This window comes from Pelodiscus sinensis, chromosome 12, assembly GCF_049634645.1.
Source record: "Pelodiscus sinensis isolate JC-2024 chromosome 12, ASM4963464v1, whole genome shotgun sequence".
Taxonomy (NCBI): Eukaryota; Metazoa; Chordata; order Testudines; family Trionychidae; genus Pelodiscus; species Pelodiscus sinensis.
The window spans coordinates 46,173,221-46,295,116 of record NC_134722.1 but is presented as its reverse complement, the minus strand read 5'-3'; the positions used below and the strand labels follow the sequence as shown (position 1 = coordinate 46,295,116).

At 49.2% G+C, this 121,896-nt stretch overlaps 4 protein-coding genes across 18 annotated transcripts; 2 read left to right on the top strand and 2 right to left on the bottom strand.

The window, feature by feature from the left end:
- Nucleotides 1-8,973: 8,973 nt before the first annotated feature.
- On the bottom strand, nucleotides 8,974-24,377 carry GINS3 (GINS complex subunit 3). 3 transcript variants are annotated; one of them, XR_012906776.1, is made up of 4 exons: nucleotides 23,996-24,377; nucleotides 21,452-21,685; nucleotides 17,161-18,747; nucleotides 8,974-9,365 (listed from the first exon to the last, which is right to left on the bottom strand). XR_012906776.1 is itself a non-coding variant. In XM_075940486.1 (3 exons), exons 1-3 carry the CDS (start codon nucleotides 24,173-24,175, stop codon nucleotides 18,517-18,519), a joined length of 645 nt encoding a protein of 214 aa, XP_075796601.1. In that variant the 5' UTR covers nucleotides 24,176-24,210; the 3' UTR covers nucleotides 9,428-18,516. The 3 variants fall into 3 exon arrangements, 1 of the variants encoding a protein (XP_075796601.1); XR_012906775.1 differs by lacking the exon at nucleotides 8,974-9,365 and adding an exon at nucleotides 9,428-10,925; XM_075940486.1 differs by lacking the exon at nucleotides 8,974-9,365 and having other exon boundaries at nucleotides 9,428-18,747; nucleotides 23,996-24,210.
- Nucleotides 24,378-24,425: 48 nt separating this feature from the next.
- LOC102448420 (diacylglycerol O-acyltransferase 1) lies at nucleotides 24,426-90,460 on the top strand. Of its 10 annotated transcripts, none has more exons than XM_075940470.1 (18): nucleotides 24,426-24,582; nucleotides 31,217-31,337; nucleotides 34,908-34,995; nucleotides 39,366-39,406; nucleotides 41,988-42,073; nucleotides 44,360-44,412; nucleotides 44,903-45,008; nucleotides 47,766-47,891; nucleotides 49,698-49,781; nucleotides 52,471-52,574; nucleotides 54,069-54,107; nucleotides 55,689-55,730; nucleotides 55,827-55,871; nucleotides 68,990-69,102; nucleotides 73,855-73,920; nucleotides 79,477-79,564; nucleotides 81,439-81,501; nucleotides 83,497-84,037. In XM_075940470.1, the coding sequence occupies exons 1-18, from the start codon at nucleotides 24,504-24,506 to the stop codon at nucleotides 83,662-83,664; spliced, it is 1,512 nt and encodes a 503-aa protein (XP_075796585.1). In that variant the 5' UTR covers nucleotides 24,426-24,503; the 3' UTR covers nucleotides 83,665-84,037. The 10 variants fall into 10 exon arrangements, 9 of the variants coding, with proteins under 9 accessions (XP_075796585.1, XP_075796584.1, XP_075796589.1 ...); XM_075940469.1 differs by having other exon boundaries at nucleotides 49,695-49,781; XM_025187237.2 differs by lacking the exon at nucleotides 24,426-24,582 and adding an exon at nucleotides 24,641-24,961 and having other exon boundaries at nucleotides 49,695-49,781.
- Nucleotides 90,461-90,518: 58 nt separating this feature from the next.
- On the top strand, nucleotides 90,519-95,933 carry PRSS54 (serine protease 54). Of its 3 annotated transcripts, none has more exons than XM_025187243.2 (6): nucleotides 90,534-90,650; nucleotides 91,149-91,209; nucleotides 92,459-92,630; nucleotides 93,543-93,799; nucleotides 94,688-94,815; nucleotides 95,224-95,933. In XM_025187243.2, the coding sequence occupies exons 1-6, from the start codon at nucleotides 90,540-90,542 to the stop codon at nucleotides 95,710-95,712; spliced, it is 1,218 nt and encodes a 405-aa protein (XP_025043028.2). In that variant the 5' UTR covers nucleotides 90,534-90,539; the 3' UTR covers nucleotides 95,713-95,933. The 3 variants fall into 3 exon arrangements, with proteins under 3 accessions (XP_075796592.1, XP_025043028.2, XP_075796591.1); XM_075940476.1 differs by having other exon boundaries at nucleotides 90,561-90,650; nucleotides 91,154-91,209; XM_075940477.1 differs by lacking the exon at nucleotides 95,224-95,933 and having other exon boundaries at nucleotides 90,519-90,650; nucleotides 94,684-95,154.
- Nucleotides 95,934-96,318: 385 nt separating this feature from the next.
- CFAP263 (cilia and flagella associated protein 263) lies at nucleotides 96,319-112,783 on the bottom strand. Of its 2 annotated transcripts, none has more exons than XM_075940484.1 (9): nucleotides 112,625-112,783; nucleotides 110,684-110,810; nucleotides 104,651-104,812; nucleotides 102,881-103,036; nucleotides 102,321-102,401; nucleotides 101,572-101,727; nucleotides 100,078-100,185; nucleotides 98,789-98,944; nucleotides 96,319-96,546 (listed from the first exon to the last, which is right to left on the bottom strand). In XM_075940484.1, the coding sequence occupies exons 1-9, from the start codon at nucleotides 112,720-112,722 to the stop codon at nucleotides 96,454-96,456; spliced, it is 1,137 nt and encodes a 378-aa protein (XP_075796599.1). In that variant the 5' UTR covers nucleotides 112,723-112,783; the 3' UTR covers nucleotides 96,319-96,453. The 2 variants fall into 2 exon arrangements, with proteins under 2 accessions (XP_075796599.1, XP_075796600.1); XM_075940485.1 differs by lacking the exon at nucleotides 96,319-96,546 and adding an exon at nucleotides 96,565-98,414.
- Between the last annotated feature and the right edge of the window lie 9,113 nt (nucleotides 112,784-121,896).

Genomic DNA, 121,896 nt, shown 5'->3' with positions numbered 1-121,896 from the left:
CCTTTCCCCCCTCCTGAAAGGTGTTACACACCGGGTGCTGCACCCCAGAGCTGGCTGCATTTCCAGGGGCCGGCAAACGATCCCTAAAGATCCCGCACGTAAAGCAACTGGGAGGGATCCTTCCTCGTGAAGGGCCGGCCCGACACTCCTGCCCACACAGGAGGTTGCTTTGATTCCCCTATCGAAGCCCCAGCCTCCTGCTTTTAGGGTTGTTTCCCGAGACGGCTCCATCGCTGGGTGCTGAGCCGGTTCATCCTCAGGCAGAGCTCCGGGCAGAGGGCCGGCTGCTGGGCAGCGACTCCCACGGGGAGGGCGAAGGGGCAGACTGGGCGGACTCTGAAGAAGGAGGGGGCGATGGGCCAGGCAGCTGGCAGCCCAGAGCTGCACGTACAGAGGGGCCCGTCTGGCCGCTGGGATGTTAAGCTGCGGCTTCCAATCTGCGCAGCTTTCCTCCTGGCCCAGCACGCGGCCTGGTCCCAAGCCCAGCCCCCTCCATCCGGCCTGGGTTAGAGGCTGCCAGGGCTGCGCCCGGCCCTGCTGGAACGGGAGGTGTCTGGGCTGGCTCCGACCTTCACTGTGCACCTCGTCACACGCGCCGCATCAATAACCAGGCGGGCGATAACCGAATGAGCTGTCGCCGCCAATTAACACGCTGGGCTTAACCCGCTTGGCAGGGGGAGGGGCCAGCTCTCCGGCAAGGGGCGGGTCACAGGTCAAGCCTCCCTCTCCCGCCCATCCCCCATGCTTTCCTAGGAGAGCAGGGGTCGATGTCAAACAATGCGAGTGAGGCTGGGGACTCTGGGCCAGCAAGCCCCTGCCCCTCCTCGGAGAGCTGTGCTGCAGAGCGGAGCCGGTCAGACGTGCGGGAGCCGGCCGGCTGCGGAGTGCTTTGCTCAGCTAGGGGAGCAGGGTGGCTGGTTCTCGTTACCTGTGTATCAGCGAGCTGCTGTGCCAGGCACTCCTCTATCACCCCCATCGCCTAGGGTGGCAAAGCCCCCTTCTAGACTACAACTCCCAACAGCCACTGCTTCCGCTTCCTCCCAGAGCCGTAGCACTGGGAGCAGGAGTCTGCAGTGGCCGTGGGCTTGGTCTGTCTGCACCTTGGTCTAGACGGTGCCTCGTCCTGCCGGGAGGGCAGGGGCCTGGACTCAAGGACCTCTCGAGGTCCCTTCCGGTTCTAGGGTTCTGTGATCTTCTGTGCCGGGTGAACCCCAAAGGATCTTTGACATAAGCACCCCATTGTTGGGCGTCAAAATGATTCGCAGCCTCGGACTCCTACTGGATCCCTTCCCAAGCCACCGCTGCAGCGCCAGGGTTCCCCCGCCAGGGATATCCCCGTGCTCTCTGCTCTCTAGTGCAAGCCTCCAAGTGATCCATAAGAACGGCCAGAGTGGGTCAGACCAAAGGTCCATCCAGCCCAGTGTCCTGTCTGCCCACAGTGGCCAAGGCCAGATGCCCCAGAGGGAGTGAGCAGAACAAGGAATCCTCACATGATCCCTCCCGTCATCCATTTCCAGCCTCTGACAAACAGGCCAGGGACACTGTCCCTACCCATCCTGGCTAACAGCCATCGATGGCCCTAGCTTCCATGAAATTATCAAGCTCTTTTTTGTGCCCTGTTAAAGTCCTGGTGTTCACAGAATCCTCAGGCAAGGAGTTCCACAGGTTGACTGTGCGCTGTTTGAATAAATACTTGTGTTTGTTTTAAACCTGCTGCCTATTAATTTCATTTGGTGACCCCCTAGTTCTTGCATCATGGGAACAAGTAAATAACTTTTCTCCTCACCTGCCCTGATTTTACAGACCTCTATCATATCCCCCTTTAGTTTCTTCTTTTTGAAGCTGAAAACTCATAGCCTTATTAAATCATTCCTCATATGGCAGGTCTAAGCCTCTAATTATTTGTGTTGGCCTTTTCTGAACTTTTTCCGATACCAAGATATCTTTTTAGCGATGAGGTGACGACATTGGCAGGCTGAATTCCAGATGTGGGCGTCCCATGGATTTATACAGAGGCAATAAGATATTTTCCGTCTTATTCTCGGACCCTTTTTTAATGTTTGCTTGTTGGCTCCTGCCGCTGCACACTGAGTGGGTGTTTCCAGAGAACTCTCCACACTGACGCCAAGATCTCGCTGAGTGGTAATCGCTAATTTAGTCCCCGTCATTTGATACGTACCGCTGGCATTCAATGGGCTTTGCATTTATCAACATTACATTTCATCAGCCATTTTGTTGCCCAATCACCTTGTTTGGTGAGATCCTTTGGACACTCTTCACTGTCTGCTTTGCACTTCACTGTCTCGAGCAGTTTGGTATCACTCCCTTCTTCAGCTTCTTGCGTGAGTAATATGCAAATGAGGCTAAGCGTGGAATATCGCTGAGCCTCATTTGCATACCTAATGAGCCACCATTTTTTTCAGAAGAGGCTCTTGCGCAAGAAGGAGCGTCTACACAGCCCCTTCTTGTGCAAGAAAAGCCCTCTTGCGCAACGCCGTTACACCTATGACTTTTCAGGAAGAACGGCGTTGCGCAAGAGGGTTTTTCTTGCGCAAGAAGGGGCTGTGTAGACGCTCCTTCTTGCGCAAGAGCCTCTTCTGAAAAAAATGGTGGCTCATTAGGTATGCAAATGAGGCTCAGTGATATTCCACGCTTAGCCTCATTTGCATATTACTTGCGCAAGAAGCCACGAGTGTAGACATAGCCCCAGTGTCACCTACCAGGGCGGTTTATTCTGCTGCTCTCCCTGTCCAGTCTGAGCGCCCGGATTCCTTCCCCCACCCCGCAGAGGGAGTGTCTGCCCCCCGAGACCCTGTCTGCAGGCTTGCTCATCTGTTTACTAGGCTGCAAACCCCTTTCGTTGTCCCAAAGCGGCTGATCTGAGCTGGCTCCCCAACGAGATGATGGCTGTTTACTGAGCGCAGGGCATCCGCTGGGCTTGCAGAGGGCATGGGGCCGTGCTGTGAAAACCCGCCCCTCCGGAGCCATCTCCCACATTGCAGATGCCAAGGCAGAGGGGGCCAGCCCCAGGCCAGCGAGCCATTGGCGAAGGCAGCGGTCGGCTAGCCCGGTTCAAATCCAGACGGGTTCAACAGCTTTGCTCAAAGCCAGGAGAGGACGGAGCTCCGGATGGCTGCCCGGGGATCAGCTCCCTGCTTGTTGTGTGCGAGGGAGGCGGCTGTGAAGACGGTTGTCTTTCTTTGCCCACGTACGGGGATGCAGCTCCCCGTGAGCGATTCCAAGCCGTTGCCTCTTCAACGTCCCCCAGGGGCTGCGTCGCTCCTCTGCGCGGCTGACTCAGGCAAGCTCCTGGGACTACACAGGTTCCTTTGCGGGAGCCCTGTAACCCCAGATCTATGGGTAGCCCGAGCCACAGGGAGGCAGCTGCTTCCGAGAAACGCTGTCTGGTCGAGGGATGGGAACTATTGGTTAACTGAATAGTCGAGTAACCTCATGAATTCTTATTGGTTACTCGACTAGTCTATAGTCCCCGGGGGCGGGGCTGGCAGGCTGTGCACTCCAGCCCCACTCCTGAGGAGCCCCTGCCCCTCCCTGCTGCTGCCTCTGACACAGAGGCAGCAGCGCAGGGTGCCAGACAGGAGCTGGTCAGCGAGGGGAGCCAGTTTGAAAACCAGCTCCCCGCATGGACCGGCTGCCTGTCGCCCCACGCTGCTGCCTCTGATACAGAGGCAGAAGTGCAGGGTGGTAGCAGCCCCTGTCCAGGGGTGGGTGGGTGAGAGTCTGAGCTCCCAGACCCAGCATGAGCCAGAACTGAGCCGGGCTGCCTGCCCACATAGCTCCTAATATACTTTAAATGCAGAGCCGCAGCGGGGGTAGGTCCTGGACCTGATGCAAGCCAGGACTGAGCCGAGCTGCTGGCCAGCCTGCTAAAAAATGTCCTGGCAAGGGTGGGGAATAGATGTAATCTATAGCATTAACGGATAATCTTTTGCTTATTGGTTAATTAACTACACCGTGCTGTTTTAGGAGTCCTGCCATGCTCAGAATTCTGCCCGGCCAGGGTAACAAACTCATACTCTGCTTCTGCCTACTTGCAGGGCTGTTTACGAAACGCGACTCCGGGTTTTTTCAAGGCGCGGGGAAGCAGCAGGGAAGAGCGAAAGCCCCAGGAATGCACAGAGGCTGATGCCAGGCCAAAGATCACAGCGTGTCCTGCCAATCCAGATAGGAAGATGACTGAGGCCCTGCTTGGCTGGGCACTGGTAGGAAGAGCTCTTCAAAAATAGAAGCTTGCTAATCTCAGGAACCCGCTGGAACGGTCCATGACATCAATGAACCGTTCTGAGAGTGGAGCAAGCGCCTTAGCTTCTGGGGTTGCGCCGTTCCTTGTGATGTTCCACGACAATCTAAGGGAGGCCTGGGCCCAGCTCTCTGGAATGGAGTTCTGCTCTACAAGGATGTGGGAAGCGTGGTGCGCGGCGCTGGAAGTGGTGGGGAGGAGGGAAAGGCAGCGTGTGACATCGAGGTGGGTGTGGCCGTATAGTCCAGCAGCTAGGGAAACCTGGCTTCTTAAGAGACCTGGCCTGCTGGATGACCTTGGGCAACTCACCTCCCTCTCCGTGCCTCAGTTTCCCCACCGGTACAGTGGGGTTAAAACACTTTGCATGAGAACTAAATATTATTGGTGTCAAGACATTCCTTTCACCTTCTTAGCATCTGAGGACATAAAGCCAGGCAGGAGGCACAGAACTACTGGGTGGAGGGGGCGGGATGTATTCAGAGCCAAAATCCTGCTGGGAATTGCTGTTGTCTTGCTCTCAGGCAGATATTTATGCAGCAGTTGAAGAGAGAAAGCAATTAGAAAATGGGACAGAGAGTCAGGATGGCTGGGTTCCATTTTGGGAGTCATCGCAGCATCTACCGGACCTGTGGGTAACTCACAGATACTCAGGCGTTGATGGGGCTAGTTTAATGCCAACGTGGCTGTACGATTTGTTAATGCGACACAGAGTCGGAACTGTTTGACTTTGAGAGACCCAGACTCTCTTTTGCTGGTAGCTCAGAGTCACGGCTTCGTTCATGCCAGTCGGGTCCTTTTCTATTTGGCAAAGGACGACATGCGTTTTTGTCCCAAATGGAGCTTGAAACTAACATTTTGGGTTTTAAAGTTTCAGAGGGGGAGCCGAGTTAGTCTGTAACAGGAAAGACTTAAAACAACAACAAATAGTGTAGTGGCACTTTAAAGACTAACAAAACATGTAGATGGCATCCTGAGCTTTTGTGGGCACAGCCCACTTCTTCAGATGACTGGATTGTTGGAAGGGTGGGCCCCATTAGATATTTGTTCCATCCTGTTACAATAGCTACAGCAGGGCAATTCAACACACGGCCCGTGGGCTGCACGTGGCCCGTGGCTCGTTTGTTTGTGGCCAGCAGATGGGAGCAAACCCCAACAAGTAGTCAATATAATGGTCTTCTGTTGATATGCATTTTAATAGTTAAATTCCTGGATTGTCATTGCTCATTAAAAGTGCTGTCATATGGGTAGAAATGGGGTAACTATTGCATTTTATTAATATCAGCAGAACTGACTTAAATGGAGCCTGCGTGTTGTGTAGTCTTGCCTTAATCTTTGTATTCATGCCCGTCAGTGTGAAAGAAACTATTTGCATATATTTGCATGTATATTTGCATGTATATACAACCACACTTAAGTTGCGGCCCTCGGCATGTGCTGGAAGTATCAATGTGGCTCCCAGGGCTTCCAAAGTTGAGAAGTCCTGATCTACAGGATCAAAAGAGAGTCTTATGTCATTAGATTGCTGGAGAATGGCATCTAGATTCAGATTTTGTACTAGTCTAGCTTAAAAAAAAGTTAAGCTAGGACTTAAAAAACCCAGCACTTTCTGCTCAAAGCTCCCTCTGCTGAATCCGATGATGCGGTTCACAAACAGCATCAAGAAGGTCACTGCAAACTCCTTTCGGAACTGGTAGGGAAAATGCAGTAATTAACCGATTGAGAAATGTGTCTGAACCAGCAGGGAAGAGGTTCATTCAAACACTGCCGTAAGAAGCAGAAAGGCCGCGTGCCCCTTCTGTTACGCATACCGTCGGCAGCAGACAACGCGGCACGTCTTCCTGACGCAACCGGCCTGAGTGACCGTCTGGTAACAAAACCGGCTTGGTCATAGAACTGAGACATCACCACCACGCCTTCCTCGAGCTCCCAATGAAACAGAATCCGGGGATCCTCTCCAAAGAATCTGAGTATTTCCAGGGCCAGACTTAACTGTGCGGGCAGGTGTTGGGCCAATCAAGTATAGGTCAAAATCCAGCCCCAAAAGGCCTGTCTTCTCTCCAGGTGCGTGAGAAGTGGTTAAAAGGCCTACGGCAGTGGTCACCAACCAGTGGATCAGGATCTACTGGTAGATCTTGGAGCCTCTGACAGGTGAGCCTGACTGGTTTGGCCAAGAGGCTATCGAGCACAGCACTTCAGCTGTCCCTTCGCATCTCCTGCCCTTGGCATTGGAGCTGGGAGCCTCCTGTTTGCTGTGCAGAGCAGGGAAGGGAGAGGAGGGGGCTCTGATGTCAGGGTGCTCCACTCCCACCCTGTATTCTATTTCCACAGAACGGGGAGGGGGGCACAGGGCTTGGGATGGAGGGAGTTTGCTGGCTGCTTTTGAGAGTGGCTCAGGGCGAGCCCCCGGGACCCAAACTCCCTTACAGAGCCTATACCCTGAACCCCCTCCTCCATCCCAACTCCCTGCCCCAGGCTCAGCTCAGTGCTCCTCTCACAATCCAAATCCCTTTGCCCAAGACCAGAGCCTGCGCCCCGACCCTCTGCCCCTGCCTGGTGAAATTGAGGGGAAAGAGGGAGGACAGAGTGAGCAGGGGCAGGGCCTCAGAGAAGGGGCACGAAGGAGGCAGGGCAGGGTATTCGGGTCTGAGGTAGATCCTGGATGTCTACCCTTCAGCGGCGAGCTAACCTCCCAGCCTACTAGACAGGCTCCTGCTAGCTTGGCGTGAGCAAGCAGACTGAAAACAGCATGGACATGGCTGCGCAGGGCATAGCTCGGGCTCTCAAACACACCCAGGCCCCTGCGTTGGAGAGGCCACACTGCTATTTGTAGCCAGCTAAGGTCCTCTAGAGCGAGTCTGTCCAACGGCACTTGCTCCACCCTTCAGTCTCGACATATCCCCATGGTCCTGCTGGTGCTCAGAAACAAAGCCCACAACCTTGGAGCAAAGGTCTCCAGCTTGTGTAACAGGTTCAGTCCTGTCAGCGAGCGCCCCTTAGTGGCTACAAGGGGGCTCACAACAATGACCTCGCCCACTCGGGATGAGATACAGTCCAATTGGTGGTTGAGATCCAGGGTTCCCCCATGCCCCCACAGGCTAGCCTCCTGTTGCAGGATCTAGCCTTGGTTCATTGAAAAGGTCCAGCTCCCACTTGGAGCTGGCCCAGGTGCTGATGCTCCCAGCCAGACCAGAGTTCTGGCCAGGTTGAGCTCCAGGAAGGAACTAACTGACCTTTACTCAGCAGCTCCTTATATACCAGGCTGCTGAACGCTGATTGGCTGCAGGGCCGGCTGCCCTTCTGCCCTGCTTGGAGGCCCTCTCCACTGTCCCCGCTGATGGCCACGGTGCTGAATGGCCTCCAGTGGAAGATGGGGCTCTGTCCACCCCATCACAGCTTGGGAGGAAGAATCCCAGTTCGTTCTGCAGGGATTTCCACCTAGCTCCCTTCCCCGACCGAACGCTCTGAGGTGAGGTCCGTCTTCGAAGACTCTTCTCCCCGGAGCTATGGCCATGGGACGCCTGCGTTAGATTGTGAACAATAACGACCTGCCCTAGGGAAAAGCCCGCACTGTTGCCCAGGATGGATTTGCAGAGTGTAAGCCAGAGGAAGGTGGCTGAGAATTTACAAACTGGATAGGTAACAAAATGGAAATCCCAAGGTTGAGTCAACTTGGGGAAAAAAGAGCTCTCGGTCATGCTTGTAGCTGTTCCCATCTCTTCACCCGGAATCAACAGTCATTCTAGGCATCAGACTGGACAATCCTGGAACATTATTATATAGGCTACTGTAGCACATAGGAGCCCGAATCCCAGACCCATACCCCCCCTTTTTGTTATCTTTGTGCCTTTAGAAATGAACCACCCTCTACAGATTTAAATCCTGCGGCCTGTTCGCGCAAAGCCACACTGAGCCCATCACAAGCTAGAGGTCCCTTTCTGTGGTTATTCTTGTATTCAACCATCAGTCATGCAGGGCACTAGTGTAGGTCATCCCCTATCACTCACCGCTCATTCCATCCTTGCAGAGGGTGCTGGAATTATTGCAATCTGTGATGTTATTCACAGTTTCATGCAAACTCTCACCGAAACGGAGTCTCGATATTAAGCGCTTAGAACCTCGCTCGCTCCAGCGGACGTATGGCCACTGAGGGAAAACCACACGCAAAGAGAAGAAACCGCAAGCTCAGCCCTGCTTCTCTGGCCACTTTGCAGCAGTGAGGATGCATCGTAAGGCAGGAGAGAAGGCTGGAGGGTGTGAGAAAGCCTGCCCGCAAGGTGACCACGTTACGGTTATTGGGCTGATTCAAGAAACCAGAACGATTTCTAAATAGGGAAAATTTTAGATACTCCATCGAGCCCTTCCTAAGTAAGGAACTGGGGTTCCACAGATGAAAAAACAAAGGGACCTGTCCCTATTGCAAACACTGAGGTGCAGACCTATTGAAACACTTAAAAACTTAGCTCTTATTTTTATAAAATACTGGCAGGCATTCACCCATAAGTGAAACCGCACAACATCCCAGTGCCTTTGGGTTGCTGGTATCCTCATTTTACTGAGGGACAAACTGAAGCACAAAAAGGCCCAGATAGTTAAAGGTATTTAGGCACATAGGAGACAAAATCCCACTGACAGTCAAAGTGCCTAATCACTTTTGAAACTAACACTTGAGTTCCTAAATCAGTTAAAACAAAAAACAGGACTATGTAGCACTTTAAAGACTAACAAGATGGTTTATTAGGTGATGAGCTTTCGTGGGACAGACCCACTTCCTCAGATCAAATAGTGGAAGAAAATTGGGATGACCATATATACCAAAGGATACAATAAAAAAAATCAGGTAGGCATTGCATGCAGAGAAAGAGAGACTGAAATGGAGCTAAGGACAGAACCCAGATCTCTAGACTTCCACTGCTGTGCTTTAACCACCACACAACGTAGCTGCGGCTGGAAGCACTTTGTATTTAGAAGGGGTTTACCCTGTGCTATGGTTGGGCTGGCTCAGAGCTAGACTGTGCAGCAGGAACACTCCCAACTCTGAGAGACTCTCAGGAGCTTCCAGCCGCCCATCTACTGGACATCGACAGTCTTCACAGATTTGCTGCTTCTAAGGAGAGAGAACACACTAGCTTACCAGTTCCACTTTGACACACGGCACTTTAGACACAGTGAAAACAACTACAAGTTTATTGCACAAAGTGTAGACATTAAAGTGATAGCAAGAAGTACTAACAACAAATGGTTACATACAAAATAAAATCATAACCCATGTTCTAGACTCTGGATGCTTGTAGGTTATTTTATCACTTATCTGTAGGTCTTATAGAGCAATACTCTCCCAAAGTCGTGGGAGCGTTTTCCACACAGGTTTGGTTATCATCATCCATTCACGAGACAGGTCAGGCAAACAGTTTGCCTCCTCAGTGAAAGATCCAGGATACCTGTTTTGTGCCCACAGACATTTAATAACTCCTGACTGTCCTAATTCAGAAGTCAGATAAACCATAATTCATAAAGGCCCCCTGCTAGTTGTTTTGGTTTGCAATATCTACAAGACAGGAATATACAAACTCAATCAGCATCTGCCAATCTCCAAATTGGCATCCATAGTACACAATGATCAGACAAGCAAGTGGAGACATGTCCCGACATCCCCTCCACTTAAAAAGAACCTGCCATTTCCTGATTACTGGCCTTAATTTTTAAGTACACACTTTCCTGTATGGCTAAGTAACTCCTTAAATATTCTCCATACAAACATTTTGGAATGATTACAACACCAGTGGGCTACTGCCTCTCATACAGACCTTACATGCCAGCCTATAACTGAACCAGATCCCTTACAACTCTTTGCACCTCTCTGCTAGTTGGCACCAAGAAGTCTCTGGGACATACCCCACTCCTCAAATTGATGCAGTCAGTTCAGGCACTGCCTAATTTGTAGGGGTGCGTCTACACAGCACCCTAAGCTCAAAAGAGCTCATTTTGTAATAACTTGCTATTCCGAAATTCCCCCTAACCTTACCGGGACGTCGGAAAAAGCTGCCTGTAGGGTTGCCAGATGGTTTCAACAAAAATACTGGACACACTTGATAAAAATTTGTTGACAAAAAAAAAAAAGAAAACCAACATGATATGGGAAAGTTTATTGACAATCAATATTACGCTGTATATTTTACATTAGATTGTGTGGCTTTTATCAATTTTTTATTTTTCAAAACTCATCTTTTGCTTCCAAACAAGTGAAAGGTATATTTTATATATAGATAGATATACAGGGCTCGACAATTAAGGTCCGGCACAGTGCCACAGCGCGATCAGCGCGTGCGCAGCACGCTGAACTGCACGGCTGGCAAACAGGGCTCGCCAAGCTCTGTGTGTGTGTGTGTGATATATATAATTTTCCTATTGATAGGTTTTATCTTCATCATCACTCATTATGGATATCAAGATCCTAAATTAAATACAAAAAATTTTGATTTAAGGCAGCCAGCCTTTTTTGATAAAGCTGCCAAATATTCCTTACCTCAAAAGAGCATTGCGAGATACGAGACAGATGAGGGCAGCATGAACATGTCTACCAGCCAGGCAGTACGCAACTACGTACTGACACTCGTATCCAAGTGGCAAATCGGCATAGTAGTGCATAGCAGCGCATAGCGCAGGCCTAGAGAGTGAGCGAGAATACTTGAGCACAAGTCATGTCATAACATGATAATAATAAAACTTACTTAATTAGAAAATACAGGACATGTATATGTCAGGGACACCTGACGACCCTAGCCGCCAGTTATTTCGAAATCTATTTCTACAAGCTGCTTCAATAGATGCAGAATAGCTATTCTGGGATACTTCCGGCATCCCGAAATAGCTCCACAGTGCAGACGTACTGCGGGGGAGCCTGCACTACCCTGTCTTAGCAATAAATGGTGATGCCTTCCTAAAAGCAAATCCAGGCCTGTTTCAAGTCTGGTTTGCCAAAGCCGCAGGTAAGGCTTGGGTTAAGGCAGTGGTCCCCAACCTTTGGGGCTGCCGGGCGCCCGGGGGTGGGGCCATGCATGCGCTGCGCACCCGGGAGATGGCACCACATATGCGCCGCGCACCCGGGGTAGGGGCTGCGCATGCGCTGTGTGCCTGGAGCGCAAGAATGGCTCGAGCCAGCCCTGGTCACTAGGCGGGCGCACAGAAATGCCCTGGCAGGCGTCATGGTGCCCATGGGCACCGTGTTGGGGACTTCTGGGTTAAAGGAATCTGAGAGTCAGGAATTGTTTTGCATAACAATGCAGATTAAGCCTGGTACGCGAGACCATGTCAAGATCCCAGGACAAGCAACTTTGCACTGGTACTTCTGTTTCTGATAAGCAAAAAGTACAGATGCAGCCATGAAACTGTCAACTACTCACATAGCAGCAACAGCTTGGGTGGCAGGATGTACCCCAAATAGGGCATTGGGCAGTTTACGTATCCTACACAACACGGAATCAATTGGCAGATACAATTAGAATGACCAGGTCTCGCTTTGCTATCAATTGGGCTTAGTAAGAACAATCGATGGGAGGGAATGGGTAGGATTGCCCCACACTCCTGCTCGATGTAACTAGAAGCAAATAGGCCCTTCACACCGGCGATCCAGTGCATGGCGTTCCTATGCGCTGGAAGAAAAGGAACCACAACCTCCTGCCTGGCACTATAGGTAGCATACAGATGAAGTGTAAGTTAATTAGGCTTTATTATTGTATATAGTAGATTGTCTATTAATTGCTTTTGCATTGCTTTGTGCTGTATTCATTGCTTTAGAATTTATTGTATAGTAATTGTTTTTAAGGCTTGTAAAACTTAAACAACTGTATTAACTGCTTAGAGCTTGCAATAAATAAGCAAGAGGTTAAGTAGCCCTTGTGTGCCTGGTTTCCCTTGGATCTAAAATACATCGAACCACACCAAAACGTATCCTAAGTGTCAGCTCAGAACCACCCTTGCCAGAACAGTGGCGGGATTTTAAAATGAATTACAAGCACAAGCCACACTGAGTTGTAGTAATATTTGTGCTCCAAACTCATTTCAGTACTTTCAAAAATCTCACCCTGAAATGTCTGCTCTGAAGGACTCTACTGAACAGGAAAAGAAGGCGCTAAAAGGTCTTGTGCCACTTTTTGCTTTATCCTTTCTTGGTGGCTATTTTTTTGATCTCGCCTGACCTCTGCAATGGAGACGGATGTCCAATACAGAACTCAGAATGACTACACCTACTGCTGACAGTCTGCTGGGGCAATCAATCCCTTCGCTCTGCCAACCTGAAGTAACCCAAGCCCAGAGGATGGACTGAAACATTGATGAGAGCACAAAGCAACTGGTAAAGAAGCTTCAACACAAGTGAAAAGGAGGACAGAACCGGGACAGGGTGGTTTTGCATGTTGGTCGAAAAGCTATTTATATTTAATTGGGCCTCATGCTGTAAACTGGCTGCCTCTGCTGTAAAGTACCCGAGAAGCAATAAAAAAAAAGTTTAAAGAGAATCTAAGCTCAAACATAGACTAGAAAGGGGTTTCCAATTCATAATTCGGCCAGGGCTTTGCTGCCAGTATTTCAGGGAGCTTCCACTATGCTGGTTTGTTAAATACGTGTTCTTTAACTTGGTTGTCAAATGCCAGGGATTGTTTCTGTTGTACAAGTATGCAAATCCAAACTCTTCTCACTTTCGTTCGCTGCTGTATGATTATGAAATACAGTTTGTGTTCATCAAATTACACAGTAAGCTTAGCCAGATACCTTAAAAGACTTTGCTTTGGCATCCGGTCTCTAGAACAGCCATAAAGCATTTCTGAATAGAATAAGGCCATTGGCTCCCAACCTTTCTTAAACCACGGACAGGCAAATCCATTCACAAACTTTTGGTGGACTGGTAAGTTTATTTGCATATTCATTATGCAAATAACAGTGCAAATATGCAAATAAAATGTTATTGGTCCACCAAAATACATACTCCCCCCTCCCCCAGAGCCGCCACAAACAGCCAGCTTCAGCTGTGGCAGCCATCCGTCACATGGTGATTGCCCGAGTTGAAGCCGGCTGCGGTGAGGTGGCTCAGGGGGCCGAGGCGGGGGTACAAGATTCCCTTGATTATATGTATGTATTCGTATATGCCTCCTGGTATTCAAATAGAGATTATACCTTGGACTCAAACAGGTTTCTCATCAAGCAAAAAATGACAAATCTAACGGTGGGGGGAAAAGACAAGACTAAAGCATTTTGAAGAAAAGAGCCATTTTCAAGGGCAGTGCCGTGGGAATAGCTTGTGGACTGTTATCTGTATTGCAGAGCAAAATGTGACTTTCTATCTTAAAATTGTATTAAACAAATTAAGAACTTTATAGAAAAATGTAGATAAACCCAGGCTCATCGGTATTTACAATTGTTACATTTATAAAACCAACCCCGCTCCCAGTCCTGTTCAGTTCACCCAGAGAGGAGAGAGAAAGGTCTCTCTTTTTGCTACACCTTGCAGAACTTCGTTCATAGCGGCTTTCGCAGGGTGACTTTGTAAAGCTAGGCACAGTCGCTGCCCTTTGTGGGTCATGCCACCCTGAAGAAGGGAACCGCTAGTAAGACCAGGGGCTTGCAAAGGCGGTGACTGGGGCTAGGTGCAGGCCTATGGGTGCTGTAACTCGGTAACTAGGTTAAGTCGACCGATTGCCTTCCTCCTCCCCCTTAACCCCCTGCCATGTTGTGGGGACATTGGGAAGGCTTGTGGGACCCTTTGCTTCCACACTGGCATGAGCTCAGACCCATCCGAGCAAGGCCCTTCCGGGGGGACTGAGAGGAGCCTGTTCCCAACAGCCCCAGGAGGGGGGCCCTCCATAATCCCGCAAGGCCCCTGCTGGGAGAGATGCCAGTTCTTCAAAGCGCCCCACTCCATAATGCGGCCACTGAGCCCTCTCCTCTCTCTAGCAGGGAGAAAACAGGATGGGACCGGCCGTGTACATCTGCTGGGGACGGCTCCCACTTCGCCCTCATGGCCCAGAACAGCCTCCTCCACTGCCCCTCACCTGCCGAGCCTGGTTGGGCGCTTCTGGCCGCAGGGTGAAAGGGGTGGGGGTGGGCAAGCTGGGTAGATGGTTGGCCCCGGGTTCTAGAATCACTCTGGCCCCGCCATTCTCTTCCACTTACTCGAATTTTAGCACGTGCAAGTGCTGACAGGAGTGCTATGGCCAATTGACATCGCTCGTGGGGGCCCATTTTGCAGACGCAGGGCACCCAGGGGGACGCAGTGCAATAGAAGCCTGTGGCGGAAGGTGTCTTAAAACGGGGAACATTGACTCTGGTGGCTGCGATGGACAAACCTGGTCAAGAGGCCCTCCCGTCCTTGCAACCTGATAGGTGGAGAGGGAAGCTGGGGGCCTCCTGCATTGAATAGTGACACAAGGTGCGCCCAGCCCATGCTCCTTGCAGGGGGCGGGGCAGTAGACCTGCTCACACCTAAAGGCTGTGTCTACACTGGCATGAATTTCCGGAAATGCTTAAAATGGAATACTATTCCATTTTCAGTTTTTCTGGAAAAGGAGCGTCTACATTGGCAGGCTGCTTTTCCAGAAAAGCCCTTTTTCCGGAAAAGCGTCTGTAGCCAACGTAGACGCGCTTTTCCAGAAAAGAGCCCCGATTGCCATTTTCGTGATCGGGGCTTTTTTTCCGGAAAAGACTACTGGGCTGTCTACACTGGCCCTTTTCCGGAACAGTGTTCCGGAATAAGGCCATATGCCCGAGCGGGAGCAGAATAGTTTTTCCGGAATAGCGGCTGATTTTGTACAGTAGAGCATCATTGCTTTTCCGGAAATTCAAGGGCCAGTGTAGACAGCTCGCAGCTTATTCCGGAAAAGCGGCTGATTTTCCAGAATAAGTGGCCCAGTGTAGACACAGCCATAGGGTATGAGCGGCTGCTTGTGGGGGAGCACATGCAGCTCGGGAGGCCCTGCTCATGGGCCTTCTGGAAGATGTATCAGTGCCAGAAGTATACCCGTCCCATGGACATGGCTTGGCAGTGTGCCATGGCCCAGCAGCCAGTGGTTCACGGCCTGGCACTAGTCCGCGGACCGGCAGTTGGAAACCGCTGGAATATAAGACAAAGAAAATCAAGAGCATCTCAGATCTGCTAATTGCTGGTTGCAATCTCAGAGGACGGTGTCAGGTTTTATTTTTAAAAAATCCTATCATGAGTTTATGAATCACGCCTGGGAGTATTAAAGCAATATTTACCTACCAAAAAAAGAAAAACAAGTACCACATTTATGTGAAAATGTATCTACTTTTGTTAATGAAACAGGCGAGAGGAAAAAAAACCTGTTTAAATTTGTTCCCTGTGTGCAGGACAGCATTTTGGGGAGACTTGTTTCCATGTCTTTGAAACACCCCCTTTTTTTTTTTTAAGTGATTGTGTAGCTACAAAAATTGGTAAGGGTATTTAGAGAGCTCATGTTGTTTGGGAAACAGACTAGATTTCGAGTCAATGCTGCCTCCTTTAAAACTGAGTTTTTAAAACCTAACATTACTTTTAACCAAGATGCTGATTAGTTTCTGTTTTCATTTCATGCAGCTTAAACAAAGGAAACAGATTGTATCTATTTTGCTCTTATTTTGGAACATCTGCGTGCTAATGATTAGAGCATGGAGAAAGAGTCAGAATCTGGTTCTGCCAACATATTGCTATGTGACCTTTGGTGCATCACTTAAGTCTCCATTTTCTCCTCTGGGAATTGGGGATAATATTTCCCTTCCTCACAGTGGGATTATGAGAATCTGTTAGTTAATATATGGTAAGTGCTTTGAACACAAACACTACATAAAGGCTGTATTATAATCATCAGTCACTTTCACTTTCTGACTCGAGTACTATCAAAATGCTTCAATGTTTGGGATGCACCTGCTACAAGAAAATGTTTACATCCAAAACATCAGATCTGTTTCCCTGGAATTAAAAAAAAAAAAAAAAAAAAAAATCTAAACAGAAATACTGTAAAATTTCTGTCACTGGGTTGCATAAGCTTTTTTTTTTTTTTTTTAAAACAAAATCAAAAGTTGAAGCCTACTGTCAACCTAGCAGTGCCTCTAACATGACTTGTGGCAAATGCCAGGGTTGTCTAGATCCGGGAGGACAAGATCCGGCCTGCAGGCCGGATCTAGCCCATGGTTCACCCTGCCTCTCCCCTACCCCCAGGCTAATAGAGACCTGGGGGCAGGGGAGTGCGTGAAGTTATTCTCTGTTCTAAGCGGCTGGCATCTCCCTCCCCTGCCAGGGATGTATGTCTGCTAGAAGGAACTGCCCCTTCTACCTGATGCCCCGCCCCTTCCAGAGGGGCGGAACTGACCAACAACCATAACCAAAGTTAGTGTCTCCCCTGCAAAAATTACTGCCCACCCCGATCTAGGTGGAGCTGCAAGTCAGACAGATGCCACTGTGCCCACAGAAGTGTATCAGCGTGACACTCCTGCGTTTGGGATCTGCGTGAAGAACACAGTGGGTTCTACCAATCGAGACTTCACTGATTCTGTGGCTAAGGTTTTTGAGTGGCTGTTTTTCTCCTGGCCCTGAATGGACTCTCAGCAGCAGGGCAATTATGGAGATTTGCATGGAGAGTTCTTCACCAGCGTGTAACGCTCATTTATTTCGCACAGAAATCCCAAAATAGAAAATACACGAACTCCAGGCTAAAAATTAGCTTCTTATAAAAATGCATCATTTCCCTAGCATGCTGTCATTTAGCACAATGGCATTTAATAGCGTGCATGCTCGAACTCCCTTTTCATGGTCCACTAGCAGCTACTGAAGTCTCCTGCAACAGGACAGGTTGTTCTGTGCACTTCAGAGACCGTGGCAAATTGAAGATGCTGTCATATCCCAGACTACGTACCTTTTCTGACCAACTGCAGAGGCACAGGTTTCGCTTCTGAGACCCAAAGACTGGCCACTCGCCCATCCTGTGGGATCCCTTAGCCAACAACTACATTAAGCATCCAAGAATTTGCGGCCAAAAACAAGCTGCCCATATAAAACCGAGCACTTCTTGGGCCTGATCCCCCAGAGATGCCCAAGTATGATGAACATCCACAGCTCTTCATGAGGTCAGCAGGCACTGTGGATTCTCAACACCTCTCAGGATAAAACTCCTCTTGTTAGTTACTTTTTAAAGGGTTTCCTTTCAAGGAAGGCTAAGCAACACCCAGATAATTTCTAATTACTTGTCCCAAGAATACTATGCCAATGGCCCCATAAGCAGCTTTCTGGAGAGGAACCATGTATTTCTGGATGTTCTCGGGTCCTACAACGGGACTCACAGGCGAAGCTACGTTTTAAGGACATCTCCATAAGTAACTCTTGTGCTGTTTAACGAGTTCTAAATCTATTCACTCCCAAAGGTAAAAATGACATTTCCAGAAAGGAAATAATAAATCAGAAGGAAGGAAACAATTCATTCACTCTGTCCCTTCACCATTAGTTGAAACTAGCAATCGGGTTAATTTATTCCAGATGGCTCAGGAACTGGTGGTAGGGGAGAAGTTCAAGTCAAGACCATTGGTTCAAGTCCAGCAGGAGGTAAAGTCAGGGCACAGGAAATTACAGCACCACTTTAACTGCTGTGTGGACACACAGAAGGCAGCTCTATGGAGGTACCAAAGACAAGCCTGAAAATCACATGCAAGAATGAAGCAGCAAAAGAATCGGTTCATAGTAGATGCTTACGCCTAAAAAAAGGCACTTGTACTGGTGCATTAAGGCATAGCAAGAGCGAAGGGGATATCACAGAGCAGTCTTTACCACTCTTATGTTACTGGGATGTCCTCCAGACTCATGCAGTTGGAACCAGATGTTCCCATGTAAGCACACTGGAATATGTGCAGGGAAGTGTGATCTGAGGAGGGGGAGAAAGAGTTGGAACTACAGTTTTAGAATCCCTGTTTGCAATTCCAGATCTACTTAGATGATAGAAATAATAAATATTAAATGATCCTCTTCCAGCATAGCCTTTTATATCCATTCAGCCATGAAGCCCACAACTGTTGCCATCAATCCATGGGAGCAGTAAGTGCATGCTGTAATATAACGTTGTGATATATTCTTGTTCTGCCTCTCTAAAACATGCTTTAGTCCAATCTGAAAATGCAAGCAGAAGGACTTTAGTTAAACTGTGAGGAAAGTCTGTCCCTTCTCAAGATTGGCTGGCCTCTATTTCAGTGTCCCCCGTTGCTGTTGTGTGTCCTTCATGCTTTCAGCCATCCATGTCCATGAATTTTCTCTTCCTATAATTCTGGACCAGGCTGGAAGCTGTAATCTGAGACGCTTGCCCTTTCTCCCAGCACTGGAAGTCATTCAGCCCCTTCTGGCCAGCTCGAAACAAGGCTCGCTCCAACTCATCCAGCCGTGCCACCAGTGCAGAGGTGTCCTCGTTGTAGGCATTCTGGGAGGAGTCCATGATGCGACGGAAACGGCCAATAAACGTCTAAGGGAGAAAAGCAGAATTACCCAGGGCTAATGGGAGATGCTTCTTGAACTCCAATGCTAGAGACCTGTGTTTATGGAGCTAAAAGATTCACGCTTCTAGCCCCTACGCTGTCTGCATGTAGGCAGCCACGGATTTGTAGGGGGCTAGCTCCTGATTGCTGGTACTCAACTAACTAGCATGGACAGGTGAGTGTACAAAATATTAGCTGCAAAGTACGTGTACCACTGCGTGGAATTAGATTTGGTCAAGTGTGATTGTTGCCTTTTAGTTGAGTGGCTGGCCAACAGAGGCTACTGAAACGGAATACAATTCTAATTCCATCTCTGTTCAAGTGGAAGATGTCATTGGTTTGGAGCAGGGTCCTTGCTCAGCTGGAGGCTTTGAATGTGTGGTTATGCATGTCACAATGCGGCTTAATACCTTTCGTCTCGAAATTGAACCAGATGGGTCTCCCCTTTCTGACGGCAATAGTACTACTCCTGACTGAACGTGTGTGCGTGCATGGTTTGGTAAATGCGCATTCAGTATCATTCAAAAACAAACAATACATGCAACATGCTAAAGAAAGAGGGGGTAATTTTGAAGATTTTTTTCTATCACTATGGGTAAAAACATGTAGATAGTAAGGTACCAAGAAAGGAAAAGGGTTAAACTCTTGATAATCTTTGGAAACTGGATTTAAGATTTCTTAGGAAACCATGCTTCCGGAAGCACCCATCTCGTAAAAATATGAGTTTTATTTATGTCTAGGATAGAGATTTGACATCTAAAACTTTATGTGGTGCGCTACAAGCACCAAATAAGAGACTTTGAAGCTCTCAGTGACGTCTCTTTAGTCACAAATGTCATCTCTACTTCTTTGAACGTCATTTATGTCATGATAAACAAACCACACAACTCTGCTCATTAACAGGGAGCAGGGATGCTGCGGTGAGGCAGATCATCACTGCAGGAAGGGGTTGAAGAGCTCTCCTGGACACCATCAGCCCCAGCACACCTGCCAGGTCCAGAGATGGATAGCTCCTTATAAGGACATATCCCTGCCCAGGACAATGTGGCATTCAGAGAAAAACAGAGTTCCCTAGAATCACAGAGCAGGATTACATATGAGTCCCGGCTGCCTGGACTGCTTGGAAAAGTGAAGGGACCATCTTTACTTTGTTTTCTTTCAGTATAGTCCTGGGCACTCAACCTGGGCCTCTCAGACACACAGAGGAATCGAGACCTCCCACCCTCTTCTCAGAAACGGTTTAACTTTTGCCTTGCAGAGAACAAGGGGGTGAGCCTGTCTTACAGGATTATTTTGTTTGCCTCTTTTGTAAATGAATGGGTACATGGGGGAGTAGCGTCCCTGGGAAAGACAACCAGACTTAACCATGCACTTCGAACCAGCAATGCGTATAGCCACAGAAAGATGCCTGGAACTAAAGAGGCACCCACTCTGCCCCCAGAGGCACAATCTATGACAGACACTTCAGATTTCCTGTTAATTAAGAAGTGATATATCAACGTGGTTCCTCTGCCAGTTAACCTGTTCCTTGTACAAAACTCACAGGACCAGATCTGGCTCCTGGATTGATACAACTGAAGCCCACTGACTTCATTGGGGTCTTTTATATGCACCAGACTGTGAGGGACTCCAAGAACATCTCACCAAACTGAGTGACTGGGCAACAAAATGGCAAATGAAATTTAATGTGGATAAGTGTAAAGTAATGCACATCGGGAAAAATAACCCCAACTATACGTACAGTATGATGGGGGCTAATTTGGCTACGACAAATCAGGAAAGAGATCTTGGAGTTATCGTGGACAGTTCTCTGAAAACTTCCACACAGTGTGCAGCGGCAGTCAAAAAGGCAAATAGGATGCTAGGAATTAGGAAAGGGATAGAAAATAAGACCCAGAATATCTTACTGCCCCTGTATAAAACTATGATATGCCCACATCTTGAATACTGTGTACAGATGTGGTCTCCTCACCTCAAAAAAGATATTTTGGCCTTGGAAAGGGTTCAGAAAAGGGCAACTAAAATGATTAGGGGTTTGGAACGGGTCCCATATGAGGAGAGGTTAAAGCAACTAGGACTTTTCAGTTTAGAAAAGAGGAGACTGAGGGGGGATATGATAGAGGTCTATAAAATCATGAGTGTTGTGGAGAGGGCCGATAAAGAAAAGCTATTTATTAGTTCCCATAATAGAAGAACTAGAGGACACCAAATTAAATTAATGGGTAGCAGTTTTAAAACTAATAAAAGAAAGTTCTTCTTCACAAAGCGTGTAGTCAACCTGTGGAACTCCTTGCCACAGGAGGCTGTGAAGGCTAGGACTATAACAGAGTTTAAAGAGAAGCTGGATAAATTCATGGAGGTTAGGTCCATAAAAGGCTATTAGCCAGGGGATAAAATGGTGTCCTTGGCCTCTGTTTGTCAGAGGCTGGAGAGGGATGGCAGGAGACAATCGCTTGATCATTGTCTTCGGTCCACCCTCTCTGGGGTACCTGGTGCTGGCCACTGTTGGTAGACAGGATACTGGGCTAGATGGACCTTTGGTCTGACCCAGTACGGCTGTTCTTATGTTCTCTGACCTGGAAGTCCTTATTTAAGCTAAAACCATGGTTACAACAGAAGAAGGTTTGCCTGAGCGCAGCAAAGAAAAAGGAATCCAAAGCTACCAAAGGAAATATGGTTTCAGATACTTGCCTGCAGTATAGTCTGAGCTATTTCTGGATTCTCTGGATTGTCAAAATTCAAGAGCTGGGAGCCAAAACCATAATAGTATGGCCCCATTTTATGAAGGTCAACCACATTGGCATCAGCACTGAACACCGTCCGCCAGCTTTCCTTGTAAATCTTAGGCAGTTCCACTGAAAGGATCCTCCGTTTGATGTCATACAATCCTTTTGCTAGCCATAGGGGTATTTCCACCTTTGAGCCCTGCATGCACACAACAGAAACCCCACCCCCCAGAAACAGAGGTAAATAAACTCTGACCAGGATAACAAAAAACATGAGATTTAGATGAACACTGAAGATTCACCAGAGAGTGATTTGATGTCAATGTGTAGTAGTGGAAACGAATGTAAATCAGATTTTTATTTGAGAAAGATAACGCCTATAGACACCAGAGAGAGAGCGTGTGAGTGCGCGCGGCGCGTAAACAAACCCTGAAAGGATAAAAACAATACTACAGTGTAAGGAAATTTACAAGTAGAGCCCCAGGATCCTGCAGACACTTTCAAATATCTGCAACTTTGCTCATATGATTCCGCCAACAGGACCACTCCAGGAAGTAAATTTAAGGAAGGAGTGGGGAACCTTCAGGCCTGGCCCGCAGCTTGCCTGGATCCAGGCCCCAAGGCTCAGGGCTCCCTCCCCCCTCCCAAGCACTGGGGATCCCGCACTGGTGCTCCAGCCCCCCATCACTCCATTGCTGGAGTCCCCCCCCCCCCCCCCCGACTCTGGCCTCCGCTGGGGACTCTCGTACATTTCAAAGACGCACCCAGGTGGAGTCCGGAGTCAGCCTCCTGGGGCTCTTGTACATTTCAAAGGAGGAATGTGGAAGTGCCTATCGACTAGTCGATGGAAATTCCATTGACTAGTCAATTAACCACATTTTAACATCCTTAGAATCAATCATTCACTGCAACCAGGCAGCAGAGGCCAAAATAAATAAATAAATAAATAATCAAGTGTTAAAAGTAAGCTATTAAAAATAAACTTCTAAAAAGATTTAAAATGAAAACATTTAAAAAGATTTGTCAAAGGAAACGGTTTCTGTGCTTGTGTAATTTAAATTAAAATGGGTAAAAGTAGCATTTTTCTTCTGCATAATAAGGTTTCAAGTTCAAGGTTTACAACGTTCAGTTGTAAACTGTTGAAAAAGACAACCATAACACTTCAGAGTTACAACTGTCAGGATTCATTCATCTGAAGAAGTGGGTTGTGCCCACGAAAGCTCATGATCCCATCTACATGTTTTGTTAGTCTTTAAGGTGCTGCAAGACTATTCGTTTTTTAAGTTTTTCCAGTTATAGCGGGGTGAGTAATAATTTTTGAAGAGGGGGCCACTTCACAAATTTCAGACCTGGAAGGGGTGGGGCCTCAGGCGGAGAAGGGGAGGGATTGAGAGCTACCCAACTGGCAGCTGTACTTGACCTGGGGTCCCCCCCAGACTTCTGGTGGAAGAGACCTGGAGCAGAGGGAAAGGTACCAGGGGCTAGCCTTCTCCCAGAGTTGTCTGGGTGGAGGTTTAGAATTCACATAACACAGCTTTCCCCCCTCCCCACTAACCTGTTGCCTGGCACCCGCAAGCCCTTTGAAAGATGCAGTTGAAAGGACTCTGTCTCACAGGCAGCTCACAGGCAAGGAGCTGGTGGGATCAAGAGCTATGAGCCCTTTCTACTGCTTTGGTTTCAAGGCCTTGTGCCCGCTGGTTGGAGCTGTCAGGTAACAGCTTTAGATAGAAGCAGGTGAAAGGGCTGAGCTCCCTGGCAACGCGCTAGAGGGGCCGGGAGCTGCCAGCCCTTTTAACTGTTTCTCTTTAAAGGGCTCTTGTGTTGCCCTGTGGCCTGTGGCTGCCAGGCAACCCGCTGCCCGACAGACATGGGGAAGGCAGGAGCCCTTTAAGAAGCAGTTGAAAGAAGCTCCCACGTCTCCAGCTCCCAGGCAACATGCGAGGGGCTGGATCCAGCCCCTGCGAGGCTTTTGCCCACCCCAGTTGCCGACTAACTTGGCTGCCCCTCGGGGGGATTCAGACCTCCACCCTGCAGGTGCCAGCGATGCTGGGGTGCTGCTGGCGGTGCAATGAACGGCAGGGCAGGGTCCCTGGACGACGCCCACAACTCGCAGCAAAGACCTGCGGGACGCCTCGCTGCAGTGCTTCGCGGGCAGCACGCGGGCAGGCCCTAGCCCGGGGGCGGTTAGCAAGCGAAGTCCCCGGCTGCCTAGGGAGACCTGGTTCCGAAGAGACCCCCCCGCGGCCGTACACGTGCTGGAGCCCAGCGGGCCCACCCCGCAGCCTCGCGCAAGCCCAGGCCGAGCGCGCGCTCCCGGGGAGAACCCCATTGGGCCCTGGTCACACCGCGCTGGCGCCTGCATTTCCCAGCATGCCCCGCTCCAGCCGGGAGCCCGTCACTCACACAACGGAGCGCTCCTCAGGCCAGCGGGAAGGGACAAGCCCCGCCCCCACCAGCGCGCGGTGGCTGCCGGGGGTTGTAGTCCCGGCGCCCTCCGGCCGCGCGTTACCTCCGGGATGCAGTCGCCTTGGCCGGCCCCCGAGCCCTTTCCCAGCACGGCGGCCAGGCGGGGCAGAGCCGCCTCCACGCGGCCCGGCAGCTTCTCCTGGGACATCAGGATGTCTCCCAGCGACAGGAAGTTCTCCTCGGGCCCCAGCCCGGGCTCCACGGGGAAATAGGCCTCGGACATGGCGGGGCGGCAACCTCCCAACCCCCTTTCCCGCGCTCCGCCGCGGTCAGGCAGAAGCAGCGGCCAAGGCTGGGGAGCGACAGCGCGCATGCGCCGCTTTCTGCCCGCTCCGCAAGCCGGCGCCAGGCGAGAGCAATCGAGGGCAGCGCGCGCGCCCTCGTCAGTCAGTCACGCTGCAAATAGCCGCGAGGGGTGCCCGGTCCCGCGGGGTGTGGGGGAGGGGCCGCTTTGTGCCTGACGCGGGGGCTGTCTCCCCCCCCCCCGATGGATTGTTGCGGGCGGGCGGCGCGAGCGCGGGGGGGGGGGGGGGGGCGCGTGCTGCTGCCTCATGACTCCAGCGGGGGCGGCCGGTAACCGACAGCGCGTCGTCGGAGCGCAGGCCCGGGGGCCGGCGGGAGGCGGAGCATGTGAGGGGGGAGGGGCGGTAGAGTGGGAGGGGCGTAGCCGCGGGTGAGATGGGGGCGGGGGGGGATCCCCATTTTCAGCGACGAACGACGTGCCCGCAGACCCCCCCTCCTCCCCCCCCCCCGCGGGTAACAAGCCCCAGTGCCGAGCGCCCTTCGCCCGCACCCCCGGACACGCCCGGGCCCCTTTCCTCCCCGGGCAGGTGGAGTCGCAGTGACACCCTGGGGAGACACCGCCCTGCCCTCGCAGTGGTGCGGCTTGGCTCCACCAGCCCTGCCCGGGCGCGCCGTGCACTGCGGGGCTTAACTCGGAACTAACCCGCCAGTGGAGCTACTGCCCTTGAGTAGCTTCATTCAAGTGTTGGTGCTGTCTGCACAGCAGGTATTTCAAACCAGAGCCCTCTGCCTCCCGCTTCCCTTGCTCCTTCTACAATGAGGGTCACGGGTTGCAGCAAGTGGCCCTCCAGCTCGACATGATTTGGACTGTATGTCGAAATAACTGCCAGCTGCATCGCTGCAGACTGTGGGTACGTCTAGACTACCGCGTTTTGTCGACGGAAGTTTTGTCGACACATACTGTCGACAAAACTTCCGTCGACAAAGAGCGTCCAGACATATTGAGTTCTGTCGACAAAGCAAGCTGCTTTGTCGACAGAACTCCGTAGTCTGGACGCAACGTTACAGGCAATAACACCTTCTGTCGACAGAAGGTGTTATGCCTCGTAAAATGAGGTATACCAGCGTCGACAAAATTGCTGAGTTCTGTCGACGTTATGTCGACAGAATTCAGCGGTAGTGTAGACGCTGGTATAGTTTTGTCAACAAAAGTCCACTTTTGTCGACAAAACTAGGTAGTCTAGACATAATGTTGCTGTGTTAGACATAGCCTGGGAACGCCTACCTTCTGGGCAACCCCTCTCCCTCTGCCCCAAAAGTTGTGGCGAAAGGACCTTAAAATGACATGTTGCACCGGATTCAGTAGGAAGACGGTCTCTGCTTCCAAAGAAGTTACAGTTTGGCTGTGTCTAGGCTGGCAAGTTTTTCCGCAAACTACTTTTGCGGAAAAACTTGCTAGCTGTCTACACTGGCTGCTTGAATTTCCGCAAGAACACTGATGATCTCATGTAAGAAATCAGTGCTTCTTGTGGAAATACTATGCTGCTCCCGTTCGGGCAAAAGTCCTTTTGCGCAAAAGGGCCAGTGTAGACAGCTCAGATTTGTTTTGCGCAAAAAAGCCCCGATTGCAAAAATTGCCAACGGGGCTTTTTTTGCGCAAAAGCGCGTCTAGATTGGCACGGATACTTTTAAGCGTTCGTGATAATCTAGACGCTCTTTTCCGCAAATACTTTTAACTGAAAGCTTTTCCGTTAAAAGCATTTGCGGAAAATCATGCCAGTCTAGACGTAGCCTTTTAGATTTAAAAAATGTAAGGAGGAATCCTGACAGAAGTCTCCTTGACTGTAATGAGGCCAGCATTTCCTTCCAAGAATTTAAATTAACACTAAAACCAAATCATTCAGAAGCTTTAAGCTACCCTGTCTAAATCGGGGGCAGATTGCAGGTATGTTCTTGTGGCATTCTATAAACTAGTGGCTTCCCATCAATACCTTGGTGCAAGACAAAGTGTTGTTTTTTTAATTTGATGTAAAGTTGTCTGGCCTGGAATATGAAAGGTATTGAGATACACCCTTCACTTGCATGGACTTGAGGTGCCTCTTTGAATATCTGGGCCTACGTGATTTGGTATTTGTTTGTTTTAGAGTGTGGCCATCTCCTCTGTGATGGCTGAAATCAACCGATCTCGGTGAAAGCAGGTCTTGGTTGGAAGGCCCATGTCTGGAATTTTCTCCTGACAGGTGTCAGATCTCAAATTTGTCAGCATATTGTCTTAGGCTCATCTTTTCAGCTAAACCTTTGTGACTGGATGTTACAGGCACTGGAATAAGTTCACAATGATGCAACTCTGGTAGTGTATTGCTGACAGCAGGAAGTCAGCCTGGATTTCTGGGGCATAGGGGTACAAACCATCCTTGCCTCTCTTGGGCTACGTCTAGACTACATGCCTCTGGCGACAGAGGCATGTAGATGAGGCTACCAGGCATAGGAAAATGAAGCAGCGATTTAAATAATCGCCGCTTCATTTAAATTTACATGGCTGCCGCGCTGAGCCGACAAACAGCTGATCAGCTGTTTGTCGGCTCGGCGCTGTAGTCTGTACGCACGGGTGTCGACATCAAAGGCATTTGTCTACCACCCAGGTATGCCTCCTGGGATGAGGTTTACCTGGGTGGTCGACAAATGCCTTTGATGTCGACACCCGCGCGTCCAGACTACAGCGCCGAGCCGACAAACAGCTGATCAGCTGTTTGTCGGCTCAGCGCGGCAGCCATGTACATTTAAATGAAGCGGCGATTATTTAAATCGCCGCTTCATTTTTCTATGCCTGGTGGCCTCATCTACATGCTTCTGTCGTCAGAGGCATGTAGTCTAGACTAGCCTTGGACATTCTATGTCGACTGAGTTTTAAAGCTATCCTTCCCTATCAGAACCCTAGTGGAGAGCACCTGTGATATCACAATTGCCTGTGTTTGAAGTTTGAATCTTTAGTGCAGCCATTCTAACAGGCACAGCAGGGAAGCTGCAAATTGCACTCCATTGTGCCCAAGGGGTGAATCTGGCCTTATCCACAAATTGTATAAAGACCACAGTGAGTATGAATTTGAATCTATGTGGTTAGGGTTGTTTTTTGTAGTGGAAACATGGGTCATTCTGCTTAATAAGGGACACAGTGAAAATCCAGACAAATTAATGCTAAGTAGGTTTAAGTATATCTTAATGATCTCTTAATGCCAAAGTTTTAATTGTTAAATTGTTTTCATGCTGAGGCAGATTATTGGAATGTAATTCAAATGCCACATTCACTTTAGTGTTACAACTCAATAGACCAGAGATAATGCTCTAGCACAAAGTCAAACTCTTTGGGCCAGATTTTGATCTTGGGTACACAAGTATAACTCCAGAGTAACCTCACAGATTTCACTGGAGTTACTCAAGACTTACATTGGTATAACTGAGAGCATACTTTGACTTCTTTTGTCCTTGTCTTGTTTAGAACTTTTAAAATGTTTTACATTTTTGGGGGAATTCATTTTTTCTTTGCTTAATTAAACCTTGTTTGCCCTGCCTTTAATTGTGCATGTTGAGAAATAAAATAACAATAAAACACCTGCACTGTTACTAAGAATGGTAATCTGTACAATAACAGAACTTTTCTATCATTGTTAAAGATTTTATTTTCCTTTTATCAAGAATTATAGCTTTGTTTATCAGTCTCTCATACCAAGCTTTGAGTAGGTTTGAAAGAAATATGAGCATCAGTGCACTCGTGGGAAGTAGCAATTTGAGTTGTTCTCACAGTTTTTGATGTCTTAAGCAGAATTATATTTTTGAAACCCACTTTGTTTCCCTTTCAATCAAAGACATACTGGCAAATGGACTGGGAATGGATCAAAGATAAGGGTGGGATTTTGAAAAACACTAAGCAGATTTCAGAAGGCGTCAGGAGCTTAATTCTCATCAACATTCTTGAAAATTCCAGCCTGTTTTTAGTGTGGTCAGCAGTAAATTCGAAGGGTGGTAACTAATGTAGCCAAAAACAGTAGCCTGAAAAAAAGCCTGAATAGAAGAATTCCATAGAGAATATAGTGATCATGAGACTTTGAAAAAAGTATGGCCCCAAATATATTCATATATTTGTGAACATAAGAAAGGCCATGCTGGGTCAGACCAACGGTCTATCCAGCACAGTATCCTGTTTGCCAACAGTGGCCAATACCAGATGCCCCAGAGGGAGGGAACACAACAGGTAATCCTCACGTGGTGCCTCCCCTGTCACCCACCTCCAGAGAAACAGAGACTAGGGACACCGTTCCTACCCATCCTGGCTAATAGCCAGGGCTTAAAAAACCGTGGTGAGAGCTACTCGCCAGCCCCGCACTGCATGTGCGCCAGACCAGCACTGCGCATGTGCACAGCGCCGGTGAATGGGGTGCACGGAGCAACCGGCTGAAATCTACTCGCCATGGGTGAGTAGAATCAGCGGTTTGTCGAGCCCTGCTAATAGCCATTGATGGACCTAACCTCCATGAATTTATGTAGCTCTTTTTTGAACCCTGTTCAAGTCCCGGTCTTCACCGCATCCTCTCGCAAGGTATTCTAGAGGTTGACTGTGCGCTGAATGAGGAAAAACTTCCTTTTATTTGTTTTAAATCTGCTACCTATTAATTTCATTTGGTGACCCCTAGTTCTTATATTGTGGGAATAAGTAAATAACTTTTCCTTATTTACTTTTTCCACACTGGTCATGCTTTTATAGACCTCTGTCATATCCCCCTTAGTCTCCTCTTTTCTAAGTTGAAAAGTCCAAGTCTTTTTAATCTCTCTTCATATGGGACCCGTACCAAACCCCTCATCATTTTTGTTGCCCTTTTCTGTACCTTTTCCAATGCCAATATATCTTTTTTGAGATGAGGTGACCACATCTGTACGCAGTATTCAAGATGTAGGCATACCATGTTTTTATACAGAGGCATATTCTCTAAACCCTTTTTTAATGATTCCTAACATGTTATTTCCTTTTTTGACTGCTGCTGCACACTGAGTAGATGTTTTCAGAGAACTATGCACAGTGACTCCAAGATCTCTCTCTTGAGTAGATGTAGCTAAATTAGACCCCATCATTTTGTACGTATAGTTAGGATTATTTTTGCCAATGTGCGTTACTTTACATTTATCAGCATTAAATTTCATTTGCCATTTTGTTGCCCAATCACTTAGTTTGATGAGATCTTTTTGAAGCTCTTCACAGTCTGCTTTGGTCTTAACTATCTAAAGCAGTTTGGTATCATCTGCAAATTTTGCCACCTCGCTGTTTACCCCTTTCTCTGATCATTTATAAATAAGTCGACTAGGATTGGCCCCAGCACAGACCCTTGGGGGACCCCAGTAGTTACCTCTTTCTACTCTGAAAGCTTACCATTTATTCCTACCCTTTGTTTCATGTCTTTTAACCAGTTATCAATCCATGAAAGGACCTTACCTCTTATCCTATGATAACTTACTTTACTTAAGAGTGTTTGGTGAGAGACCTTGTCAAAGGCTTTCTGAAAATCTAAGAATACTATATCCACTGGATCCCCCTTGTCCACGTTTATTGACCCCTCAAAGAACTCTAGTAGTGGGATCAGATTTGAAACATTTGGTGAGGTTTTGAAACATGGGCCCTAGACTGTCATACCTCCCCCACCTCCACCTTTATTTCTGGTTTAAGCTGGCATGACTTCTTACAAGAGTGAGAAAGTTGAGTCTGCTCCCTGGAATGGATTATTCAGTTGACCCTTTTTGGTGCAGAGGATTGGGCTTCTGCATGCCTCTCTCTGTTTTCCTGGGAAAAACAATAGTGGCAATGTATAGACTGAACTGGCATTATAAAAAGAATATGTGGTAATTAACCATGAAAAGCTGTTTTTATCATTTTGAGGGGCAAAAACAGTCATACTTGCCACTAAAAATCTACATTTGACTATAGATTGGAAATCTTGAATCCCTTTAAACATTCATCTGTATTAAAAAGAGAATAAAAGAAAAGATTTTGCAGTTCATGACTAACTCACCAGCCAGTGTTACATTTTCATTACTTTAAAATTCTTATGATCACAGTGTTCTCCATGGAACCTTCTGCTCAAGCTGGTTTCAGGCTGGTCTGGTATTGTTTTGGTTGTTAATTTCCACACTTGTACTTTGCTCGAAATCAAGCCAGCTAAAACAGCCACATTTGCAACAGTTTGCTAAATCTTCTGTTACCTATTTTGTTCAAGGAAAATGTCATCAAATTTTTTTCTAAAAAGTACAAAATGTTGGGCTAAGAATATATACTTGAATTACTTACTCATTGCTTAGATGCCATGGAAATAAGAGCTATACAAAAAACATAAGCAAATAAAAAGTAACAACAGCTTTTTGCGAACTCCCGTATGCTGAAGTTGTGAAAATTCAAATTAACTTGATTTGTTAGTTATCTGAGTAAAACACATGGAGACCAAGAAGTGGAAGGAATAATTGCACTGTGTATTCAAATATAACACCCATACTTCATCAGTTTTAGAAAATCTCTTTTCCCCATTAATAAGAATATTAAATCTTTGAATTAGTGGAATGTAAAAACCAACAGCAGAAAAAAGAGTCACATAAAAATGAAACAAAATCAACATTCTGAAACAGTCAACAGTCTGTCCTTTTTCCCTAGTAAGATTTCAAGTTTTCATCCATTGTACAAAAAACAGTATATTCAGATAGAAGTCTTTAACATTGTACTTGTTTCCTAATGAGAGAGAAACTTTGTACAGTAATAATTTTATTTCCATTTTGGCACATTATCTGGTGGAGTGGTATAACAGTTTTCAAGAGGCCTTTTTAAAGGACAGTTCTGGGTGAAGAGCCTAATTTGCAAGACTGGACTAAAAAAGCTATCCCTGTTTAACCAGGTCATAGAAAGAACAAAATCTTTGTGCTCAAAATGGATGTTTACAGAGATTGTGAGAAGAGAGGATTGTACAAATGGCATCATATCTTTTTATAGGGTTTGGGATCAAAATGACTGGAAAGAGAAAAAAGAAAATTAATATTTCCATCAATCCTGAGATGCCTCAGCCTGAAGTGAATGACACTGACGTGAGACAAGACAATCCAGAAAAACTGAGGTACAGGGCAAACACAAAGATGAATCATATAATTTCAAAGAACACTCATACTTATTACAGAACAACTCCAAAGCCATATCTGCTTTGCAAGTGCTACAAGCAGCACAGCTGCAGTGCAGCATATTGTAGACCCTGCAGCCACAGAAGGGTTTTTTTATTTTTTATTGCTTTGGGTAATCTGTCTCAGTGGCAGTAGCTAGGTCAATGGAAGCATTCTTCCATCATCCAAGCCACGTCCACACTGGGGGTTAGGATGACATGGCAATGGTGCTCAGTAATGTCAATTTTTCATGCCTCTAAGCACCGCAGGTATGTAAACCTAACTGTTAAGTCTAGACCAGGCCTGAGAATTGTGTCTCTGAATACGTAGTAAGAAATGTTGGAATTCAGCTGCTAGTTCATGATCCTTTTATATAATTTGCCCTTCTATGATAAGAGAGATACCATACTGGGATTTGCCACGGAGCTACTAAGAGTGAATCTTGACTATTCAGCATTCAAAAATGTGTATAATCAGCTTTGAACTGTAAACCAGATTTTTATTTGCCTTGTTAAAAGAAAGGGAATGGTCTGTTTCATAAGCGATCTTGTTTGTGTGTAATACACAGAGGTGAAAGTAAAGGGGTGTGCAGCTCTGACAAGAAATGGCTGAGCTGCAGCAATAGCCAGCAGGGAGCTATTTAAAGAGTTGGCAGAGACCTGGGTTGCGATAGGACAGTACCTGTAAGAAATTTAAGTTCCTTTCACCCCTGGCATCAGTATAAATTGGGAGTGATCCTATTAACGTCACATGGAATTACAATGGTATACAGTGGTTTGAGGGGAGGATCAGACCCATTAAAGAAACATTTGAAGTTAAAAATACAAGAACATAAGCTAGGTGGAAGAGGACAAAGAGTGGACAAGAGCAGGGAAGAAGGGGCAAAGGAAAGAAGATGGTGGAAAGTTATGAAACAAAAATAAGGCCAGAGGAGGTGGTATACAAAAGCAAGAGGAGTAGGGAATCAGGAGTGTAGGACACAGAAAACAGAAGGTGAATGTCCAACTACAAGAAGTAATAGATGAGAACTGATTCCCCCATTGCAGAAGAGAGTAAAGAATCACATGGGCTTTATGGTAGTGACACTGGGATAAAGCAGGTGGTATGTCATGTTCCCAAATCTGGAATCCCAAATCTCCAGGCTAGGATTTCAGCCTGTATCGTAACACAAAGAATGGGGGTAATTGTGTACACAGGTAATGCTCATGTCTGTTAGGGGTATGCACAGTTCTGAAGATCAGGGCTTTGGTATTTGTCAGTGGTGCTCTGGAGTTGTAAGTTACTGTCAGTATTCTTCAACCTGAAACTGATCCAAACATTGGTTAAGCCAATTTCTTTCATTACTGGAACATTTGTTGATAGGAACAGTTTGTGTTTCTTATTCAGCCTATTGGGCTGATGAATGAGGGTTGTACACTTGTAGCGACCGGACATATTGTATCCTCAGTGCTAGATTTTGCAATCCATATGTTGAGTAGGATTGACAGTATTCATGGAAAAGCTTCAGGGGGTAGCCCAGTTAGTCTGTAACTGGAAAAACTTAAACAACGACAAATCGTCTAGCAGCACCTTAAAGACTAACTATCTACGTGTTTTGTTAGACTTGACGGTGCTTCTACACTATTTGTTTTGTAGGTTTTTCCAGTACTTGTGGAAGTAGTTCCATGGCTTCAGTGGGATTACCTGTGGGAGTGAATCCTGCTCTGCACAAACGAACATTGCCAAATCTGTCTCTCCTTGAGCAATTTAGCAGCTAATTTGTTGCTTGGAGAAAAAGATGGAAGCAAGGTTAGGAGTTTCCAATCACTGATCGAGCCAGGGTGAGAATTACAGTCTTTCTGCTTCTTTCTAGACTCCTGGAAGATCTGTTAATCATGATTAGGTCTTGTCATCCCTTTTAATCCCCAAGCACCCTGACAAAGGAGGAACACATTTTACAGCTAGAGAAACTGAGGCACAGGGACGTAAGCTAACTTGTCCCAAGTCACTCAGCGGTATAGCAGAAAATAGAAACCAGGTCTTCTGAAGCCTAGTATAGTGTAGGGTTCTCTAGACTAGGGCTACTCAACACGTGGCCCGCAGGTCACATGCAGCCATGGCCCATTTGTTTGCTGCCCGTGGTGCAGTTTGGGTTTTTGCAGGGCTCAACACATGGTTTCCACTGGGACACGCTCCACAACAGCGAGATGTCTTCTAGGTGGGGTGAGCATTGAAAGACGCAAGTGGACGGGCTGGCTGAAACAGTCGGATACAGGGTGTTGACTACTCTAACCTCCAGGGAGGAGGTGCTGGGAGTGCTGGGGCATTGTGGGAGGTGCTGGCTACTTAGCCTTGTAGGCAGACCCTGAGATGTGCTGACTGGCTCACACTGGCCACATCTGGGTCCAGCACTGCGGTTTACAGCTTAATCTTTGTATTCGTGCCTGTCAGTGTGAAAGAAGCTATTTGCATATATTTGCATATATATTTGCAAGTATATGCAACCACACTTAAGTTGCAGCCCTCGGCATGTGCTGTTATTATCATTGGGGTCCCCGGGACTTCCAAAGTTGAGTAACCCTGCTCTAGGCCACACTGGAACTCTGTGAGGTTACAATCTTCTACAGTTGGTCTATAAGCTGTGCCGGAATTAGGGTGGGGCTAGCCGGGCAGCTGCCCAGGGTGCCATCCTATGGGGGGCGCCTGATGGCAGCTGTAAAGGGCGCTGTGCACCCGGGATTGGGGGCCACGCGGCACCCCTTGGAGCTGCCATTGCATGCCGCATGCCCGATGGCAGCTGGAAGGTGCGCAGTGCGCTGGGGGGCGGGACCATGCATGCGCCATGCGCCTGGGGGCGGAGCCACGCATGCGTTATGCACCCACTGCCCAGGGCGCAGAAATGGCTTGAGCTGGCCCTGTCTATAAGGGTATGTCTACACTTGCACCCTAGTTCGGACTAGGGATGCAAATGCAGGTATTCAAAATTGCTAATGAAGTGGGGATTTAAATATCCCATGCTTCATTAGCAAGATCTCGCTGGCGCGCTAGTTCGAATCACAGCTGATTCGAACCAGGAAGTGCGTGCTGGGATGCGTTAGTTCGAACCAAACCCCTTGGTTTGAACTAACATTACTCCACCATAGTCCAAACTAGGGTGCAAGTGTAGACATACCCTAAGATTAGGACTTGCCTACATTGGGAGTTCATGTCAAATGGTGGTCTAAATCTAGCCTGCACTGGCTTGCTGTGTTCTCAGTGTCCATGTGGACTTATTATTATACACAAAAATTTCCCCTGTGCATTTTAATCTACTTGTTCCAACATAACATAACTGCACAACGGAATTATTAGAAGACATCAGCAGATCCACAGAATGCTTAGCATGTTTGAGACTAAAACAGGGTAGATTTATTCCCTGGAATCCGTGAACTAGCACCTGAAGAGGAAAGTGGGAATATATTTGTTTTTCAAATATTACAGTTTCTATTGAAAACTAAATTTTCAGTAAAAATGAAAATGAAAGCATTACAACAATTCGATTTTTTTCTTAGCTGTCATACATCGTGCGAATCCCTATTATCATATGGAAGTGGATTCAACAATTTTCAAGGCATTTTTAACTGGTCTGTAGTCCTGTTGGTAAGTGCGAAAATCACCAAATAATTTAGACCAATAATTGATGATTGATTAGTGTTTCTAACTTTAAACCTTGCAGAGAAGTGCTGAATGGGTTAAACCTTTTATGATTTACTTGGTAATATTTACAGAAATGTTTAGTATTTCTTGTCTCAGCTGCTAAGTTTAGAGCCAGCAGTTGTTACTTCTTTGTTGTACAAATCAGTAACTTTCAATTTTCTTTGTGTTCCTTTATGTATATCACTAACTCTTTGCAAATACCTGCAACTTAGAATTGTGTGAAAATAGCCAATTTGTTTTTCCTCTAGGGGGAGGTTAAGTAAATCATTGATACAACATGAAGCCCCATCTAATGTGGGTCGGTATATTTCTCTAGTAAATCCCAGTGAATCAGTGTGATTCCTCACAGTTTCAAGCCATTGAAGTCACAGAATCATAGAATAGAAGATTAGGGTTGGAAGAGACCTTAGAAGTCATCTAATCCAACCCCCTGCTCAAAGCAGGAACAAACCCAAACTAAATTCATGCTCAATCTAGCAAGAGACACAAAGGGTAACAAGTATCAGAGGGGTAGCCGTGTTAGTCTGAATCTGCACAAGCGGTGAGGAGTCCTGTGGCACCTTATAGACTAACTGAAGTGTAGGAGCATAAGCTTTCGTGGGCAAAGACCCACTTTGTCAGATGCATGTGTAACAAGAAAACATTCTACAAATACATTAGAAGCAAGAGGAAGACCCTGGATAGGATAAGTCCACTGCCCACTCCCTCAGTGAAGAGGGAGAAGCAATAACAGGAAACTTAGAATTGGCAGAATTGCTTAAGGACTTCTTTATTTTGGTTTTTGCCAAGAAGATTGATGGTGACGGGATGCCTAACACAGTGAATGCTAGTGGAAATGGGGTAAGTTTAGAAAAGAACTAGCTAAAAATTACTTAGAAAACTTAGATGTCTTCAAGTCACCAGGGCCTGATGAAATGCATCCTAGTATACAGTAATTCCACATTTAACACGTGCCTGCTTAACATGTTTTCGCAATTGCATGATTTTTTTTAGAGAATGATTTTTGACTTATACGACCGTCCCCCGCCTCCATGCAAAGCGACGGAGGGTTTGCTGCTCGCCGCGCCATTCCCCGGCGACCCCCCCTCGCTGGATGCAGTGCGGGTCCCAGCAGACCCATCACAGAGGCAGACTCCCAACCCAATCCCCCTCCCCTCTCCTCCTCTTCTCTTCCCCAGAGCCAATCACCTCCTCCCTTCTGTAACCCTAGTCCTCTTTCTCTCCCAACCTTATGTCCCGGTTCCAACAGACACCACCGCTTGAAACGCAATTCCCACCTTTTCCATTATTTTCAATGGGAAAATTTACCCCGCATAACACTTTTTCACTTTACACAATCATTTTCTGAAACATATCTATAGTGTTAAATGAGGAATTACTGTACTTAAGGAGCTGATAGAGGAGGTATCTGAGTCTTTAGCTATCATCTTTGAAAAGTCATGGAAGTTGGGAGAGATACCAGAAAACTGGAAAAGGGCAAATAGAGTGCCCATCTATAAAAAGAAAAATAGGAATGACCCAGGAAACTACAGACCAGTTAGCTTAACTTCTGTGCCAGGAAAGATAATGGAGCAAATAATTAAGGGATTCATCTGCAAACATTGGGACGAGAATAAGATGATAGGTAACAGCCAGCATTGATTTGTAAAGAACAAATCATGTCACACCAATCTGATAGCTTTCTTTGATAGGATAACGAGTCTTGTGGATAAGGGAGAAGTGGTGGATGTGGTATACCTAGACTTTAGTAAAGCATTTGATATGGTCTTGCATGACCCTTCTTATCAATAAACTAGGGAAATACAACCTAGATGGGGCTACTATAAGGTGGGTGCATAACTAGCTGGATAACCATTCTCAGAGAGTAGTTATTAACGGTTCACAATCATGCTGGAAGGACGTAACAAGAGGGGATCCACAGGGATCTGTTTTGGGTCTGGTTCTGTTCAATATCTTCATCAGCGATTTAGATGATTGTATAAAGAGTAGGATTATTAAGTTTGCAGGTGATACCAAGCTGGGAGGGGTTGCAAGTGCTTTGGAGAATAGAGTCATAATTCAAAATGATCTGGACAAATTAGAGAAATGGTCTGAGGTAAACAGGATGAAGTTTAATAAGGACAAATGCAAAGTGTTCCACTTGGGAAGGAACAATCAGTTTCACATAATAGAAGGGGAAGTGAATGTCTAGGAAGGTGTGCTGCAGAAAGGGATCTATGGGTCAGAGTGGACCACAAGCTAAATATGAGTAGGGTTGCCTGATAGTTTCACAAAAAATACCAAACATGGCGGGAAAAAATTGGTTGAGCCAAAAAGAAAAAGAACTAAAAGTTGTTGAGCAAAAAGAAATGGGGACCAAAGTTGTTGAGAACCCCTCCCACCACTACCAAAAAAAGAAGTCACAGCCCCTTTAAATCCACAGACACTCCCACATTTCCCCCTGCCCTTGCCAGACATATCTAAGGGTATGTCTACACTACCCCGCTAGTGCGAACTAGCGGGGTAATGTATGCATACCGAACGTGCAAATGAAGCCCGGGATTTGAATTTCCCGGGCTTTATTTGCATAAGCCGGCCGGCGCCATTTTTAAATGCCGGCTTGTTCGAACCCCGTGCCGCGCGGCTACACGCGGCACGGGCTAGATAGTTCGGACTAGCAAGCCATTCCGAACTATCTGTACGGAACTATCTGTACGGAATGGCTTGCTAGTCCGAACTATCTAGCCCGTGCCGCGTGTAGCCGCGCGGCACGGGGTTCGAACAAGCCGGCATTTAAAAATGGCGCCGGCCGGCTTATGCAAATAAAGCCCGGGAAATTCAAATCCCGGGCTTCATTTGCACGTTCGGTATGCATACATTACCCTGCTAGTTCGCACTAGCGGGGTAGTGTAGACATACCCTAAGAGTGTTAGGAGGGAGATAGGCCTCTGATGATAGGACAAGAAGCAACGGGCTTAAATTGCTGCAAGGTAAGTTTAGGTTGGACATTAGCAAAAATTTCCTAACTGTCAGGGTGGTTAAGCACTGGAATAAATTGCTTAGGGAGGCTGTGGAATCTCCATCACTGGAGACATTTAGGAGCAGTTTTGGTAGACAGCTATTTGGTATAATCTAGATGGTGGCAGGTCCTGCTGTGAGAGCAGGGGACTAGACTTGATGATCTCTCGAGGTCCCTTCCAGTTCTGGTATTCTATGATTCTAAATCATCCCAGCCAAGGCTTTGTGAAGCTTGGCTTTAAAAACCCCAAAGGTGCAGATTTCATCACATAGAATCATAGAGCTGAAAGAGACCTTAGGAGGTCATCAAGTCCAGTCCCCTGCCCAAGGCAGGACCAATCCCAACTAAATCAACCCAGCCAGGGCCCTGTCAAGCTGAGATTTAAAAACCTCCAGGGATGGCGATTTCACCACCTCCCTAAATAATCCATTCCAGTGCTTCACCACCTTTCTAGAGAAATAGATTTTTCCTAATATCCAACCTAAACCTCCCCCACTGCAACTTGAGACCATTCCTCCTTGTTCTGTCATCTGCCACCACTGAGGACAGCCTGGCACCATCCTTTTTGGAACCCACCCCTCAAGTAGCTGAAGGCTGTTATAAAATCCCCCCTCACTTTTCTCTTCTTCAGACCCTTTCCCTCAGCCTCTCCTCAATGGAATTTTGTGGGTATCCATCTGGTGTAATGCTATGGAGAACCAGACTCAATATAATGAGAGGGGACCTCACCTCGCTTCTTCCTACAGGGGGGAAGCAAACCTTGCTCAGCCAAATAAGCAAAGCAATCAGTCCTTTCCTCCATCTTTTGTCATTACCGTTTAACAACCTTGCTCCCTAAAATGTATCATCTTCCCCAGCAGGCTTTGGGTACTATTACTGGAACTTATTTTCATCTCATATCAGAGATGCAGAGATGTAACTCCATTATGAGGAGTCACTCCTGATGTACACCTTAGGAGAAAGGAATGACATCTGTTGTCGTTCATGGGATCTATTGAATAGACAGACTGTTGGTTTTTTTTGAATCGGGATAAAACAAATGTTATCAATAAATTTGAGAAACGGGTCACTGATCAGTTTGGGGGGAAATAGGCTATTCTCTGACATAAATTTGACTATTTTGAATGGACCCATCAGCTTGTGAGCTACTCAGACCAATTCTAATCAAGCCAAATGAATGCATTTGTCATCAACGTTTTGGTTCATGTAAATTAAATTAGTTCTTAGAGACTGTTTCTACCCAATCTCAACACTGATATTTTAAATGCGATTTTGCATAGAACTCTGATGAACAGTGTATGTTTTTTTACTTTAGGTCCTCACTCATGTTCACATGAGCCTGGAGAATTTCATCAGGTAATATGTCACTAAAGAAAGGCAGTGTATCATTGAATTCTTAGTTGCAGGGGAAGTGGGCATATGTTGATTGAAAAGTCGTTCTGTGGTTAACCAGTTAACAACAAGAAAAGATATAACATCACATTTTCACCTATACATTACGACAGTGTCCCAGAATCATTCACTGTACAGGATGGCATCGTGATCTAAGCTTCAAATTTCAAAATATGTAGACTCTCTTTAAACATGGTTTCAAATCCCAGCATGATTAACTTAGCCTTTCATCCTTCAGTGGTGGATAAGTTCCATGTCATTTACGAAATAACTTAGTCCTTAAAAACATGTTTGCTCTTCCTGGACATAAACAATTCCATTGTAGATTTCAGCTGAGTACAGGTTTGCCCTGCTGTCTTAAACCAAAATTCCTGTGCATCTCCCAATCATGCTGTGTTCACAGTGTCCATGTGGACCTACTACTGTACGCAAAAAATTTCTGTGCATCCCACAGTCATGCTATGCAACATTTGTCAACCTACCTGGCTGCTGCCTTCCACTGCCAAAGTAGCTGCATTTCTGGGCTACTGTGTTGTTATAGGACCAGATTGTGTTCCCCCCTTCTTCTCGTGTCCAAGAATGGGGAAGGATGTAGGGGCCGTCCAGTATCTTATTCTAGAGCACACAGCATCCTCTCGAAGGATCACAGAGAGAGAATTCCTCGTAGTGTTCATTGGCTACATAGCCCCAGTGAACTCCAAGCTGGAGCATGCCCACATCAGAATCGAAAGGCTCCTTTAGAATGAAAGATGCTGTAGACGTATGAGACCAGATCTTCAGCTGGGGTAAATTCGTGCCAATCAGTTGAAATCAATGGATCTATGCCAATGAATGCCTTCTGAGAACTTGTCCCATATAATATGACTAGAAGATTTACCCGGCGTTGCTTGGGTCCTGCAGGGCAAAGGGCTGGAGATGTGGGGGATAAAAGGGGCTCAGGACAGGAGGCTGGAGGTGTGTGGGGGTGCAGGAGTCAGGGTTGGGGGATGAGGGGCCTTCCAGCCTGTCTGCCGGCTGCTCCCCAAGGATGGCAGGGGCCATGCAGCCTGCCCTCTGGCTGCTCCCCAGGCTGTCTTGGGACACCGGCTGCTCCCAGGGCCAGGCTGGGGTGGCAGAGACTGCAGCAGCTGTTTCCCAGGGCTGCGGCACTTGCTGCCTCCTTGTGGTCATTTGAGAATATAACTGTCCCTGCTATCACAGCCTTCCCTTTCTGTTTGATGAGAAACAGTCACATTCCATGTACATCCTATTGTCCTGGCACAACCAAACCCTTACTTTGCTTTGTTAGGAAAAGAGGCAGCTGCCTACCAAATTTGGTGGTCCTAGCTCTTACGATTTAGGAGGCATTCTTGAACAAATAGACTCGCAGACGGACAGACAGATGCACAAACTCTCTCAAATATATCGTAGATTACTATATAGTATAGTATAATAGATTACTATCAGAACCAGCTCAGCAAGGTTATTTTGCATTACTGTAGGACGCTTATTTTATGAACTAATTGGCAAAAGAAAAGTTAATAAAATTGAAATCTCAAAATTACGGTAGTTATGTTGCATACATGAATGTATTAATTGTTCAATGAGCGTCCTTAATGAATGGTAACAAATGTATGCAGTGTACCTGATTTTTCATTGAGAGAATTGCCTTTCTTTGCTTTCAGATCTGTCTTTTCAAATCTGTATAGTCAATTGAATATTGGCTGAGGGGTTGAAGGCACATTTGGTGGCAGAAATATGGTTCCTATAACAGGTTATTCAGAAAGAGGAGTGAAGCAGCACAGGTTATCCACAATCTCCACTAATTTGGGAAGCTGAGAACTTGTCAGTGCATCCTAAAAAGTGGGCAGGGCCCGAGTGCCAGGGTCATGTGCTGATTCTGGGCACCTGTCACTTACAAGGCTCCTGCAGAACCCTAGCCAAAAATTTACAACTGCTACCTCTGGTGGAACCCCTGTGTGGATGGTTAATTATAGTGTCTCTGCCAGAGCATAGAGAGGGGTTGGATTTCAGTCACTTGAACCCAAATATTGGGGCAATCATGGTCTCTAATTTGAACAACTACTGCAGTTGGGAGAGGTTTAGGGACTCGAGGACTGGGGAGTCAATAAGGAACATGAGACAGGTATCTTAGGTGCGTCTACACAGCACCCTAAACTAGAAATAAGATACACAATTTGAGCTACTCAAATTGCATATCTTATTTCGATTCTATTTCAAAATAGCTTATTTTGAAACTTGGCATGTCTGCACAGTGCTAAATTTTGAAGTAATGCTCTGTTTTGAGACATTCCTTAACCCTTGTGGAACGAGGGTTACAGGGATGCCGAAATAGGGCGCCCGTTAGTTTGAAAAATATTTCGAAATAACAGGCAGCTTGTTAAGACTTGGGGCAGCTATTTCAGGATATTTCTGGTATCGCAAAATAGCTGTGCAGTGTAGCTGTACCCTTGGTCTCACCATTATGGTAGAAATATAGTATCCATGGTTCTAATAATATCAAACCATAGAATTTCTGCACCGCCTCACTGTTTTTCTCTTCAAGGTATGGACTGTTATTCGACCCTGTCAAGATAATTTCAGTTTTCCTGAAAGACCCCTATAAGTGGCCAGCAGTATATCTCATTGCTGGTAAGCCAACAGTGTGCAAATATCATTTGCAGAATATGAAGGGTGTCGCTTTTGAATTTGACAGCATCTCATGAAATATTTCTCGAATGAATGTATTTTCTCTGCACTTTTCTGGATCATATGCATCCAGTTTTATCATATAAACCCAGATGTGGATTTTTAGCATGGTTTCAGTCTCGTAGGAGAGGTTGGATAGCTTCTGATTTTCTTTCTATTGCATAATTCCTGCTTGTGAGCAGTGTTAATGAAATAAAACAGAAGCACATTCAGTAAGAATGCCAAACCAAGGATGAACCAAGCTCAGTTGTTATAACTGATGCCTTGAGATTAGATTTTCCTAAAACAAGATGTTAAAAATCCATCTCCTTGCAATGAAATCTCAGGACCAAATACACCAATGGCATAAGAAGCTGTAACTCCATTGAAGAAAGCAGAGTTGGATCAATTTATATCTATGATGAATTTAAACTTCTAAGAGAGAGATTTCAAAGGAAGAATTTCTAGCCCACTGATTATCCTACTGCCCTCAAAGCATCGTGTCTGAGGCCAGGTCAGCACTAGAGTGCTTTGTTGGTATATCTGTGCAGCTGCATTATACAGACAAAGTGTTCCTACAATGGTCAAAACTTATACTAGCATACCTGCACTTTTGACTGTGTTTTTTCCAGGTCCCTGAGCAAACTATGTGTGAGGGTGAGAGCATGAGTCCCTCAAAAGTGCACTTGGCTAAGTGCTTTCCGGTGGTGCATTAAACAACGTGACTAACATTTATCATATGTGACTTGTTCTCTCTCTCGTCCATGGGAGTTTGTGTGTGCAATGAGAGCACTTTATTTTTTTATCACTTTGTTTGTTTTTAAATGTCTATGCTGTTCTGTGTTTGTGTTAGAGAAGGCAGGTCAGAGGAATGCACCTGGTACATGGAGCAGAAGGTGGGGAGGTTTGTAATAGTCTTTTCCTCCGGGTATTTGTTCCCCGTTTGGGACCAGCCCCCAGGAAAGCTCTGTCTCCTGCACACATAAGCTTAGTCTTTATGGTAACAAGTTTCATTATTCCATCAGAATAAAGCTCTGATTTCCCCTAATGTGAGTGAGGTCAGTAGTTAATAAAGTTAATCTTATTCTGAAGCTATTGTACATGCACAATTCCTTTTGAGTTGAGAATGGCCGTAGAATTGAGCCCAATGTCTTAAACCTCCCTGCTTTACAGAGGAGTTTGTTGCCTCTTTTGCAACAAGTGCAGATGCACAGACACAGTGAGTGGTTTTAAAATGCTAATCATTTACAAAATCAAAATCAACTTTGAAAATAAAGATGTGATACAATTATCCCACAGTCCAGCAAGATGCTGATAACAGCATTGAATTCAAGTAGATTTTGGCTTTAAATGTTGGCGGCAGTTTTCACTGTCGAGAACAGGAAAAGAGATTCACAACTCCTTGGTATTAATGAGAACAGCACATCTCATTCCCCACATATGGCATTAAAATGTGACCGTACAGTGTGTGTTGTTTTACATTTTCCCTTCAGCTTCATTATATATACTCAGGGGTGAGGAAGTGACCATATTCTGCTCAGTATCTGTCCTCAAAACAAGAATAGGTGTATGTTTCTTAGCTGTAAAATAGTTGACAGTATTGAATGTAAACTGCCCTTGTCAGGTATCAAAGTTAACATCTTGTTGAGATGAATGAGTATAGCTTACACCCCTCCTGGCACTAAATGCTGAAACACGTCATGCAAAGCCCAGTTTTGGACTAAAAGATCTAGGAAGAGTTGTTGCAAATACATTTTCCCTTCCCTAACGCAGCTGGTTGATGCAGAGCTGCTGCATAGCCACTCAGTAACCCATGAGCTTGAATAACAACTGGAGTCCATATGCACCCCTAATGTGAGTAGTTTATAACAGTAGCTGCTCTCCACACCGCTCTTCTACGGGACCTCTGCCACACCACCTTATCACTGCCTGCTGTCTGTACCTTTGCAGGGAACCACTGTTTTACAGCTGTGTTTAGTGTCTTCCACTCCTGGGGAGCAGAGGTTTTGCATTTACCCTGGGAACTTGGGTTTCATTCTGTCTGAAGTGTCATCTCAATCTTGGGTCACATTCAGAACAGCATATTCATAAAAATGAAAATTTCCATTCTGCTGAAACATAGCTCTCCAGAGAAGTGCTAGTAGAATAGATCTCTGCTGACTAGTTGAGACCAATCCGGGCGTGTACTTACCATAGATGTGTTTGATGCTGATTTATTTCCTGATGTTTTATTATTTTCCTTTCTTTCAGCCTCTGTTTTGTTTGCACTTCCTGCAGTTTTTATAGAAAGGTATTTAAGAAAGGTAGGTGAACTGGTGGTTTCCTATGCATTGTGCTTGCTCTCTGTAATGGGTGATATTTCTGATTGAACACTTCTTGTTACGGGCCAAGCAGGAGAAGTGAAATACCTGTAAGCCATTATTGATTGTAAAGGACGTGAGGATTGGAGCAAAGCAGCACTCATTTTTTAACTTCAGAGATTGAGTCAAATTTAAAGATTTGGTCTCCAGTAAAATGAATTATGTGGCCTCATCTATCTAATTTTTATGAGCCCCCAAATACTGCACAGTTGGCAGAACTAGCAGTGTGTGAGTCCGAGGCTGGAGTTGAAATACATGTTAAGAGGCTAGGTTTATTGACCTTTGTTAGAGATAAATGGAGGAAGCTTGCGATGTGCCTAGTTTTCTTTTCTGTCAAGCAATAAATTCACCAGAATCACCCTGATTTAGAAAGCACATTAGCAAAAAGGCCAGAGAATCACTGAATTTTATATAACATTATTATCCTTTGTAGGTTCGTGGCTCTGAAAGCATCGGTTTGGTGTTGCAATCACTTAACCTGTTTTTATTGGTAACATTCCCAGCTGTCATGGTTTATAGAATGCAAGCCATAACTCCAGGTGAGAGGCTTTTGTTTTGGGCTAGAGATGTAGTACCCATTTATGGCCAGTACTATCGTGTAATATGAAGTTTGTCACAGACCACATGTGTTTGTCTTCAGATGGGAGGAGAAAGAAAGGGCTGCTGGCCATAATATATTGATTTTAAAATTCAAATGAAAAAGTACTTACATTTTTATTGGTCAGTCTTATTATTTCAGTATTGTGGTCTCTGAACAGCTCCACAGAACAAGCATTAAAATTCTGGCTGACATCTCAAAGTTCTATTAGTGATGTACATGCATGCTCATCTGACTTGCATGGCATGCAGAATATGAAGAGACAATTCTGTCCTTCTGGTTCAACTGTTCTGTTCCTTGGCCTCCTTTGTATATGTGTGTGGCTTCCATCAGAGACAGTTGTAATAAGTCTGCATACCAAGAGAAGGGATGTTAAATATCGGTTAATTGAACAGTCGAATAACCTCATGAATTCTTATTGATTACTCAACTATTCTGTAGTACCTAGGGGCAGGGCCAGCAGCCAGTGCACTCCAGCTTCACTCCCTAGAAGACCTCTGCCACTCCGCGCTGCTGCCTCTGTATCAGACAGCAGCGTGGGGTGCCAGGTTGCAGCTGGTCCGTGAGGGGAGCCAGTTTAAAAACCAACTCCCCTTGTGGACCAGCTGCCTGTCGTCCTGTGCTGCTGCCTCTGATAAAGAAGCAGCTGTGTGGGGTGGCAGCAGCCCCTGTCTAGGTGGTGGTCTGAGCTCCCAGACCCAGTGCGAGCTGGAATTGAGTTGTGCTGCCTGCCCACCTGGCTCCTAATACACTTTAAATACAGAGCTGCAGCGGGGGTAGTTCCAGTTCTCCTCTCTGAAAGTTTATGGTGTTAACAGAAACTTTTGTTGGTTTATAGCCTCCTATAATAAATCGATGCTTGTACAATAGATTATTAGGCCTTGTGTCCCAAATTCTAATGTAAAGCACTGCACCCACAAGTAAACATTTACAAATATATTGTAGGAAACTTATATTTTGTGTTTGTATACGTGTTTATATTCCTTTTCCTAGTATAGCTGCATGTCTGGCAAATGTATCTTTCAGTGTCTCAGTCTGGCACCTGGTCACTTACATTCTAGTGACCTATGATGTTTTAAAACACTGGATTGTGACTTCAGTGAAGGAATCTGGTTGAAGAAGATGGCTGATTATCAAGTGAAAAGATGCTGATTACGTGCACATAGGAAAGAATTACATAAAGGCCAATGTCTGGGCTCCAGCGGTCTCCAAATGCAAATACAAAAATGTGAACCTAATCTGTGGTACAAATGACCAGTTAAATGTACAGCTAGTCATTTGAGTTTGCAGTCACCAAGTTTGCATGCGTATATACGTGATAATTACACATGCTACATGTGTGCCCACTGGTGAACCTAGTGTTCTGAAACTCGCACTGAATGTACATAGTAGGTTAATCAATTTACTAAACCATCATATTGTTCATCACTTACCTGGGTTTAGTGGGAGGAGCTTTCGATAAATAACTAAGCAGAAAAAGGGCTTTTTTCTTTGAACATATTGGGCACGTTTAGTACTGCAATAGCAATAGCTCCATCTACTGAAACAAATAGTAAATCATTGGAAACTCCAGGTGTCACAGCAAAAGTGTATGGCTACTTGTCACTCCCAACATTATTAGTATTCTAAGACACTTTCAAGTCTTGCATGCTCTGTTTAATAATGCACCCAATAAAAAATATTTGTATTCACATTTTTGAGGGTAAATGCGTGAGGTGGGGGACAGTGTTAATTCAGTCGCATGAAAATGATGAATGACAGTACCTAAAGCTCTTTCAAAATGGTACTTCCTTCATTTGGAGTATCACTTAGTTTTGCGGTGTGCAGTTGAACAGTGAAACACCGTCATCTAATTAACTATACTATATGGCTGCATTACCAGGACAGAAGGAAGCCATATTTAAAGAGACTGTCTCTGCTATGCTTTATGATTTTAACTACTTACATCGTTTGCCATTACAAAGTCACAGGCTCCACGGTTATTTCCTATACTAAATCTAGAGAGAGCCTATGGTATCTCTTGTATCCAGGTGTGGAACATGCTGACAGATGCTTTCTCTTCAGTGCTCACTTCTATTACCAACCTCCTGATTCTCAGTTTTGCCTGAATCACCCTCCTGGGGCAGTGAAGTTCACACAGTGCTCCTCTGTAGGAGCAAGGCCCGTTTTGCTGTAGGGGGAGATTCACTGTGGGGGAGAGCTAGCCAGGTGTCCACTGCTGCATCCAGCAGTTTTACTCTATAGGAGTCTAACGTAGACTCTCTGACCGAGGCTTCAGTAGAGACATGCAGAGTCAGTACATCTCTTGGGTGACTTGCTGTGCCCTTACCCTGGCCAAGGGCTGTCCACCTCTGGGACTGCATTGGTTCTTGTCGGCTCTGTGACAGCCTCTCTGGGCAGTATCTCTGCTGCAAGGGCCCTCTTCCGAAGTTGGTGCCTGCAGGAAATTGGTCCCAAGGTGTATATCATGTTAAAGACCATTTGAGCAGCCAAATGTCACTGGGCACCTCATTGTAATGACAAGGGATTAGTTTGCGCATCTGTTTTATAGATGTGGTAGGCAGGCTGCACAGACAGACTGATTTCCTTTGTTAATTAGCAAAGATAGCATCATGATACCAAGCTTGTGTGTTTGGGAAGAAAAAATAAACTGAACCTGGAACTACCACAACAGGTTATTTTCTCTCTTGTTTCTTAGCTGGAGGGTTGCTGACCATGTTTGTGTATATCATCATTGCCCTGAAACTGTTCTCCTACTATCAGGTGAATCGCTGGTACAGGGAGGGAACCCCCAGACCAGTCAGAGGAACTTCTAGAATGCAAGGTCAGCAAATTCTGAACTCTCCTATCGCTATCAGTAGGCATGGAAAAGAATGTGCTATTTATGTGTGGCTCAGTGGACTGAGCCCAGGAACACCAGGGTCTGGGTTTCTAACTCCAGTTCTGTCTTGGATTTTCTGTGTGGCTTTGAGCAAATCAGTCGCCTGGTCTCAGCTTGCCACTCTGTTGATGGAAAATCTCTCTGTCTAGAGCATTTGTAAATGTGCTTACACTGTGGAATATAGCCATCTGTTATCTCACGGGGATACTGTAAAAATTCGTTCATTATCAGTTGACAGGAGCTATAAAGTGCTCTATTAGGGCTAAATCTGGCACCACTGAATTCAGCATGGATGAGTGGCCTCAGTGCTCATGAACAGGCTCACCCTGGTCTCAGAACACCAGGCACACAGTACCTTAATGTCTGAATTCGGCCCTCTCCCTTGGGTTTGCTTTTATTGTTAACTGAAGTAATGACCATATTTACTTCTCAGCCTATTCTTTCTCTGGACCCTTGCTTGTTCCTAGAGTTCTTCCCTGCAACATCTCTACGCCTAGTTCTCCTCTGCCTCCAAAAGGCATTCTGACTCTTCATGCTCTGGGTTGGGAGCAAATAGGATTCTGGTGAACCAGGAGTCATAACTGTTGATCTCTGTCCTGTGCACTGAATGAGGCAGGGGTCTTGTGGAAAAGATAGAATGTGATCATGTTACTAATGTTCTATGTTAATCCACACACACAAGGATGCTGACCTAGCGCTGCACAGGCAACCTGAATCCTGACATTTCCTAACTTTTGATGACTTGGTTTTGCAACCTTAATGACCATTTAGCATAGTTTTTTGGGTGTAATTTTCTAAGTTTTGAAGAACTTAATAGAAAAAGCAGAAATTTTGTCTCATGGAACCATATTGACTCCCCCATGAGTCACTAGCAGGGTTGGGGTCTTCATGTTGAGCTAGCTGTCTTGGTGTAAAAACACAGCTTTTTGGCATGAAGACATAGCTATGATTGGGAGCCGCTTGACAAAAATGATTTAAATTCTTCTCTGCCATTGACTTCAGTGGGTTCAGATATAGGGCAAGGCTGTGCTCATTTGAAAATCCCACCCTAAGCCCTCTCCACTTCGAGGTCTTTCTTACTCTAGCCTCTTGCTTGCCTTTCCTATACTTGTCTTTTTCCAGAATATTAGCCTCCTGTCATCCTGCATCAAAACCCTGTGCATTGATTTGCCCCAAACAATGGCAGGTGATGCACACAATCACAAAGGGGAAGGGGAGTGGTTCGTATGATCTCAAAAGGATGGGGACCGTAACTACTGCAGGCATGCATTCATGAGATTTCTTTTTCATGAAGATGTTTCTGTTGTGAAAAAGAAGAAGAGATAATCAATGGTTAGGGTATTAGTCTGACACTCAGCAGACCAAGTTCAATTCTCTGCTTTGCCATAGGCTTCCTGAGTGACACTGGTGAAATCCTCTGTGCCTTAGTGCCTTATCTGTACAATGGGGTTAAGCACTGCCCTGCTTTGTAGAGGTGTGTTGAGAAACACAATCATTGTGAGATACTCATTATGGCAATGTGGGCTACCAAAATGCCTAATGAGAGAGAGGAAAAATTGCCCCTGGACCCAAAGTGTTGGGAACTAAGCACCCAGTGATTAGCAGGAAGTCAAAGCTGGACAGAAAGTTCTTCCTGAACTTTGTAGAAGTGAAGCTCTCTAGCATCAGTCCCGGCTTATTATATAAAGTCATCCATGACCTTTGATTCACTTGAAACCATATGATAGATGTTACTCCTTTTGTTAGCAGCAGATTCCTCAACCCATCAGTCCAGAAGGAACGAAAGAGGACAGTCAAAGCAGATCATGTACCCAATGAACCTGAAAGTAAAAGGTAACATTTCCTTATACTGCTGCAGTTACCTCTTCCCTGTCAGCAGAACAGGATTTCTATAATATATGCTGCGTCTTCACTATATGCGGAGCAGCTGAAACAGTGTAGTTGGTGGAAACCTGATAATCAGATGAACAAAAATTACCTTTACAATAGTTCTTAAAAGGACATTGTCTCTTCAAAATTGCACTTCTAACTGAAAATCCTTCACCTGCCACTGTTACAAGTCACTTAAGGCTACTGTAAGTGGAGGAGGGCAGAGAAATCAGTATCTATTGTTAGGGGGGTTAGTTTATTTTGTATATTTGGTGACACATTAAGAATAGTCAATTTCACTGTTCCCCTTGTACAGTATGTTGTTTGTCTTTCGAAGAACATTGGCAAGTGTATTGTGGGGGGAAGATGTTTTAAATGGAAAATATATTTGTAAAGCCACAAACATTGTTCCTTGCATTCAGGGGCACAAGTAGTACAGGCAGTCCCCGGATTACGTACAAGATAGGGACTGTAGGTTTGTTCATAAATTGAATTTGTATGTAAGTCGGAACTGGTACATATTGTAGGGGAAACTCTAGCCAAACATTTCTCCAGAGCTCAGTTTTATTCTCCCACACCTCACTTCCCTCAGGGTATGTCTACACTACCCCGTGAGTTCGAACTAACGGGGTAATGTATGCATACCGAACTTGCTAATGAAGCCCGGGATTTGAATTTCCCGTGCTTCATTAGCATAAAGCCGGCGCCGCCATTTTTAAAAGCCGGCTTGTTCAAACCCCGTGCCGCGCGGCTACACGCGGCACGGGCTAGATAGTTCGAACTAGCTAGCCATTCCGAACTATCTGTACGCCTAGTTCGGAATGGCTAGCTAGTTCGAACTATCTAGCCCGTGCCGCGTGTAGCCGCGCGGCACGGGGTTCGAACAAGCCGGCTTTTAAAAATGGCTGCACCGGCTTTATGCTAATGAAGCACGGGAAATTCAAATCCCGGGCTTCATTAGCAAGTTCGGTATGCATACATTACCCCGCTAGTTCGAACTAGCGGGGTAGTGTAGACATACCCTCTGTCCTTTATTCTCAAGCTGAGGTGTCTGCTGAGAAAAGCCGCTCCGCGTCTCCCTGGTCTGCTGGGAGAGGCACTAGCTTCGCATCTCCCTGGTCTGCTGGAGGGAAGCAGCTAGTGCGGGGTTGCCTCACCCCGTTTGTAAGTAGGGATCCGATGTAAGTCGGATCCATGTAACCCGGGGACTGCCTGTACTTCAAACTCGTCTTTAAATTGTTGTTCAAGAGCTCTCTTTGCTGTGTTACCAGTTCTGCCGTATCTGCATGATTTGGATTTTGTGGCTGCTGAATTCTGAATGAGCTCCATCCAGGCTTCCTAATTTGAAATGTTATAGGAACTGCAGCCTCACTCCTCCCAAAGTGTTTTGTGATGAGCAGGGACAGCTTAATACAATCACACTCAAAACGACTGGCAAATGTAGCAAAATATTGCCATTAAGGAGCACGTTGTGTGGTAATCTCACTCCGCCGACTTATCCCCACTATCATGTGTGATACAGTCATTTAGAAGATGTAAAGATATAGGATAAAATCCTGACTCCACTGGAGCATGTAGTAAACTTCCACTGGTTTCACAGAGCCAGGATTTCACCCAAAATGAATGAATTCGTAAATGCTAGACGCAAACGACATCAAATGAGATTTTTTTAAAGGAACCTTTCAGTCCTGCTTAGGGCCTGATTTTATTGTCCCTTGTGCATGTATAAGGGTGGAGAGAATGCAAGGAACTCCTTCCTTTATGTAGCCCCCATGCAGAGGTTTGCCATAGTTACAGTCTTCCCTGAGCATAAGGACTGTTCCTGACTGCCAAGCCTATTTCTAGGGCAGGGCATGAGACACGGATATTGCCCTCTTTACGAGCTGTGAGCCTGGACTCTCTGAAAACTCCAGAAGACACTGCAATGTATGTGGTGAGGAGGAGTGACTCAGCACCAGCTACATCTCAGGCTGCTGCTTCATGCCACAGTTTAGCTGTCAGTGGGTATGTGTACACTGCACTTAGCCACCTGTGGCTGGCCGGTGCCAGCTGACTCAGGCTTGCAGGGCTTGGGCTAATAGATTGTTTAATGGCAATGTAGAGGTTAGGGCTTGGGTTGCAGCCCAAGCTCTGAGACCCACTCCGTGCTGGGGCTGCATGTCTACGCAGCAATTAAACAGTCCCTTACCCAAGCTCCAAGACCCCTGTCAGATGACTTGGGCCAACCATGGGTATGTCAATATCCAGTGTTAGCTAAGTCACGCACCCACTTCTTAAGTGATACTGATTTGCATTAAGGGTTGTGCATGGGTAAACATCTAGTGGTTGGTTAATTATCATTGGAATTACACATGTTCAGTTGTGCATTCCACAGGGTGCACAGAGTGAGGGGTGAATGGCACCAACATACTCCATGGCTCTGCTTATAATTGGAATATCAGGGTGCCTATCCCCAACAACATGACAACCTCCATCTTTTCCCGGTTTCCTCTAACAGCATTAGACTTTAAGACAACACGGGGATTGGTTGAAATCAGAGTACTTCATTTATTGTTATAAGTGTGGTCCAATTTGTGTAGCTATTCTAGTTGTAATGTCGATTTGCCATGAAAAGTGACTTTTTAAAAAACCTGGTATTTTTCTCCTTCCCAAGATCTGTATTACTTCCTGCTAGCCCCCACGCTTTGCTACCAGCTAAATTTCCCAAGACAAAAGCATTGCCGGCAAGGCTATATCATTAGAAGATTCATTGAAATGGTAAGAACAAGACATTGCATTTGAAATTGTCCGCTTCTCTGCACCCGCTGTCACAGTGAATATATCAGACCTTGAAGTTTCACATTGCGTATGTTCACTTGGAGGCTGAATGTGACAGTTCTGAGCCAGACAGGATTTTCCCATATTGTACATACAGAGGTGAGCTGTTTCTGCTGTTGAAGATATTCTTATGTCCCTCAGTCTCTGGAGGTCTAAAAGAATGTACTCAAAATCCTTCCAGCTCTCGGTCTACCAATTCCATTCCAAATGCCATTCCAAATGCATCCTAAAATGCCACAGCCAGCAGTACTATCTGCAGCCTCTTTAAGTTTCATTGAGGAAAATGGAGTTGCATAGTGTTGTGAAATGTCATCAAATTAACATAAATTTCAGATTTTTTTTATTGACATTTCTGCAAAAATTTTCATTTTTTCCCAAATCCATTTCTAAACCCTGCCCCATTTTTAGAACACTCAAATGGGAAACGGGGATTGACTCAAATGGGAAACGGCAAAAATACGTTGCCTTTATAGGGGAGCTCTCTTGATGCCCCAGGCTGCCACTTAGGGTGCGTCTACACAGCAACGTTATTTCGGACGTGATTCCAAAATAGTGAGTGTGAGTGTCTGTCCGCGGCTTATTCCAGATGCTGTAAACCTCATTCCATGAGGAATAACACCTCTTCCAAATTAGCTATTTTGGAATAGCAGTAGTGTGGATGCTTCACTGCTGCTATTTTGGAATAGCTCCTCCCCAGGGCCATTCAAAGTAATCATTCCCCGGTGCTTTCTGGGGCTCTAAATTGAGGTAGTGCATCCACATTAGGGGGGCCTGCCTCGGACTAATTTCAAGGCTTCCTTGTAGTGTAGACGTGCTATTTTGAAATAAGCTATTTTGGAGTATTTCTTCCAGCTTATTCTGAAATAAGCGTGCAGTGTAGACATAGCCTTAAAGCCCTGAGTCATAACAAGTCATATGCTAAAGGGTCCTTTCGCAGCCTGTAAAGTGTGGGCCAGTGGGATCACTGAAATTGATGTGAGGCCTTTGGAACTCTCCTGTCTCCAACCAACATAAAAGGCAAAGGATCAAACTAAGCGTCCATAGATGGACCCCCCATATAGCAGCTCAGTGCATTGCTACCATCCGCCAGATCAGCTGATCTTTGGTTAGTTAATGTAGGAAATACACACAATTAAAATTGCACTGCAGATGCCATAAGATTCAGGGGATGGGGAAAGTCCTTGTATTTTGAAGATGTAGCTGTATGACATTGTGTATTTGAATAATATGCTGGGAAGCATGCCATTCCCTAGATCTTCACCCGAAGATGCAGCACAAGATGTGTGCGTGGCAATTGAACTTGAAGATGAAGGGGTGGTTATGGCATTGAAATACAAGAGAGACTGGAGATTTTGCAGTGGTGTCCCAGAATGTAGTCGACTCAGCCGAAGGGAATTCATTCTCCAAAATCTTCTCTTGCTGTTTTCTTTGCAGATTTTTCTCTTTCATCTCATGCTGGGGCTAATACAGCAGGTATGTTTTTGTCCAAGGTTAAACCCCAGGGATTCAGCTACTGTGCACAGTGAGGCCTCTGTGAACCACATATTGCCATTTAATGCTAAAAGCTATTTAGGTTTTGACCTTTACCACTTCATTTTCTTTGTCAGAATAAGCCCTCCCCCCATCTACCTTAACACACAATTTGGAAATAGATCAGTCATTTAAATTGTTGTATCTAGCTGCTTGCACTGAGACTATATCTACACAAAAGTGCGTGTCCTAGCCTGGTTGCAGTGCACACTGACAGACTATTTCTGCTGCTATAGACACACCATGTCCCTGATCAGTGTTAGCTGTGCCAACACAAACACTTCTATTAGCATGACTGTGTCTCCACTGTGGTTTTGCCATTATCCCTGTCTGACATAGCTATGCCAGGACAAGTTCTAAAGCTCAGCCAAAGTTACTGCCTCAGTGAACTAACATGAGCCCACAGTGCAGATATAACACAGTGAAGAACTGAAATGTCTGGAACTGGGATGGGTGCAGGGAAAGGTCTCCACTCTGAGTTACCATCTGCTGTCTTGCTCCTCTACAACTGTCCATGCCTCAGTGTAAGTTCTGGGAATCCACAGATGCTTGTAACTGAGAGAGTGTAGGGAAAGTACCCAGCGTGTCTCTCCTCACCAAGATGATTGTTAAAATTGTACTGCAGCTTCCTCAGGCTTCTCCCCTTCCCAGCTGCTCCTCTCACGGTAAGCTGGAAAACATTTAATAGCAAAGATCTAAACTGTGGGGATGGGTTTAAATGGCAAAGGAATTTCCATCAGGACCTGCACATCAGTCAAGATTAGTGGGGATACTACATCCTCAGACAAATGCACAGATATGTTCTCAGTTGCTACCCTAGCACCCAGTTAAACCAGTTCATCCTATTCACTGTCTGACCTAGGCCATTACTATCTGCCGTGTTGTCCAATAATTTCCCTTCCAGAATTTGCTCCAAAATCAGCATCAGTGGCAATTGAGTCAGCCTAGGGGGGTTCACTTAGATGAGAATTTTTTTCAGTAATCAAGCATAATTTGAAGTGCATTAGTCCAATGTAATAATCCATCTAGTAAACTATTAACTTGACTAATGCACTTAAAGATCTTATTATTGCCTGTTCATCTAAGATGCCCCTTTTTGCACCATGATAATGAGTGTGACTTCACACCTTTTCCTTGTAGCTAGAGAAAGCATAATCACTTTGTACCTCAAACCCTCAATGAGACCTGCACACACTAATGAAGGGGTATACAGACTCCCGCTCCATATCCAAACAGATGCTGAAGGCATTATAGAACTTCAAGGTCTTTACATTTGAAAGGAAGTGCTACCCATGAGGACATCAAGAGTCATCTGGCAGGTCGGGATGCAGCTGTTTAACAAGGTGTCAAATGTCCTCCCAGCCGTTCAGTTGGTATGACAGCCTCAGGAAGGGTTTTATGCTACGCAGGCAGCAGTTGTGCTTTGTCATTATAGCAAAGACAAAAGAATGAGTCACTTTTACAATGCCTTCTAGAAAGAACTGTTTACCCCTCCACTCTAAATATGTTTATGTTTTCTTCCAGTGGATTGTACCCAATATACATAAATCAATGAAGCCCATAAATGTAAGCAAATCACATGGTTATTTTCTTGCACCAAATTCTGACTCATTCAGACCAGTGCCAGAGATAACATTCATCTATTTTGTTTTATTTCTGCAGGAAATAGAGTCTACCCTGCTCACTGAATACATCTTAAAACTAGCGGTGAGGTCACTCCGCATGCTTTTTCACTCAGGGGTTAACCCAAGGAGCGTCTATTAGACATTTCCCTTTGGCATAGGAAACAAAGGAGATTTGGGAATGCAAGGGGTCCAGTCAATGTGTTCCCTTTAGGGTTTTACACTGCCTGCCCATCCCTAGGGCCTCTGGGTGCCTTCCATGTAAAATCAATAATAATAGCAAAGTGCCTAGTGGACTTCCTGGAATCACTGACATTTCTTACTCTTCAGGGTCACAACTTTATTTGGGGCATGGTAGGTTTTGTATTGGTCTGGGCAGAGGTTATTGGGTAGAAGAAGGTGTTAGTGTTGGAGGTTATTGGATGCAAGGTGTCACTATTGTGTCAGTATTATGGGGAATGAATTTTCCAGTTTTGCAGCATTTCTTGAAGACCATCAGATTCTGGATTGGTCCAGTCTCCTCTAGGCACTTCTTCCATAGACAGATCCCCTCCGTTGAGAAAGCTTTGTCCTTTCTTCTCTTGTGCTTCATTCAGGACTCCGTGATCTGCAATGTCCCAGAGGACCACAGCTGTCATCATGCAAAGATCAAAATGCAATCTTTGAAATAGCGAGGGCTTGTTCCATTAATTGCTTTGAAAATAAAGAGCAGGGCCTTACATCGGCAGCGGAAGCTAACTGGGTGCCATTGGAGAGACTTGTGCACTAGCCTGATATGCTCACAGCAGCCTAAGCCATGCAGAAGGAGGGCAGATTCTGTTTCAGATACTGTACCATGAATTACAGTCATCTGCCCTGGAGGTGACCTGCATGAATTGGTGCTGGTAGGTTCTCATCTGGGAGGAGGGGATAAAATATCCTATAGTGACCTGGAGCGAAAACCCTAGTGTTAAGTTTAGGGATGTAAAAATATATGTAAAAATATTAACTGTGCAACAGACAACACTTCTATCAGTTGCATGGTTAGCTGCGGGATGCCGGCTGTCAGTTATAGCTTTTCCTCCATCAGTTACCTTCCTCACTAAGGTGTGGGAAAGACCTCCACACTCTGGGGGGAGCCCTAAACCTTCTTCTGCTTTCCCCTGTTTTACTCTGTGCCCATTCAGAGCTGTCTTCTGTTCTCTTCTGAGGGCTGCCAGCAGTCCCCATGCTTCTGGGCAAGGAGGCCTAGTCTCCATTCCCTTTGGATCCATTCATACCAGGAGAGGTTGTTTGACTGTGATGAAAAGGTCCTTTCTCCAGGAGCTGTGTGCTCTGCCTTCATAGCACTGAGTGCAGTTGGTTTCTATGCCAATGTATTGGTATCAACATCTTTGTAGTAGCTTCCAATGGATTTAGTGCTTATGGCAGCCTGTACGTCTTGGAGACTGGCATACTTAGTGTGTCCAGTTGAACTGATGTTGCAGGAGAAGGATCAGACTCTGGTTCACTTTTAGCTGGGTTGCTTCTGCAGAGCTGTGTCCCTGAAGTCAGCTGTTATGATGTATGCGAGGTAGTTAATTCACCTCTCCCCTTCCTTGGCTTTGCACCAGCAAACTCCACTCGTTTTAGTACAGTCACTGAAATGAAAGTAGCATGCATGACAGTTACATGCATGAAAGTAAGCACAAAATCAGGGTCACAAAACAGCTCTGTTTGAGTAAATCCACTTTGACATGATCACTTTTCCAAGTAGCATTGTTGTTTTCTCATGATCTTAAACTGCCATCCTGTTCCATTGGATTATATCTCATCTTGAACTAAACTGAGAACAGAAAAACTATTAGGTAGTATCCTCTACTTCAGTGTTCCTCACAGTGGGCCATGGGGAAAGCTGCTAGCGGGCCCGCTGGTTTGTTTACCCAAAGGGTACATAGCCTCAGAGCCTTGCGGCTCCCATTGGCTCCAGTTCACCATTTACAGCCAAAGGGAACCATGGGAAGCAGAAAATTGCAAAGCTCCTTTCTGAATTCCTAGGAGACAAACAGGACAAAAACCAGACAAATTCAACTTCAGCTTATATGTGTGTCAGCAAGGATGGCTTGGTGACCTAAGTAGCTTGAGTCCCTGAAATCTTGAGGTTTGAAGCCCAAAATATCCAGTGCCACTCTTTACTCTTTCACTGTACCATGGACACATTGGGTGCGTCTAGACTGGCAAGATTTTGCGCAAAAACTTGCTAGCTGTCTATACTGGCCGCTTGAATTTGCGCAAGAGCACTGACGTTCTAATGTAAGAATTCAGTGCTTTTTGCACAAATACTTGGACACTCACGCTCAGGGATAACCCTGCTTGCGCAGGAGGGCCAGTGTAGACAGGCACCTTAATTTTTTGCGCAAGAAAGCCTGATGGCTAAAATGGCCATCGGAGCTTTCTTGTGCAAAAGCACGTCTATACTGGGCACAGATGCTTTTGCATAAAAGCATCCGTTCCAATCTAGACGCTCTTTCGCGGAAATACTTTTAACGGAAAAACTTTTCCGTTAAATTATTTCCGCAAAATCATGCCAGTGTAGACGCAGCCATTGAGTTTTATGCAGTTTCCCATGTGCAGCTCTTTCAGTGAAACCTCGGAAGCCAAGATTTTGTCCCTCCTGAATGGAGTTGAAAGATCTCAAGTCACTTTTGGAAAGTCTAGTGATTTGTCCCTGTGTCCTTGGCCTAAAGATCCTCTCCCACCACCCTTATGCAGAACGCTGCATCTCCGTCATCTGCCGTTCTGCCTAAGAGCCAGCACGCCAGTGGAATTGGCTGTCAGTATCATTCTGTAGCTTTTAAAGCACTGTGGGATCCCTCAATATGAAGAGGACAATGGAAATGTAAGGCCTGGTCTCCACTCTGATTTTGTACCAGGATCATTATTTTGTATGGGATGTAATTTTGTTTTAAACTGAAATATATTTTTCTGGTCAAACCCTTTGTGTAGCTGCAAGTATAGCTGTAGAGAGGTATACTGTAGAATAGTATACGTATTCTGGTATGGCTAATTTCCCTTTCTGTCTACAGCAAAATGCATACCAGCAAGCCCCCAGTGTGACTGCCGTGTACGCTGACAAAAGGGATTTTTATGCTGGTGTAGAAACACCACCTTCCAGGAGGACATTAGCTGTGCCAACAGGAGCACTGTAATATGGTCCCACTCACTGCCATGATGCTTCCTGCTGGACGTCCTGGGATTTAGTTCATTCCAGCACTGGAGTGCCCTCCTACGGCAGTGTCTCGCCTGCGATTACCTTCCTCTTTGGCTTCTACCATGCCAGGACCCGCATCCTTCCCTAGGCTGCAGCGCCTCTGAATTGGCCACTCTAATCATCGGCTGGGGGTGGACTTTGCTGCCTTTTTCTTGCCTGCTTTCCCTTATCTAGCTCTAGTACCCCCTAGGCCCTTTTGTCAGGGCCTGAGCCTGCTCATTGGTCAGACTAGGGCCATGCTGACTCCCTGACCTCTCCCACCACTGCTCTGTCTGTGGCACCAGCCCCTTTTAGGCAGTCAGTCCATTTGCCCCAAGGAGAGACTAAGCTCTCTTTGCCCAGCAGTCCTTCTTATAGGGCCCAGCCTGACCCTGATTGGCTGCCTTCAGCCTCCCTCTGATTGGCTTCTGCCACTGCCCTCTCCAAGGGCAGCTTTAACACCTTGTTTTCCAGTGTGGGGCAGTCATGATTTTATAGACTTCAATCATATCCCCCTTTAGGCTCCTTTCTAAGCTGAAAAGTCAGTGTCATTAATCTCTCCTCATCCAGAAGCCGTTCCATACCTCTAATCATTTTTGTTGCCCTTTTATGAAGCTTTTCCAATTCCAGTACAGGCAGTCCCCGGGTTACGTACAAGATAGGGACTGTAGGTTTGTTCTTAAGTTGAATCTGTATGTAAGTCGGAACTGGCGTCCAGATTCAGCCGCTGCTGAAACTGATCAGTTTCAACAGCGGCTGAATCTGGACGCCAGTTCTGACTTACATACAGATTCAACTTAAGAACCCCAGGCATCCCCAAGTCAGCTGCTGCTGAAACTGATCAGCAGCTGATTCCAGGAAGCCCGGGGCAGGGGCTTCCTGTAGTCAGCCACTGGTCAGTTTGAGCAGCGGCTGACTTGGGGACGCCTGGGGCAGAGCAACTGGGGTGCTGCTGGGTTGGTCCAGTAGCGCCGCCGCTCCTCGGCGCTACTGGACCAACCCAGCAGCACCCAAGCTGCTCTGCCCCAGGTGTCCTGATTCAGCCGCTGCTGAAACTGACCAGCAGTGGCTGAATCAGGACGCCTGGGGCAGAGCAGCTGGGGTGCTGCCCGGTTGGTCCAGTAGCGCCCAGAGCTGCTGTACCACAGGTGTCCGGAGCAAAGCCGCGGAGCACGGGGGCAGCGGGACAGCCCAGACACGCCGTGGCTGTCCTGCTGCCCTCGGGCTCTGTGGCTTTGCTCTGCTTTGCCCCCCGTCCCCCTGGTCTGCAGACCAGGGGAACGGGGGCGGGCAAAGCAGAGCCAAGCCGCGGAGCACGCGGCCAGCGGACAGCCCAGACGCGTTTGAGCTGTCAGCTGACCGCGCGCTCCGAGGCTTGGCTCTGCTTTGCTCTGCTTTGCTCTGCTTTGCCCCCCCTGGTCTGCAGACCTGGAGGACGGGGGGGGGGCAAAGCAGAGCCAAGCCGCGGAGCGCGTGGGCAGCGGACAGCCCTGTCCGCTGCCCGCGTGTTCCGCCGCTTTGCTTCCTCTCCCTGGTCTGCTGTAGACCAGGGAGAGGAAGGGCCCCGTTCGTAACTGCGGATCCGACATAAGTCGGATCCGCGTAACTCGGGGACTGCCTGTATATCTTTTTTGAGATGGGGGAATGACATCTGAGCGCAGTATTCAAGATGTGAGTGTACCATGAGTTTATATAGAGGCAGTATGATATTTTCTGACTTAATCTCTATCCCTTTCTTAATGATTCCCAACATTCTGTTTGTTTTTTGACTGCTGCTGCATATTGAGTGGATATTTTCAGAGAACTATCCACCATGACTCTTTCTTGAGGTGGTAACAGCAAATTTATATGTATATGAATAATCTTCTGTGTGTAGTTTTGATTATGTTTTTCAGTGTGCATTACTTTGCATTTATCAACATTACATTTCATCTGCCATTTGTTGCCCACTCAGTTCTGAGAGATTCTTTTGTATTGATTCGCAGTCTGCCTGAGAGTTAACTATCTTGAGTACTTTTGTGTTAATCTGCAAATTTTGTCACATCCACTGTTTACCCCTTTGTCCAGATATCATTTATGAATATGCTGAATAGGACTGGTCCCAGAGCAGATCTCTGAGGGACACCGCTATTTACCCCTCCCCATTCTGAAAACTGATAGTTCTTCTTCAAGTGATTGCTCATGTCCATTCCAATATCGGTGTGTGCGCAGCGTGCATGCGCCGTCAGAAGCTTTTCCCTCAGCAGTACCCTTAGGGCCAGCAGGGGAGCCCCCTGGACTGGCGCTGGTATATTGGCCCATATATACTCCTGTTGGTCTCCTCACCCACTCAGTTCCTCCTTACTGCCGGGACATGTTCTTCTCTTTCTTTTAGTTAATCTTCAGCTAAGTACCTGCAAATTAAGTTACAGACTTTTCGCTGTTTTCTCTTTGATTGCATGCCCAGCCCGCAAGACTTTAAGCCCTTGAAAAAGTGCAATAGGCCTATGCCGTGTGGAGATCCACACTCCTCGTGCTTAAAGTGTCTGGGAGAAACACACCTTACAGAACTCTGTAAAATTTGCAAGGCATTGAAGCCCAGGACTAAGCGTGAACGTGAGTCGCGCCTTAAGTTCCTCCTAATGGAGGCGGCATTTTGGCTGGCACCGGCACCAGACTTGGCACCAGCCTCTCACAGCGCACCAGCCTCAGTGCACGATGGCTTTGCGCACCGCACCTCTCCGGCACTGCTCCCAATCGCCGGCACTGCAGAAGAAGAGGCAGCCTGACGGGGGTCAGTCCCCACCTAGGCACACGCCCTCTGTGTGCCCTACAGTGGGGCACGTGGCGCCGACAAGACTGGAGCCTGGGCCTTCTAGGTCGGGTGGGCACTCCTCCCAGCAAAGCGACGTTAGCCCTTCAGAGGTCTTTCCAGACCCATCCACACCAGAGGCCTTAGAGGCAGTGAGGGTCCTCATTGAGTCATCCCCTCTCCTCCTCCCACTCCGGCACCCTCCAGGCAGCACACGGACCCTTGGCACTGCTCCCCTTCCAGGGTGCCCAAAGACCTGGTGCACAAGGGCAGACAACATTGCTCAATCCCTATGGCACCATATGCGGCACTGGCCATCGAGGCACCAGTACCCCCAGGACGTGGCACCAGACTGGGTGCAGCATCATCGCCCGGCACCGCTGCTGATTCAGGGCCCACTGGCACCTACCTCCATGTGGGACTCTGGCGCAGCCATGCCTCCTCCACCACCTTGGCACCACAGCAAGCCAGAGTCCATGTCCTGGCGCATTGCAGCCTCGTCGGCATCCGCATCCACACTGCTGTGGTCCACCTCAGAGTACTCGTCTGACTCCAAGGCAGAATCCGTCTGGTCCTCAAGGGGCTCCAGGTCTCGCTCGTGGCGCCGCTCCCGGCATCGTAGTCCTCCGCACCCGTACCAACAACAGTGTGCTCAACTGGTCCCCGTGCCCGTGGTACAGCAAATGTGGCCCCCTCAGCCTCTGGTACAGTGGCCCTTCTGGACCCCCTGGACATACCACCAAAGCCAGGGCATGGATCCTCCCAGACCGGCTTCTGTCTCTTCAGGCCGACAAGTTCCTCCGTCGATGACACCTCTGGTCAGGTCCCCTATCTCGGGCCACTTGTTACCTCCAGGCCAGTCGTCCCCAGGACCGGGGGGAGCATGGCTTTGGTGAGCCAACCTCCCCCCTCTTCGTCTATGGCCACTTTGGATAATCCAGGACTCACGGATGCCCCTGTGGATGAAGAGCAGAAGGGGTCATCGTTTTCCTCCCTGGACAAGGAGCTAGTCGACTCCGCTCTGTCCATGCCCTCCATGGACGCTAGGGCCCATCAGGACCTACTCTGCCGCATGGCCCAAAGTTTGGGAGTACAAGCGGAGAAGGTTTCCGATGACTCGGACCGTACCGTCGACATCCTGCACGCTGACACTCCCTCTAGAGCTGTGGTCACCAACAGGTTGATTGCGATCGACTGGTCGATCGTGAGGCCTCGACCGGTCGATTGCGAGGCATCCTGTCCACCCCGCCCCCGTTTCCCTCCCACCCCCGAGAAGCCCCACTACCTATCTCAAGTGAAAATGGAGGTAGTGTCGGCTTCCCAGGGATGGACAGAAGTCCCGCAGCTTAGCGCCACTTCCAGCGATTCTGGAAGTGCACTAGCTGCTCTGCCAGGTATACTGCGGGAGGGAGCATCGGCCCCGAGAGAGGGCAGGGGACTGAACTCGATGACCTCTCGAGGTCCCTTCCAGTCCTAGTACTCTGTGATCTATGATTCAAATCAAAATTCAAAATGGTGACTCTGGCGTCTCTAATTCCCTCGTTAGCCCCTGGAGGCTGGTACTCTGCCCTCAACTTGAAAGATGCTTACTTCCACATTTCAATCGCCCCCCCCCCCCCCACCACCGCAGGTTCCTCCGATTTACTCTGGGCCCAGACCACTACCAATTCATGGCCTTCCCCTTTGGTATTTCCACAGCCCCTCGGGTCTTCACCAAATGCATGGTGGTGGTGGCCGCGGCACTTAGGAAAAGGGGCGTCCAGGTGTTCCCCTACCTAGACGACTGGCTCCTGAGGGAGAACTCAGAGACTCAGGTGAAAGACCACATCACCATAGTCTGCACACTCTTCAACAGCTTAGGCCTCCTGCTAAATCTGGACAAATCAACCCTAACTTCTACCCCGATAATAGTTTGTGGGTGCCATCCTGGACTTTCTGTCAGCGAGGGCCTCTCTACCCAGCTCTCGGTTCCTCACAATACAGACGGCAGTCAGGGTGCTCCAGAATATTCCAGTCACCACCTCCCGGGCCTGCATGTGTCTCTTGGGCCTCATGGCTGCCTGCACTTATGTAGTGCAGCACACTGGACTGCGCATGCGCCTGTTAGAGATGTGGTTGTCGCGAGTCCACAGCCCGTCCGCTCACTCATGGGACAGAGTGCTGATGGTTCCCGGTCCTGTCCTCCTTGTGCTGGACTGGTGGACCCACCAGGCAGAGGTCTGTGCAGGAGTCCCATTCTCCAGACCAGTGCTATTCATCCGCCTGGTCACAGACACGTCGGACACGGGCCCACCTTGGGTGCACCCCCTCTGACCCTGGATTATCTGTTGGATCTCAGGATCCAGGACCTCTCTTCCTCCTCTGTAAAGGTTCACTTGGCGGCCATTTTGGCCTTCCACCAGCTGGACACAGACTGGCTAACCTTGTGAGGAGGGCTTTAAACTAGGTTTGTTGGGGGCAGGTGAGCAAAGCCCACAGGTAAGTGCTGCATGTGCGGGACTGGGAGATGGGTTGGAAATGGGGGGGACTACGGCCTATAATGGCAAGGAGAAAGGAGGGTCAGGGCACAACAGGGAGGCAAGATCAAATCAGTATCTTAGATGCCTATATACAAATGCGAGAAGTATGGGTAATAAGCAGGAAGAACTGGAATTGCTAACTAATAAATACAACTATGATATCATTGGTATTACAGAAACCTGGTGGGATGGGACGCATGATTGGAATGTTGGTATGGAAGGGTACGGCTTGCTCAGGAAGGACAGACAGGGAAAAAAGGGAGGAGGGGTTGCCTTGTATATTAAAAATGTACACACTTGGACTGAAGTGGAGCTGAATGTAGGAGATAGCTGTGTAGAGAGTCTCTGGGTTAAGCTAAAAGGGGTAAAAAACGAGGGTGATATCATGCTAGGAGTCTACTACAGGCCACCTAGCCAGGTGGAAGAGGTGGATGAAGCCTTTTTTAAACAATTAACAAAACTATCCAAAGCCCAAGATTTGGTGGTGATGGGGGACTTCAACTATCCAGACATTTGTTGGGAAACTAACACAGCGAGGCACAGGCTATCCAATAAGTTTCTGGACTGCATTGGAGACAACTTTCTGTTTCAGAAGGTTGAAAAAGCTACCAGAGGAGAAGCTGTTCTGGATTTGGTTTTAACAAATAGGGAGGAACTAGTTGAGAACTTGAAAGTGGAAGACAGTATAGGGGACAGTGATCACGAAATAATAGAGTTCATGATCTTAAGGAAAGGTAGAAGGGAGACCAGCACAATTGAGGTAATGGATTTCAGGAAGGCAGATTTTGATAAGCTCAGAGAACTTGTAGGTAAGGTCCCATGGGAAGCAAGACTGAAGGGAAAAACAACTGAGGAGAGTTGGAAGTATTTCAAAGGGACGTTGTTAAGGGCCCAAAAGCAAACAATTCCGCTGTGTAGGAAAGATAGAAAATATGGCAAAAGACCAGCTTGGCTTAACAAGGAGATCTTGCACGATCTCAAAATAAAAAAGGAGTCATATAAAAAATGGAAACTAGGACAACTAACAAAGGATGAATATAGGCAAGCAACACGGGAATGCAGGGGCAAGATTAGAAAGGCAAAGGCACAAAATGAGATCAAACTAGCTACAGGCATAAAGGGAAACAAAAAGACTTTTTATAAATACATTAAAAGCAAGAGGAAGACCAAGGACAGGGTAGGCCCACTGCTTAGTGAGGAGGGAGAAGCAGTAACAGGAAACTTGGAAATGGCGGAGATGCTCAATGACTTCTTTGTTTCGGTCTTCACCGAGAAGTCTGGAGGTGTGCCTAACGTAGTGAATACAAGCAGAGAGAGGGTAGGTTTAGAAGATAGGATTCACAAAGAACAAGTTAAAAGTCACTTAGGAAAGTTAGATGTCAGCAAGTCACCAGGTCCTGATGAAATGCATCCCAGGATACTCAAGGAGCTGATAGAGGAGGTATCTGAGCCTTTAGCTATGATCTTTGAAAAATCATGGCAGACAGGGGAGATTCCAGAAGACTGGAAAAGGGCAAATATTGTGCCCATCTATAAAAAGGGGAATAAGAACAACCCAGGAAACTATAGACCGGTCAGTTTAACGTCTGTCCCAGGGAAGATAATGGAGCAGGTAATTAAGGAAATCCTATGCAAACACTTGGAAGGTAATAAAGTGATAGGGAATAGCCAGCATGGGTTTGTGAAGAACAAGTCATGCCAAACTAATCTGATAGCTTTCTTTGATAAGATAACGAGCCTTGTGGATAAGGGAGAAGCGGTGGATGTCATATACCTAGACTTTAGTAAGGCATTTGATACGGTTTCTCATGATATTCTTATTGATAAACTAGGCAAATATAACTTAGATAGGGCCACGATAAGGTGGGTGCATAATTGGCTGGATAACCGTAGTCAGAGAGTTGTTGTTAACGGTTCTAAATCCTGCTGGAAAGGGATAACAAGTGGAGTTCCTCAAGGGTCTGTTTTGGGACCCGTACTGTTCAATATCTTCATCAATGATGTAGATATTGGGATAGAGAGTACGCTTATTAAGTTTGCGGATGATACCAAACTGGGTGGGGTTGCGACTTCTTTGGAGGATAGGGACATAATTCAAAATGACCTTAGCAAGTTAGAGAAATGGTCAGAGGTAAACAGGATGAGGTTTAATAAAGAGAAATGCAAAGTGCTCCACTTAGGAAGGAACAATCAGTTCCATACATACAAGATGGGAAGCGACTGTCTAGGAAGGAGCATGGCAGAAAGGGATCTAGGGGTCATAGTGGACCACAAGTTGAATATGAGTCAACAGTGTGATGCTGTTGCCAAAAAAGCAAATATGATTCTAGGTTGTATCAACAGGTGTGTTGTAAGCAAAACTCGTGAAGTCATTCTGCCTCTCTACTCTGCACTAGTTAGGCCTCAGCTGGAGTACTGTGTCCAGTTCTGGGCGCCACATTTCAAGAAAGATGTGGAGAAATTGGAAAGGGTACAGAGAAGAGCAACAAGAATGATTAAAGGTCTAGAGAACATGACCTATGAAGCCAGGCTTCATGAACTGGGCTTGTTTAGTTTGGAAAAAAGAAGATTAAGGGGGGACATGATAGCGGTTTTCAAATATCTAAAAGGGTGTCACAAGGAGGAAGGAGAAAATTGGTTCCTCTTGGTTTCTGAGGACAGGACAAGGAGTGCAGCAGGGGAGGTTTAGATTGGACATTAGGAAAAAATTCCTAACTGTCAGGGTGGTCAAATATTGGAATAAATTGCCAAGGGAGGTGGTGGAATCTCCCTCTCTGGAGATATTTAAGAACAGGTTAGATAGACATCTGTCTGGGATGGTGTAGGTGGAGCTTGGTCCTGCCTTGAGGGCGGGGGGCTGGACTCGATGACCTCTCGAGGTCCCTTCCAGTCCTATGATTCTATGATTCTATGAAAAGGGGAAAACCCTGTTTGCTAACCCAGTGGTCAACAGGTTTCTGAAAGGGATGGTTAGTGTCTACCCGCACATCCACCAGCCTGCCCCCCAGTGGGGCCTAAATCTGGTCCTTTCCAAACTCTTGGGACCCCCGTTCGAACCATTAGTGACGTGTTCTCTTCTATACCTGTCTTATAAGGTGTCTCTTCTGGTGGCACTCACAACAGCCAGGAGAGTATCCAAACTCAGGGCGCTTACCTCGGATCCCCCCCACACGGTGTTTTTCAAAGACAAGGTTAGGCTCCGCCCCGACCCAGCTTTTCTGCCCAAGGCAGTGTCCTCTTTCCACACCTCCCAGGATATTTTCCTGCCAGTCTTTTACCCCAAGCCACATGCGTCTGGGAAAGAACAGGCTTTACACACTTTGGATGTGCGTAGAGCATTAGCCTTTTACTTAGACAGGACAAAACCATTCAGGAAGTCACCGCAACTCTTTGTGGCCATCGTGGAATGGGTGAAGGGCCATCCTGTGTCCTCCCAGTGGATCTTCTCCTGGATAACCGCTTGCATCAAGGAGTGCTATGCCCTGGCGGGGGTACTGGCTGCACCCCTTAGAACACACTCCACGAGAGCCATGGCAGCCTCCCCCGCTTTCATGGTGCAGGTTCCCATCTTGGACATCTGCAGAGCCACTACATGATCCTCTGTCTGTACCTTTGCCAATCACTATGCACTAATGCATCAAGCCAGGGAAGATGCTGCCCTGGGCAGCGTGGTCCTCCACTCCTCTGTGGCTTCAACATCCGGTCCTCCTCCATAGGTTCTGCTTTGGAGTCACCTATATTGGAATGCACATGAGCAATCACTCGAAGAAGAAAGAACGGTTACTTACCTCGTAACTGTGATTCTTCGAGACGTGTTGCTCATGTCCATTCCAAATCCCTACCCGCTGCCCTCTCCGGAGTATTCTGGTAAGAAGGAACAGAGTGGGTGAGGGAGCCAGCAGCGGTATATATGGGCCGATATACCGGTGCCATTCCAGGGGGCTCCCTGCTGGCCCTAAGGGTACTGCTGAGGGAAAAGCTTCCGATGGGGCGTGCACACTGCGTGCACACACCTATATTGGAATGGACATGAGCAGCACACCTCAAAGAATCGCAGTTATGAGGTAAGTAACCGTTCTTTTATTCCTATTCTTTGTTTCCTATCTTTTAACCAGTTACCAGTCCATGAGAGGCTCTTCCCTCTGATCCCATGACAGCTTACTTTGCTTAAGAGCCTTTGATGAGGGACCTTGTCAAATGCTTTCTGAAAATCTAAGTAAACTATATATTGTGCCATCTCCTCAGGGCACAATTCAGTTCAGATCTGGACAAGAGGACGGAGGAACATTGGCACAGCTGCCTGGAAAAATTTGTCTATCCTCTGCCTGATTCCATCCAGTTATTCTCTCAGTATTCACTAGGTTCAATTCCAAAATTACCACATTACAAACTATAGGCCCATATAATGTCTTAATTTCCTATAGAAATCCTGTCTTGCATTAAACTGTGAACTTTATTTATATTTGAATCCTGTTCATGTATCTTTATCTTAAAATCATATTTAAAAGCCTTTCTCCATTTGCATCACTTGTAACTGGATACTTTAAATCCAGGAGCAGGTAAATCTTTTTATGAGAGCAGTTGGCTGTAGTAAGGGCCAGTTTATACCTTACTATATTCAACCTGTGCTGAAGACATGACAACATGTGGGAGGGAAATATTGTTTTATTATGTTTCCCACACAGGTGCCCAATCATTTCATCTGGCTGATCTTTTTTTATTGGTATTTTCACTCCTGCCTCAACTGCCTTGCGGAACTGCTCCGATTTGGTGACCGGCAATTTTATCTAGACTGGTGGTAAGATTTCTTTCACCTCTTATCCAAACAGATTGCTGTTAAATCAGACTGCTACGTGGCATGCTTAATGTCAAGGGGGGTGGGGTGGGAGGAGCTGTCAAATTAGTATTTCAAAACGGGAAATTGGCTGGCAAAGGTTCTACAAGTATCTAGCATGACTGAGTGGCATTCTATAACTGCTAGTCAATTAGCGTTGTTATGGAGCTGGGAAAAACAAGGTAAGGAATTTAAAATAAAAGTGTAGATTCCCTATTGCCCTGCACCTTATGCAATCATTTACACAATGAAAAAAGGGTGTTAAATGGTAAGTAGATTGACAGTGATTTACACTACACCTTGCATGCTTGTAAGTGATGGGCCAAGAATTTGCCTCATTATCTTTACAAATAGACTTTAACTTTTACCACTGCCTCTGGAGAAATAATCTTTGGATCTTTTTAAGCAAGGTGCACAAATCTAGGTGTTACCATATTTTGACTAATTCCTTGTGGAAGCAGAAAACAAGCCAGCAGCTGCATAGAAAGCTGAATAGATCATTGGGCTCAATGGTTAGTAAGTAACAGCTTGATGTCTAGTTTTCAGCCAGTATCAAACAGTATGCACTAAGGGACAATTCTGGGACTGGTTTTGTTCAACATCTTCATTAATGCTCTGGGTGATGGGATGGATTACGCTTTCAGCAAGTTTGAAGATGACACTAAGGGGGAGGGGTAGATAGGCGGGAGAGTAGGGATAGAATCCAGAGTGACTAGACAAATTGGAGAATTAGGCTAAAATAATTCTGATTAAGTTCAACAAGGACAAGTGCAGAGTCTTGATAGGAGAATTCCATGCACTGGTATAGGCTGGGGACCGACTGGCTAAGTGGCAGTTCTGCAGAAAAGGACCTGGGGGCTACAGGGGACAAGAAACTGGATGTGAGTCAGTTGTGTACCCTTGTTGCCAAGAAGGCTTAATGGCATATTGGGCTGCATTAGTAAGAACATTGCCAGCAGATAGAGGGACGTGATTGTGCCCCTCTGTTAGGCACTGGCGAGGCCACCTCTCGAGTACTGTGTCCAGTTCCCAACGGAAAGGATGTGGACAAATTGGAGAGTCCAATGGAGGGCTATGAAAATGACCAGGGAGCTGGAGCACATGACTTATGAGGGGAGGCTGAGGGATTTGGGCTTATTTAGTCTGCAGAAGAGAAGAGCGAGGAGGGATTTGACAGCAGCCTTCAAATCCCTGAAGGGGGGTTCCAGAGAGGCTGTTCTCAGTGGTGGCAGACGACAGAATGAGGAGCAATGGTCTCAAGTTGCAGTGGGGGAGGTCTAGGTTGGATATTAGGAAAAGCTATTTCACTAGGTAGGTGGCGAAACACTGGGATGGGTTCCCTAGAGAACTGATGGACTCTCTACCCTTAGAGGTGTTTAAGTCCCAGCTTGACAAAGCCCTGGCTGGGATGATTGCGTTGGGATTGATCCTGCTTTTAGCAGGGGGTTGCACTCGATCTCCCGAGGTCTCTTCCAGTCCTAATCTTCTGAGAGTCTTTGAGTGGCATACCCTGACTGTCTCTGGGTGTGTCTAGACTATAGGGCTTTTTCAAAAATGTGGCCTTTTTCAAAACAACTTCCCCTGTGTTTAGACTGCTGCTGCATTCTTTCGAAAGTAAATCGAAAGAATGTGGCAGTTTTTTTGACCACGAAAAACCTCGTTTTACGAGGAAGAATGCCTTTTTTTGAAAGTGCTTTTTCGAAAAAAGGCGCTATGTAATGCAAACCATGCTTTTTCGAAAGAGAGCATCCCAGACTGCCTGGGTGCTCTCTTTGAAAAAGCATCTTGCTTTTTCAAACGTACTGGTTGTAGTCTAGACGCTCTTTCGAAAGAGGCTTGCAGTCTAGATGTAGCCTCTGAGTCAGACATCAGGTCCAGTGCTTGCCAGTGGCAGCTGGCAGCAGAAGAAGGAGCAGCTAGCAAGGCTGGGTGCTGTCTACAGGACCCGTTATGCAGGTTTAAGGAATAAGCAAACCAAATATGTGCCTCAGGCCTAAATTCATGGGGCGGGGGACAAAGTGAACTCCCTGAGCATGTGGTCACAAATTCAGATTCAGCCTGCCCAGCCTCCCTCCTCTGTCCCCCATCCTGACAGAGTGGTGACCATGCCAAACCTGAGTGGTGCTGCGACCCACATGCCAGGTGCCTGGGGCTCATTGGTGGGTTAATCCAGCCTCGGTTGCCTGCTTTGTCAGTGAGGATCCCCCATGTCAAATATTTGGCCATGTCATTCCTGCTCTACTCTGAGGCTCAGAGATGCAGTTCAGGAGCCTTACATCTTTCTCCCATACCCGAGTGTCAGGAAGGGTGAACAAAGATTAAGTCTTCTGCTCTCCACAGACAGAGACTGTTCTACCCATACAGCTTCCATTGACAGCTATTGGTTACCTAATAACAGAAACACAGGAGATTACAAATTCCATTAACCCAGGGTCAACAAATTGTAAGTGTAAATATTAAACTGCAGCATTGCCAACCCCAAGTGTTTCAAACATCATGAATCACACTTCAGAAACTGTGAGCTTGGCTCAAAAATTAGATTAAAAAACCTAAAGCTTTTGGCTCTTTTTACTTTCCCTCTGGTGGTTGAGTGTTTTAGAGTTCATATTTGCCATTTTTGCTCTGCAGAAATATATTTTTAAGAAAAAGCAGAAATTATCCCATATTCACATGACTCCAGAAGCTGGAGTTTTAAGACACTCACCAAGTATCACAAGACTCCGTCACTGTCATCTTATTGTAAGCTCCATGTATAAATTGTTTGTAACTACAATGAAATTAGTTCCATAGATACAGCATGCAAGAGACCCACAAAATGATCGTTGACAGGGTGTAGTCAGGGTATGTTCAGTTTGTGTGCATAGTCTTCTGTTGCTGGCAAACGTGTTGTCAGGCAAATGAGAGTGTTACACGCAAGAAGCGTGGGTGAGAGATGGGAAGTGCAGTAAGTGATGGGTACCTCTTCATTTGGATTGACAGTTCCACCTATCTTGGGTTGCCAAAGCTGTAAAAGAAAGTAGGAATGTCTGCCTGTTAAATGAGTAACACTGAAAAGTTTGGAGTGATATGCTCTGCAGCATCCACACAACATCCATAAAGGAGGGGTGGTGATCAGGTGTAGGAGATAAAAGGTGTGAGATCAGCAGGAAGAAGGGTTTATTTTCTTTCATTTTTTAATGTTGATTTGCCATTTTCAGTCATTCTTTAAAATATTTGGCGGAGGCATGCTAATCTCTGCAGATCTTTTAGATATTGATTTTTGCTGAAATAAAAAACCACTGGCTTTCAGGGCTCTCTTTTCACTGTGTGTTTCTATACCAAATACTTTAGACCTAATTGTAGAGAGGAAAGACTTGATAACTGCTTAACTGTCCATGAAAGACCTAAAACATTAAATTCATTGTCACAGGTCAAGGCAGCTATATTTATATTTCCTCTCCATGGTCCACCAAGGACACACACTTCAGGCTTCCAGACCCTATCCATCACCTCTCTTGGGCAGACGCAAATCTCACTCTCTTCTCACTAGGCATTTTAAGGCTGCACAGCTCCCTGGCTTATGCTGTGACATCCAGCAAGCCAGACTGCCTAAGGGTACGTCTACACTACAACACTATTCTGAAATGACTTAGTCTGCGTCTACACAGCAGGCAGTTTTTTCGAAATAGTGTCAAAATACTGCCAAGTTGGAGGACTCCTTACTCCGACTCCGGTAACCCTCATTAGGTGAGGAGTAAGGGAAGTCAGAGCAAGAGGGCTTTATTTCGAAATAAGTGCTGTGTAGACGCTCCCAATTTCAAAATAAGCGATTTTGAAATAAGCTACACAATTGACGTAGCTCAATTTACGTAGCTTATTTCAAGTTAAGCCCTGCAGTGTAGTTGCACTCTACGAGGCTAGTGCCTATGCTTTGCTGTGACTGGTGTATCACTCACAGTTTCAACTTACCCCTCAGCTCCCTAAGCAAGCACATTCATTCTTAAGGTAAAAGCATTACAGAGAAACCACATTAAAACATAAAATAACCTGCACTCGTGCTAGAAATCTTAGCAGAGATCACCCCAAAATCCAGCATGGGGCTCTGGTAAAATTCAGTACTTCAAACCCACAATTGGGTTTTTCATACCTGTCTAGTTCATTTCCAATATTGTCTTATGAGCTCCCATGTTTCACATCTGTCATATCTCCCCCCCAGAAAGGTTACATACAATCCCGGCCCATAAGAACACATAAACATAATATAATAAAGTCTTTCAAAGACATTGCAGGAAATTGCCATATCTGCCACACACAGCACTTCGTGGTTTCAAAACTTATCATCATGTATCATCATTAAATGTGAGATAATTGGCTCCCAAGTTCTAGATCTGGTAAAAATGGCGGGCTTACTACTGGAGGGATATATGCATACAAATCAACTGCAGAGTAGTTACATGTGTGAGAAAATGGAGTTAACTGTACAGTATACCAGAGTGCACATGATTTTTTTTAAACCCTCCTACTTTAAATAGCAAGTGCTGCATTTAATTCTGACTCCAGGGCTTGCATTACAGAGAATGCCAAAGCCCTTATCCTAAGGTTATTTCAGTAGTGCCATGGAAAATGTAGTTGTAATTAGCAGATTGACTGAGCTGCATTTTGATTTTTGGTGTAACAACATTGTGTGTTCCTTCTGTGCTATGCAATGACATCCCCTTACTTGTTCTGTTCTCGTAGGAATGCAGACTCCGTCCTACAGTTCTGGTCCAGATGGAATATCCCAGCCCATAGATGGCTAGACAGGTACAAAAATGAATTCTGTGTTTTCCAGTGAAGATTCAGTTTCTTTTAGGAGATGAAATATTGCTGTTGGGAATCAATAATAATAATAATAATTGATTTTCTTTGCGAAGGGTTAAATCACCATGAACAGTTCTATTAGCCTGCTGTATCACACCAGCAGTTCTGCTGGCTTGAAAGTTAACGTTGAGGCGAGGCAATTAAGCCTTGACATTTAGGCATAATGAAAGAGTGAGCTTTAAAGTCCAGGTAGTTGTGGAGGAATAGCAGGATGGAAGAGGAAATACAATGGTTTTGTTAAGTAAAATGCTTTAAAGTAACAGTAAGAACCTAGCCTGTGCTACTGATCATGGGATCTTCGGGTATAGTACAGCAACCACATAGACCGAACCCTGCCATCTGTGCTATGGCAGGGGGTTCCGATCTGTGCAGTTTGTGGGGGGTGTAGTTTAGGAACCTTCTCCTCATCAGGGAATTTCCTTCACCCCAGTGTGTCAAGGTCAGGAATGGGTGAGGGAAGATGCTGTACGGTGGATCTAGATTACCTATTTACTCTCCCCTTTGAGTGTTGGCTTCAGGAGCTATTGAACTGCAATAGCAGGTGGGGAGAGGATTTCTTAGCACTGAGATTCCCCGGCATGCAGCCTGTCTCTTCTGAGCACTGACTCTTACCTGCTTCTACCTCCCAAACTAATAGTCTGTCTCTGTCCATCAGTCCTGTTGAAATTGGTTCGGGTTCCAAAGGCTGAACAGGTGAGCTGTGAGCTCCAGCCTAAAAGCCTCTTGAACTTTGGAAGGATAAATGGTTATCTGTTATTCCAGTGGGAACCTGAACTATTTGGGGTCTGTACTACAGTGACTCCTGCCACCAACAAAGCCAGCGCTGCTCCATTCACGTTACCCGACAGTCTTCCTTGTCATTGTGTTCCAGTGCTGCCTACACCACAGTAGCCGGGTAACCAGTGTGAAATGCTGTATGAGCTTTCTAACCCCAACAGTGGAGAGAATCAGGGCAGGTTTGCTAGTGTGCCATTCACCCTGACCTCCTTAGCACTGCAAACCATTGGGCCACTCTTGTAGGTAAAAGCTGCTGCCAAGATTTTCAAAAAGGGGGTCAAACCTCAGCACTAGGCAGGGAAATAATTGGCTAGATTTTGATTTAGCTGATTTCAATGGAAACTACAGGTGCTCAACACTTTTGAAACTCAACCCAGCCGCTCATTTTCAGTACAAGTTGAACCTCTCTCGTCCAGCACCCTCAGGACCTGACCAGTTCTGAATGAGAGAGTTTTCTGACCACGGGAGACTAATATTGTCTAGGAGCATTACCAACACTGCCACTGCTTACTGGGCTGTTGTTAGAGGACATTTAGGGGTTAATTAGAGCTAAATAACAGCACAGAACAGTGATGAAATGTAGCCGTGTTAGTCTGGTGTAGCTGAAACAAAAACCAGGACTATGCGGCACTTTAAGACTAACAAGATGGTTTATTAGATGATGAGCTTTCGTGGGCCAGACCCACTTCCTCAGATCAAATAGTGGAAGAAAATTGGCACGACCATATATACCAAAGGATAAAATCAAGAAAATAAAGAAATATGAAAAGGACAAATCAAATTTCAGAACAGAAGGGGGATGAGCCAGGTCTGGTAGCTGTAAACAAACTTTATGGGACCGCAGGAAACTTGGCCACACCCATGAAAAGTGGACATGGGTGGATTTTCAGCTAACTAAAATCTTTCTGGACGATGGATGTTTCTGGACCAGAGAGTTCTGGACTAGAGAGGTTCAACCTGTACCTTACATACAAATTTGGAAGCAACATGAATAGTCTGTTTTTTTAAATCTTGGCTTCTTTTTAAATTATATTTTTGATGTGTGTTCGTTAAAAGATATGGAGGAACCATTAAGCTACTAAGATCTGCATGGAAGCTTACAGAACCCATCAGAGTCTATGGAGGTTGCAATATACCTTCCAGCCAGTTCCATGCGATAAGCCTTCCTCCCAACTCCTTCTGTCACTCCGTAGGGCTAAATGGCAGGCCGGGAAACTAATGAACAGCACTTTTGTAAATCAGAACAGATGTCTAGTGGGCCCAACTTTCCACTTATTTACTGGTGTAAATCTGGAGTATCACAGTTGACTTGTAGTTACTCTGGTATAAGATGCATACCTAGCTCTATAGGACTGACGCTGATATTAATACAAAACATGTAGATGGGATCGTGAGCTTTTGTGAGTACAACCCACTTCAGATGACTGGAGTTATTAAAGGTCCAGTTCCAAAATAAATAGGGGATGTGGAGTGGGGAGGGGAAGAAGGAAGGGAAAAAATAGTGAATTAGAGCACTGGTGTTACATGAAGCTGATAGAGAAGGTTCAGATTGTTCTTAAGTACCCATTGTTTGGTTGGTTGAGTCATTAGGATGTGGAAGGTAGTGTGAATAATGTCTTTATTCAGACCTTTGTGATGGGTCCCAAACTTGTAAATGAAGTTTAAGTTCCAACGCTTCCCTGTGGAATTGGCCTGAAACAACACAGTGATTTTGAGATCCATGAATGAGTGCCTCTGCAGGTTAAAGTGTTCTCCAACAGGTTACTGTGTGTTGCCTTTTTGGATATCAGATTCGTGTCCATTAATTCTTTCCTGTAGAGCAGTGGTCTCCAACCTTTTTATACCCAAGATCACTTTTTAAATCTCAGAACAGGCGAAGATCTACAACCCTGCCCCTTCTTTGAAGCCCCGCCCTCTCTATTCTCCTCCTGTCCATCACTTGCTATCCCCAGCCCTTACTTACACACTCTGATAAACAGTTTATGTTTAAGTTATGCGATATATAAAATTAAAATCACGTGTTTATAGTTATGAAATAAATGGTCTGTTTTTTATTCATGATATTTAAATCTAAAATGAAGCATTTATAATTATACATTTTGTGGGGACAGAGTTCTGTGGCTGGAGGCAGGGGAGAGGGAACAGGGTGCTGGGAGGGCAGAGGACAGGGTTCTGCAGCAGGGGACAGAGTGCCAGTGGGGACAGAGTTCAGGGAATGGGGACGGGAATGGGGACAGAGTTTTGTAGCTGGGAACAGGGGAGTGGGGACAGAATTCTGTAGCTGGGGACGGGAGTAGGGACAGAGTTTGGGGAGTGGGGACGGGAATGGGGACAGAGTTCTGTGGCTGGGGACAAGGGAGTGGGGACAGCGTTTGGGGAGTGGGGACAAGAGTGGGGACAGCATTCTGTGGCTGGGGACAGCGTTTGGGGAGTGGGGACGGCGTTCTGTAGCTGGGGACGGGAGTGGGGACAGCGTTTGGGGAGTGGGGATGGGAGTGGGGACAGAGTTCTTTAGCTGGGGATAGGGGAGTGGGGACAGCGTTTGGGGAGTGGGGATGGGAGTGGGGACAGAGTTCTGTAGCTTGGGACAGGGGAGTGGGGACAGCGTTTGGGGAGTGGGGACGAGAGTGGGGACAGAGTTCTGTGGCTGGGGATAGGGTAGTGGGGACAGCGTTTGGGGAGTGGGGACAGAGTTCTGTAGCTGGGGACGGGAGTGGGGACAGCGTTTGGGGACTGGGGATGGGAGTGGGGACAGAGTTCTGTAGCTGGGGACAGGGGAGTGGGGACAGCGTTTGGGGAGTGGGGACAGAGTTCTGTAGCTTGGGACAGGGGAGTGGGGACGAGAGTGGGGACAGAGTTCTGTGGCTGGGGACAGGGGAGTGGGGACAGCGTTTGGGGAGTGGGGACAGAGTTCTGTGGCTGGGGACAGGGGAGTGGGGACAGCGTTTGGGGAGTGGGGACAGAGTTCTGTGGCTGGGGTCAGGGGAGTGGGGACAGAGTTCTGTGGCTGGGGACAGGGGAGTGGGGACAGAGTTCTGTGGCTGGGGACAGGGGAGTGGGGACAGCGTTTGGGGAGTGGGGACAGCGTTTGGGGAGTGGGGACGGGAGTGGGGACAGAGTTCTGTAGCTGGGGATAGGGGAGTGGGGACAGCGTTTGGGGAGTGGGGACAGCGTTTGGGGAGTGGGGACGGGAGTGGGGACAGAGTTCTGTAGCTGGGGATAGGGGAGTGGGGACAGCGTTTGGGGAGTGGGGACAGCGTTTGGGGAGTGGGGACGGGAGTGGGGACAGAGTTCTGTAGCTGGGGACAGGGGAGTGAGGTCTGGGGAGTGGGGAGTGTGATCTGGGGAGTGGGGTGCCAGTGGAGGCAGAGAGTCCCCTGCATCTGCCTCCTCCCAGGATTCCCCCCCAGAGGGAAACTGGCGCATGCCTGCCCCAGGGCTGACCTCCCCACCCCACGCAGGGAAGCCCCGCGCGCGTGCGCACACCTGCCCAGGGGGCCAACCCAGCCCTGCACGCGCTTGCCCCGGTGCCAACCCCCCCAGCGCAGGGAAACCCCGTGTGCGCGCCTCCCCCGGGGCTGACTCACCCCTCCTGTGCGGTTCAGGGAGCCAGTGCTTCCTCCCGCAGTACACCAGGCAGAGCAGCTACTGCACTTCCGGAATCGCCAGAAGTGGCGCTAAGCTGCGGGACTTTTGTCCATCCCCGGGAAGCCGACACTACCTCCATTTTCACTTGAAGTAGGTAGTGGGGATTCTCAGGGGTGGGAGGGAAATGGGGGCGGGGCGGACAGGACGCCTCGCGAGCAACTGGTCGAGGCCTCGCGATCGACCTGTTGGTGACCACGGCTGTAGAGACTGTCCAGTCTGGCCAATATCCATGGCCGAGGGGCATTGCTGGCGTAGATCACATTAGTGGATTTGCAGTTAAATGAACCCCTACTGTGGTGGCTGATGTGGCTGGGTTCAGTGATGAAATTGCTTGTGGACATGTGTGGACAGAATTGGCACCGGGGCTGATTGCAGGGGTGGGTTCCTGGGTGATTATGATGGAGGTGTGCTGTGTGGTTACTGGAAGGAATTTGTTTGAGGTGAGGGGGTTGTCTGTAGGCGAGGATTGGCCTTTCCTCCAAGGCCTGTGAGAGTGAGGGGTCATATTCCAGGATAGGTTGTAGATTGTTGATAATGCATTGGAGGGGTTTACATTGTGGGCTGTAGGTGATGACAAGTGGAATTCTGTTGTTTTCTCTTCTTGGCCTTTCTTGAAGTAGTTCATGTCTGGGTACCCTTCTGGCTCTGTCAATCTATTTTTTCACTTCTCTGGGTGGCTATTTCAGTTTTAAGAATGCTCTATATAGATCCTGTAGGTGTTTGTCTCTGTCTGGGGGACTGGAGCAAATCTGGTTTTTTTCTGAAGAAGTGGGTTGTACCCACGAAAGCTCATGATACCATCTACATGTTTTGTTGTTCATTGTTTTTTAAAACATGTAGATGGTGGTATGAGCTTTCGTGGGTACAGCCCACTTCTTCAGATGCTGGAGTATTAAAAGTCCAGACTACACGTTCGGTTAGTCTCTAAGGTGCTGCTAGACTATTTGTTGTTTTTTAAGTTTTTCCAGTTACAGACTAACTCGGCCACCCCTCTGAAGCTCAGCTTAATGGCTGACTGCACCAGGAAGCAATGCACATGACTCTCTTTCATGTTCTTTTGCCTTGTGTGCGTAGGCACATATACAGGCCCTTGCTGCATCACGGCTATGACAAGTGGCAGGCCCGCATGACAGTATTCCTGCTCTCTGCATGTTTCTATGAGGTAGGTGACAATAGTGCTAATCTGGGCAGTTCTCAGCATCAGCAAGGGGGCACTGTCCTGAGGACAGACACAGATGGCTCACGCTGACTTTTAACAGACCACTCACTGAAACTGAGAAATCTGCACAGGTTCTAATGCTCTCTCTTTGATAAGAGTCCCTTCCGCAGACCCCAGGCAGTGCTGTGTGTCCAAGGTGTGCTCACTCAGAAGCAGTCAGCATGCGGGATTCAATGCACTGGGGATGTAAATGGCAGTGTAAGTTAGGCAGAAAATGGGTTTAAGTGCCACAAGTAGGCGAAACTCCACCAGCCTAGACTCCATCCTTGTAGGGACCCAGGGCCTTGTATCTACAAGGGGATGTGGCCAGATAAAACAAAGACCTGGGCAGGGGAAAATGCTACTGAGGCAGCTTTGCAGGTGCGGACCTGCCCACTTCCCAGCCCAGAACATTTCCCAGAAAAAGGAACTCCTTGAAAATAGGACTCTGTTTCCCACTCGTAAATAAGTCATCAGGGACTGATGAGCCACTCGGTGCTGAGGGAGCACAGTTCCATTTGAAGGCCTGTCTCTGCTTCCAGCCCCTGGAGCAGCCTGCTGGGGCGATTCCCCCTTTCAGAGCTGAACCTGAGTACTGGGCCCCGGGGAAATTCCATTATTTTAATATTTCGTAACCAAAGATCTGAGTTACTCTGAAGCCTGCCTTGCCTCTGTGAGCCCAGTTCTGAGATGCCTGCTCAGGTACCTGCCCCTTGGGATTCATGCCGCCCAGGGAATGGCAGAACAACCCTATTGCTAAAGATGGTGAGTGGTTACATGCCCTGTTCCCTAGCCTCATGTCCGAGCCTCTTTTGCCTCCAAGGCCAGGGTGCAACATAGGTGGGCGTGGCCAGGAAAGGAACGTGGGGCTGAAGGAACTAGGGATGTTAAGGACTAGTCGGCTAGTTGCTTCCCTATCAGATAGAGGCAGCAAGGGGTGGGAGAAGAGGGGGATACTTCAAAGCGGCAGCACCGCATAGAGCATGGGGTCAGTGGGGGAGCCCTCCCCCCCTTCCACTGACCCTGAGCTTTGGCACTTTTGCCTTTGAAGTGTAGCAGCAGTCCTAGGGCTGTTTCTATAGGGCTGTTGCTACGCTTCAAAGATGGAGGTGCTCTATCGACTAATCAAATAGTACATTTTTTGGATTATTGACCTATCAACCAATCAAATAGTCAAAAATGTATCGACTATTCAACTAGTCAATTGCACGATACTTCACATCCTTAGAAGGAACCCTCCCTCCATGTGCCATCTTCTCTCCTAGAAAGAAAGGAAAGTACAGTGCACTTCACGCCGATAGTTACTGCTGCCCTGCACACTCAAAACACCAGCTTTTCCACTGTCCTAGATCCTCATGGGGTATGAGATGCAAGACTGACTGGCTGTGACAGCCCAGCCCCTGTGCAAGCCATACCACTGCTGCTGTGTGTAGAGACAGCCAGAGAGCTCGGGAGACTTCTCTGGGTATACTCTTGGGGCTTGGCAGTTAGCTGTCCGAGTGACTGTGCTTTAGAGCTAGACAGAGTGCTTGAATTCAGGCTGGTGCCAGCAATCCTTACTGTCCTATGCCCCAACCTGCACCACACAGCTGCTGGTCCCTATGGCCAGTGTGCTAGGCTGGCTGGCAGCTCTGCACGTCTCAGAAGGCTTTCTTTCCTGTCTCCGCTCCTTTGAATATGAAGGGAATCGATCAATGTCATTCTGTCATCAGGGTCATCTTCCTACCGACGTCATGTCTGGATCGGACCCTTCACACTCATATGTCCACCGCTTACTATAGTCAAGGAGTAACATTCAGGGCAGCACGCCTCAGACCCTTGCTTTTGTCTTTTTCCAGTATCTAATTGCCATCCCACTGAAGATGTTCCGGTTTTGGATGTTTTTTGCTATGGCAGCCCAGGTATGGTGAGATGGAAACTGGCCGGGAATGGAAATCTAACAGGGGAGGGGTTACAGTCACTGCTAACTCACTTGAAGCATGAAACTTTTTAGTTTAAACCACAGGTAAAAACGTAGCCAAGCCCAGGCTTTCTGGTGAGCATTGGGCCAGCTGATCTTGCCAGCCAGTTGCTCGCATCATCTGTCTGATGTTGGGGGCGACACTACAAAATGTTTTAAAACTGTTGCTCTCTGACATGCAAAAATACCCTGCCCCTCCGTTTATGTAAAAAATGCCAAACCTCAAATGTCTTGGCTTATAAGCCCCTCCCAGAGAAATTTTTCCTTGATCTTTGGATGGTTTTTTGGTATAATGTTTAAAGCTGTTGGCAATCTGAAATGAAATGTGCCAAATTCTGCAATAATTTAAGCCTGAACAGTTTATAAAATCTTTTTAAGTGTACAAGAAAAAACCATAGTGTGGTCTTGTAAATAGCTTAGTAAAACTTGTTCAGGTAACCTGCTCTACATTATAGCTCCACTGGCTGAATTTTGAGGATCAATTTCCTCAGTGTAATTAAACTTCTGCTGTGATGGTCTCTGTGGTACAGAATTTGTCCTGTCCTGCACTCTTATTTAATCTCTCCCATTCTTTAAAACATCTTCAAGCCTCTCTGTTCCCACAGGCTGTGTCTAGACTGGCAAGTTTTTCCGCAAAATCATCTGCTTTTGTGGAAAAACTTGCCAGCTGTCTACACTGTCCGCTTGAATTTCCACAAAAGCACTGACGATCTCATGTAAGATTGTCAGTGTTCTTGCGGAAATACTATGCTGCTCCCGTTTGGGCAAAAGTCTTTTTCCGAAAAACTTTTGCGCAAAAGGGCCAGTGTAGACAGCAGAGATTTGTTTTCCGATGGCGAAAATGGTGATCGGGGCTTTTTTGTGGAAAAGCGCGTCTAGATTGGCCATGGACGCTCTTCTGCAAAAAGTGCTTTTGCGGAAAAGCGTCCTGCCAATCTAGATGCGCTTTTCTGAAAATGCTTTTAACAGAAAATTTTTCCATTAAAACTATTTCCGGAAAATCATTTCAGTGTAGACGTAGCCACAATGATTAAGGCTAGGTCTACACTGCAGTTATAAGTCTGAAAAAGAAACACAATTTGCAGTATGCAAATTGCGTTATCTTTTTCTGCTTTACTGTTGAAAAAGACTTTTCTGATATTTGGCATGTCTACATGGCGCCATATTTTGGAAAAAAGTGTTCTTTTGACCCAACCCTTATTCCTTGTAAAACAAAGTTTACAGTGATGATGAAAGGGGGAGTCTGCTTTTTTTGAAAATTTTGAAAGCAGTGCAGTCTAGACGTAGCCTCAGTTTGGCATCTCTTAGCTCTCTGCGTAGGACCCTTTTCTTCTCATTGTGACTGTTTAGTTGCTAAGCTATTAGCAGGTGGTCTCTTCAATGATTTTTTAAATTGTTTTGTTATGCTGTGGGTAGGCCCAGAGCACTTTGGCATGGGGATGTATTATTCAATAAAATGAATAATTGGTTTATGCAAGTAAATGCGTTTTGAACCTGCTCTCCAGTTCATTGGTCCCCAACGCGGTGCCTGCGGGCGCCATGGCACCCGCCGGGGCATTTGTGTGTGCCCGCCTAGTCAGGGTCACGATGTGGGATGGCCGGGGGAGGACAGGCCGCATGCGCTGTGGGGCCGAACTCGCACCATGACGGGGCGTGGGGAAGCGCCGGCGGCAGAAGAACCTGCCAGGGAGCATGGTGGGGAAGCCGCGGGAGCAAGGCGGCCAGTCCGGGGCGGCAAAATGGCCGCAGTGGGGGGTCTGGCGCTGGTGAAGGCACACTTGGTATGGGGCCAGCCGGCCAGGCGGCACTGTGGGATGACGTCACCCACCGGTGTGGTGCCCGCCACACACAAAGGTTGGGGACCACTGTAGTTTAACAAACGGTAGAAAGGGTTGGGAAGAATATTATAGTGACTGGTGTTTGCTTCTTCTTACAGGTCCCCCTGGCTTGTCTAATGAAAAAGCTTTTTGGTGGTAATTTTGGCAACATCCTCGTGTGGATCAGTCTGGTCCTGGGTCCTCCCCTCATGGTGCTCTTGTATTTTCATGACTATTACATCCAGCACCATCGGCGGGATTCAAGCTGGAGGCTGTTTTTTTTCTAATCGGCCCCAGTCCTAGTTCCCTAGCACTCTGGCTGTATGTGCGACAGAGGCACCAATGGAGCCAACCTTTTCTTTAAGATGGGAGGGGTGGCCAGGCCTGCAATGCTCCATCCGGCCAGGAGGCTGGAGATGGAGTGTTGCATGCTGGTCTCCCCCCATACTGAAGAGGCAGGAGTGCAGAACTTTGTGGGCCACGTGTGTTTGTTTACTTTGCCCCCCTCTGGCCCCTTTGTCTCGTCAATGGAAAGTTGCTCGTTGGCTCCTGAAGGACTTGACTTGAGAAATATCTGCACAAGGTCCCACCACAGCTCTGGAGATAAATATACTTTGTACTGTCTCTCTGTTCCTATTAAAATACTGCTGTTTCTGGTAACATCCTGCCTGGGAAATGAATGTAAGAATCCGGTAAAACCTAAGACTGTTTCCTCGCTTTTTGCGTCCAGTGATTTAAAGGGAAGAGTTGAAGTAATGAGGCAATAATGTCAATTGAACAAAAGGGGCCCCCGTGGCTAGATACATGGGAAAGTGAAGCCAAGACATTTTTGTTTGCAGCAGGAAACACTGAAGTTTATTAACATCATTCTCTCTCTTTTATCCCACGTGACTGCTCCAGAGCAGGTATAATTATTTTGGGCTTAGCTTGGTCACTCTCACTTGTACAAACACTTCCCTAGCTCCTCAGATGGGCCCAGGAAACTCGGGGGGACTGCTTGCAGGATGCTGTTCGACTCAGTGAAATGAGGGTGGCAGCTTTGGGCCCAGTGTATGCAGTAGCGGAGTGGCATTGCTAATGAATGACTAGTTTCTGAGTGCTTTCTCATTGCCATAATCAGCCCAACGGTTGCTCCCGCCACTGTATTCTCTTGACAAAGGAGTTGTCTGTTGCTCTTTGGAGGCAGTGAGGTGGGTGGAGCTAGAAAGCTGCCATTTGGCAAGGAAGTAGCCCTGAGGCCAGCAAGGGGCCTGGCGGTGTTCTGGAGAATCCCTTTGAATGTGGCATGGGTGGAGGCTTTGAGCAGTGGATGGTTTTACCCAGACATGTTTAACAAACATCACCTGACACACTATAGGGAGTTAGTTTTCACAGACATGCCCATGGCTCTACAATGCAATAAACCATCCCTACTCAGGAAAGCACGTAACTGAACTTTACAACTTGTACTTGTTTAAGTACTTCCCTGAATGAGGCAGGACTAGTCTGACCCTGCTTGGCTTCATTCATGGTATTCCTTGCTGCACTGTGTAGTAAGGCCACCGTTTTATACCTGTGTGTCGACAGGCACCTGAATCCGGGTGTGTTTATCATTCTGCTTATTACCGTCGCGCCTGGACCTTCCAGTTGTGGACCAACACCCCATCATGCTGGGTACTGCTGTATACACAGCACAAAAAGACAGCCCCAGCCCTAAGGGGTGTACAGTCTACAGCAAGAGCAGCAGCTGGCCGCAGGCAGGAGAGCACAAGGAAACAGAGACAGCATTGATTGGCATGATGGGCTGGGGTCTTAGCACAACAGCAGGCTACATGAGCCTACTTTGGCACCTAAATTAGCAGCTTGATTTTCAGGCATCCATTGCCAACAGTCAGATTCCTTCAATTAGGTTTGCTTGAACTGTACATTTTTGGGGCAGGGAGTTAGTTTCTCCAAAACACAGTGCCGGGTGAGGACAGCCAGCCCGGTCCGTTGTGCTGGGAGAGAGATGTTCGGGGAACAGGACACTCCGTGAACAGTGAGGATGAAGAGGGTTTCTTGGAAAGCCGTGATTACAATCAGTGCATTTATTTCTAACCAGTGTAACACTAAATATAGTGACCCTCTTCCGCCGGAGACAGTCAGTGAGCTGGGAGGGGTGGGAAGCCACAGAGCTGGGGTACTGCATGCAGCCTTCCTCTTGGCTTCTGTTTGAAGAAGTTATTTAAACGGAAAGTCTCGCCACTTCCTTGCTCGCTGGGCACTGTCCCGCTGTGTCCTGGATGGGGTGGGAGTCTGAAGCAGTGACAGTCCAGAAGTGTTTAAGACGGTGTTTCTCACCATGCCGCTTCCCACGGCTCCTCTTGGCGGGAAATGGTGAACCAGGGTCAATGGGAGCCGTGAGGCTCCGTGGTTACGGACTCTTGAGGTAAACCAAGTGATGTGGGTCTGCTAGCAGCTTTCCCAGCGCGGGTCCGGGCCCGCTGTGAGAAACACAGTGCAGAGGTTGGGAACTTTGCTGTCTCCCGTACGTCACTCTGCAGTCCTGTTACACAGGTTTTTGTAAGGACTCTAGATGTGTAAAAAGAACCATTTGTACATTTCACGCACTTCCACGGAGAGGTTAAAATATACAGGGTCTGACCTTCAGAGGGGCTGAACCTCAGTAGCTCCCATCAACTTCTGTACCACCACAAATCAGGCCCAGGAAAGGGCCCTTGGCAGGGAGGAAGGGGGGCAGCTAGAAGCAGTTAAAGGCCAAGGAGGGCCCATTATTTATCTTGACCCCTCGCCTTCTGCAAGGAGAGTTTAGAGGGTCCAGCTGCTCTATCGTTATTGATGCTGATGATTATTTCTCTCTCCACTGTGACTAGCTTTTGTTCTCTGGCCCTTTTTCCTCTTCCTGTCCTCTTTTCTCCTAGGAAAGGCGGGTCTTGTACAGCCGTTTCAGAGCCACACAGAACACCCAGAGGAAAGGAGCAGCGGAGGAAAGGAGCAGCAGGCAAAATAGCAGATGGGTTTGCCGTCTAGGGAGGTTTTTAAAGAGGGGCACTTGTGTAAATCAACAACATATCAACTGTCCTGAACTATATCTGCACTTGCTGCAAGGCATTGGCAACGCCTGGCCGCACCACTTCTTCATTACAAGGTCGCTCTGTGTCACGAAGATGAATGCCAGCCTCTCCGCATGACTGACGTCCTCCCGGTGTACGTTTTCTACTGGGAGAAACGCGTCAATCAACAGGGACACGCTGGGAATTTTGTGCAGCCTTCCTGTCCTTGCACTCCAGTCATCCATGAACTAATGTGCATTCTCCACGGGACTTCCATGTCTGCCATGTCTCTCCTTGTGTATTCGGAGCAAAAATAAACCGCTCCATCATGGGGCTAGATGCTTCAGGAGTTGGGGGAGGGGGGTGAGAGATGGAACCTTTCACATCTGGGACACAGCCCCCAGCAGTAGTAACTGAAAGTTGGTATCTTCTTGTGGCTGGCCATGTGGAATAAGGCTGTGGCCTCAAGCTAGTACCTGGTGTAAACTTGTCCACATCACAAACCGTCACTGCAGTCAGCAGAGGACTAAGGAACTAAGGGCATGAAGGGAGCTGTCAATCAGGTCACAGCCTACTTTGGTTGAATCTTCACAGCCACTCCCTGTATTGGACTCCGTCTGTGGAGAGAGCGCAAAGATCCCCAAGTCCTTTTAGGAATGCTAAACAAAAACCTTGTCCATCGGCCATGAGCAAAAGACCCAAGTGACTTTATAACAGTTCCTGCCCTCGTTTACATTGTGGCTAGAGTCAGAAAACCCCTACTCGAAAGCTTTTTTCGGATCGCGGTGGGCAGGAAATTCTTCTGGAAACTGCAGGGATCCTGCTGCTTTTGGTTGTGTTCATCTTAAATAAGTACGTTTGAAGTGAGGAAGTTGCTAGTCCGTGGCTTCCCTGCAGGCCGAATGCTTCCGTCTGGACAGCTTGCTGAAAGTCACTGAGCAGCATGTGAAATTCACACTTTTCCACCCCTGTGCATGGAGGCATTTCTGCAGAGCACCCAGCCAAGACTTCAGGGCTGTCTCAGAAGGGGCTGTATCTGCCCTTAAAGGTCACCAGGGAGCACTGCATTTTGCTTCAACTACCCCAGACTAACACGGCTACATTTCTATCACCAGGGAGCACTGTTTTTCTAGGCCAGCAATGAGAGGGCTCTGATTTTAATCGGGAGTCTCAGAGCAGTTCATTTAAAAGGCAGGGCACAGGTGTACCACTCTGCACAACAAGGAGACTGAGCTCTGGGAAATAAGAAGAGAACCAGATTTCAAATGTCTCATTTGGGTTTGTTAATAGGTTTTTGTCCTATCAGAGATGGTGAGTAAAAACAGCTGCATGAATTTTGCTAGGTGGAAAACCCAAGCGACAGCATCCTGGAAGCCAATTGGAGTTGGTCCAGACTGTGCACTTTTTGCTGTGTGAGTGGTTTTCCCGGACCAATAGATTTTCATAGGGTAGTTCCTATTTAATTGTTAGATCTTTCCTGACTCTCAGAATGAGCCCGACACACGAGAAAGCACAAGGGAGCATTCAGCCGAGCGGGTCACTTGATTGGATGATCGCGCTGACCCTTGAATCTGAATAGAGATGGCTTGGTGCCGGGGGTTGGCTTTCAGAACTGCAGCCTGTTCCATTCCAGCTTCAGTAGGATGACAGGCGGAAGCAGACCCCAGGCCTGTCTGTATATAGGACATATGCTGGTTTAACTAAAGCAGGGTTTTGAACTCCTTAATTCACAGGCTACGTCACTGCCAAAAAAGTGTGTTCCTACTACAACAAGATAGCTGACCCCGCCTTAGCCGTCTCCCTGCTAAGTCGTAGCGTGGATAAGGCAGAAAGAATTTGTATGGTGATGGAGGTAGGTGGGACATGGGAGAGGTTGACCTCACCTAGTTACAGCAAGATACGAATTGTTTGCGTCTTGTCTCTGCTAGCTAGGATTTTACAGCAGGACGAGCAGTGAAAGTAACTTAACATTTCTTACAGGTGCTATTCTTACCCTATTGCACTCGGGTCTCTGCCAGCTCTTAAATAGCTCCCTGCTGGCTTTTGCCGCAGCTCAGCCAGCTCTTGCAGGAGCTGTGCACCAGGGCACACCTGCTTCCTGTCACCTCTGGCAGGATGGCTAGTGCAGGCTAACTGTGTTGCGTAAATATTCACCTTTTTTGGCAGTGGAGACATCGCCATAGATTTTTAAGGCTGGAAAGGGGCATTATGATCATCTGCTCTGACCTCCGGTATAACTTCTTAGGCCACAGAATCATATTAAGGGGTCCGTGCATCAGGACCATATCTTGTGGCAGGATCAGAGCACAGCTTTTTGAAAGAGATGTCCCATTTTGATTTAAAGATCCCAAGTCATGGAGAATCCATTACCCCTCTGGGTAGGTTGTTACAGTGGCTGAAAAGAAGATTGTCCAAAATATTAATGACCACACAACTTTTAATGCAAGCTCAATTCTACTGGTTCAAAATCACTCCTGACGTGGTATCACCCTGCTTACGGACAAACCCAGACTTGCACTAGTCTCACTCGTGGGGCGTTTTTTAAGTTGGTATAGTTAAATCGGTGCCGGTTCGTATGCTGCAATTAACACTCATTCTGGAGTTACAGGAAGGGGAGTGTATTTAACTTTAGCTTGAGACACTAAAAACCATCAAATGAAGCTGAACTGCAAGAAGCCATGCTTGGGAGCGGCCACAGAGAGTTTTGCTGTGGCTTAAAAAGCAATTGAAATTAAAGTGGTGCAACTTCTGTGCATCACCAAGGGCACAGGCCTTGGGCCAAACACTGGTCACTTAATTCTCAGTCATGTTGGTGCAAAACTGGAATCACTCCAGTGCCTTCAGGAGAACAACTCCACCAGTCGAGCCGAGCCTCCCTAAAAACAGCCTCTCACACTGTGACCGGCCCCTTTAAAGGAAGAGGATCCCAGCCCTGCCTGTAACTGATCGGCTGACTCCTAAATGCAGCTGTGGTGGGTAGGAATCAGGTGATACCTTGAAGAACATCTGGGCCTTATAAAGGTCAATGAGCGCTCAGCTGAACCAGAGTCCTGTGGGTTGCTGGAGCAGAGAATCGATTCCAGCTAGTGAGTGACCTCCAGGCACTTGACCTTGTGGCTGAGAACTGCAGAGAGTAGCAAGGGCCCTCCAAGTGCCCGGGGCTCCAGGCAAGATCTGGAGGGGCTAAGAGAAGTGACGGGAAAGTCTCAGTGGGACAAAGGATCTGCTTGATTTGGGTCTTGTGCTTGCGCTGCCCAGCAATGACCCGCCCTTGGTGGTGAGGCTGCTTAGCACGTGAGAGAGCTGCTCTGTGCTTTGCATCGACTCTGCAGGAGACGCTGTCCCTGTCAACGCGCAGCCACGCGATGAAAACGGCTCCGTTCAGTTGGGTGGCCTGCCGTCCCAGCTGCTGCTCGCGAGACAGCAGCCCCTCCCTCGCACCCCAAGGCAGTCTCTGCAGTGACAAAGCATCTCGCCAGGCTCCTCAGCTGAACCGGGCCTCTGGCTGGGCTTCCATAGAAGCAGCAATGGGCGTTTCAAAGAGGCATCTCCTGAGCCTTGGGAAATGCTGAGCGGCTGAGCCGCCCATAAGGGCACACAGAGGTGCTGCTCCCTGATTCCCCTGCCATAGACATGCCATAAATGTACCAGTTTAATAAACACTTTCCTGCTAAACGAGGTGTGGCCGGGCTGGGCGCTGTCTGATGGGAGTGAAGGAAGGCCCCTTCCACCCCCACGTCGCGGGCTGGCTGCACGTTGCAAAGGGTCGCTGGATACTGGTCTCTGAAGGGGGGGATTGTAGCTAGTGCTAAGCTGAGCAGAATTGTGTGGAGATCTGCACACTGCCTGGCCCTGGAGCCAAGCCCAGACTCCTCGCCAAGCCACCCTGGGCTCCAGGCGCTGCCCAGTGAGTGTTCCACAAGCCTCCATGGCTGGAGATGCCCTGGCAACAGTGACCTAACAGGGGCTGATTATGCAGCATCAGAACCCTGCCAGGGCATACAGGGCCCTGCCCCGTGGCTGGGCCCAGAGCAACAAGCGCTTCCAGATGCACGGCCTGGGAAGCCGGTGACGAGCCTCTGAACGGTGTCCAGCAGCAGCGGCAGAGGCGCACGCTGAGCGCAGGGCGCATGCTGGCAGCGGGGGAAAGCGGGGGATGGACGGGGCTGGGGGGCAGTCTGTTCCATGCTGGGCAGCTGGGGCTCATGCTAGCCTGTGGCAAGGATAACCCAAGGATCTTGGTAAGTGGCTGGAGAGGGAAGGCTGGGGTTTTGGAGGCCCGGTGGGACAGGCCTTCGCAGGAGTCTGGCCGGGGTGAAGAAGGGGGGAGAGGAATTGATCCAGAGCCAAGATGAAGAAGATGACCCAGAGCCGGGATGGAGAATCCACTGGCGTGAGGCAGACCAAGAGGCCCTGCCTCGTCTGGGGGACCCTGCCAGTGGGGCCAGGCTGGCGCTGCGTGGCCCGAGGTGCCTCGCTGAGCCGCAGTGAGGCAGCAGGGTGGACGTCCGGGTGAGCCGAGGCCCAGTGGGAACGGAGGTGGGGCTGCAGTGGCTCCTGGGAGAGAACGCCGTTTCCAACGCGGCCTGGGGGCAAAGAGAAGCCCAGGCCTCGCACATTGTACCTTGCTGGAGCAAATGCCAACAGCCCCTCCATGGCGTGGCTGAGCCACGGTGTGCCGGGGGGGGAGAGTTCTCTGGCCTGGGGGCCCGTGCGTAATGTCTCTCTCTCTTTGCCAGGGCAGCAGGACGAGAGGCCTGGTGCTGCTCTGCCTGTGCATGTCGCACTCCCCAGCAGCGGGTGAGTGAAGTTGTGGCTAGGAGAGGCGTGGCGCCCATTTCACTGGTGCCTTCAGGCTGTTCCCAGTGGCCACAGAGCTCGGGCCCCTCTCGACTCAGCCCCAAGGGGGGCCGGCAGGTGGGCAGCTGGGTTTCACGGGAAGGCAGGCGCTGCCCGAAGGGGCGGCCCAGATGTCGGGAGGCAGCAGCCGTAGCCGCTCCCTAGCGCAGGAGCTGAGGGGCGAGGGCAGGAGGGGAGGGGGATTCGCAGAGGAAAAGCAGAGCTGGGACGGTGGGAATAGCCTGGGAAGCACAGCTCTGCTAGGTCCCGAGGGACGGTGCCCTATTTGCTGCCAGTGCTCGCTCACCTCACGCCCAGTCAGGTGTGTGCAGGCCGCAAGCGCAACTGCTGGAAAGTGCTTCCCGCAGCCGCTCCCTCGGGTCGGTTGCAGAGGCCCTGGCGCGGCACCTTCATGGTGCTTAGTGTGGCTCTGCCGGCTTGCGCCCACCCTCGGCTCCTTCTCACCCCCCCACTGGCTGCCGGCCTGCGAGTGGCTGGTCGCCATCACATCAGCCAGGCACCTGTCAAAGTTAAAGGCCCCAACCTCTGGCCCACCCTGCCTGGTTTTCCACAGCTCCTGCCTCCCGGCCTTTCCTCTCAAGGCGGTGTCACGATTCCACACTAGACAAGACCTAGCGCTCCTGTCTGCTCCCCCAAACCTCACGCCCATGCTCCAGAGCGCAGGCTGTCCTGCGGGTGCTCCAATACCCACCCCCCTTCCCCTCTGTCCCAGCAGCCGGGGAGGGGTCAGGTAAGCAGGGTCATAGGAAGGTGCCACTCCAGGGGGCTCCACAGTAAGGATATGTAAGGATAACCAGTTAACCAGTAAGCATCACCCTTACCAGGTGACACTTACTGGGTAATGGTTAACTGTTGCTCGGGAGCAGCCTCCCAGCCACAGCCTACTGCAGGCACAGGGCTGCTCGGCCCCCCATGGACCAGGAGCCAGCAGCCAGCCCCATGCAGCTGGGGCTGGGGGGCCGGGAGCTGACCAGGATCTGGTTAACCAGTTAAACATTCGGTTATCCTAATGTTTGACTGGTTAACTGGTTCGTTGGGATTTTCCATCCCTACTCCATGCTGACCCGAGGGGCGCTGCTAAGGGGAAAACGTTGCAGCGGCTGTGCACGCGGCATGTATGGACATGCACACCACGTCGCAAAGAAACACGGTTACAAGCAGGCAAGCCCAAGTTTTATTTGCTTTGCAGGATGCGGTTCCCAGGTCAGCCTGGCCCCCTCTCGTGCCACGCAGGAGTTTGCAGCAGTCGGGGAATTCCCCTGGGTGGCGTCCATCCAGGACCTACAGCACAACCATCTGGCCTTTGGGTCCATCCTGAGCGAGAACTGGATCCTGAGCGCCGCAGCCACTTTTCAGACGAGGTGGGTGCCAGATGCTGGAGGAGGCTGATGCCTTGTGGTGGGGGCTTGCTCTCGACGGGGGCACAGCTTCTGGGAGGTCCTCCTTGGGGGAGGCTACAAGGGGTGCCCAGTTCCTCAGCAGCCACCAGCTGCCTGACACAGGCTGGACGGGCAGGTTTTGCTACAGAAGAGCAGGAACTGAGCCCCCCAAGGTATCTCTGGCTGCGGAGTAGCTGGGGCTGCTGGTGCCGAGGCCGCGATGAACCTCCAGTGGCACGAGGGACGGTGCTGAGCACGGTCCCATGCACACCGCCGCCGTTTGCATTGGGCTCGTCTTCCTCCCCGGCCCCTCGTGTATCTGGTCCCTGAGATCTGCCCTGGGCGCAGGGAGTGGGAAATGCTTGAGAGGTTTCCCTCTTCCCTTCTCCATTGTCCACTGGCAAGGGACAGGGAGCTTGCACCCAGCCTCTTCTCCTGGGCTGCCTTCCACCCTTTCCCGGCACGTGCCACCTGGCTGCTGGCAAGTGTCCCCCTGGTGCTCTGCAGAGTGTCCACTCTCGGCCTGCCCCTCCCCGACTCAGCCCAGAGAGGCCCCAACCCTGCCCTCCGATGGGGCTGCTCCGAGCGGCTCTGCGCAGTGGGGAGTGTCCCTCCCGCAGGCCCCAGGCTGCTTGGATCGTGCTTTGGGGCACTGCCCAGGGCTGGTGGGATGGCGGCACGTGGCCTTTTCCCTGTGCTGTGAGCCACACTGGGCCGCCACGTCACGGGCACAAAGCCTGACTCAGCTCGCGCCCCGGCTCTGCCCCAGGACAAGCTGCCTCCCGCCAGATCCCGGGGTGGCCCCACGTCCTCCGGCAGCTGCTGCCTCCGGGCCCACCGAGCTGTCGACTTCCCCCCACTGATCCAATCGGCTCCTCTGCTGGCTCTCCCCAGGCGCCCGGCCGTCGCCGTGGTGGGAATAACGGACCTGAACGCGCAGAGCGGGCTCCTGCCCCGCTACTCCATCAGCTCCGTAATCCCCCACGAGGACTTCAACGAAATCACGCTGGACAGGAACCTCGCCCTGCTGAGGACGGCCACCCCGGTGCGGTTCACTGCTGGCGTTCAGCCCATCTGCTTCCCCGGCAGGAACCTCACCGCGGCCGCCCTGGAGAACTGCTGGGTGGCAGGGTGGCTCCACCCCACTGCAGGTAGCCCCTTCCTTTCCCTGGGTGACGTGCTGGGTCTGGCTGCTGTACTGGGGGGTGGGGGGCAGCTCCAGCCAGACCAGCGGAACCGTGTGTGCATGAGGGGGACAGAGAGATGCACACGCTGAAGCCAGTCCCCTGGTTGGCTGACTCCTCCCATCTGGAGGGGTGGGCACCCTGGCTGTGCTGGGCTGAGCTGCTGGGGGCAGAGGGTGCAGGCTAGCTCAGCAGGGGAGCCCCAGCTGTTGCGGTCTGCTAGGCTGACCTGAGTGCGGAAGCTGTGGCCACGCCAGCTCCAGTTGCTGCAGCTGGACTTGCTGCTGCTGCTTTTCTAGTGCCTCCCGGTGCAGCTGGGGCTGCCTTCCTGCTGAGCTCCTGTGTCCCTGCCATGCCCCAGAGATGCACAGCAACAGGGGCTCCACCAGGACGGCCGAACAGCTGGCTGCTGGGGAGCACGGAGGAGAAATCACAGGTTGGGGGGCTGCTGGCAGGTGCCCATCCTGGTGCGTTACATTCACTGCACCAAGCCTTGCCCCCTGACCATGACACTCCCCTGTAAAGCTGGCCCTGTCTGGGGGGGCAACACCCTGCTGACCCCCAAACTACACCCCTGGAGAAGGGCAAACCTCCAGAGTGGCATTCAAAACTCTGGGCGCTGTTTGAGTCTGCACAAGCCAATCAGCCGCTAGGGAATGGATTTGGGTCCGACCCTTTGGGGCACCTGTCCGGCGTGGGGGCGATGCTGGTGTGAAAGGAGAGGCCGGGAGGAGCCAGTTGGCAGTGCAGGGACCTGTCCCGACAGTGCTCCCTTTAGCCGGTTGGGCCTGTCGGTAGGAAGAAATGCAGCCTGGGTGGGGGGCCTCTGATCTCTGGGTTTCTTGGCTCAGCCAGGAAGCCACGCGGCAGCCGGCTTTCTCAGGAAGCTCTCCGTCGTGGACGTGGAGCCGTGCCCCTTGAAGAGAATCGTCACGACCGAGTGCAGCAGCCACCGGGACTCCGATTACGTCACCGGGTGCTTGGTAAGGAGCAGATTCAGACACAGGGTGCAAACTACATGGGAACCCTAACGCTGAAAAGCCGGTGGCCCCTCTCCCATCACACTACCCCTGCAGCACCAATTAGCTCCTGTATTGTCCACGAGATCCCCGACCTGCATCATCCTCGGGTCTTAGTTTCCACACGTCACGTTCTGCCCTCTGTCCTGAGGCTTGGTCACACCACAAGCACTGGCCTTTGGCTGGGGAAACGGAGCTGCACTCCATGAATGCAGCCAGCCCCCAGGGAGCCAGCAGCAAGGGGTGGGACTTGTCTGCCTTCCAGTGCAGGGTTAGTAGAGAGGCCCCGCCGGGAAGAGCAACAGTGGCACAGCACAGGCAGCAGGACAGCTGGCCCCCTCGTGACTGAAACTTGCCTCTTCTCTTCCCAAGGGGGACCAAGGAAACCCAGTCATGTGCCAGGCCAGGGAGACTGGGGACTGGGTTCTGAACGGAGTGCTGAGTCAGGGTGGCATGAGGTGCTACGGGCCATTTCTCTACACCAAGGTGGCCTATTACAGTGACTGGCTTTCAGCCACCACAGCCGCCGCAGGAGTCCCCGTGTATCCCACGTTTGCCAGAGGACACGCCGCTCTCCAGCCTCCGACTGAGGCGCTGGAAGGTCTGTCTGAGCCAGCAGAGAAGCTATTTCAATTCGCAGGCCTCTCCGAACGTGGGTCCGACCGTGGCCAAGCACGGCAGCGAGCGGACGACGCGAAGCCAGCCCAGGACGGGCGAGCCAGGGCTTACAGCAAGTCCGAGCCTGTGTACTACGACTACTACAGCGGGGAAATGCTCCCCATTGCCCAGGCTCCCCATCAGCCGCAGCCCCTCATGGAAATGAGCGCGCTTTTCCTTTTGCTTTCTCTCCTGTTTTACTAGATGTGACGCTGTGGTAGGGAGGCAACTGGGTGACTGGCTGGCTGGCTTCCTCAGGGCCTATTCCCAGCACCCTCCCCGACACTTTTAGTGCTGTTGACAGAGGCAACGTGGCCCGCTCCAGGTGCATGGCGCTGACTTGTCCTCCTGCCCCAGCAAGGACCTAGTGTGTTAATCTGTCTCTTGGCACTCCCTCGGGGCTATTAAACTTTCCGCTCCCCTCACCGGTGTCTCCTGATTCCTTTTGTAATGGAAGCTCAGCAGCACAGCTGATTCAGAACTCTGGGAGCCCTGCAAAAAACTGCAAAAGTGGCGAGGAGTCCTGTGGCACCTTATAGACTAACTGAAGTGTAGGAGCATAAGCTTTCATGGGCAAAGACCCACTTCGCCAGATGCATGTAGTGGAAATGTCCAGAGGCAGGTATAAATATGCAGGCCAGGATCAGGCTGGAGATGACGAGGTGGATCCAAACAGGGAGGATGAGGCCCACTTCTAGTAGCTGATCTGGAGGTGTGAATTCCAAGAGAATTCACACCACCAAAGAACTGGGGTGACCGAGCCCCATGCCTGCTTCAACCTCTCAGACAAATGGGACTGGACAAAATGGAGGCGTCCTAACCCGGGCGGTTTGGATTTATCAATCAGGCTGAAGGGGTTCCATCTCTTTTTACAGACCGAGCTCATCTGCATCCCCCCCATTCAACAGCTTCATTTTTCAGGTGGCTGGCTCCAGGCCAAATCTCTCATTGGCCGCCTTGCAGGGGGAGAGAAAGCCGCCGCGGGTTACTAGCCATCTTGACCTTGTTCCAAGCTCTGCGGTAGCCCTGCAAGGACATCTGCAGAAGTGAAAATGGAGCCAGGGTAAGCCAAGGGCGCACTGTACACCCAGGGCAGTAGAGTAGGTACAGCCCTGCAAGCCCTGGAAAGCTCTCAGATTCCACACAGCCGTTTGTTTGGGATCTCGACTTCAGGACCCGAGAATAACACTGAACGGCGGGGAATGGGGGGTGCCAATCCCAGGGTGGAGCTGCCCCATAATATTATTTGTTGGTATTGTCATAGTGCCTAGAAGCCCCATCCTGAACCAGCCCTCGATGGCACCACATGCTGTAAAAACACAGAGTACAAAAGCTGGTCTCTGCCCCAAGGAGCTTACAATCTAAGTATGCCGCTCGGGCCCATCTCTCTGCATTAGTGACCGGGGGGTGGACAAGAGGGTACTATGAACCTGCAAGCCTGTTTTGTCACATGCCTGTCTGTCTGAATTCACGAACGGTGGGCCAGGTTTACATCTCAATACGGAGAATCAATGCTAGGCGTTAAAAGGGCGCCCTCCAGTGTTACTTTATTTCTACCCCTCTCACCGCATAACAGGGCAGAAGCTAGGCAAGAGCTTCAGGACCCCTCTCCTAGGTTGGCCCCAGAATCACCGTGTGTCCTTGGGCTAGTCACAACTTTCATGTGCGTCAGTTTCTTCATCAGCAAATTGGCCTATGAGGCTGGCAGACCAGGTATCAGCTCCTGCCAAGGGTTAGGGTCCCACCCACCCTGGGCGTGACCAGACAGCAAACACAGGATAATGGACCCTCTGAAGGGCGGGAAGAGGGGTGGGCTCTGAGTGCCCTGAGGGATACAGCATCTGGAGCACAGGGGGGTGGTCTGGAGTTCCCCCCTTCTCCCATGCCACCCACCAAGGTAGCAGCCTGGCATCCAACACCAGCTGCCCCAGGGCTGGAGCTGGCTCCCATGATAGGAAGGCAGGGTAAGGGACCCTCTGAAGGTAGGGAGGTGGGGTTGGTTTCTTGAGTGGAGTAGGGGATAGGGCATTGGCCTGGAGAGGGCAGGGCTGTGGGTCCAACCACCCTGGGAGGGGCCAGACAGCTGCCCACGGGATAGAGCAGTGGGGTTAAGGCAGCTCACTCCTGCCCTGACCCTGCACCACTCCTGAAAGTGGCTGGCATGGACAGCACTGGCTCCATGTGCTGCCCCTCGTCCACAGGCACCAGCCCATCTGAACACTGACAAACCGAAACCAGTCTGGCTTACCTGGGGGTTAGTGCAGTGAAAATGGATTGCAGTGTATTTAGACTTTATGGAATGCTTGTAGGACGCTACGTGACTGTCTCATTTGTGTGTGTTTCCTGTTTTAACCTGCCTCTTTTGCTTTGTTACTAAGTCTTTTATTACGGGATCGGCTACAGGCATTGTCTTTGGAATCTGAGTACAATTGGCCTGCGATAAGTGACTGATCCTTTGGGCCTGGGAGTAACATGAATATTGTTGTGATTTGGGGTGTAAAGTGACCATCACCTTGTCCAGCTTCTCAGGATGGCTAGATAAACTGGACTGCCCACTGGCTGTATCTCCATGGTAAGACTCCGATGGAGTTCTCACTTGTTGCAAGGTTGGTGAAATCTAATGATAAGACATATCACCAGTTTGGGGTGTCTGCCCTGCTTTTTGACAGTTTGCCCTGAGGTTCGCCCTCACAGTCGTCAGCTACTCCAGGCAGCCTGACATGGGGATACGGATTAATTAATAAGGAACGCTTGTACAGTGCTTTGAGACAGTCAAACGAAGAGGATCAGAAATTTGATCTAAAGCATTTTCAAAGGATTCACGCACAGGAGTGTTTGAAAAGGCCCATACTGGTCACCTGTGCAGCAGGGAGATCTGAGGAGAAGTGCTCTTCTGTATTTCATAGCTGTGAAAAACATCAGGATAATAATAATGTGATGATGCTTCCTGTTAACTCACTAATAACCAGGTCCTGGCTTAAAACCTCTTGGCTTCCAGCCTGAGTGTAATTGTTAGACACACTCTGTCTCAGTCTAGGGCATGCCTGCAGCTTTGTAAACAGGAAGCATGTTGAGTTGGTCTATTCTAGAGAAGTTAAAACCACATCTCAAATCTCCCACGCACGCTGCCTGGCTTGTACTTCACCACAGTCAGAAGGCTGTGGGTGGGTGGGTGCAAATAGGTGCCCTCTGGAAGTGAAGCCCTGGCTGTGCCCAGGGGAGGACACAGGCACCATTGGCTCAGCTACGGACTCAGGGAGGAGAGCTTGTCTTACTGTACCTCGGCAATCTCCACCTTCCTCTCCCATATCTTGATACTGTTTTCCAGCTCAAACATGGCCATCTTTTGAGTGACGTACTTCAGCACAGGGGGCACTCGGTAATCCGAGAGCTGCTGCCGCAGCTGCTTGTTCACACGCTCTGCCGTGGCTCGCTCCTGAGAGAGAAGAGATCGATTGGATGGGACATTCCTTTCTGTTGCCTGGCAACTTCATTTGGACCCCACCCTCCCCGCCCTCTAAAACTGCAGGCTGAGCCACTGAGCTGTGCAACCTTTGGGTTTCCTGTCTGCTGGGGTACCCCAGAGCTGTTCGAAATCGCAGGGCAACTCCCTGGGGCCACAGCTGGGTGTTGTGTGCTGCTACAGCCTGGCACGCTGGAGTGCCACAGACCCAGCGGGGGGCCTCCCGGGTGGCCTCGCAGGAGGGACCTGGGCAGTGCCTCTAAAAAGAGGAAGGAAATGAATTGCAAAGCGCTTTGCCAAAGCTGGGAGCCGAAAGCTAAGGTCCAAACTCCGCCCTTTGGTACCTAACGAAAAGTGAGCTATTTTTCAGAGCGCCCCTAAATCAGTCTCTGGTACCAGGGCACCTGCTGACTGTGGATTTCACAGCCAGACTTTAAGCACTCCGTTTCTAGTATTACAGTGCGCCATGTTTTAATATTGAAATACTCCTTTGTGACATTATATATGTAATAGACCATGTAGGGTATTATTATAATCATTTCTTATTTGGACTGGGCTAGTGTCTTGGCATCCTCATTGGAGATCAGGACTCCATGAGCTAGGCGCTGTACAAGCTCAGCACAAAAAGACAGCCCCTTCCCCAGAGAGCTTCCGGGCTAAGCATGATGCCAAGTTAACACTGTTCTGAGAATCCTCACTCCTTTGTCTCCTGGCCGTTCGCGATTCAAAGTCCCTCCCGACTGCGGCCGCAATGAGGACGACTCCCGGTGCCGCACCAGCGACGGGCAGTGTGCCAAGAACCCTGGGACAGCCTGGTGATCCCATGAGTGTCGCTCCAGCGTAACTCTGCTGAGGCCGACAAAGTTCCAAGAGTGCAAAACGAGGCTGTGATCGGAACTGGGCTGACTGCCTCGGTGGACTTGCTCCAGCCCTGCTCCTGTGGCACTGGGATCCCAGGCTGGGGGTGTCTCATTACCCGGCTCGCTGTGCAGCTCTGCAGCATTGGGAAATCTTAGGAGAAACGGTCTCGTAACTTGAAATTTCAGGATTAAAAAACCGAGTGAACCCAGAATCCCTGTGCTGATTGGTTCGGATGTTCCTCCTACCTCCTCCACCAGCGTGGTTTCCCTTTCCATCTTCTCCAGCAGCTCCTTCCTCTGGGAGATATCTTTCATCAGGCGGGCGGCAGCTGCTGTGGCATTCTGCAGCTTTCTCTGAAACAGCACAATGCGGTAAAGTCAGCGAGGAGGGCACCAGCTCATCAGAGAACAGGGAAGCTGGAGTCCCTTTCACTCACTACACTGAGTGTCTTGTCAACCGTTAGCTCAGGCTGGGCCTTCTGGGCCTCTGCTCCCGACTGCCTGTGTGGGGCAGAATGCGTCGATCAAAGTGGCATCGCGTTTCTGAGTTTCCCTTGTGGGTGGCAGCCTCAGGATCCAGCCTTTGTTTAATGCATTCTAGGGTGATGTTACTTGGTAGCCAAGACGTCACCAAGGAGCACTGAGACGGAGTGCAGCCTGGGTCCTAATATCGTGTCCTACCGCTGCAGCCCAACATTTCTTACAGCAGAAAAAAGGAAAGGAAAACTCTTACACCGGGAAAGGGCAGGGGGGAATTTAACAACAGCTTGGGGGGCGGGGAGATCTGCAAAGGCACAAACAGGAGAAAAGCATCCAGAGAAATTGACCACGTGCAGGAGTTGGGCATTCTGTGAAAATCTCCCCTTTGGCTTGAAGGTAGCCAGACCCAGGCATCCAAAAGTGGGTAATGGACTGAGCTCTTCTGTTTTCCTCCCACAGAGATGCAGCTAGTGCTGGGGTGGAACGCAGTAAGCCTGCTGGAGGCAGGACTGGAGGGGAAGTGAAAGGCCCACTGGAAATATCTATGGTGTTGTTTGGACCAGGATACTATGCCTAATACCCCATCTCTTGCAAAAACTGCCATGGGATGGACTTTTAATGGCCACAACCCTCCTTTTGATATTACAGCACGGTGCCCCAACATCAGTACTGACTCAGGGGAGGATTCTGCCTAATTGGTCTGGAAGATCACCCACCCAAGCACTAGGCAGTCTTAACCCTGCGTAGCTGATGAAATAACTGCAGCAGCCATAACAGTTAACAGCTTAAAGACGCTTGGCTAGAGCCAGATTTATTGCAAAGCTACCCAAAAGTCTCTAGTTAGGTCAGGGCTCACGTTACTGCTTACTGCCCTGTGGGATAAAATAACTACACTGCAAGGCTGGCAGCTTCACACCCTCACATGTGGATGCCACAAAGCATGTACAGGAGGGTGTGTCAAAACACAGCCAAGCGGCCACGGTGAACACAGGGATCCTTTTGTGACAGGCAAATCCATCAACAAAGGAACTGTTCCAAAAATTCCAGGGCAGGTGTCAACTCCCAGCCCCCACCTAGTGGCATGTGTATCACAGGGAAGTCAGACAGCTGTTAAGCAGGAATATAATATGTCTGACTGAAAGAGATGGCCAGAAAATTGTGTGTGTGGGAGAGAGAGAGAGTGTGTGAGGGACAGTGGTGTGTGTACGTGTACGCACGCACACACACGCTACATTTGACCTGAAGCAACCAAAACCTTACTTTGTAGGAATTGAGGATTTGAAGAGTGTTTCCGGCTGTCAGTTTTAGCTGTAGCAGATCCCGGTTCCTCTCATCAATCTTCTCCAGAAACTGAGCGTTCTCAATCTTCAGCTGCTGGAAATCAACCTCATGGAGTGCCTCCCCCATCTCTTCCTTCTGCAAGCCAGCAAAGATGCAGAGACTGCTGAGCACTGCCCTGAGGCTAAATGACACATCATAGGCCTTTGGTCTGTGAGGACTGCAAGGAGGATGAGTCTGAAGGGAGGAATCCTCAACCCAATCTGGCCAGGCTGCTAACTCAGGACACAGAGAGGAGCAATGGACACAACCTGCTGCTCCCTTAATCTTGGTTTCTGTGCCTGAATGCCGCACCCCTGGCTACGCTCCTGTAACACCCATGCTACTCCCTCCGGGACTCCATGAGGAGCTGCAAAGATCCTTCTCCAGGGCACACAAGGTGCAAATTCCCCCTCTTCAGGATCTTTGCTGCTGTCACCCTGCGCAACTAGCTCACAGGTTGGAAGCTGCTTTGGGCCTGCCTCCGGCAAACAAGGGGCTCCAAGTTGGGGCCTTTCCTTAATAAACTAAGAAAGGAATAAAAACTCGCCAAGCCCAGGCATGAAGACGAGATGCAGAGAACTTTCACAGAAACGTTAGACTCCTTGGGGAGGCCCAGAAATCTCTGTAGGCAGTGGGCTTTCGTTTTCAAAGGGCAGCAGCCTCGCTGGGGCTCTTCAGTTGGCACACACCTGCTTCAGCTGCAGCTGCAACTTCTTCTTCTGGACTTTGAGAGAATCGTTTTTCAAGCGCAATTTTTCTTTCATCGAATCCTAAAAAAGACACCAGAACATGCTGTCACCGTCACTGGTCTTGGCCGCTGGTGTGGTGGAGCCCCCGGCTCCACTTCATATCATGACGCTTCCATTCCTCCCCGCCACTATGTAACTTGCATGACGCTTTGTCACTGGCCAGAAAAGGAGAGGAGGCAGCATCCCCACTAGGCAGCCATTCACACCCCTGGATGTAAATCGGTAGCAATGCTCTGACAGTCCCGGACCCAAATCCCACATACATCAGCCCTGCAACTCCTCCAGCCTCCACTAGGGTGAGCCCTGCAGTCCTTCCTGTACCGTATCTCCTGTACCGTAGCTGGACACGTAACTGGAACTTCCAGCACACAACTGTAACAGTGAATTGCAATGTACAGGGTGGCAGCCAAACAGACTTGCCAATGCAGGAGATCAGGATTGTATCTAAACTATTCAGCCAGGGATATAATAAATGTGTAAATGCACAACTCTGAACTGACCCTGTTGTGGTTCTTCTCCTCCAGGTATCTCAGCACCTTCTCAGAAGCTACGACACTCCCTTTCTTCTTGGATATCGTTTGGATAATGTCTTTGTTAAAGTTGCTCATAGCTTTCTTAATATCAGCCCACTGAATAGCTGCTTCTTCCATGACTGCCTGTAGAATCAAAGTCACATTCTAGCAAAGAGATATCCCCTCGCTTTCGATTTTTGGGCTGGGGTAGGGGTGGGGCAGAGAACAATGTATAGGAACGGCGGGGCCGAGTTCTCTGTTGGCATAACTCCATTGATGTCAGTGAATTTTGCTCTGTTTTCCCTGTGGCGGTGATGTTTTGTTAATAACACCAATCTTTCATTCACTGAAGAACAAGACAAGCAGTACATCTGATCATACTTAAGTTTCAGGGTTATTAAGTTCTGCCCTGATCTGCAAATATCTCCAAGTCTGCAGGAATGGTTGTGTTCAAAACACCATTTTGATAAGAATATGTGAATGTTCGGGATGATACAGTTAAGTTCTAATCATTTAGCTTAATGAAAGAGCTTCTGTCTCACTCTTCTAACACGGAAGTGGATGGGATGTAAGACAAGAACGATGCCTTAAGAGCACAGAAGCTTTTCAAAATTGATTTGTGTGGATGTTCTGAATTAGGAGTGCAAGCAACACCGTTATTTAAAGGCTTCTGCCATTTTTAGAGACCTCCAAATCAAACTCTTACTGGGTGAAGGGGCAAGTGGACCGGCAGATCTGACACTCCAGGCTTTGTATCTAGCAAATTTGCCCGCTCAGTAGGCAAAGGCGATTCTTTAAACTTGCAACATTTCCTCCCCTGAACTACAAGGCATGACATGTAAGCAACTGCTGGGATAGACTCTATAATGGGAAGAGATGAATCTCACTTATGCCAATGTAAAGACAGAGCCTCCCCGTTGATTTAAACGGTGTTACTCTGGTTTCACATCTGCGTGAGATCGAATTGCTGGCCTTTTATTACTAGTGATGCACAACCATGCCTAGCCCCGCCCCTTCAGGCAAGCCTGTGACAGTGAAGTTAGGCAAAAACACAGTTTACTTGTAAACTGGGTAGAACTGGACAAGGAGTCACTGAGACCAAAATATGGAAGCCCAACGTGCCGTTTTTAGAGCAGGGTCACTTTTCAGAACTCTCGGTACAGCTGCTTTCCCGCAGCAGCCCTGCACCTACTGTTGCTGCCCAAGAGGCTGTTGCCCGCTAGCTCAAGGCTCACAGAGCAGCGATCGCAGTATTCAGCTGCATGCTACCTGCCATGCTCCACGCTAGCAGGATGACACTGCAGCCCCCTCATTCTTTGTGCAGTGGAAAGAAGCTGAAGAAAGCCAACTGGGTCGGTAATAAAGCAAATAGAAGCCTCTATGGCAAATGATCTAACTGAACGAGACAATGGTTTGGAGCCCTGGTAGCTTTTGTTCTCATCAGGGAGCATGTAAACACCCTGAGCAGCTGTTGCAGCAGAGAGACTCTTTCTTAGTTCACCTCCCAGCTCTTGCATTCTCCAAAGCAGTCAAGGAAAAAAAACCTTAAAGCTAAATAAATCATACTAACCTTTCTCTCTGTGTTAGCAATTTATAGGCACCTAGGAGAAATGAAGATATTTGTCTGTCTAGCAAATCAACTCCCTCGGGGGAACTGCCCTTTCCCACAGCATAAGAGCTGTGGGGCTAAAAAGAGAGAGGCCATGTAAAGCAGTTGTTCACTAAACCACGGTGTCTACAGCTCATGGAATGCTGTACCTGGTAGTTCTGTATAATCCGTTCAGAATTCTCCTGGGTCTGCTGAATTTCTTCCTTTGTTTCATCCAGCTCCCGCTGTGCTAGATCATTCTTTTGCTCCACGGTGAGGACGAAAAAACGATCTGTTGCAACACGGGATTTAGATTTACGTCTGGGACGTGTCTGCAATCCAGAGAAATAAAAAGACTGAAGGAGCAAATAGGTAGCAAAGGGACCCTTTCACAGTGGTCACCATTACAAGGTCAATGTTTGCCAGCCGTTACCATATTTTCTTTTTACTTAGAAAAGGAAATAACCCTGGTGACTGTGAGGGATCTGTAGAATTATAGCACTGGAAAGAACCTCGAGAGATCATCAAGTCCAGTCCCCAGCTCTCCCGGAAGGACCAAGCACCATCTAGATCATCCCTGATAGATGTCTGTCTAACCTGCTCTTAAATCATAGAATCATAAATCATAGAATACTAGGACTGGAAGGGACCTCAAGAGGTCATCAGGTCCAGTCCCCTGCCCTCATGGCAGGACCCAGTATTGTAGACCATCCCTGATAGACATTTATCCAATCTACTCTTAAATATCTCCAGAGATGGGGATTCCACAACCTCCCTGGTCAATTTATTCCAGTATTTGACCACCCTGACAGGCAGGAACTTTTTCCTAATGTCCAACCCAAACATCCCTTGCTGCAATTTAAACTCATTGCTTCTTGTCTTGCCAGCAGATAATATGTTTTCTCCCTCCTCCTTTTAGGTACTTGAAAGCTGTTATGTCCCCTCAGTCTTCTCTTTTCCAGACTAAATAAACCCAATTTTTTTTTCAATCTTCCCTCACAGGACATGTTTCAGTCGTTTTTGTTGCTCACCTTGGGACCTTCTCCAATTTCTCCACATCTTTCTTGAAATGTGGTGCCCAGAACTGCACACAGAACTCCACCTGAGGCCTAATCAGTGCTGAGTTGAGCGGAAGAATGACTTCTCATGTCTTGCTCACAACACTCCTGTTAGGGTATCCTAGAATCATGTTTGCTTTTTTTGCAACAGCGTCACACTGCTGACTCATATTTAGCTTGTGGTCCACTATAACCCCTAGATCCCTTTCTGCAGTGCTCCTTCCTAGACAGTCGCTTCCCATTCTGTATGTGTGACACGGATTGTTCCTTTCTAAGTGGAGCACTTTGCATTTGTCCTTGTTAAACTTCATCCTGTTTACCTCAGACCATTTCTCCAGTTTGTCCAGATCAGTTTGAATGATGACCCTGTCCTCCAAAGCACTTGCAACCCCTCCCAGCTTGGTATCATCTGCAAACTTAATGAGCGTACTCTCTATGCCATCATCTAAATCATTGATAAAGATATTGAATAGAACCAGACCCAGCCCTGCAAACGGAGCCGTCCTGTCCATAGGATCATTTGGTGCACCTGCCCCAGGCCCTGTGCTTTGGGGGGCTCTGTGGGGACCAGGGCAGTCCAGGAGACTAGTGGGGGGGCCTAACACCAGCAGCAGGGTATGAGCCTGCCCCTACACTCAATGGCAGCGGCAGGAAGCAGAATTACCCAGCCGCAGCCCGCTCCATTCAGCTGACTCCCAGCCCCGTTGCTTGGGGGAGGGAGCTTGGGAAAAGGGGTGGGACTCACCAGCAGCAGGCTGGAGCTGGGTCACTCTGTTTCCTGCCACCACGGGTGAGTGCAGGGGCAGGCCCAGCCCTTGCTACCAGTGCCAGGCCCCTTGCTAGTCCCCTGGGTCATGTCGCTTGGGGAATGAGGTTTGGGGGAAGGGGTTGAGGAGGAGTGAGGAGGACAAGATTGGGTAGGGACAGAGTGGGGGGTTGTTCCAGGCCCCACACCCTAGGGATGGTTTCCAACCAGTTACACACCCATCTTATAGTATCTCCATCTTGGTTGTCTTTCCCTAGTTTGTTATTGAGACGGTCCTGCGAGACAGGGGTCAGCAATCTTTCAGAAGTGGTGTGCCAAGATTTAACTTATTCACTTCTATTTACAGATCTGCCTGCAGGGGGGATGAGGGCGCAGGGGCAGACTGGGTACGGTGACCATATTTTCTGAACCAGCTGCAGCAGGGGAGAACAGTTTAGTTTAAATTATTAAACAGACTAAGCGTTTTAACTTTCTCGTGTTAGTTTATCAAACTTCATTTTAAATAAAATAAAATATTCATTTATGTCCAACACAAAAGGTTTCAATGTTTTCCTTATTTATGGCAGGGGTGAGGAACCTTTTTTGGATCAGGGGCCACTGACCCAGAGAAAAATCAGTTGGGGACCATACAAGTGAGAAGCAAAAAAACTCCTCCAAAAACTCCCAACTCTCACTGGTGTGGCCCCCAACTGAGAAACCTCACTCCTCTGGTGCTCCAGTCCCACGGGGTGAGGGGAAGGGACAGAGAGGACTGAGGTTCAGGGTTTCCCATAGGCCAGATTTACTTTTCTTGGGTTTCACAGTTAGTGGATTTTATGGACCCCCTTAGGCTCTGGGGTAGGGACAAAAATGAGAGGTTCGGTATGTGAGACAAGGCTGCCAGCGAGTGGAGTAGGAATGGGATGCAGGAGCTGGGATGCAGAAGGGGGAGAGGTTGTGAGCTCTAGGAGGGAGTTAGGGTGCAGAAGCCAGCTGGGAATAGGGTGTCTGGCCAACTGGAGAGAGCAGGAGCAAGGGAGGGTGCAGGAACAGGATGGGGGTAGGATGTCTGGCCAGGAGGGAGGGTGTTGGAGTAAGCTGGGGGTGAGGGTCTTGGTGGGGGAGGAGAGTGAGTGGGGGGGGGGCTTGGGCATGAGGGGGGAACATTTACCTGGCTTCGCACCCCTTTGCAGTGGGGAAAGCCTCACACGTCACTGCTCTGCTGTTCCCCCAGCAGGGTGGGAAGAGAAAAGGAGCTCAGCTCCCCCTGCCCCACGCAGCAGGGAGTCCGTGCAGGTGCAAGGCTGCAACACCAGCTCTGGCTTCCCACTCCGAGGGCATGCAGGGATGTGGGAGAGGGGGGAAGCCCCGACTTTCCCTGCCTGACCCGGCTCACAGCAGAGAGAGGCACAGTGAGTGGCTCCATGTGCTGCCGTTCCCCCAGCGGGGTGGGGAGGGGCGAGAGACACGGCAGCACATGGAGCGCACCTGCTGAGCCTGAGGGCGCCCCGCCTTGTAGTGCCCCAGCTGGGCTCTCTTCAGCCCCTCCTGGGGCTGAAGCAGCAGCTCCAAGGCACTGAGATCTGGGAGCAGCTCCACCGGGGTTTGCCTTGGACCTAGCCCCCCCCACCCACGGCAGCCGTGGCAGTGGCTGCTGTGACAAGTGGCCGCTTGGAGATGGAGGAGGAGGTGGTGTGGCCAGACCGGGGCCTCGCGCAGCAAAGGCAGTCCTACGTGGGGAGGGAGAAGGCCACATGGCGTGCAGGGGTGGGGCAGCCGCAGTGGGTGGCAGGAGCTCGCCAGGACTCGAAAAATGCTCCAAACTCCGGAAACCGCATGCCACTGGAAGCCATCTTGGCACCTACGTTTTCTGGGGGGGTGGATGGTAGGGAGGCCGCTGCTGCGCTTGCGCGAGCCTGTCCCAGCCGGGGGAAGGGAAATGGCAACATGCGGAGCCGTGTGTGTGTGTGTGCGCGCGCTAGTGTTCACTGCACACTGGATTGGGCAGGGAGGCTTGTGGGCCAGTTATGGGAAGCGTGCCATAGATCAGTGTTTCTCAACCAGTGGTACGAGCACCCTTAGGGGTACTGGAGAGAAGTCCGGGGGGCACGTCAACACAACTGAAATTTGGAGAAAATTGAATTTTTGTGTTAAGTTTTACAGCTCTTTATTATTTTTGTACTTTTTACACCCCAAAATTTCATTGCCCACCTGGCTACAATTAAGTTGTTTAAACAAATGTGTTGCAATGGTAGAAAAAATGTGTGTCTGAAAACTGTAAGTTCTGGGGGTACTTATAATTTTTTTAAAGGGGTACTTTATATAAAAAAAGGTTGAGAAACACTGCCATAGGTTGCCGACCCCGGGTGTAAATATACCACATCTACTGCTTCCCCTTATCCACAAGACTTGATATCCTATCAAAGAAAGCCATTAGGTGGGTTTGACATGATTTGTTCTTTACAAATCCATGCTGGCTGTTACCTATCACCTTATCGCCTTCCCGATGTTTGCAGATGGATTCCCTAATTATTTGCTCCATTATCTTTCCTGGCACTGAAGTTAAAATAACTGGTCTAATTCCCTGGGCTGTCCTTATTTCCCTTTTTATGTTAGGAAACGTATTGGGCTGGATTCTGATTTACACGTAGCTATGTCTTTGCTGCAGAGTTTCCCACGTGTTCCTCCTACTCCTTTGCACACACAAAACTCTCTCACCCAAGTTTGGTGGTGCTGATAGGCGTGTGCAGGGGGTGTGCCGGGTGTGCCCAGGCACACCCTAATGTCTCAAAAAAAAAGTGGCTTTGCGTTTTAATTTAATCGCATGATATGCTCTTTTAGTTTTAAAGTATGGATTGTTGTATTATGTAATAGGCGCCGCATGTAGAGATGTATAGAAAGCCCGTGTTTGCTCGCAGCATGTCCTTTATGATTGAATATTCAATAAATGTTCGCCAATAGCAAATAAAATTCCCTGGGTGCACACCCTAATGAAATGTGCTGCGCACGCCTACGGTGATGCTTTTAAATGGGGCTAGCAGCTAAAGCCTGAGCAAAGCTTTCACCCAAGCCAGAAATGCACCCACCTGGCAATGATGCAAACTAATCCCTCTGATGCTGATACTCTTTCAATGTCTTGCCCTAGCATGCCCAGGACAGACAAGCTTTCCCACAGTTCACTGGGAAAGATACATAGAGCCGCTCTGCATGCTGCAGCACAAAGAGCCATGGAAGTGCCCCCAGAAGTCCCAGCAACATACAGGTAGGTGCAGAACAAGTGAGGACCCAGTAACTCAGGTAGAGTTCTGCAATGGGATCGTTCACATCTGGGCTGGCCTAACCCAGCTGCCGATCATCTGAGTTAACTCTGCATTGAAGCCAGCCTCACTCTGGCAGCAAAAAGGGTATAAATTAGCAATGTAAAGTGGATTTAGTGTAAATGAGAATCAGGCTTGTAGATTATTTGGCGTGTCCATTTGTAGCCCCTTTTTGGCTGTTTAGATTTCTATTTAAAGTCCATTCCATCTAGGAAAAAGCTGCCAAAAAGGCTATTCCAATCTCAGCTGCAGGCGTGGAGACAAGACAGTGCAACAGACCATCCGGAAGGAGGCCCATGGTGAGGAGTGCCACTAGAACTCCCATTCCTTGACTCAGCTCTGCCCAGGTCATGGATCCTCACATGTCAGTGGCAAAGAACCCGAGAGGAAGGTGAATCAGAGTGCTAGCTGAAGAACAAGAGGTAGAGTCCAGGACATGTAGGACCTGTCACAGACTTCATGTGTGACCTTGGTCAAGTCTCTTGATCTTCTTGTGCCTTGGTTTCCCAATTTGTGAAATGTGGATAAACAGGTTTGTGAGGCTAAATTAATTAATGCTTCTAAAGCACTTTCAGGTCTCTGGCACGTGCTGTGGAAGGACAAAGTGTTTTCATATAAGAGAAAAGAAGAGTGTCTCTGGGGCTGGATTGGAAACTGAAAACTGATTGATCTTCAGACTAAATCCCGCTGCAGCAAGGGACAGCCCAAACCCTGATGCCTGCTAGACCAGCAGTATCTCACCTCAAGCATGTAGCTAACTTTCCTTCTGAGGCCTCCATCCCCATCAAGTCTAAGCACTGTGGCTGTAAGATAGAGATGTTGCATGGAAAACCTTGCTTTTCTGCTTCACTCGCTTATTTTCAAGAAATCCAGAGTATATTTGAAACTGAGATGCAAAGGGGAAGCCCATCTGGAAGTGTTTGTGTGACGCCTCCCCCGTGCCTCTTTTCACACAAATATTAAGATGGAGAGATCAAAATGAGAACTGAAGTGCGCAGGAGGTGTCTAGATAGTCAGAGTCCTATTGACAGGCAGACCCTGATGCAAACAAGAAGTAACCACCTCCCTAGCTCTGTAAAGTACCTGTCCCAGGTCCAGCGAAGATCCATGTATATCTGGCAACAAGTGGCTGACCTGATCCTTTGGCTCCATCTTGTTGTAGTACTTGTCAAACATTTCTGTCTCAACTTTGAGGATGGCGAGGGCATGGCTGTAAGGAGATGGAAGCTGGAATGAGCAAGCACTGACTTTCAGGTGTAAGATACTACAAAGCATATAGTCGGTGTAGGACACTGGAGGGGAAACACAAGGCTCATAATGGTGAAAATAAACTTAAACAACAAATGGTCTGGTAGCTCTTTATAGACTAACAAAACATGTAGGTTGTGTCTAGACTGGCCAGTTTTTCTGGAAAATCAGCCGCTTTTCCGGAAAAACTTGCTAGCTGTCTACACTGGCCGCTTGAATTTCCGCAAAAGCACTGACTTCCTACTGTAAGAAATCAGTGCTTTTTGCGGAAATACTATGCTGCTCCCATTCGGGCAAAAGTCCCTTCTGCACAAAAGGGCCCGTGTAGACAGCTCAGGTTTGTTTTGCGCAAAAAAGCCCCGATCGTGAAAATGGCGATCGGGGCTTTTTTGCGCAAAAGCGCGTCTCAATTGGCCACGGATTGGCCACAGATGCTTTTCTGCAAAAAGTGCTTTTGCGGAAAAGCGTCCGTGGTAATCTAGACGCTCTTTTCCGAAAATGCTTTTAACAGAAAACTTTTCCGTTAAAAGCATTTCCGGAAAATCAGCCCAGTCTAGACGTAGCCGTAGATGGTATCATGAGCTTTCATGGGCACAGCTTCAGATGACCAGAGTTTTGAGTTTAGGATGTGCAGACCCAAAATAAATAGGGGAGAGGGGAAGGAGAAAAAAAAAAGGAAGGGGGTGGGAAACAAGGAGCAGAGGGTATGACAATATCAAAGGGGGAAAACGAATAGGCAGAACTGGTAACTTATAAGCACCTAAAGATTGGATAGTTAAAGGAAGCAGATAAGGATCATAGGATAGCAATTAGAGAGGAAGGGTACTAATGCAGGAATCTATGCAGAAAATGTTAGGTGGGGCAGCATAACCCTCCTTAGATGCACACAAATGACCTGACTTGCTTCTTGATGCAACAGTGGGGTAAAGGAAAGGAGATTCAGGCCCAGGCTCATTAAAGCCCCACTCCTGTTCAAACTGAAGTGGTGTGCTGTGGACATCTATGGGAGGGCAGGCTCTAGGGAAGGGGCTTTGAAAGCACCCCCTTGTGGGAGCAGTAGGGTCATTCTTTCCTGTCCAGGATCCCTGCTAGTGGGCGGGATCCCAGGAAGGTGTTTCTGGCTGGAACCCACAGCCCCCACTGCGGAGCTGCTGCCAGCGGGGTTTTTCCTCCAGTCCAGGAGCCAGACGTGTGATGCTGGTCAAGCAACAGTCGTGAACGATGCGCAGGATCAGGCTGGAGATGGGTGACCTGCTCTCTGAGCTTATTTTCTGGTGGTCTGGACTTTGGCCCTGATCAGAAACATCCTGCCAGAAGAACGGCCCCTGGCCCCTCTGGCTTGCTGTGACTGCAGCCCAGGCTCCCGCCGGTCACAGGGGGTGCGCTGAGGCCACCGAGTAACCCACTGGGCACCCCCCATGACTTCACTGGGCACCCCCCCATGACATCCCTCCAGCCCCCCCCCCATGACTTCCCTCCAGCTCCCCCCCATGACTTCCCTCCAGCTCCCCCTCCCTCCATGACATCCCTCCAGCTCCCCCCCATGACTTCCCTCCAGCTCCCCCTCCCTCCATGACTTCCCTCCAGCTCCCCCCCCCCCATGCCCTCGCTGGGAGAGTTGCGCCAGCGCCGTGTTCCCGGCCACTGCCAGAGGGACCCGGGCGCCAACAGACCGGAGGGGGGGGGGGGGCGGCTCAGGCCCCCGCTGCTCTAGCCAAGCCCGGCCCGCGGGGCCCGTTGGGCCGGGGCGCCCCCCGCTGGGGGCCCGGCCCCTACCTGGCCTCCTGCACCAGCACCTCGAGGTACCCCAGGGGCAGGGCCGCCAGGTCCTGGGAGTCCGCCGTGCGCACGCTCTCCGCGTCCTCGTCCGCCATCGCCCGGGGTTGCCATGGCAGCGGGGCCCGGCCCGGCCCGCGCGGGACCGCCACCCCCCCGGCCTGTGCTGCTCCCCCCCGCCCCGCTACCCCCCCGGCCTGTGCTGCTCCGCCCCGCCCCGCTACCCCCCCGGCCTGTGCTGCTCCCCCCCGCCCCGCTACCCCCCCGGCCTGTGCTGCTCCCCCCCGCCCCGCTACCCCCCCCCGGCCTGTGCTGCTCCGCCCCGCTACCCCCCCGGCCTGTGCTGCTCCCCCCCGCCCCGCTACCCCCCCGGCCTGTGCTGCTCCCCCCCGCCCCGCTACCCCCCCCCGGCCTGTGCTGCTCCGCCCCGCTACCCCCCCGGCCTGTGCTGCTCCCCCCCGCCCCGCTACCCCCCCGGCCTGTGCTGCTCCGCCCCGCCCCGCTACCCCCCCGGCCTGTGCTGCTCCCCCCCGCCCCGCTACCCCCCCGGCCTGTGCTGCTCCCCCCCGCCCCGCTACCCCCCCCCGGCCTGTGCTGCTCCGCCCCGCTACCCCCCCGGCCTGTGCTGCTCCCCCCCGCCCCGCTACCCCCCCGGCCTGTGCTGCTCCCCCCCGCCCCGCTACCCCCCCCCGGCCTGTGCTGCTCCGCCCCGCTACCCCCCCGGCCTGTGCTGCTCCCCCCCGCCCCGCTACCCCCCCCCCGGCCTGTGCTGCTCCGCCCCGCTACCCCCCCGGCCTGTGCTGCTCCCCCCCCGCCCCGCTACCCCCCCCGGCCTGTGCTGCTCCCCCCCGCCCCGCTACCACCCCCGGCCTGTGCTGCTCCCCCCCGCCCCGCTACCCCCCCCCGGCCTGTGCTGCTCCCGCCCCGCTACCCCCCCGGCCTGTGCTGCTCCCCCCCGCCCCGCTACCCCCCCCCGGCCTGTGCTGCTCCCCCCCGCCCCGCTACCCCCCCCGCCTGTGCTGCTCCCCCCCCGCCCCGCTACCCCCCCGGCCTGTGCTGCTCCCCCCCCACCTGTGCTGCTCCGCCCCGCTACCCCCCCCGGCCTGTGCTGCTCCCCCCCGCCCCGCTACCACCCCCGCCTGTGCTGCTCCCCCCCGCCCCGCTACCCCCCCCGCCTGTGCTGCTCCCCCCCCGCCCCGCTACCCCCCCGGCCTGTGCTGCTCCCCCCCCACCTGTGCTGCTCCGCCCCGCTACCCCCCCCCGGCCTGTGCTGCTCCCCCCCGCCCCGCTACCACCCCCGCCTGTGCTGCTCCCCCCCGCCCCGCTACCCCCCCCGCCTGTGCTGCTCCCCCCCCGCCCCGCTACCCCCCTCGGCCTGTGCTGCTCCCCCCCCGCCCCGCTACCCCCTCTCCCGCCTGTGCTGCTCCCCCCCGCCCGGCTACCCCCCCGGCCTGTGCTGCTCCCCCCCCGCCCCGCTACCCCCCCCGCCTGTGCTGCTCCCCCCCCGCCCCGCTACCCCCTCGGCCTGTGCTGCTCTCCCCCCGCCCCGCTACCCCCCCTCCCGCCTGTGCTGCTCCCCCCCGCCCGGCTACCCCACCGGCCTGTGCTGCTCCCCCCCCGCCCCGCTACCCCCCCCGGCCTGTGCTGCTTCCCCCCCGCCCCGCTACCTCCCCCCCGCCTGTGCTGCTTCCCCCCCTCGCTACCTGCCTCCCCAGCCTGTTCTGCTTCCCGCCCCGCTACCTCCCCCCCGCCTGTGCTGCTTCCCCCCCACCCCGCTACCTTCCCCTCCCGCCCTGCGCTGCCTCCTGTCCCCCCCCGCCTGTGCTGCTTCCCCCTCCGCCCCACGCTGCCTCCTGTCCCCCCGCCTGTGCTGCTTTCCCCCCCGCCCCGCGCTGCCCCCCCGGCCTGTGCTGCTTTCCCCCCCACGCAGCGCTGCCTCCTGTCACCCCCGACTGTGCTGCTTCCCCCCAACGCCGCACTGCCTCCTGTCACCCCCCGGCCTGTGCTGCTTTCCCCTCCGCCCCGCGCTGCCTCCTGTCCCCCCCTCGCCTGTGCTGCTTTCCCCCCCGCCCCGCGCTGCCTCCTGTCCCCCCCTCGCCTGTGCTGCTTTCCCCTCCGCCCTGCGCTGCCTCCTGTCACCCCCCGGCCTGTGCTGCTTTCCCCCCCGCCCCGCGCTGCCTCCTGTCACCCCCCGGCCTGTGCTGCTTTCCCCCCCGCCCCGCGCTGCCTCCTGTCACCCCCCGGCCTGTGCTGCTTTCCCCCCCGCCCCGCGCTGCCTCCTGTCACCCCCCGGCCTGTGCTGCTTTCCCCTCCGCCCCGCGCTGCCTCCTGTCACCCCCCGGCCTGTGCTGCTTTCCCCCCCGCCCCGCGCTGCCTCCTGTCACCCCCCGGCCTGTGCTGCTTTCCCCTCCGCCCTGCGCTGCCTCCTGTCCCCCCCTCGCCTGTGCTGCTTTCCCCCCCGCCCCGCGCTGCCTCCTGTCCCCCCCTCGCCTGTGCTGCTTTCCCCCCCGCCCCGCGCTGCCTCCTGTCCCCCCCTCGCCTGTGCTGCTTTCCCCTCCGCCCCGCGCTGCCTCCTGTCCCCCCCTCGCCTGTGCTGCTTTCCCCTCCGCCCCGCGCTGCCTCCTGTCCCCCCCTTGCCTGTGCTGCTTTCCCCTCCGCCCTGCGCTGCCTCCTGTCCCCCCCTCGCCTGTGCTGCTTTCCCCTCCGCCCCGCGCTGCCTCCTGTCCCCCCCTCGCCTGTGCTGCTTTCCCCTCCGCCCTGCGCTGCCTCCTGTCCCCCCCTCGCCTGTGCTGCTTTCCCCTCCGCCCCGCGCTGCCTCCTGTCCCCCCCTCGCCTGTGCTGCTTTCCCCTCCGCCCTGCGCTGCCTCCTGTCCCCCCCTCGCCTGTGCTGCTTTCCCCCCCGCCCCGCGCTGCCTCCTGTCCCCCCCTCGCCTGTGCTGCTTTCCCCTCCGCCCTGCGCTGCCTCCTGTCCCCCCCTCGCCTGTGCTGCTTTCCCCTCCGCCCTGCGCTGCCTCCTGTCCCCCCCTCGCCTGTGCTGCTTCCCCCCCCACGCCGCGCTGCCTCCTGTCCCCCCGCCCCGCGCTGCCTCCTGTCCCAAGCCCTGCTACTCCCCCCCCTCCTCACCCCGCCACGTGCTGCCTCCTGTCCCCCCCCTCGCCTGTGCTGCTTTCCCCTCCGCCCCGCGCTGCCTCCTGTCACCCCCTCGCCTGTGCTGCTTTCCCCTCCGCCCCGCGCTGCCTCCTGTCACCCCCTCGCCTGTGCTGCTTTCCCCTCCGCCCCGTGCTGCCTCCTGTCCCCCCCCTCGCCTGTGCTGCTTTCCCCCCCCACACCGTGCTGCCTCCTGTCCCCCCTGCCCCGCCCCGCCTCCTGTCCCAGGAGCCCTGCTACTCCCCCCTCCGCCTCCTCACCCCGTCACGTGCTGCCTCCTGCCCCCAGCCCTGGCCTCCCCCCGTGCTGCCCCCGAATCCTGCGCCCCCCCCCCCCGTGCTGCTTCCCACCCCCGAGCCCTGCTGCCCCAAGTTAGGGGCGCTCTGCGCCGCTCAGTAGCCCACGCGAGTTTCCTTTGCGGGTTGCAATGCTGGCTCTGCCCCGCTTTCTGCCTTAGGCGCAAAGCTCACAAGGAAGCAGCTTTGAACTCCTGTCTGGAGCAATTCCCCTCGCCTCTGGCCCCCGGGGAAGCTGGCAGGTGTGTCGGGCAGCCTGGCCCTGCGGGCCGGGATAACACAGTGAAGGCAGGGAGCTGTCCAGCCGGGGAGTACCCAGTCAAAAACCAGAGGGAAGAGGCTCAACTGAAGGGAGCTCTTGTAGAACCACTGAGGAGGAACACAGGTGCATGTAGTTGTGTGGAGCCAGGACACCATCACACAATAGTTTAATACAGATACAATTTCAGCAGGTTTGGATGGGGGTGGAAGTATCAGTCCCATAGGATTTGCTCAAGGCTCCCAAAATCTCCTGAGGTGGCATGGACAATTTGAAAGGCTCCTATCTCCAGGGGATAGGAGACTGGACTGGGAGCCTTCATAAAACCATAGATCACTACAAGTGAAGCTTTGAAAAGCCCAGTGTATTTGTCCCTACTGGTGCTCTGGCCGTCATTGCAAATGGTTGGATAAGGAAAATCGCTGACATCAGTTTCACATTTCATTACACTCAGTTTTGCTCAGGTTCTTAGTCTTTGCCTTTCAGACACAGTGAGGGAATGGGTGTGTTCAAAGCACTCTTTTCGCTGGCCTGTTTGAGAGAGAATACTGGAAATGGCTTTGCTTGGCTTAGATTTGAGACGAGTTTGGTTTTACAACACGTGGAGTCCAATGTCGATGGACAGTGTTGCATTTCCAAAGTATCCTTCCTTCGGAAAGATCCCAAAGCACTGGCCAAACCTTGCCACTGAAAAGCAGCCACCTCTGAGGTGGGATCATGACATCATGTCCCAGCTGGTTCCTCCCCCACAAGTCTAGGAGAGAGGATCCCCTATAGGATCCCTCTCTGATCTGTTTTCATCCCACCCTAAGAGATGAAATGTGGGACCCACCACCCTCCCTCAAGCTTCACAATTCCATCAATGCGGCGGCTCGGAGCCTCTCCTGCTGCTCCAGCCTCCTTTGCTCTGTGCCTCCCAAACTCGCTCCATCCCCTGTAGCTTTGGAGCCCCACTACCAGAGATTCTGTGGCTGCTCTAGGAACACCCCCAAAATCCCACCACTCAGAAGGCTCAGTGGAAGAAACAATAGTTATACCCTTTTGGGGGGAACCTGTGTGGCCCTGAAGCTGGGAAGATGGCAGTACCCCAGTCCTGCCCCGGGCCTAATTCATCTCCAGCCCCTTCTTCAACAAAGTATCTTCTGTGAGGTTTTGGAGGGGAGGTGGAAGGGGCTGGCACCGTTCACAGCACAGTGCAACAGGGATAGACGCAACTTGAGAGCCCAGATTTTCAATTAACAAAAACTGCAGAGTCACTTGCAAATATCCAAAGTGGCTTCTTAGAATTAACGCTAGGGCATGTGTTTGATCCTGTCAGAGGAGTTTCATGGCATCGCCTGGGTAATATTTCCTTTCAGGTCACCTATTTGCTCATGCATTTGGTAATTCCAGAAGCTCCGTATTAAACATTTTCATGTAAGTTGTTAGCACTGTCCAAAATTTCCTTTCATCTGGGCCTTTGTAACACCCCAGGTGCAGAGTTCATGTAGCTGCCGCAGCTGAAGGGTCAGGTTCATTAGCTTGGAGGCAAGAGCAACTTCATCAAGCTCTTTATGTGCCCAGCCACTAGGAGGGGACAAAGACACATTTTAGCCCTGAATTCGGGTTTGTGTGTGCAAGTGCAGTATGTACGCACACAATTACAGGTGTATTGACATGTACAGATCTTGTACAGACCATGTACAGGTTCATTATGATGCTGTTGCATTTAGTAGTCAAATGACGGTAACTTTTCAAGGCCCAGTTCTAAAAACAGTTACACTTGTGTCTATGCCTTCTGCCAGGAGCTCTGGGTTCAGGTATAAGCATAACTGTGTAGGAGCAGGTTCTAAGGCCCAGATCTTCAATGATATGTAGGTGTCTAGCTCCCACTGATTTTGGTGCCTACTGCCTTTGAAAATCTGGGCCTGTGTCTCACCACTGTGATATCACTGAATCAAATTCAAGCACTGCAGTTATGTCGAGTGGGAGGACAGTGGTAGCATCAACAATGTGTATGCAAAGTCAATGTAAATAGACATCTCTGTCCTCCGCATGTAGCTCCGTGACAAATTCATCTGACGCTACTGGGGGTGGGAGACACGATGTTAACCTATTTATATAACTACTGTGGGATAAATACAGGGGCAACAAGGTCTTTATTTTGGGTCTGTTGCTAAAACTTAATTTATTATGTCACAATTCTGATCATATCCTGTTTGCGGAGCATCCGAGCAAGGATATTGTACATTCCCATCATGGCCAGAAAATGTCAAATCCATGTAGAAAACAGATCCTAGGGATAATCAGATCTGATCCTTCACCAAAGGAACAAGCTCTGTGGCCTCATTACCGTTCCAGCAAGATGGTCACCTCCTTGAGGTTCTTTTTCACTTATAGGCTACATCTATACTGGCATGAATTTCCGAAAATGCTTTTAACGGAAAAATTTTCCGTTAAAAGCATTTTCGGAAAAGCACGTCTAGATTGGCAGGATGCTTTTCCGCAAAAGCACTTTTTGCAGAAAAGCGTCCGTGCCAATCTAGACATGGTTTTCTGCAAAAAAGCCCCGATCGCCATTTTCGCGATCAGGGCTTTTTTGCGGAAAACAGTATTATGCTGTCTACACTGGCCCTTTCGCGCAAAAGTCTTTTGGAAAAAGACTTTTGCCCGAACGGGAGCAGCATAGTATTTCCAGAAAAGCACTGATGATTTTACAGGAGATCATCAGTGCTTTTCCGGAAATTCAAGCAGCCAGTGTAGACAGCTGGCTAGTTTTTCCAGCCATTGAGACTGGCTGTGAAAGTAACAAAGATATGCTGCTTATGAAAAGGTGCATGTGTCTATAAACTCACAAAACAATTACATTAAAGTACAGTACGGTTGTAAAAATCAATTAATGATCACGTACAATTTTTTCTACAGGATTCCTTCCTCATTAAGTGCAGAGGATGGACAGGGCTCAGGTAGGGTACATCTACACAGCAACATTATTTCAAAATAACTTAGTCTGCGTCGACACAGCAGACAGTTATTTTGAAATAATGTCAACATACTGTCAAGCCGGAGGACTTCTTACTCTAACTCCTGTAACCCTCATCGGACAAGGAGGAAGGGAAGTCGGATGTCATCAAATTAACACAAATTTCAGATTTTTTTATTGACGTTTCTGAAAAAATGTCCATTTTCCCCAAATCCATTTCTAAACCCCACCCCATTTTTAGAATACTCAAATGGGAGGTGGGGTTTGACTTTCATACATTGCCTCTATAGGGGAGCTCTTTTGGGGTGCGTCTAACTAGCGTTATTCTGAAATAACTTAGTCCACGTCTACACAGCAGACAGTTATTTCGAAATAATGTCGACATACTGTCAAGCCGGAGGACTTCTTCCTCTGACTCCTGTGACCCTCATTGTATAACGAGTAAGGGAAGTCAGAGGAAGAGGGCTCCATTTCGAAATAAGTGCTGTGTAGACACTCCCAATTTCGAAATAAGCTAGCTCAAATTGTGTAGCTTATTTCGAGTTAAGCCCTGCTGTGTAGACGCACCCGTAATGAGCAGCTATTCTGTATTTTGTTTTAGCCTCATTCAATGTATGGTCCTATGCCTTATTTACTGCACACTATTCAAACTCTGCTCTGAAGACAGAATTACTCATATATGGCACACATTGCTGTAGTATTTGAATGTCCCGGAAAAATTAATGACTGTATCATCCCACCACCCCTCCAAAATGAGAGGGTAGTGTTACAGATAGTATAGATCAGTGGTTCTCAACCGTGGGCCATATGGCTCCCCGGGGGCCACATGGAAAAAACGGAACATTAGGTAAATTATGTACCTTTTTTTCCAACTAACAGTGGCTATGAGGGGGGCCACAGAGGTAAACGAGGCTCAGAAGGGGGCCATGAGCAAGAAAAGGTTGAGAAACATGGTATAGAGGATGATCTGATGCACATAGAGATTAAGATCAAACGAATCCACTAATTTTGGGTGTCAGATTGAGCCACATGGGACTTGATTTTTCAGATGATTCAGCATTACGTAGCACTTGCATGTTCAACGTGAGGCTCCCGTTGATTTTCAGTCACACCTGTGAACACTCAGCACTTTGGCTAATGGGACCTCAGAGCAGCAGTGGGCACACTGCGGCTTGTGGGCCGCATGTGGGTTCTGTGTGTGGCCTGCAAGACATTTAGTTTGTCGGTGCCCACACTCAGGGTTGCCAGATGTCGGTGATTTCTGTCCATGCTGGGGTGTTTTCTTGCACACTCAGTGTTTCTAACTAGACTATTTGTTGGTTTTTAAGTTTTCCCTGTTACAGACTGACTCGGCCACTCCTCTGAAGTTTTTCATGTATTTGCATATGAGAAGATTTACCTGGCGTTGCTCAAGTCCTTAACTCAATTAATTTTTGTTTTTTGGAAAATAAAATGAAAATGTCCATGCTTCATGTAAATCATTGTTCTGGGGAGTCTTCAGGCTACCCTGGGGAGAGAGGACTACCCCAGCCCCCTCTCACTGCAGCAGCTTGGGTGCTGGTGAAAAGTGCCTCTCCGTGGCCTCTGCAGCTCCAACGGGCACAGCTGGGGGAGGGGTACATGTCCCTCTGCTGGGGCAGGTGCCGATTCGTCTGCTCCCTGCACTCCCCAGACATAGTAAGGAATGCAGCAAACCCCGTACATTCCCCTCCCTGACAAATTGGACCGCCAGCAATGTTCCTGTATGAATGGGGGGGGAGGGCTTCAGCTCCCCCTTGCCCTCCCTAAAAGGTGCCCAGGTGGCTCAGGCCTAGGCAGTCCCCTGCTAGCCCCTGTCACTTGCTTGGTAATTTCTTGTCTCTTTTCTGAGAAGCAATCCCATTCCAGGAACATCCCGTTTTCCTGGCACAACCAAACCCTCACCTTGCTTTAAGTTATGATAAGAGAAAGCTGTATAGCAAATGTGGTGGTCCTAGCTCTTACTGTTCAGGTGGAGTTCTTGAACAGACAGGTAGCTGTACGGACAGACAGACAAACTCAAATATATAGTAGATATATAAAAGGAATACCAATTGACATTTTGGACAGTCTACACTGAAGTTACTCAACACAGAAGTGACCTGTACCATTAGCTAACTAAAAATTGCTTGAGGATCCTTCTTAAGGTTACCTTGTGCCAGATGGGCCCCAAATGACCAAGAAATAGTATATAAATCAATTCTTAGAGATTAAAGTATCCACCTTTCCAGGGGACCAAATTGGGGGAGGGAGACGAGGAAGGTTATGAATAAACATCAAACTCAGCAAAAGTTCCCAAGTAGTTCTGAATAAAAATGAACCAAGCATGTTCAAAGAAGAAAGTCAGAGTGGTGTTGAAGGAAGATTTGGCAAGAAGTGTTATCCAGCCGCAGAAATTTACGTTAGCGTATGCCCCAGAGCTATGCTGATTTATGCCCGCTGAGGTGCTGTCCTTGTATTTCTGAGATTCCCTCAAACCCTCTTAGTTTTGTATGAACAGGTACGAGTACATACTTCCAAATAGCTGAGCATCCTTGACACGTGCAGCTTGATTTTGAAATAAGGTTTGTCATTTCATGGCTAGCATGTT

Bases quoted from the DNA above. Each gene is read 5' to 3' on its own strand.
- LOC102448420 (XM_075940469.1), top strand. From the start codon at position 24,504: ATGACTCCAGCGGGGGCGGCCGGTAACCGACAGCGCGTCGTCGGAGCG. The intron at 42,074-44,359 runs GTAAGCCAACAG...CCTTTCTTTCAG, and splicing joins AGCAGTATATCTCATTGCTG to CCTCTGTTTTGTTTGCACTT. The intron at 52,575-54,068 runs GTAAGAACAAGA...TTTTCTTTGCAG, and splicing joins TTAGAAGATTCATTGAAATG to ATTTTTCTCTTTCATCTCAT.
- CFAP263 (XM_075940484.1), bottom strand. From the start codon at position 112,722: ATGGCGGACGAGGACGCGGAGAGCGTGCGCACGGCGGACTCCCAGGAC. The intron at 104,813-110,683 runs GTACTTTACAGA...TCTGGATTGCAG, and splicing joins CTTCGCTGGACCTGGGACAG to ACACGTCCCAGACGTAAATC. The intron at 101,728-102,320 runs GTGTGTGCCAAC...GCTGGCTTGCAG, and splicing joins TGCAGCTGCAGCTGAAGCAG to AAGGAAGAGATGGGGGAGGC.
- PRSS54 (XM_025187243.2), top strand. From the start codon at position 90,540: ATGCTGGCAGCGGGGGAAAGCGGGGGATGGACGGGGCTGGGGGGCAGT. The intron at 91,210-92,458 runs GTGAGTGAAGTT...TTTGCTTTGCAG, and splicing joins GTCGCACTCCCCAGCAGCGG to GATGCGGTTCCCAGGTCAGC. The intron at 92,631-93,542 runs GTGGGTGCCAGA...GGCTCTCCCCAG, and splicing joins GCAGCCACTTTTCAGACGAG to GCGCCCGGCCGTCGCCGTGG.
- GINS3 (XM_075940486.1), bottom strand. From the start codon at position 24,175: ATGTCCGAGGCCTATTTCCCCGTGGAGCCCGGGCTGGGGCCCGAGGAG. The intron at 21,686-23,995 runs GTAACGCGCGGC...GTGTGCATGCAG, and splicing joins AAGGCGACTGCATCCCGGAG to GGCTCAAAGGTGGAAATACC. The intron at 18,748-21,451 runs GCAAGTATCTGA...TTTCTCCCTTAG, and splicing joins TAGCTCAGACTATACTGCAG to ACGTTTATTGGCCGTTTCCG.